The 125893-nt window shown below is 48.2% G+C and overlaps 3 protein-coding genes and 1 long non-coding RNA gene across 11 annotated transcripts; 2 read left to right on the top strand and 2 right to left on the bottom strand.

The window, feature by feature from the left end:
• Positions 1-27446: 27446 nt before the first annotated feature.
• LPAR5 (lysophosphatidic acid receptor 5) lies at positions 27447-41540 on the bottom strand. 6 transcript variants are annotated; one of them, XM_039520559.1, is made up of 3 exons: positions 41506-41540; positions 36290-36375; positions 27447-29049 (listed from the first exon to the last, which is right to left on the bottom strand). In XM_039520559.1, exon 3 carries the CDS (start codon positions 28735-28737, stop codon positions 27616-27618), a length of 1122 nt encoding a protein of 373 aa, XP_039376493.1. In that variant the 5' UTR covers positions 28738-29049; positions 36290-36375; positions 41506-41540; the 3' UTR covers positions 27447-27615. The 6 variants fall into 6 exon arrangements, with proteins under 6 accessions (XP_039376493.1, XP_039376492.1, XP_039376491.1 ...); XM_039520558.1 differs by lacking the exon at positions 41506-41540 and adding an exon at positions 38692-38748; XM_039520557.1 differs by lacking the exon at positions 41506-41540 and adding an exon at positions 37424-37459.
• LOC120395824 (protein Wnt-4-like) lies at positions 40183-44573 on the top strand. The gene is made up of 5 exons (XM_039520562.1): positions 40183-40323; positions 40637-40875; positions 42638-42769; positions 43094-43236; positions 44106-44573. The coding sequence occupies exons 1-5, from the start codon at positions 40259-40261 to the stop codon at positions 44571-44573; spliced, it is 1047 nt and encodes a 348-aa protein (XP_039376496.1). The 5' UTR covers positions 40183-40258.
• Positions 44574-45257: 684 nt separating this feature from the next.
• On the bottom strand, positions 45258-107133 carry LOC120397395 (acrosin binding protein). Of its 2 annotated transcripts, none has more exons than XM_039523159.1 (10): positions 107021-107133; positions 105973-106185; positions 89889-89983; positions 70486-70609; positions 69546-69993; positions 49359-49491; positions 48888-49067; positions 48604-48771; positions 48436-48522; positions 45258-45902 (listed from the first exon to the last, which is right to left on the bottom strand). In XM_039523159.1, the coding sequence occupies exons 1-10, from the start codon at positions 107058-107060 to the stop codon at positions 45789-45791; spliced, it is 1602 nt and encodes a 533-aa protein (XP_039379093.1). In that variant the 5' UTR covers positions 107061-107133; the 3' UTR covers positions 45258-45788. The 2 variants fall into 2 exon arrangements, with proteins under 2 accessions (XP_039379093.1, XP_039379103.1); XM_039523169.1 differs by having other exon boundaries at positions 107025-107117.
• Positions 107134-107226: 93 nt separating this feature from the next.
• On the top strand, positions 107227-110477 carry LOC120395791. Of its 2 annotated transcripts, none has more exons than XR_005592789.1 (4): positions 107227-107364; positions 108255-108352; positions 108586-108682; positions 110193-110477. It is a non-coding gene; the product is annotated as an uncharacterized LOC120395791 (long non-coding RNA). The 2 variants fall into 2 exon arrangements; XR_005592790.1 differs by lacking the exon at positions 107227-107364 and adding an exon at positions 107392-107780.
• The last annotated feature ends 15416 nt before the right edge of the window (positions 110478-125893 follow it).

A 125893-nucleotide genomic window follows, 5' to 3' on the forward strand; every position in this document is an offset into this window, starting at 1 on the left:
GTGGCAGAGATGTCATGGGAGCAGCATCTGTGAACAATTTTAAGATTGGTCCCTGTATCTTCTTTACAATATCTTCACAGTTGGAAATTAAAATAAAATTAAACAAAAGATCCCCAGGGAACTTCAAGCATACAGACAAAGCTTCTGGCTTTGGCCTTGCTGTTGGCTCCAACCCCTCCAAGCTAATTCCTTTGCACTTGTACAGCAGCGGCCCCTTGTAAAGGCAGGTAGGTTAGCTCCTCTGTGATTCCTAGCTGCTTTGATGAATGCTCCGACTCTTCTTGGCAATGAGGAGCCTGGGTGCCCATGGAAGCAGCTGGAAACGAGAAGAGGTGCCAGCTCCATCTGACCAACCAGCTGTATCACTCCTCTAGTATATCCAGGTCAGGAACTTCAGGTGTATTTGGTACTGGACTGCTGCAGAAAGTATGATATGATACGTTCCTGTAAGTATGATACGCTCCTGTCTGTCTAGCTAAGGCAGATAGTTTTCAAGTGGCCTTCAGATTTGGACAAAAGCAAATCTAATCTCAGATTCCATACACTTGAATCATTCTGACTAGATGCGTACTCATGCAGTCAGGACAAGTGCTCCTTGCATTTCTGGCCATTGGCCCTAACCAGCTGTCCCTGCCCTTCTTGCCAGGACCTGATGAAAAAAAAAGAAGCAACAAGCTACAAGCCAAAAAACTAGCCAACAAGCAACTCACAAGCAATTAAGCAAAAAACAAGCCCAGTTTCTGTGTTTTTTTCCGCAGGTTTGGCACATCTGATCCTGTCCTCTTTCAAGGGTCACAATTCCTGCTGGCTTCTCTGACTGTTCAACCCAGCTGAGCAACATCCTCTCTAGTTTGCCTAGGAGCTTGAGTCTATTTTCCTCAGGTACTAGGACAGAAGAGAACGTGGCCTGGATAAGTATGTCAACGTTCAGCCCTCGCTGAGAAGTAGATGTAGAGTAGAGCATCACCAGCACGTGGATGGCACTGTAGTCTGGCATCTCACCATCAACCTCAGCAGTCTGACACGGTAAACAGGAAAAGTAACCAGCCTAAGCCTTGCAGGACTCAGCGGACAAGGGGAATCCCTGGGTAGGAAGAGTAGTTTCCTATCAGTCTTGGTATGGCCCCATCTAGCCCTGCTCAGTCGCATAAGCAGGAGGGTAGTACATCTACACCAGAGGCTCTTAGGAGGCTGTTTATCAGCACCCCCAACACTGTCTTCTTGTCACGCCCAGTCTGGGAAGGGGACTGAAATGATATGGAGGCCACCCAACTCAGGATAATGGAACCTAGGAAGGAAGAGTAGGGACCAGTTGCTGAAATCTGTAGGCATGGTCTGCTTCCATACCATGTCTTAGGGTACTTGGGAAGTTGCTCTCCCAGGAGAAGGCTTTGCTTTGGCCATAAAAGTCCCAGGTTTTCCCTACTGGCATTCACTGCTCCCCCAGGGCCATGAGTCTTAAGCGGACAGATTTCCTCCTTGAGGCTTCCAGAATCTGTGCCTTTGTGCATGACTTGAACTAAGTGCTGATGGGGGAAGGGATCTACTTCCATGGAGCTAGATGGATTGCCCCAGAAGGCAGGTCTTCACAACAGGAGGCATTTGGGAGCAATGCATATTGTCTGCAGTGATTAGATCTCTTAGAACCTCAATTTAGAGAGGTTTAGATGAGATGCCTTGTGTTGCTGTTAAGCAGACTCATATTTGGATTTCTGACACTGTCGTTACAGTCTTCTGCCCTCCCATTCCATCTGAACCAAAGTAACTATGGGGCTAGAGGGTGCAATTTGGGGTCAGTGACTCAGAGGCTGCAGCCAGCACAGTTTTGTAAGGGTGCGCAAGTCCATTGTCCTCCAGGGAGTTCTGGATTGTGTGGTCCAAAGCCAAAAGCTTCCTTGTTGGTCAGCTCCATGTTATGTTCACAGCATACACACAGACAAGTTAGATAAAAACATAAATACTCTCGCTGGAAGGTTAGAATTCAGAACAATAACACACAAGAGCCCCAAAATAGACTGCTCCATGAGGCAGCGTGGCACAGCTCACCCCACCTTCTCTTAAATTGTCTCTTTCCAGAATAACTCTGACGTGATGGCATGCTTTGCTACAGAACCCCCTAGCCTGCAAGCAGATCTAAGCACCACGCCTGCCCTCACCAACCCACACACTCTTAAAGCAATAGTGTGCAATTCCGACACAGTCCTCAATACACCAAGGTCTGAGCTTGTACTGAAGCACGTAACTGACACTGGAGAGTCCACACCATGATCAACATACGTTAGCTCCCCAGATTTGCCCAAGGTTCACGATAGTGATGGTGCTCAAACGTCCATGGTGCCCAGCACAAAGTGTGTCAGGAGCAATGCTTCTTATAGGCAGATCCAGTAGTGCCACCTATAATTAAGATTCACTGACATTTCCAGTGATAAGAACCTGGTTTCAATTGCTTGTAACTTTACTAAACTAAAACCATTCTGGCTGAAATTTCTCATGCTAGTTATGTGCCTCAGGCTGAATTTTTGTGAAAAGGTTCAGAAAAAAAATGGTTGAGTTGCTTCTCAGAAGGTGGTTAAGGGAAATACTATTTTGTCATGTTAAATTCTTACATCTATTGTGTTGAGAAGCTCTAGCACCGAGGGATTTGAAGTTTGTCAGGGAGGTTGCCCTGGTATCAGGAATGTGTTGTTTGCTGTTCCCGTGAAAAGTCACCCAATTTTGGCCAGGTTCTAAGTACTTGGAATTGCAGTTTACACGTGTTCCATAGGGACTTCTTAGAATTTGAAAGATAAATTCTCCAAAGATTCTATCTATACTGAGCATGCTTCAGGCCAGGGATAGTGGGTTTAATGTGAAGGTGCTGGGTGATGGTGGCTTGTAATATACAGGAATTCAGACTAGAGAATCTGGTGGCCTCTTCTGGCCTTAAATTCTGTGACTTATTCTGGAGGGCTGCTGTGGTGCTGGGCAGGGAAACTGAGCTCTCAATATTCCTCCTGATAGTGTAGAGGCAGTGAGAAGTTGAAAAACCACCTGTTTGGGCTGGGGGAAGACAAGGAGCTGGAGAAACAGGAGCTGGGTGCTGAGTGGTGGACAAAGACTGGGACTGGCTGGGCATGGAGGCAAGAAGCCTGAGGAGTGGAGGCTGGGTGTGGACTAGGATGAGAAGCTGTGTGTGTAGACATAGACTGGGATGAAGAGCCTGTTCTTCATCACCAAGGGTGGTTGTGATGAAGGCTGAGGTGAGGGGAAGAGACAGGACTGAGATGGCAGACCCAGACAGCCATCCCTGCATCACTTGCACTAGTTCACAGCCATAAGAGATAGAAACTTAATTGCTTTTAATGCAAACTGAAATTATGGAGGACAAGGTGGAAGCTTATAAACAGGGCCGGCTTTAGGCACCAGCGTTCCCAGCATGTCACTCTGGCTTTTTTTTTTTTTTTGCTTGGGGTGGCAAAAAACCTGGAGCTGCCATGTCTATAAAACAAAAAGCTGGTGGCCAACCAATCGCAACATGGCTCAATTCAACACCTGGAGGAAAGGCTGTGCTGCTGTAGAATAGAATTTAACAGGTTGTGTTCATGTTTGGCCACTAGAGGTCATTTTGCTCCTGTAAAGCTCAGAAGTGATACACACAAACATGCAACAGCCAAGCAGGTGCTCTGGTTCCCCGAATCCTACTGCAGTGTGGGGTGGTAGGGTGAGGAGGAGAAGACCACTACTCACCTAGATTTGTTCTATGTAGGATATAAACAACAAAAGATTTGGCATTATGAATAAAGGCGGTGAGGGATTCTGGGCTGTATACTCAGCCTGCTGAGCTGTAAGTCACTTTTGAAGAGGGTGAGAGAAGTAGCCTTATGCTACCTTTCCACTTTCCTGATTTTGGAGACACTAGGGGCTGAAACACACCCTGATGTAACCTACAGCAGCCCTTACTGATAGCTCCTGATTGTCCAGAACACAAAAAGCTCCAATTCCAACCCCTCCTGTCCTGAGATGACCTCTCCCTCATTACACACCCCATGTGGACGTGGGAAGACAGTAATTTAGAGCTGACTGCACTTTGTTTTTCCACAACTTGAGGAGTCCCTGTAGCGGGGTGGTCACCCTGCTCAGGTCCAGAGGGGTTAAAACAAGCCCTAGGAGGGGGCTCTAGCTGGAGAAAGCAGCTTTTAGGCTGGGCTGATTGGGGGAAGTGGTTGCAGTTGGGCCCATGCCCCAAACAGACTCAGCTGGCCCTATAAAGGCAGAGAAGCCAGAGGCAGACAGGGAGTCTCTCTCTGTTTACAGAAGGAGTTGGGCCTGGCTGTAGTGAGCTAGAGACAGCGTACCTGAGTGGAGTAGGGCTGGGGAGCTCCAGCCTGGAAAGCCCCAGGCTGCAGCCAGGACAGGTACTGGGGCTACGGAGGGGTAGCCAAGGGTAGGCAAAGGTAGCAGGTCCAAACCCGCCTTTGCCAGTGATGAATGATGTGTACACTGCAGTCTGCCCCAGGGAGAGGGGGCTAGATGGTGACTGGCAGTAGCCATATTCTGAGGTGAAGTGGGGATAGTGGGTGGGGGTTCTGCTGGGAGGGGGAGACCCAGAATTGTGGGGGTACTGCTGGGGGGTGGGGGGGCAGCACACAGTTAAAGGGGCACTGGGTCCAGGAGGGATATAGGGCCAGCGGACAGGCAGATCACTGGCCTGCAGAGGGTGCTCCAGAGCTGGAATGAGCTAATTCCCAGAAGTCACCAGCAGGAGATGCTGCAGGGGTGAGTCTGCCCTGCTACAGTCCCCTACATCAGCATCTGGAACAGAGGCCAAAGATCTGCCCCTTTATGAGGGAGGTTTGTATGCAGGAAACCTCTTTCTTGCTCTGTCTGCCTTTGTATCTGTTTATAGTCCCCATCATACAGCTGCTTCAGGGAAGGACAGAAAAAGGAGTCTCATCCTCTGAAGGAAAAGCTCACCTTAACCCATTGCTCTCATTATAGTGTGAATGGTAATACCCATTGTTGCATGTTGTGTGTGTGTGTGTGTATATGTGTATACACACACAATCTTCCTACTGTATTTTCCACTACATGCATCTGATGAAGTGGGTCTGTAGCCCACAAAAGCTTATGCTCAAATAAATTTGTTGGTCTCTAAGGTGCCACAAGTACTCCCTGTTCTATTAACCTTAAAACATTTCCCCCCACCCACTTTGTTTCCTGGGATATCAATATCTGTTTTTTCTTGCAGTTGTGGGTGTTGTCTGTGTGGCTATGGAGCACATGGTCAAGGCCAGCTCCAGGCACCAGTGGAGGAAGCATGTGCCTGGGGCGGCATTCCATCCGTTCTTGGGGCTGCACAGTCCAAGTGGTTTGGTGTGTTTGTGTTGTGTGTGGGGTGTGGCTTTTTTTTTTATTTTTGCTTGGGGTGGCAAAAATGGTAGAGCTGGCCCTGGACATGGTCAAAAATGCCCATTATTTTTTCACAGGAAATTTATCTTTTTTGTTTTTCCCCCACCTTTTTCAAAGTTTCCCATGAAAATGTTTCTCCACTTCTTTTTAAAACCAAGTTTTTGGGTTCAAGATTTTCACCAAAAAAAATGGAGATTTGAGGAAAATTTTGCATTTTATTAAAAATTCATTTTGGTCAAGATTAATTTTTTCATTTAAAATAAAGTCTAAATGAGAACTTTTCAGGTAGCTCTAGGTATACTTTATTGGCATGCCAATAAAGTAGTGTTGACAAAGTGTAATAGACAGATCACTCCTTTGTCTGTCAAAGGCGGGTACTGTCGGTTAGGATATATAAAAGCGGCAAAGAGTCCTGTGGCACCTTTATAAACTAACAAACGTATTGGAGCATGAGCTTTTGTGGGTGAATACCCACTTTGTTGGATGCATGTAGTGGAAATTTCCAGAGGCAGGTATAAATATGCAAGCAAGAATCAGGCTAGAGATAATGAGGTTAGGTTAATCAGGGAGGATGAGGCCCTTTTCTAGCAGTTGAGGTATGAACACAAGGGAGGAGAAATTGCTTTTGTAGTTGGCTAGCCATTCACAGTCCTTTTTGTTTAATCCTGACCTGATGGTGTCAAATTTGCAGATGAACTAAAGCTCAGCAGTTTCTCTTTGAAGTCTGGTCCTGGAGTTTTTTGCTGCACGATGGCTACCTTTAAATCTGCTATTGTGTGTCCAGGGAGGTTGAAGTGTTCTCCTACAGGTTTTTGTATATTGCCATTCCTAATATCTGATTTGTGTCCATTTATCCTTTCACGTAGGGACTGTCCAGTTTGGCCGACATACACAGCAGAGGGGCATTGCTGGTACATGATGGCGATATGTTAGGATATAGATATTCAAGCCTGTCTGCAAAGGCCTATACTTTATGAATTTAGATGTATTCTTATCACTTAGCTAGTTACAGAGGTAGACAATGATTTTGATTCTCTCTTTTATATCTGTGTTAGGGCCCTCTCTCACTGATGGTCTGAGGCCCTGTTTAGTCATATTGAAATAAGGCAATCTGGGGGCTTGGCTACACTGGAGAGTTGCAGTGCTGGTGGTGGGTTTACAGCGCTGCAACTTACTCACCGTCCACACTTGCAAGGCACATACAGCGCTGCATCTCCCTGGCTGCAGCGCTGGCTGTACTCCTGCTCTGCCTCAGGTATAACTATTGCAGCGCTGGTAATGCAGCGCTGCTCCACAAGTGTGGCCACCAGAAGCGCTGTACTTGGCCTCCAGGGTATTCGGAGGTATCCCAGAATGCCTGTTCAGCCACTCTGCTCATCAGTTCACACTCTACTGCCCTGGCCTCAGGTGACCTGCCCTTTAAATGCCCCGGGAATTTTAAACATCCCCTTCCTGTTTGCTCAGCCAGGTGTAGAGTGCAATCAGTGAATCCTTCCAGGTGACCATGCCTCCATGCGCCAAATGAGCCCCAGCATGGAGCAATGGCGAGTTGCTGGACCTCATCAGTGTTTTGTGGGGGAGGAAGTTGTGCGGTCACAGCTGCGCCCCAGCCGTAGGAATTACGATACCTATGTGCAGATATCAAGGGCCATGCTGGAAAGGGGCCATGACCGGGACACGCTGCAGTGCAGGGTTAAAGTGAAGGAGCTGCGGAGTGCCTACTGCAAAGCCCGCGAGGGAAACTGCCGCTGCAGCGCTGCCCCCACGACCTGCCGTTTTTACAAGGAGCTGGATGCGATACTTGGGGGTGACCCCACTGCCAATCTGACAACCACGATGGACACTTCTGAGCGGGGAGGGAGGGGGAAGAGGAGGAGGAAAGCGAGAGTGAGGGTACTGGGGTGGGAGGAGACACCCCGGAGTCCCAGGAGGCATGCAGCCAGGAGCTCTTCTCAAGCCAGGAGGAAGGTAGCCAGTCGCAGCAGCCGGTACTTGGAGAAGGACAAGCAGAGGAGCGGGTTACTGGTAAGTGGCTTTTATTTTCAGGATGGAAATGTTTTGGGAGAGGAGGGGGGGTTAGGGCTGCATGCATGCATGCCTAGATGTGATAGACCACATCAATGGGCTATTCCACATTGTGGTAATCGGCCTCAGTAATCTCTTCAAAAGTTTCAGCCAGCAAGTTTATAGGGAGAGCCACTGTGGTCCTTGTCCCATTCAGGCTAATGCGTCTGTGCCGCGAGGGGTGGGGGGACCATTGCTGCACAGAGGCAAGCTGCATAGGGGCCAGGGCGGAATCCGCATCACTGTAGAAGACCCTCCCGCTCTTCCCAGGTGACCCGCAGCAGCGAGATATCTTCCAGGATTAACTCCCGTGGAAAACGTTGGGAGAGTGTTCAGTGCAGATGCCCCCTGTAGCTGTTTGCTGTCCCCAATGCACAGAAACCCCTGCACAGCCCTGAAGCAATCAGTCCCCCTTACTCACCATTTTGTGGCTCCTGTGGGTTATGTGCGCTCTTTTTGGTATGGGAAAAGTATGCTAAAGTGAAGACTGTAAACTCCTTCACTGTGTGGGAATAACTGTCTGGATGAGATTATAAACAATGCTCCCTCTGTTAACTGTTGCCATTTTTGCCTTTCGAAAAGTGTCCTTGACTACTGGACTGCCTGTATCATCGACTGCTCAGAGGCTACAAAACCTCAGGAAGAAGCTGCGAAAAAGCAAAGAAGACATGCTGAAAGCAGTTATGGATCAGTCTGCCAGAGAGTAAAAAAACTGCAGGACTGGAGGGAAAGGGAAAGCAGGATCCGCCAGAGAAACGCAGCGGCTAAGAAGAAAAGCACAAAGCAGCTGATAAGCATCCTGGCGTGCCAAGTGGACTCTATCCAGTCACTAGTAGCCATGCAGGCAGAGCACTACCGTGCCGGCCCCGCCCCATCCCAAAGCTCTTTCCCTTGTGCCCCAATATCAGCTCCAAACCCCCTTCCCCAGCATCCAGGTTCTGACCACCACCAGCTGCCCCCAACACCTGTACGTTCACCAACCAGCCCTGAGAACTACAACCCTTACCCTCTGCACTCAATCCCCATCACCATGCAGTATCTTCATCCTGAAGTGCAGCACTCCAGACAGGACATAGTCAAACCTGTGACTGTACAGTTCCCCACCCCACCCCCTGGCCCTTTTCGGTTCCCAAAATGTTGTGTGTCTGTTAAGAAAGTTTATTTTCTTTTCAATAAATGAATTCTTGGCTTTGAAAACAGTCTTTATTATTGCAGAAAGTCAAAGATACCGTAGCCCAGGAAAGAAACAGGCACTGCAAATCATTTTAGGAAAAACAAATTCCTACTAACATTGTAACCACTGCACTTCACTCCCATGCAAGGCAACAAACATTACTGTTGGCTTTCAGCCTCAAATTCTTCCCTCAAGGCATCCCTAATCCTTGTAGCCCTGTGCTGGGTCTCTCTAGTAGCCCTGCTCTCTGGCTGTGCAAATTCAGCCTCCAGACGTTGAACCTCGGCGGTCCATGCCTGACTGAATGTTTCACCCTTCCCTTCACAAATATTATGGAGGGTACAGCACGCGGATATAACTGCAGGGATGCTGCTTTCCCCCAAGTCTAGCTTCCCGTACAGAGATCGCCAGCGCCCTTTTAAACGGCCAAAAGCACACTCCACAGTCATTCAGCACCGGCTCAGCCTGTAGTTGAACCGGTCCTTGCTCCTGTCAAGCTTCCCTCTATACAGTTTCATGAGCCAAGGCATTAACAGGTAAGCAGGGTCTCCAAGGATCACCATGGGCATTTCAACATCCCCTACTGTGATCTTCCGGTCTGGGAAAAAAGTCCCGGCCTGCAGCTTCCTGAACAGGCCACTGTTCCGAAAGATGCGTGCATCATGCACCTTTCCAGGCCAGCCTGTGTTAATGTCAATGAAATGCCCACAGTGATCCACAAGCGCCTGGAGAACCATAGAGAAATACCCATTGCGATTAACGTACTCGGATGCTAGATGGGATGGTGCCAGAATAGGAATATGCGTCCCATCTATCGCCCCCTCCACAGTTAGGGAAACCCATTTGTGCAAAGCCATCCACAATGTCCTGCATGTTCCCCAGAGTCACGATTCTTCTTAGCAGGATGCGTTTAATGGCCCTGCAAACTTGCATCAACACGATTCCAACGATTGACTTTCCCACTCCAAACTGGTTCCCGACCGATCGGTAGCTGTCTGGAGTTGCCAGCTTTCAGATTGCAATAGCCACCCTCTTCTCCACCATCAGGGCAGCTCTCAATCTCGTGTCCTTGCGCCGCAGGGTGGGGGTGAGCTCAGCACACAGTCCCATGAAAGTGGCTTTTCTCATCCAAAAGTTCTGCAGCCACTGCTCGTCATCCCAGACTTCCATGATGATGTGATCCCACCACTCAGTGCTTGTTTCCCGAGCCCAAAAGCAACGTTCCACGGTGCTGAGCATTTCCGTGAATGCCACAAGCAATTTAGTGTCATATGCGTCAGGTGACTCAATATCATCATTGTCGGACTCCTCACTGTCACTTTGGATCTTAAGGAATAGCTCAACTGCCAAACGTGATGTGCTGGCAAGACTCATCAGCATATTCCTCAGCAGCTCAGGCTCCATTTCCCACAGAAATTGTGCTGCACAGAAACCGTTGGGAGAGTCACAATGGCACCAAATGTGGATGGAAAAACAGTGACTGCTGGGATGTGAAGCGATGCATCATGGGGCATTGGGACAGGAAGCGGAATGACCCGCACCCTTCCGTCCCCTTCCCACAACCCACGGTGCCAAAATGGGACGAGGTGCTCTGTGGGATAGCTGCCCATAATGCACCACTCCCAACAGCGCTGCAAATGTGGCCACACTGCAGCACTGGTAGCTGTCAGTGTGGCCACACTCCAGCACTTTCCCTACACAGCTGTACGAAGACAGCTGTAACTCCCAGCGCTGCACATCTGCAAGTGTAGCCAAGCCCTGGGGCTGTTAGGAAGGTGATCTGATCTATCACCTCCAGAGAAAGGGAAGAGCCTAGAAAATGTGAAAGAATTAGTTTAATAGTTTGCTGTCTGGTAAGAACGCACTTATCAATAGACACAGCTGGAAAACCCTTACGTCTGTATAGATGTAGTTGTGGAATCCTCATTTCTATATTGTTTTGTATGTTTATTTGCATGGTCTCTGTCTGGTTCTGTGATTTTCTGTCTGCTGTATAATTAATTTTGCTGGGTGTAAACTAAGGTGGTGGGATATAATTGGGTAGCTAATCATGTTACAATATGTTAGGATTGGTTAGGTAAATTTTAGTAGAATGATTGGTTAAGGTATAGCTGTGAATATTACTATATAAATTAGGGGCAAACAAGAAGTAAGTTGGGATTCAAAAATAAGGAAAAAGGAACTTGGCTTTAAGCTTGCTGGAAGTTCACCCCAATAAATATCAAATTGTTTGCACCTTCGAATTTTGGGTATTGTTGCTCTCTGTTCATGTGAGAAGACCAGGGAAGTGGGAGAGTGAAGGAATAAGCTCTCTACACTGTCTATTCCAGGCCTCATCCTATTCTTCAGGTTTGATCCTGTGTCCCCATTTGTTATCAGTATCCATTCCTGATACAGCGGCAGATTGTTCTATAGAGTGATGCTGTCTCTACCATTTCTCTCTGTCTCTCAGGTTCAGGGACAGTCTTTCCTCATCCCTTTGAAATTAAGAGTCTGTTTCTGAGAATCTGACTAAGTCACTTTCCACTCCAGTCTCTGAAATACGAGGGATCAAGAAAGTGTCTCTTACTCACTTCTGTCACCTGGTGGTTGCACAGTTGTTCCCTCTGGATTTGACTATGTTATTTCCCAGTTTCCACTACTAGCATATAGTCACTGATTCCGTAGTTGGTGAGAATCTTCCTTAGCTTTTCACATTGCAATGTAGTGAAGTATCTGCTATCATGATAGTTCTGTGCAGGGATCTAAGCCAGTCCACTTTGTTTTTGTTGTGGTTTTTTTTTCTTCCCAATGACTCCCAGTGGTGTTTTAGGTGCTAGTCTGCTATCCTGAGGACTTTTCAGTTTTGTGTTGTGGTGTTTGTTATAGGAGATTAGAGTTGTTGAGCCCGGGGAGAGATAATACATAGGAGTGGATCATGCTTTCAATTGAATTTAATTTTGGATCCTCTAATGTTTTGGGGTGAAGGCATGTTAGTTAGTTTGGCTGAGTTGACACCAAGCTGAGTCTTCCATATTTATTAGCAGGGGGACTCTACCCAGTTCTATTCTGTTATTGTTGAGGTTCCTGGGTACTGGAGTAATTGTTTGAAGAACTACAGGTGTAGGGTTTCTATTGGGGGTTTTGTTCCAATAAGTATAATTGGCCCCACACTCTCTCCAGTTTATCCACATCCTTTCTGTAGTGGGGGCCCAAAACTGGACACAATACTCCAGATGTGGCCTCACCAGTGCTGAATAGAGGGGAATAATCACTTCCCTTGATCTGCTGGCAATGCTCCTATTAATGCAGCCCAATATGCTGTTGGCCTTCTTGGCAACAAGGGCACACTGATGACTTGTATCCAGCTTCTCATCCACTGTATCCCCAAATCCTTTTCTGCAGAACTGCTGCTTAGCCAGTCGGTCCCCAGCCTGTAGCAGTGCATGGGATTCTTCTGTCCTAAGTGCAGGACTCAGCACTTGTCCTTGTTGAACCCAATCAGATTTCTTTTGACCCAATCCTCCAATTTGATGCCTAAGCCAAGGCAGCCCTCTCTCAAAGAGAGAGTCCCCTTTAGCATCAATAGCCCAGTAGTTAGGGCCCTCCCCCACCCAAAGGCAGGTGGTGGTTGTTGGGGACTCCCTCCTAAGGGGGACTGAGTCATCTATCTGCCATCCCAACCGGGAAAACCGAGAAGTGTGCTGCTTGCCAGGAGCTAGGATTCATGATGTGATGGAGAGACTGCCGAGACTCATCAAGCCCTTGGATCACTACCTCTTCCTGCTTCTCCACACGGGCACCAATGGTACTGCCAAGAGTGACCTTGAGCAGATCACTGAAGTCTGTATGGCTCTGGGAAGAAGGATAAAGGAGTTTGAGGTGCAAGTGGTGGTCTCGTCCATCCTCCCTGTGGATGGAAAAGGCCAGGTAGAGACTGTTGAATCGTGGAAGTCAACAAATGGCTACGCAGGTGGTGTCGGAGAGAAGGCTTTGGATTTTTTTGACCATGGGATGGTGTTCCAAGAAGAAGGAGTGCTAGGCAGAGACAGGCTTCACCTAACGAAGAGAAGGAAGAGCATCTTCGCAAGCAGGCTGGCTTACCTAGTGAGGAGGGCTTTAAACTAGGTTCATGGGGGAAGGAGACCAAAGACCTGAGATAAGTGGGATACCAGGAGGAAGCATGAGAGTGAAAGAGGGGAGGACCCTTCCTCATACTGAGAAAGCAGGATGATCAGCGAGTTATCTCAAGTGTCTATACACAAATGCAAGAAGCTGGGAAATAAGCAGGGAGAACTGGAAGTCCTGGCACAGTCAAGGAATTATGATGTGATTGGAATAACAGACTTGGTGGGATAACTCACATGAATGGAGTACTACCATGGATGGATATAAACTGTTCAGGAAGGACAGGTAGGAGAGGAAACATGGGGGAGTTGCATTGTATGTAAGAGAGCAGTATGACTGCTCAAAGCTTCAGTATGAAACTTCAGAAAAACCTGACAGTCTCTGGATTAAGTTTAGAAGTGTGAGCAACAAGGATGATGTCATGGTGGGAGTCTGCTATAGACCACCAGACCAGGGGGAATGAGGTTGATGAGGCTTTCTTCAGGCAACTAACTGAAGTTACTAGATCACAGGCCCTGGTCCTCATGGGGGACTTCAATCACTCTGATATCTGCTGGGAGAGCAATACAGTGGTGCACAGACAATCCAGGAAGTTTTTGGAAAGTGTAGGGGACAATTTCCTGGTGCAAGTGCTGGAGGAACCAACTAGGAGCAGAGCTCTTTTTGACCTGCTGCTCACAAATAGGGAAGAATTAGTAGAGGAAGCAAAAGTGGATGGGAACCTGGGAGGCAGTGACCATGAGATGGTTGAGTTCAGGATCCTGATACAAGGAAGAAAGGAGAGCAGCAGAATATGGACCCTGGACTTCAGAAAAGCAGACTTTGACTCTCTCAAGGAACTGATGGGCAGGATCCCCTGGAAGAATAACATGACAGGGAAAGGAGTCCAGGAGAGCTGGCTGTATTTTAAAGAATGCTTATTGGGGTTGCAGGAACAAACCATCCTGATGTATAGAAAGAATAGTAAATATGGCAGGCGACCAGCTTGGCTTAACAGTGAAATCCTTGCTGATCTTAAACACAAAAAAGAAGCTTACAAGAAGTGGAAGCTTGGACAAATGACCAGGGAGGAGTATAAAAATATTGCTCATGCATGCAGGAGTGAAATCAGGAAGGCCAAGTGTTATTTGGAGTTGCAGCCAGCAAGGGATGTTAAGAGTAACAAGAAGGGTTTCTACAGATATGTTAGCAACAAGAAGGAGGTCAGGGAAAGTGGGCCTCTTACTGAATGGGGGAGGCAACCTAGTCACAGAGGATGTGGAAAAAACTAATGTACTCAATGCTTTTTTTGCCTCTGTCTTCACGAACAAGGTCAGCTCCCAGACTACTGCACTGGGCAGCACAGTATGGGGAGGAGGTGACCAGCCCTCTGTGGAGAAATAAGTGGTTCAGGACTATTTAGCTTTTTTAAATAGCTAAATAGGTGAGTAACGAGGACCTTGTTGAGGAAATTGCTGTAGGGGACAACCTTGGCTCGAGTGATCATGAGCTAATTCGTTTCAAAATAAATGGGAGGATAATCAATAGTGCATCTGAGACTAGGGTTTACAATTTCAAAAGGGCTAACTTTACTAAATTAAGGCGACTAGTTAGGGAAGTGGACTGGACTAACATATTTAGGGATCTAAAGGCAGATGACGCCTGGGGTTACTTCAGGTTGAAGTTGCAGGAGTTGTCAGAGGCATGTATCCCGAGAAGGGGAAAACGGCTCGTAGGTAGCAGTTTTAGACCGAGCTGGATGAGCAAGCGTCTTAGAGGGGTCATTAAGAAAAAACAGAAAGCATACCAGGAGTGGAAAATGGGAGGGATCAGCAAAGAAACCTACCTTATTGAGGTCAGAGGGTGTAGGGAAGCAGTGAGAAAGGCAAAGCGACGGGTGGAGATGGACCTAGCGAAGGGGATTAAAACCAATAGCAAACGGTTTTTAGCCATATAAATAGGAAGAAAACCAAGAAAGAAGAAGTGGGACCGCTTAAAACTTTAAACGGAGTGGAGATTGGGGATAATCTTGGAATGGCACAATATCTGAACGAATATTTTGCCTCGGTCTTTAATGAGGCTAATGAAGGGCTAAGGAATAGTGATAGAGGGACCGATGGGAATGAAGATATGGGGGTAGACATTACGGTATCTGAGGTAGAAGCCAAACTTGAACAGCTTAACGGAAGTAAATCGGGGGGCCCGGATAATCTTCATCCTAGAATATTAAGGGAATTGGCGAGTGATATTGCTAGCCCGTTAGCGATAATTTTTAATAAATCTCTAAATTCGGGGATTGTACCGTTTGACTGGAGATTAGCTAATGTAGTTCCTATATTCAAGAAGGGGAAAAAAAGTGACCCGGGTAACTACAGGCCTGTTAGTTTAACAGCTGTAGTATGCAAAGTCATGGAAAAAATCTTAAAAGAGAGAGTGGTTCCGGAGCATGAGGCCGATGGCAACTGGGATAGATTACAGCATGGATTTACGAAAGGTAGATCGTGCCAAACCAACCTGATCTCCTTCTTTGAGAAAGTAACAGATTTTTTAGACAAGGGAAATGTGGTGGATCTAATATATCTGGATTTCAGTAAGGCATTTGATACGGTACCGCATGAAGAATTACTGGTTAAATTGGAAAAGATGGGGATCGAAATGAAAATCCAGAGGTGGATAAGGAGCTGGTTAAAGGGGAGACTGCAGAGGGTAGTATTGAAGGGGGAACTGTCAGGTTGGAGGGGGGTTACCAGTGGAGTTCCTCAAGGTTCAGTTTTGGGTCCGATTTTATTCAATTTATTTATTGCTGACCTGGGAACCAAGAGTAGGAGTGGGCTGATAAAGTTTGCGGATGACACCAAGTTGGGAGGTATTGCCAATTCGGAAAAGGATCGGGATATCCTCCAGGGAGATTTGGATGACCTTGTAAACTGGAGTATTAGTAACAGGATGAAATTCAATAGTGAGAAGTGTAAGGTTATGCATTTAGGGATGACTAACAAGAATTTTAGTTATAAGCTGGGGACGCACCAGTTGGAAGTAACGGAGGAGGAGAAGGACCTAGGAGTCCTGGTTGATCGTAGGATGACTATGAGTAGGCAATGTGATGTGGCCTTTAAAAAAGCTAATGCGGTCTAGGGATGCATTAGGCGAGGTATTTCTAGTAGGGATAAGGAGGTGCTAGTCCCGTTATATAAGGCGTTGGTGAGACCTCATTTGGAGTATTGTGTGCAGTTTTGGTCTCCCATGTTTAAGAAGGATGAATTCAAACTGGAACGGGTACAAAGAAGGGCCACTAGAATGATCCGAGGAATGGAAGGCCTGTCGTATGAAAGGAGACTTGAGGAGCTCGGTTTGTTTTCCTTAACCAAAAGAAGGATAAGAGGAGATATGACTGCACTCTTTAAATATATCAGAGGGATAAATATCAGGGAAGGAGAGGAATTATTTCAGCTCAGTGCTAATGTGGACACGAGGACAAATGGATATAAATTGTCAGTCAGGAAATTCAGGCTTGAAATTAGACGAAGGTTTCTAACCATCAGGGGAGTGCAATACTGGAACAGCCTACCGAGGGAAACAGTGGGGGCGAAGGACCTCCATGACTTTAAGATTAAGCTAGATAAGTTTATGGAGGAGATGGTATGATAGGATAACGGGCTTAGTCAATAGGTCAATTAAGTGCCACACTGGTAAATAGTACAATGGGTCAATGATATGATATAACCTTTTTCCAGAGGGTATGGCTGGAGAGTCTTGCCCGCATGCTCGGGGTTCAGCTGACCGCCATATTTGGGGTCGGGAAGGAATTTTCCTCCAGGGAAGATTGGCAGTGGCCCTGGAGGTTTTTCGCCTTCCTCCGAAGCATGGGGCAGGGGTCGCTTGCTAAAGGAGTGGGTGGATCGGCTTATGTGGCCTGCATCTTGCAGGAGGTCAGACTAGATGATCATAATGGTCCCTTCTGATCTTGAATTCTATGATTCTATGATTTAGAAAAGCTGGATGGGCACAAGTCCATGGGGCCAGATGCGCTGCATCCGAGGGTTCTAAAGGAGTTGGCGGATGTGATTGCAGAGCCATTGGCCGTTATCTTTGAAAACTAATGGCGATCGGGGGAGGTCCCGGATGACTGGAAAAAGGCTAATGTAGTGCCCATCTTTTAAAAAAAAAAAAAAAAAAAAAAAAGGAAGGAGGATCCGGGGAACCACACGCCAATCAGCCTCACCTCAGTCCCTGGAAAAATCATGGAGCAGGTCCTCAAGGAATCAATTTTGCAGCACTTAGAGGAGAGGAAAGTGATCAGGAACAGTCAGCATGGATTTACCAAGGGCAAGTCATGCCTGACTAACCTAATTACCTTCTATGGTGAGATAACTAGGCTGACCAGATAGCAAGTGTCAAAAATCAGGACAGGAGGTGGGGGGTAATAGGTGCCTATGTGAGAGAGACCCCAAAATCGGGACTGTCCCTATAAAATCGGGACATCTGGTCACCCTAGAGATAACTGGCTCTGGATGAGGGGAAAGCAGAGGACATGTTATTCCTTGACTTTAGCAAACTTTTTGATACATCTCACAGTATTCTTGCCAGCATTAAAGACATATGGGCTGGATGAATGGACTATAAGGTGGATAGAAAGCTGGCTAGATCATTGGGCTCAACGGGTGGTGATCAATGGCTCCACGTCTACTTGGCAGCTGGTATCAAGCGGAGTGCCCCAAGGGTCGGTCCTGGGGCCGATTTTGCTCAATATCTTCATTAATAATCTGGAGGATGGTGTGGACTGCACCCTCAGCAAGTTTGCAGATGACACTAAACTAGGAGGAGTGGTAGATATGCTGGAGGATAGGGATAGGATACAGAGGGACCTAGACTAATTAGAGGATTGGGCCAAAAGAAGCCTGATGAGGTTCAACAAGGACAAGTGCAGAGTCTTGCACTTAGGACGGAAGAATCCCATGCACTGCTACAGACTAGGGACCAAGTGGCTAGGCAGCAGTTCTGCAGAAAAGGACCTAGGGGTTACAGTGGACAAGCTGGATGAGAGTTAACAGTGTGCCCTTGTTGCCAAGAAGGCTAATGGCATTTTGGGCTGTATAAGTAGGAGCATTGCCAGCAGATCGAGGGACGTGATCATTCCCCTCTATTCCACATTGGTGAGGCCTCATCTGGAGTACTGTGTCCAGTTTTGGGCCCCACACTGCTAGAAGGATGTGGAGAAATTGGAAAGAGTCCAGTGGAGGGCAACAAAAATGATTAGGGGGCTGGAGCACATGATTTATGAGGAGAGGCTGAGGGAACTGGGATAATTTAGTCTGCAGAAGAGAAGAATGAGGCAGGATTTGATAGCTGCTTTCAACTACCTGAAAGGGGGTTCCAGAGAGGATGGATCTAGACTGTTCTCAGTGGTAGCAGATGACAGAACAAGGAGTAATGATCTCAAGTTGCAGTGGGGGAAGTTTAGGTTGGATATTGGGTGGGGAGGAAGGGGGATTTTCACTAGGAGGGTGGTGAAGCACTGGAATGGGTTACCTAGGGAGGTGGTGGAATCTCCTCCTTAGAGGTTTTATGGCCGGGCTTGACACAACCCTAGCTGGGATGATTTAGTTGGGGATTGATCCTGCTTTGAGCAGGGGACTGGACTAGATGACCTCCTGAGGTCCCTTCCAACCCTGATATTCTATGCAGGAGACTGAAGACCACATCTCTGGGCTGCCTGATTTGGAGTAGGAGGGACTTGAACCCACCTCGGCAGTTAATGCCCAAACCACTGGGCTATTGGGTATCCTGGGGTGGGGGTGGAGGGATTTCTCAATCTCTCCTTCTAGAGCTGTTCCCACTTTGTGTAAATAATTAATTGGACCACATTTCCAAATAGCGAGAAAAAGCAAGAAATTTACTTGATAGCCCAGGTTCAGATCCTTGAGCCAATAAATATTTAATTATTTATTTGAAATGGACCAGCTCCAGCAGGAGCGATTGAGAGAGCCATAACCAGAATACCCACTAACCTGGCAGTTGAACTCCAGTCTCCACATCCCAGGTAGAGCAAGTCCCTGCTCCATATCATGCAGAGCTATGATTTGAACTTGCATCTCCCAGATGTGTGCCCTAACCACTGGACTACTGGGGACACAGATATGGCCTGCTTGCCTCAGCCGTCCTTTGTGCTGGTTAGTGAAGAGCATGGCTACTAGCTCAGGCCCCTCTGGGGAGAGATGGGGAAAACACCTAATCTAAGAATTCTGCTGGGGCTTAAGCATGGGTAAGGGCACCAAGCAGCTGATTAGCTGGGTGGTGGCATCAGGACTTAAGCAGCTTTGCACACACACACCAATGGAAATTTAGACACCTACAGGGTTAGATGGAAGCTGAGCAGCGGTTTGGGGAGTGTTAATGGGGGCTAAATATTGGACTTCAATGCCTAAAGAAGCAGTTAGGCTCCTAAGTACATTTCTGAATCTGACCTTAAGTGATTTTGGAGCCAAAATATCATTTTCAAAAGTGACTTAAGCACCGGGAGCCTTAGAGTCAGTGAAAGTTAAGGGGACTTAGGCGCCTAATTCACTTAGCTACTTTTTAAAATTTTGCCCAGGATAGAATAAGCATCTGGGCCCTAATTCTTCATTACCATGTGCCTTGCACAGTCACTTAAACCTGTGATAGTGTTTTACATGCACTTTGCACATCAGAACAGTATCATTTTACATTCACAGAATTATCAGACATAGATGAACACAATATGTTGGGGATGAGTCAAAACAGCTTTTGTAAAGGGAAAAAAATCATGCCTCACCAATCTTCTAGAATTCTTTGTGAGGGTCAACAAACATGGACAAAGGTGATCCAGAGGATGCAGTATACTTGGATTTTCAAAAAGCCTTTGAAGAGGACCCTCACCAAAAGCTCTTATGCAAAGTAAGGAGTCATGGGATAATAAGGAATGTCCTTTCATGAATCAATAACTGGTTAATAGGAAACAAAGGATAGGAATAAACCATCAGTTTTCACAGTGGAGAGAGGATCTGTACTGGAATCACTGCTGTTCAACGTACTTATAAATGATCTGGAAAAAGGGATAAACAGTGAGGTGGCAAAGTTTGCAGACTCTACAAAATTGCTCAAGAGAGCTAAATCCAAAGCAGACCGCAAAGAGTTGCAGAGGGATCTCACAAAACTGGGTTACTGGACAAGAAAATGGCGGATAAAATTTAGTGTTGATAAATGCAAAGTAATGGTCATTGGAAAACAAACAACTATACATACAAAGTGACTAGTACTATATTAGCTGTTACCACTCAAAGATCTTAGTTAGTGTGGATAGTTCTCCGAAAACATCTGCTCAGTGTGCAGTGGCAGTCAAAAAAGCAAACAAAGTTAGGAACCATTAGGAAAGGGATACATTTAAAAAAAAGACAGAAAATGTCATAATTCCCCTATACGAATCCATGATACACTCACACCTTGAATATCGCATGCAGTTCTGATCATCACATCTTGAAATATATATAAATAATCAGAAAAAGTACAGAGAAGGGCAACATATGAGGAGAGATTGAAAAGACTGGGACTGTTCAGCCTCGAAAAGAGACAATTAGACTTTTATCATATTCCCTCCTATAAAAAATGATGAATGGTGTGAAGAAAGTGTTATTTATGCCTTCACATAACTCTCAAACCCGGGGTCACCCAATGAAATTAATAGGCAGCAGGTTTAAACCTAACATAAGGAAGTACTTCTTCACAACAATCAACCAACCTTTGGAACTCATTGCCAGTAGATGTTGTGAAGGTCAAGAATATAACTGGGTTTAAAAAAAACCTAGATAAGTTCATGGAGGATAGGTCAGTCGATGTCTATTATCCAAGATGGTCAGGGATGCAACCCCATGCTCTGAGTGTCCCTAAGCACCTGACTGCTAGAAGCTGGGCCTGGGCAAGGGGATGGATCACTCAAAATTGCCCTGTTCTGTTAACTCTCTCTGAAGCATCTGGCACCAGCCACTGTTGGAAGACAGGATACTGGGCTAGATGGACCATTGGTCTGACTCTATATGATCTGGTCTGTTCTTATGTTCACATCACACTGTTGTAGATGACAAGGTGCATGACAAAATATGTAAATAATAAAGATATACACTTTACTTCTGGGGTGGTTAGTGGGAGTTCTGGGTCAAGGATTATTACAATACAACAAGCAGGTCATGGATGCATATGTTGAAAATCTCAGGCTGAGGTTACATCCTTATTTTACTCCTCTTCATGAAGGCCTCTGTTTCAATTTGTTTGCTTTTATTCTAAATTTGATGGAGCAGTACATGGATTTAACTAGCTCCTATGCTTTTTTACCAATTCCACTTTGTAATAATTTAAGGTTCAGTTCCATATGCCAGTGTAACAGGGTGCTTGGAGGGCCAGGCAACCTAGTGGTTGGTGCACCTTACCTCCAGCACCTTGTTTCCTTGCTCAAGATGCCTCAGTCTTTTAGGTAGTAAGGCAGAGGGACCTGGGCTCTCCCTTGCTACCAGGTCCCAGCCCAGGGCCCTCTGCAAGTCAACCCCAGAATCATGGCCCTTCACAGCATGAAGTCTAAATCCATTGAGCTGGGTTACTTCCTACCACTGTCCCTTCAGTTTGGGACATGGCCCCTGTAGTCCAATTCACTGGGTGGCTTGCCTCCAATAGCACCCGCTCACAGACCTTGGGCAGCATCCTGCCACAGTTCTAAGTTCCTTCGGGTGAGGCAGCTATACATTTGGTAAGGCCAAACCCCACAATGTCTCTGGCCCTCAGTCATCCAGTTACCTCAGTTGCCTGAGGCTCCTAGGTCTCTGCCACATCACTTACTTCCTGGTGGCTGCCTTAACTGGCAGGCTAGTAACCCTTCATCTCGGGCAGGCAGCTAGCTCCTGCTTCTTCACCAGTCAGTCCCAAACTGAGCTGGGCTCTCTCCTTTTCTCCCTCCTCCAGGCCTGGCGTTGGCTGCAGGTATAATGGGTTGGGCCTAGCTAGGCACAAAGGCCTCTCTTTAACTCCTGCCATGCTGGCTGGCAGTTTCTCCATTCCATCACAGCCAGATTGTGTGAAAAAATTATTAAAAAATCCATGAAGCAGGCAATATCTTTTCCTCATTTTGTAGTATACAAGTTTGTTAATTAATCACTGTAGGGCAAGGATGTGGTCAGTGGTGTTGTGAAAATTGGGCCTACACATTTACCCTAATTGTAAGATCAACTATAAAATTGAGTGAGTTAATAAATTGTCACAATGACCACATGACGTTACACCCATATTCTTTATGGAAATATGCTTATGATATGGATATGGCATAACAGATATATTTTATACAAGATGGGTCTTGTAAGGTATCATTGGAAAGGTTACAATTTACTGAATGTGATTATCCAATTTGTATGCATGTATAATTTCTGTATCTAAAGTTAGGAACAGTGCCTATGTAACAGTTACAACTGTGTGTGTATTTGGGAGATACCTACCAGACAATAGACCATCAGCTTTGATGGGCCATTAGGAAGAAACAATAAGACTTTGAAGATACTAATCTCTCTCCTTCCTGAGAGGCGTCTTGGGATGTCGCTGTAACACTACTAGGTCAGAGGGTCCTGTCACCTGCTACTAAACACCATCTTGGACTTCTAGTAATTTTCCACTAAAAGGAGGGGGAGGTCCAGACTGGGAAACAAAAGATTCCTGCTTTGTGTAAATCTTATTTAAGGCTGGGGAATAAGGCAAACAGGACTATTCTCCATTGCCTTCCTGTCCAAGAAGAAAGACTGCTGAAAGTACCTGAAGAGACAAAGGAACTCAATGGTGGGCAAGGCAAGGGCTGAGTCCATACTGAGACAGAGGAGTCTAGTCTGTAAAGAGAAATAACTGGAACGCTAAGCTACAGAAACTCTGCCTTAGTCAACGTTCAGGGTGAGAAATTACTTCTTGAAATCAGTCTCTTTAAGATCTTCAGCTTAGTATGTGTGCTTTGTTTTATTTGTTTAGTAATCTGCTTTGTTCTGTTTGCTATCCCTTTATAATCACTTAAAATCTGCCGTCTGTAGTTAATAAACTTGTTTTATTATTAAATCCAGTTTGTGCAATTTCTAACTGGAGGTGTCGGGGGAAGAAGTTGTGCATATCTTCCTCCACATTGAGGAAGGGGGCAAATTTTATGAGCTTACGTTGTATAGATTTCTCTACAGCACAAGACAATATTATTTTGTGTGTACTTTTCAGAGGGGAGCTGCACTTGAGTGCTGGGTGATTTCCTAGCTGAGTCTTCTCACAGAAAGCTATTTGCAGACTCTGTGTGACTCTACTGTTGGTGCGTCCTTACCTGCATTTGTGTGCTGCCAGAGGCTGGAAAGCCTAATTCAGCAAAACAGGGAGAGGGAGCCCAGGCTAGTGGAGCAGGCAGGCTCAGTGAAATCTCAGTACATCTGGTGGCATCCCAGAAGGTGGGGTCTAACCCATCACAGTCTTGTTATATAAAATTGTTTAAGAAACAAGTAAGAAGGAGATAGAAAGACTGAATTAATTTAAACAAAATGGGCTTTACTGGTACCTCTGTGTTAAGATGACTGGTAAACAAGAGTAATACAGGAGTGATAATCAATGAACCAAAACTGGTTTTGGAAATTAGATCTAGTTTGTGGCAAAATGATGAGGGGATGGACTATTCCACCCATCACTCTCTTTTGAGGTCCTTAAAAGAAAAGAGATTTGGGGGGAAGAAAATCAGCAGAGGGGAAAAGTTGGCTACAGCGATGCTGGCTGACTGAAAGATGAGAGAAAAGAACTCTGAAAAATCAGGGCCTAAGTGTCTCAAATTGGGTGCTCAAAATTAGTTGATATCTTTGACAATTTTAGCCTTATATCTCTGCCTCAGTTCCATGCAACATGGGGATAATTTCTACTTTGCAAGCAGTATTATACATTTTGACAAATGTTAGTAAATTCTTCAAATCACAGCTTTTGGAATTAGCACAATTTTAAAACTTGGTCACTTTTTTATTTTTAAATTAGCAGCTGTAAGTTCATTTAAAAAAGGAGTGGGGAAACAAAAAGGAGGGGAGAAAACCTAAGTTCAAATTTCCTTATGTGGAAATGTTTCTGGAGGAATTGAGAAGACAAATACAATAGTGTTTGTGAAGCACTAAAATACTAGTGAAAGCAGCACAGAAACCCCCCTGAGAAAATGAATAAAAGTCTGCATTCAGTGCAGTTTTTGGATGGTGGGCCCTGGGCAGTACATAATACATGGGGCCACACATTTAATGATAAAAATAAAATTAAGCAGTGAATAGCTACCTGTTCAATAAGCACTCTCCACCCTGTGAATTGAATGGGGCAGAGGTTTTGGGGGACAATACTATGTGATCATGGAATTAAAGACTGTACTATAATGCATATGCAAAAGGGGGCTGAATTAAGGTTGCACAGGCAACCTTGATACTGGCATTTCCTGACTTTACATAGGGTAGGTAATATAGCACTGAACCCAACCAGGAAGCCCTTTCAAGGTTATTTAACTTAACCCTCCAAAGTAGCCACTTCTCTGAAATGGTCAGATGGGATAATTACCCCAACATACAAGGGCACAGATGCTCTCAACCCAAACTACTACAGAATTACTGGGGTTTGCAATAACATCAGCAAACTATTATACAACATCCAGAATAAAAGAGTAATGCCCTTTCTAACCCAAACCTGTGTGTGTGTGTGTGTTTTTCCCCCTGTGCCTCCAGCTGGCATATGATGAGGGTGGCTCATACACAGCAGAGGAGACCCTAATCTCCCCTTAGCCCTTTTCCCCATCAGTGTGTCTTTCAAACACTAGTAAACGTTCTCCAGATGCAGATGTTTCTTAAACCAAGATGGGTTTGTTGCCGATGTGTGTGCTGGGAGGAGAGGGATGTATGTGGCATCCTAAGGACACATGCACTCTAGAACCGCCTGTATCTTCTGGGCATGATGCACAGAGGTCTCTCTCCATGGAGAAGTTCAGCATCCACACCCCAGCAACTACAAACTTCTGTAATGAGAGCAGCAGCTCCCTGGGGGGAAGGGGGGAGGGGTCAGTGGAGAGGTGGGTTGGGATGCCTCAAGTTCTGTAACTATTCAGGACAATGCCCCTGCTTCACAACACCTTTATCCCAGAGTTCCCACAAGCACTACATGTCTGGTTTTAGGTGTAAAGAGCGGCTTTGCTCATTTAGAAGCAGCTCAAGGATTTAGGGTTTGTTCCAAGCTCCCTTTTTGGACATTTTCAATCTTTTTAATGTTCTAGATACTGTAATGACTCTGCTGAGCAGCCATAGGTCAGCAGAGAGCAGTGTCATGAATCTGCTAAGGGTGAACCTACTTCTGCTCTTCTTCTGACTTCTTCCACTGTGGAAGGGGATAGTGGTGGTAGTTCAAGAAAGGCAGCTGTTCCTAGTGACTGGCACTAGTGATTAAGCAGGAGTTTCTGGCATTGCCTGTGTGTGGCTGGGTCTATCTCAGTTTGAGATTTACAGGGGTCTTGTACATAAGAATATGATCATGGTACAAGTAAACATATTACACCATAACAGGATTCTGTGACATCACTTTCTCCCCAACACTAGAAATCTACCTGTTGCAAGGCATCAAAATCAATCATCATTTAGCTAAATGTCATGAGCACCAATACAATGTAAAACATTAAGGTCTGCACATTCTTCATAGGGTGATGTTAATATCTGATTTTCTCTGTGTTACAAGCACATCTATGACCATTATGCAGTCTGTGTTTCCACATACATCAAAAAACTATTGTACAGGGAGTATTCATCCATGACCATTACACACACTTGGGGTATATTCCAGTACCTCTTCTTCTGGTAAGTGTGTCCGATGTACACCTAGAATAAGTACACACTTTTGTATGCATTACACTCTGGGACTGATTCTGATTTACACTAAGGCCACTTTACATCACTCAGGCAGTGTAAAAGGACCTTAAAGTGGGGTGTAAATTATAGTTACACAATGTTAAGGGCCTTTTACACAGCCTGAGTACTGTATAGAGGCCTACAGGTATGTCTACACTTTGAGCTGGGGGTGTAAATTCCATCTTAAGGAGAGATATCTGGACTAGCTCTAGTTGAGCTAAAGATCAAGTGTAGACACAGTGGCACGAGTGTTGGGAGGGGCTAGCTGTCTGAGTACAAGCTCATCTGAGAAGCTAGGCACATCTTGGGGCATGTAGCCCATCATGCTGCTATGGCTACCCTCTGTTTTTAGCATACTAGCTCCATCAGAGCAAGCCTGGGTATGTCTCCTCATGCTGGCATTTACACCACCTCCTCACAGAGAAGACGTACACTTAGTCAAAATGAGAACCAGGCTCGCTATGTTCCATGTATACCTACAACCAGTACACATTCTCTCTGGCATCTGCATACATTTACAACCTCTAAATGGTTCAAGTATGTTCTGAGTAAATGTAGAACTATTGTACATATATGCACTATGTACATCTACAATGACTGCATGTTCTTTTACAAAGGGCTTCTCTGCACAATCGTTTAGTTCACAGCCAGGTGGGAGGTGAAGCTAGCCTGCTTTAGCTTGCCACAGATTAATTATCTGTGTGGACCCTGCTGACTCGCATTAAAAGTTGGTTAATGGACTTTTATTTACTCCTCTTTGAAAAAGGAGTAGATCAAAGTGCATTAATGAACTGTGATCATTTTATAGTCTATGGCCTAGTGGTTAGGGCACTCACCCAAGATACAGGGACATGAGTTCAAATTCCCACTTTGTCTGATGGGAAACCTGTGTTCAAGTCCCTGCTCCCCATCTCCCAGCTGAGTACCCTAACCACTAGGCTATAGGGTATGTCACTCAAATATTTAAATATTCACTGGAGCCAGGACTCTCAGGTGAGTGTGCTAACCACTAGGCTATAGAGAGTCAGTCTTACTGTCTCTCTGGCCTCATTATTTTAGTATTTAGTGGAACAACTTCAACAGGGTAGATTCAGAAGGACTTACTGCAGTCATGAGGGCACTTACCTGGGAGCCAGGAAACATGTTCAAGTCCCTGCTCCACATCCAGGTCTCCCACATTTTGGGTGAGCGCTCTAGCCACTAGGCTACACAGTATAAGAGGGGACACTACCACCATCACCCTCCTCCTCCCTAGCCTCTGTTTGTCAGAGGGTGGAGATGGATGGCAGGAGAGAGAGAGAGAGAGAGATCACTGGATCATTACTTATTATGTTCACTACCTGTGGGGCACCTGGCATTGGCCACTGTCGGTAGACACAATACTGGGCTAGATGGACCTTTGGTCTGACCCAGTATGGCTGTTCTTATGTTCTCCAACTGTGTTTTGTGGGGGGGGGGGGGCGCGCGGTTAGGTGGCAGCTGAGGTTGGGGGAGGATCTAAGTCCCTTTGTACATCTAGCTCCCAGTTTTGAAAATCCTACCCTCAGTACATCTTTAACCAGTATACATCCTAGGAGTACGTGTGTTTTAGGTACATCAACACTATCTACAACTTATCTGGTGTTCTAGAGACCTCTACAACAAACGTACACTCAGATACTGCAATGATGAGCATGGTATAAGAACCTATGTAAAAGAGAACAAAATAAAATTGCTCTGTGTGTGGGTGTGTTTTCTAGGTACATATTTTCCACTGTATGTTTCCCTGTAGTGGAATACAGGGTTTTAGAAACATTTCTCATTTTGTTGAAAAAGATTTTTCATTATTTATTTTTGCATCACCAAGTTTACCATCCTCACATTTCCTTACCACCCTACTAAGCTTCTCCAGTTTGATCAGGGTACACTCTAGCCAACTCCCACAATCTTCCTGGCATCTTATGGCTACCCTATAACTCATCAACCCCGTGACTTCCAGGATTATATTTCAGAGTCCTCGATCGGCCCATTCAAAAATATTTTGATGGGAGCCAGTGGCAAGTCCTTATTGGGGAGGATGAAGTTTTGGACTGGGTACCGCTTTGCTTCTAGACTGGAGCGTGCTCTATAGCATTTAGTCTCTGTGACCTGAGTCTTGGCCATCCCTGTGTCGGAGTCCCAGGCCTGGCCCCGCCGGAGCTTCTTGAAGGTGTTACGGAAACCTTCAGTGCTAAAGTAGTAAATTAGGGGGTCCAGAGAGCAGTTCATGCTGGCCAACAGCACCGTGACAATAAGCGCCTGGCGCACGGCGTCCCGAACTGGCGGCTCAGCCTGGATCACGTGGGCCTTTATCATCCCATAGGCTGCCAGAGTAGTGTTGTAGGGCACAAAGCAGATGATGAAGATTACCAAATTCACCACGAGCAGGCGGATAGTCTTCTGCTGGCGCAGGCTCTGTGTCTCGCTGGCCTGGCATAGCTTCTGGAAGATTCTAATTGAGCAGTACGTCACAGAGGTCAGTGGCAAGAGAAAGCCCAGGATTTCAGCCAGGATGACCAGTGGGAAGATGCCTTTCTGCCACAGGCCATCACTGAAGCTTTCGAAACACAGAGAGATGGTCTGGTTCCCTTTGATGCAGGAACTTGACCTGTGTACACCAGCAGCCGGAACAGAGCCCACCAGGATAAGCACCCACACCACCAGGCAGAGCAGCCGGGCCACCTTGGGCCGCCGAAGGTGGCGCCAGCGGAGTGGGTGGACAATGGCAACATAGCGATCCAGGCTGATGCACATGAGGAAGAGGCAGCTGCCATACATGTTGATCTGGAAGAGGGAGCCAGACACCTGGCAAAGGAAATTGCCAAAAGGCCAGTGCTGGCTGGAGTAGTAATAGAGCCGTAGTGGCAGCGAGAGTGTGAAGAGCAGGTCGCTTACTGCTAGGTTGAACATATAGATGCTCACCACAGACTTGAGGTGCAGGTAACGCAGGAAGACCCAGAGTGCCATAGCATTGAGCATCAAACCTGCCACAAAGATCAGGCTGTACCCAACCAGGTGCAGCCGGTGGTTGGAGCTGTAATCTTTGCATGGGTCCAGACTATATGAGATGCTGTCATTTGACATGCCCAGCAGAACCTGTAGAGAGCTCAGTGATGTAGTTCAGGCCACTGATAGGCAAATGGGGCACAACAAAGGGCATGGAGGAAGATCATTACCCGCAGGGGAGCAGGAGTCAGGTCATTTCCTGCCACCCCTCAGAAGTGGATGGGTGTCTCTCTCTCTCTGCAGATTCCGTAACCACCTCTTCAATGGGTCTCCTGGTATCGGTAGTTTGGAGGTCAATCACTGGTTACATTTCACTGATTCTTTCCAGCAGTTGTGGTGATGTGGATGCAATGCCAGGTTCTTGCCAGATGTGGAATAACAACGCAGTTCCTGATCAGAGTGAAAAATCAAGGATGAGTTTAGTTTGTAACGGAGTAAAAGCTCCAAGGTGTTGGCTTCTGCCCTTAGTACACACAGAAAAAGAAGGGAAGGAGCAGAAAGATAATAGAAGGGGATGGGGCAGAGTGGTGAGGGGAGGCAGGGTAAAGTCTAAGGTAAGGTTGAACGAAACAATTTCTTACTGAATTTCTGCACTGTTCCCCTTATTGAAAACAAGCCTGAGCTTCAGAGAAATGATAAAAGTTTGTGCTCCTGTTTTAATTTCAATCGACACAACTGTAAATGCTAATCTAGGTGCTCCATGAACATTTGTTGCAGGACACAAATTTAACAGTTTACCCTAATCTAGACAAACCCACAGGGTAAAAACTGATGTACATATCCTCCCCGCATGCAGACATGAAGAGACGCAGTAAATGAAGGTTATTTATCAGTGAGCGTGTAGGCTCATCTCAAAGAAATACACTGTTATGCAGGGGATTGGGCAGACACACCATCTCACTGGAGCTGATGGGTGCGATAGCCGCCTGCCATTCAGACTAAATGAGGGAACAATTTAATATCACCTTTGTCTGGTGATAGCTGGAACAAGGAAAGCCACTGGCTAAGGACTAGACTGCCTGCAAGCCTGTGCAGTCCAAGGGGTTTCCCAGAGGTCTAATAAAAACACAGGGGTGGGGGATTATTTTGATTGCAGGTGTGTGTGTGTGTAAGTAAAAAAAGCAGGAGAAAAATACACAAGAGAAGCACACAAAGAAGGTATCAAGGAAGCCTCAGAGACCGTCAGAGAAGTACTTGTAGCATGCACATGAGAAAAAGCTATGAGAGAGAGCTCTTGGGTAGAGCACTAGTTAAAATGAGGCTTGGAATTGTGAGCAAAGGGATTATCTCCTACAGTTTGATTCCTACTGTGGTCAGGGAAAACAGGACTTTGTATGTTCTTGGAAAATTAACAGGATTTCATCAAAGAAGTACCCAACTCTATCTTCAATTTCTCCGCCTAGCAGAAATGGCCTACACGATCCTGAACAGCTAACCACTCAGGTCAAAATGAGACAACCCAGTTGGGCATGTGCAGCAGACCAATGACACCTTCTGCAAGCAATCCCTATAGTGGCATCTGTGCCCTTTCCCCTGGGGTTCCCAACATTCAGGAGATGAGAACATAAGAGGGACAGGGGACCCCAAACATCTCAGTTCTTTCCCCCCTGAACTGCAGAGCCTGGTGGAGCAACAGGGCTCTGAGGAAGAGGGCAGCTAATGTGAATATGCAAAGGCTCCTATCAAGGAAATTCATTTATTGGTAAACGGAGGCTCTCCACCTTACAATAACGAGAGTTCTTCAGGATGTTTTGTCCATGCAGATCCCACTGAAGGGCTGCATTTTCATGAGCTCAGAATATTTTTGGCCAGCAGCATCTGCTGAGTTTGCATATGTTCCCACTCCCAAAGGTATACAGAGTGCAGCAGCCCCTATCACCACTCAGTTCCTTCATTACTACAAAACATCCCACTAAAAGACTCCATATCAGTGGGGAAGGAGGGCAGGTCATGGGATCCCTGTGAACAAAAGCATCCAGTTATTGTAAGGTAAATAGCCTCTCTTTCTTCCTCAAGATTTGTCTGCCCAGATCCCACCAGAGGTATGAGGGATCACAAGTCTCAAACATGGGTCTCCAGCCAGTCCTCAGCCTGCAGCTGCCACCCAGCAGCTCACTGGTACTGGCAGGGAGTGTGGCCTGGTGGTCTCTAGTTGACCTTAGGCACCACCCACAAAGCTCCCAATTGGAGATGTCCGGCCTCTCTGATTGGCTCAGACTCACAATTTAAGCCAGAAGGAGGCACAGAAATTTGTCTGAGCAACTACGTGCATCACTGGCTGGCTGCTACATTGGACACTGCCTTCTCGCCTGACTCCCAAGCCCTGCCTTATTCCTGCCTTTCTGTCCTGTTCCTGGTACCTGCATTCCTGCCTTGTTCCAGATCCCTGCTTCTTAGTTCTAACTGCTGTCTACTGACCACAGCTCTGACCAGTGGCTTGATTCCTGGCTCTGACTCCGGCTCCGAGCCTTGGCTCAATGCTGGCCTCTGACCACAGCTCTGACACTTGGATTGACTACCAAATTTTTCTCCATCACTGACCTCCAGTTCCTGGCTTCTGACTCCTGCTTTGGCCACTAGACATGACCACCATTGCTCAAACCATGAGGCCTGATTGTTGTAGACTGGAATATAGGCAGTTTGTTCAGCCCACCAACCCCTCTGAGTTGGGTCCAGCCTGATATGGACCCAGCAGAGTGCCTCCTTCCCCCAGGAGTGCTGGTGCTCTATGAATAGGTGCCCCACCTCCAAACAGACAACCAAGCCATGCAGGTGCAGATGGCAGAGCTGGTTGCTGAGAATCAGGAATTGCAGGGGCCAGTCCATCAACTCTGTCCAGAGAACAATGCACCCCAGGCCTGCTACTGACCACGTCCTGACCTGAGCCAGGACCTGTTGTCCCCCTCCCGGAGTGCTTCAGTGGGGATTGTTCCCAATTTCGAGGCTTCATGAACAAGTGCTGCCTATCGTTCTTGCTTTGCCCTCAAATATACTCGTCCGACCAGGCCAAGGTAGGCCTGGTAGTCAACCTGGTGATTGGAGAGGTGTTGGCCTGGGCCAATCTCCACTGCAGGCCAGTGGTCAGGTGCTGTTTAGCTGGGACGTTTTCTAGCAGGCACTACCAACCATCTTTGGTGACCCAAACTGTGCGCTCTCTCTGCAGAAACTCTGACAGGGGTTTAGGCACAGCTGCCTCCTATGCAGCACACTTCTGCCATCTCACATTGGACATGGAGTGGAATGAGGCAGGGTTGCTGTTCCAGGGGGGCCTGCTGGACAGGTTAAAGGAGGAGTTGGCTAGAGTTGGGACTCTGATGGATCTGGTGCTTTTATCAATCTTGTCATCCAGATTGACAGTTAGCTGCATGAACAGCGGGAAAAAAAGATAGGTAGTATCAGACCGATGCCCACTGCTGTTGGGCCCCACTCTGCAAGTTGAGCCCATGCCAGTCGCTCTGGCCTGCCAACTACTCGCCCACAAGCAAAGAGAGTGCTGGCAACATTTTAACCTGTGTGTGTCTACTGCGGTGAACTGGGTCATGCAGCACTGATTGCTCCTTGAGGAGCTCAGATAGGAGAGAACTAGGAAAATGAGCCAGCCCAGGCCTGGTAAAGGGCACTGGCCTGAGCACCTTGACAAAACATTCCTGGCATGCAGCATGCTGAATGCCATCGACCAACACCACGTCTGCAAGTACCGGATGAGCTATATGTGCTCCCTTCCAATCTCTCTGGTGCAATGGGTTGTCCTGTCTGATTCTCTATAGCATCCTTGGGTATTAAAGCAGAGGTTTTCAACCTTTTTTCCCCCCCATTTGAGGACCCCTAAACAGTTTCAAATGGAGGTGAGGACCTCTTTGGAAATCTTAGACCTAGTCTGTGGACAATTGGGGTCCACGGACCATAGGTTGAAATTACTGTATTAGAGAATTAGTGAAAGGCATTGAGAGGACTGTTCCACAATCCAGGAAGAAATATCTATTACTGACTGTCTGGGCTTGCTGTCCAGCAGAATCTCTTGGATTTGGCATTGTAACCTTGCCACCCAAATTTATGAAATATCCAGTCTGCTACTGACTGTTTTAGAGACAACTCACGTTTGATCATGAAGGTTTCAGCTCTGCTTTGTAAAATGCAGCCCATTCTGATCAGGAGGAGTTTTTTGGGCTGAACCCTGAGTTCTTAGAAAGGGATGGAATTGGGGGAGGAGCAGAGTACATCTCTCAGCAGGACAGCCTTTGGAACCATAGACAGGACATGGTCACTGGTTCTGAACCAACTTTTTTTTGCCTCATATCCAGGAGTTAGGGGTTGACAGGGATCCCAGACCTGGTTTCTTAGACCCTGAAAGGAACTCAGAGCAGAAGATGGTCTCTTACAGAACCCTGAAGTCCTTAGTTGTCTAAGCTTATTCTGCTGAAGTCCCCAAGACATCTAAAATTTCTGCATCTGGACCTGTACACAGCTACCCAAGTCCTGACACTACCCAGCTGGTCAGCACCTAACACATGTGTAAACCCCAGCAGGAGTCACAAACTAGGAACTGCCCTGCCTATCTGGCCTTCAGGGCCCAATCCAGTAGTCATGCTCTGATCGCATCTATCTAAACCACACAAAATGGACAGAGGCGGCCTAATGTTTAGGGCAGGGGTGGGCAAACTTTTAGGCCTGAGGGCCACGTCGGGGAATAGAAATTGTATGGTGAGCCATGAATGCTCACAAAATTGGGATTGGGGTGCTGGAGGGGGTGAGGGCTCTGGTTGGGGGTGTGGGCTCTAGGATTTTGGAGAGCAGGAGGAGGATCAGGGCTGGGGCAGGGGGTTGGGGCATGGGGAGAAGCTCAGGGTGCAGGCTCTGAGCAGAACTTCTCTCAAGTAGCTCCCGGAAGCAGTGGCATGTCCCTTCTCCAGCTCCTATGCATGGAGCAGCCCCTGACCCTGCTAGTGCCGGAGCGGGCCCGTGCAACTGCTTCGGGAGCCGCATGGTATGGCCCCTGACCCAGCACCCCGGCTAGAGCTCACGGGCTGTCTTAAAAGGGCTTGCAGGCCGGATCCGGCCCATGGGCCAGTTTGCCTGCCCCTGGCCTAGGGCATTAACCTGAGAGGTGGGACACAAATTAAAATTCCTGCGCCACTGTAGGTGTTGGAACTAGTGGTATGGGGGATGCTGCAGCACCCCCTGGCTTGAAGTATATACAGGGCTTAGTTTGGTTCAATGACTTTCAATGCCCTCACTATACACATTGTTCCAGCATCCCGGGGCTCCAGGTCAGGCAGAGGGAGGAACTTATTCTGGGTTTCCCATCTCCTGGCTGAGTGCCCTAACTACCAGCCTAAAGGTTCCCTAGTGGGTTACTATAACCTAACCTTACATACCTAATAACTGGTTGCAAAAACATTTTCAACAAAGTCAGCAGAATAATCAACAAAGTCAATGACAGAATGGGGCAGAGGCTCCAGGTCTCCAGTTGAAAGGAACAGAGGCATATGGAAAGTGGAGCCCCATTTTATACCCTTTCCTGCGTAGAGCTGTGAGGAAGTGGGTGAACAGGCTCCTCAATGGGCAATGGTTCCACTGGTCTATTGGACTCTGAGTGGATCTCCAAGTGTGAGTGTGCAGAGGCCACTTGATGAAAGATCATCATCAATAATGTAAGAGGTTGCTTTCACTTGAGGATCCCAAAGCACTTAACATTTAATTAACAGAGCCTCATGCTACCCCCACCAGTGAAAAAGACAAAGAGTAAGCCAGAATCACCTTGCCCTGACATACAGTTATCTCTGGGGTATGACAAAGTAGCTGTTTAAAACAGGGAGTGAAGGAGCATCCCATAACCAATTCAAAGCACAGGGGAAATTTAGGAAGGCAAAATGGAATCAACCTAAGTGTATATTTGACCAGGATAGCAGAGGATATTTAATGACCACAAAGGGTGAAGGTATCTGTTTTAGCTTAATAACAGATATTTCCAGCTGCCTAGTAATCTCTGGCCCCATAGGGAGGCACTGGGATCAGTACTGACCCTTCTGATTCACCCACAGCAATCACTGCAGAATGGTCTATCAAAGCTCTGATCACACCAACCCTGCTTCGCTTATGAAAATAGGGCTTACAGAGGAGTTATCTGTCTCCATACACACTGCATGCACCTTCTGACACGCTCATGTCCACCAACACACTGTGCCAAGAGCAAAACAAACTATTTTTTCTTAGAGGAAGGAAAACAAATGAAAGAAACAAAGTAAAGTCTCCTGGAGAAAATGCAGTGTCTCCCCGCTGCACAAGGTGCAGCAATCTATGCTCTGACACTCATTTTCAATAAGGTCTCTTTATACCACTCTGTCCTTGAGAATGCCCTTGTGCAGTGAGCTGTGGATATGTTTTTTCACAAAGGCTGATCTAATATTTCCAAACCCAGAAGTTAAAAAACCATGAATCAGCCTCCAAAAAAAACATGAGATAATTTTTAAAATTATCTCATTATTTTAAAGTCAAATAAATTGTGGATGCTTTTTAGAGTCATGGAATAGCAGGGTTGGAAGGGACCTCAGGAGGTCATCTAGTCCACCCCCCTGCTCAAAGCAGGGCCAATCCCCAAACAGATTTTTTTACCCCAGTTCCCTAAATGGCCCCCTCAAGGATTGGGCTGACAACTCTGGGTTTAGCAGGCCAATGCTCAAACCACTGAGCTATCCCTCCCCTGCCCAAGTCACTGAGTTTAAGTTCAGAATGGATCACCAGATCATCTTGCCTGACAGCATGTACAGTGCAAGCCACCTGGTTTCTGAGTCTTTAGGTTATACTTAGTCACATTTTCCAGCTTTTCTCTGTAACCATGGGGACTATACATATGTACACAAAAATAAAATTAAATGAAAGCTGGGTTTCTCTTAGGAGCTGGGGCTTTAAGAAAAACACCAAATATCACAATTTTGTAATAAAATTGTAAGAGTCAGTAACACCACCAGCCCTCGGCTGCTGAAGGGTGTGTGAGAATCATCCTGTGTCTAAAATGAAACTTGATTAACTTCCGCCTTGGCACCCCATTTGAGTCAATTACATTATCAATGTTTTTTTGCAACTCAAAAGGCCTAAACACCCATATTTGACATGCAAGCTAAGCTTCCCATTTTCATGTCTAGTTCTCTAACATCAGTGGCTTTCAACCTTTCCAGACTACTGTACCCTTTCAGAAGCCTGATTTGTCTTGCATACCCCCAAGTTTCACCTCACTTAAAAAAACTCCTTGCTTACAAAATCAGACATAAAAATACAAAAGTGTCAAAGCATACTCGTAATGCAAAATTGCTGACTCTCATTTTTACCATATAATTATAAAATAGATCAACTGGAATATAAATATTGTACTTACAGTTCAGTCTATAGAACAGTATAAACAAGTCATTGTATGAAAATTCAGTTTGTACTGACTTAGCTAGTGCTTTTTATGTAGCTTGTTGTAAAACTGGGCAAATATCTAGGTGAGTTGACATACCCCAGTTGAGAACCACTGCCCTAAATCACTAGAGAGAAGCATGCAATATTTATAGGCCCAAAGGGCAGGTTCTGGTCACATGATCAGAGGGTTGCTTGTGTCTGTTGCCCAAAAACTCGCTTCCTATTGCCTTACCTTTCTCCGAGCAGAGCTGGAAGCAAGTGAATGCCCTTGTCCTGATGACCTCAGCCACTGTGGAGACTTCAATCAAGCAATCAAAACTGATGGCAGAGCAGAAACAAAATGGATGTAGAAAGGCAGATAGGAAACTAGCCCCTGCACCTCCTAGCCAATGTAGGACTAGAAGGGACCTGCTAGGTCACTGAGTCCAGTCCTCTGCTGTTACAGGCAAATCTGTCATATAATCCCATTCCTAAATGTATCAAGATCCATTTTAAAACCAGTTAGGTTTCTTTCCCCCTTTCCTCCTATTGGGAGGCTTTTCCAGAACTTCACTCCTCTGGTGATTAGAAACCTTCTTCTGATTTCCAGCCTGAATGTATGCACAGCCCATTTATACCCACTTGTTCTTGTGCCAGCATTGTCTGTTTGGCTTACATAGCTCTTCTCCCTCCCTTTACACCCCAATATATATTTACAGAGAGAAATCCTATCTCCTCTAGCCTAACAAAATGAAGTCTGAAACAAGCCAAGCTCTTCCAGTCTTCTCTCATAAGATTAGGCGCTTCATTTCCCTGATCATCCTAGCTCTTTGCTGCACCTGTTCCAGAGTGAATTCGTCTTTAGTGAACACCGGTGACCAGAACTGCACACAGTATTCCATCAGAGGCACTACTTCCCCCTAACTCTGCGTGTGGCTGCTTTACACGCTCTTCTGTTTTTCTCTCCCTCTCTCCTTCATTTCCCCTTCTCATTCGATCTTCTTCCTGATGCCCTGCTGGGTTGGCCCCAACAAATGGACTTTGCTGTCTGCAGGTGTGCGTGCCGAGCCACGCTTCTATGAAAGCAGAAGTGAAAGCAGTTGTGAAATATAAGTAACTCCCTTGGTTATGATCGCAGCAGCAGATTCTCTGAAACATGGGGACTCTGGAAACATGCATCTGAAGAAATGGGTTTTTTACCCATGAAAGCTTATGCCCAAATAAATCTGTTAGGCTTTAAGGTGCCACAAGACTCCTTGTTATTTTTGTGGATACAGACTAACACGGCTACCCCCTGATACTGGAAACATATGGGCACTTTCACTTTTGACCCATTGCTTCTCCTCCCTCCCCAGTTATTCATGGTCAATGGGGGGAAAAAAGTTACCTGTCCATGGATATTCCCAGCTACTGTAGATGAAAGTGTCAAATGGGGAAGAAATGAGATGGAGGAGAAATTAATCATTAGCCAGCAATTGCTGCACATGAGCCCAGAGACTCCTATCAGTGCGCTGGGCTTCCAGTAATCATAGCGCTAAAGAATGAAACCCCTGGAGAGCAAAGCCAGCTGTGTATCCCTGGAATGGAACTGCTGCAGAGGGAGAAGGGCCAGAGGGAGCGATGTAGACAGTGCAAGGATCAGGACTGAGGAGGAGGAAAGAACAACTGGCATCTGTCCCAGCGACCCCACAGCATGGGTCTGTTTGTCACTAATTGCACACCAAACTGGCACTAGGCTGAATCAGTTGCAGGATGTGAGACTCTGTGCAATGCTTGGAGGGTGGAAATTCAGGGGTAGCAGGAAGCCTGAGAACAGGGGATGCAAGGGAGAGTAGGAGAGGTTTCTGCCCCTTTCCATAGCCTCTGTATCTCTGGTGCCTTTTAGCACTGTGGTCTCATTTTCTGTAGTATCTGTGCCCTTCACCTTGGGGACGCTGTTGGGACCAGGGAGACACTCCTCTCTGCCACACTCTGAGCCCTATGCTCTCTCCCCAACAAGTCTGTCACTGCCTCCTGCCTTAGTGAGAGCACCCCCTTCTGGGGCTGTGAAGCTATTCCCAGTCCCTGTGGGCTCATCACTGCCTGGACCCTTTCTCTGCTGCTCTCATCCAGCTCCTCTGCCTGTTGGATGTTCTTCCTTGTGTTTGTTTTTCTCATTCTGTATGGCCCTTGTTCGGCTGTCACTGCCTCCTGATTCAGTGGGTGACACTCCGGGGATATATGTCTCTGCTGCTCATAAATCCTGCAAGGATACAATGGCAGCCCGGCCACTGATCTCATCCAGCTTCATTTTAGTGCTTGCTTTTTTGAGCCAAACCCCCTTTCCTGCTTCCTTGTTGCTGGGATCTTTGTTCTTACTAGTTTTAGTGTCTTTTGAATTACCATTGAGAATCCAGCCCCCCTAAAGGCTTGGAGAGAGAGATAGATACTGGGGAGGAGTCTGCACTTCACCCCTTACAGGGCAGTGAGAGTCTTTAACCCCTATGTGGGAACAACCCCCCAACACACACACACACATACCCACACACATACAGTTGTTTCAGCTGAGCACAGCAGCCCATGCCCCACAATGTGCATTCCAGGTAGTGGGATCTTTGTGGGTCCCTAATTTTGGTCCATAGTTCTCTGCTGTCCCTGTTAGAAAGTTTTACCCACCTCTCTGATTTTCTGACACTTCAGCCCATGAGCTGCCATTCTTGTGCTGTCCCAGGCAAGGTCAGGAAGCTGTATCATGGACCCTCAGCTCACCAGGGAAAGCAGCATAACCACCTGCATTTCCTCACCTCCCCGCCCCCTGTCTGAGTTGGCAGCAGGTAAGACCAGCTTACTGGGGGCGTGCTGGAGGTTACACCCTGGAGCTGCAGATCCCAACATGTCTTTGGCCTGCGAGTTCAGTCTCAGAACAGATAAAACCAAGATTGGGAGGAGGGAAGAAGAAACAGAGAGACGGAGACATGAGAGTTGGGGGCGGGGGGGCTGCAAGCACTATCCAGCCCTGTTTGTATGGCGGGCAATTTCAGTAAAGCCTGTGACCAAAGGACTACCTCATATGTGTGATGTGAGACCTCAGCCAGAGTCAGAGGTAGAGCCAGTTGTAACTAACTACATGAGGAATTAAACCTTCCTTAGCCTACAGGAGGGTGGGTGTTTCCCAGTCCTGTTTAGGGGAAAAAAACTTTCTCTCAGGATGTTTCTGCTCCCAGCACACAAGGGTTAAATTTGCCTAATCCCTCAGTGGTTCCACAGTGCAGGGTTTTGTGGGGTTCTTTTTTTTTTGGAAGGGGGCATATTTACCAACCTAGACCATGTCAGTTTGCACAAATAGCCCACCCAGGGATAGGGAGAGGTATTACCCCCCCACCCCATTTCCAGGCTATCCCTTCACCTCAGGCTGGTGGGGGTGGGGGGGAGGAGAGAGCTGCCAGGGAAAGAGTTAAGAGAGCCAGAAAGCAGCAGCCTGAGCTGTGTCTGTTTGCTGTAGCCATGAGGGTTGCAGGACAGAAAGGAGGAATCTCTAGCCTGGAGGAGCCAGATGAGAGAAAGTCACCAAGAAAGGCAGCTGGGAGGTGAAGGAGGCCCAGATGAGCACGAGCTCTCCTTGTGCGCCACTCTTGGGAACCAGCTCTGGGACTCGCCCTCGCTTCCCAAAGTGACCGGTGGTAGAAACAGATGCCAGAGAACTGAATCACCATGTAACAGCGGATTGGTGCCACTGGGACCTCACTGCATAGAGGAGCCTATTAGTTACCAATAGGGTCTCACTCTGCTCCCCTGCTGGCTTGTGGGCAGCGTGATCTGCAGGGGAGAGAGAGCAAGAGGATAAAGCATTCATCCGAGGAGTGGACTTAAAGAATCTGCATGTGGAATTGTGGGTTCAGGGGCTGCTTGCTGTTCATGCTGAACTCCACCATGTGAGCCACCTTTTTGGGAGAGCTGTCGTGGAGCCCCTGACCTGTGCTCCTGACCCTCCAGTGATGTCTCACAATCCCTAGAGGACAGTGGCACTGTAGATGCCCCTACAGTGCTAACCTGGGGCTCCCATGCTGACAGGCACCCAGAGACAGCTCATGGTTGTTGTGGAGAGTGGGGGTACTTGCTCTTCGCAGTGCTGGACTGGGACTGCCCTGGGAGTGACTTTCTGGCACCAGGCGCTGGGGAGGAGGGAAAGGCATTTGTGCAGCTAAGGCAGAGGGACTGTGGCTAAGATTTCTCCAGCAAGAAGATGAAGATTGTCCAGCTGTATGTTGTGCTGATTTCTGTGCGGCACATCCGTGCTGTGACCTGGTTGTAAGTATGGTGTGGGCTGGAGCTTGCGTGACCTAACGGTCCCCTAGGGAGGTTGAGGGACCCTAATCCCCGCAAGAGACAATAGGCAGATCTCACAGGAAAAGGGAGGTGTAGGAGACCCCAGCACCCCAAAGAGACGCTGGGGGATCCCCTGGGGTGGGTGGAAGTCTGATCACATGGGGAGAGGGAGTCTGAGTATCCCTATGGGCTCTTCTAAGAGTGAGGCTATGAAGGGGGGTTTTTCCCTTTGAGCTATTAGCGTGTCCATAGCCCATCTCTGAGCGTGGCTAACTCCCTCTATCCCTCTGTGCAGGTACCTGGCAAAGCAGCCCTCCCTGCGAGGGACCCTGCAAGATTCCAGTGCCTGTGAGGGCTTGAAGGGCCTGGCAGAGGAGCAGGTGCGAATCTGCCAGCGGCAAGCGGAAGCCATGGACTCAGTGAAGCACGGAGCAGAGCTGGCCATAGAGGAGTGTCAGCACCAGTTTCACAACCGTCGATGGAATTGCTCCACTCTGCAGGGGCTACAGGTCTTTGGCAAGGTTGCCATACAAGGTCAGAGGTCAAGAGTTAGGCAGATCTACACAGTGCATGGAACATTTGCCATCAGTGCCCAACTTCTTGGCTCATGTCCAAACCCCAACCTAATGCTCACACTAAACCTAACTTTTAAACCTTCACCCTAGCCCTAAACCAAACCTTAACCGTACCACGCTTATCTTAATTCTAACAGTAAGTAGAACACTAAACTAACACTAGTACTCCGGCTAAACCACTCTCTAATGTTCACCCTGACTCTAATGGTCAATCAGACACTGATCCTAATGCTCACCTAGACTATTCATCCTAATGGTCAAGCATACTATTAAATCTAATGCTCACCAAACCCGAAGGGCGCGTGCTTGTGTTTGGAAAGTAGATTCAAGGCAACTGAAAGATACAGTGACTTTGTATTGATTTTGGTGAATTGTTTCAGCTGAAACAAAAAAGGAAAACAAAATGTTTCAATATTTTGGGCTAGCTTTACAAGGGGATTTAGGCACCATTCACAAAACAGGAGGAGGAGGCGTCCCCCTCCCCCGCAACCTTTTCACCCAATGGTTAGAGTAGTCACCTGGTATGTGGAAGACCCAGGTTCAAAATCCTGCTCAGGAGCAGGGACTTAACCCCAGCAGTCCTCCTTACCACAAAAGTATCCTGACCACCAGGGTATCCTGATGTGGGGCTTGCTCGATCTTTCCTGTTGAAGGTGTTATACTGTGGATAATTATAATAATTATTAAAATATAAATTATATAATTGCAAATAAAAAAATCCTTAGCACAGGGACTGGAAGCCAGGTGTCCTACTTCTCAGGTGGGGGGGCCTAACCACTGGGCTATAGAGTCATTCTCACTGTGGCCCAATGACTATTTAAGTATTTTATACACAGTGGAACAGCTTTAGTAGGAGATCTCAAGACAGCTCTACCCCAGAATAGCTTGAGCATGCACCTGGGAGCCTTCCCTTCTCCCTCCCACGGATAAGTGCCCCAGCTGCTGAGCTAAAGGTTATCATGGGGGGCACCACCTACTTCTTCAGTTTGTGAACAGAGCCCTTCATTTCCTTTGCTTTTTAAAAAACATTTACAACTTCCAAAAATGAAACAAAATGTTTCGTTTGACCCAAAATGATTTTTCCCTAATTTGATTCTTCAAAAATACGTTACTGTTTCAGTTTGAGCCAACCCCCCCCCCCCTTTTTTTTTTTGCAGAACTGCCAGCAAACCAAAAAAATAGTTATTTGCCTTGATTCAGTCCTGAGAAATGAGGCTGCAGGCCATTCACTTGGAGGGATGACTGAAGGCTTGCTGACCCCCTCAGGGCTGCAGGATGGTTCCTGTGCTCAGCCTCACTGCATGCTCTCTGGTTCTCCCCCTAAAAAAATTCCCTCTGAGACTTGCATCCGCTTCCCTCCCTGCTGGGGACATGAGACCTCTGGGACGGAGGAGCCCAGAGCTGCGTGCATGCCATGTGGGATCTCCCTGGTGCCCTAGCACGAGGGGCTATCCTCTCCCTGCTGTGGGATCCAAGACCTCTGAGGATGTAGCAAAACTCCCTTTAATGATTCACCAGTGCGATCTCTGTTTGAACATCTCCTTTCTGGGAGTGACACAGCATTATCACAGAGCCTCTGCGTGTCTCAGGCTGCCTCAATGTGTCTAATACAGATGAAACTGCAACGTTTCCTCTCTCCACAAATGAACTGAAGGAGAAATTCCTTAGACAAATTTTGAAGAAATTGTTCCTTCCAAAGGCTACTTCTGTCTCTTCTATAGGTACACGAGAATCTGCTTTCATTCATGCCATCTCATCAGCGGGAGTGGCGTTCGCTGTGACCCGGGCCTGCAGCCGTGGGGAGCTGGAGAAGTGTGGATGTGATCGCAAGATCCGTGGAGTCAGCCCAGAAGGTAACAGAAGGTGGTTGGTGCTGGAGAAAGAAGCCCCCCATTGGCATGGGAAGAACTGCAAGGATGAATGGGAGCAGACAACAAAGCTTGCTACAAATCCCTGGGAAGGGGACGGTGCAGAGAAGAGCAGAAAAATAAATGGGGATGGAGAGTGCCGCCACTGCATGCCCCTGGGATGAGAACAGTATAGGGAGGGTGGGGCCAGGGAGATATGAGCAGAGTGATCTTCTTTTCCCTGCTTGGGAAGCCTGAACACCTCTACATCTGCCCCCCACACCTGGAGCAGCCTCTCTGCCTCATGGACTCTCTCTCTCTCTTCCCCAGGATTCCAGTGGTCAGGCTGCTCTGACAACCTGTCCTATGGTATTGCCTTTTCTCAAGCCTTCGTGGATAACCCTGAGCGGAGCCGTGGTGTCTCGTCCAGCCGAGCACTCATGAACCTGCACAACAATGAGGCTGGTAGGAAGGTAAGGTTGGTACCATGTGCTGGGGAACGTACGCAGATGGCTGAGCCTCTCGTTGGGGGCCAGAGCCTGTCCCATCCCCCACTCCTTTTGTCCAGATTAGAGTGGTGGCACCCACAAACTGATTACCTCTGAGGAGATCCCTTCCCTTCTGATTGGATCCAATTCCCTGCCTTTCCTTCAGAGTCTATCATTGCTCTGCCCCAGAGCAGAGCCTGTTCTTTATATGCCTTGGAGTGGATCCCAATCCCTCAGCTCCACCTCCCTCAGAGCAGCTTTCTTTCCCTCCTACAGTCTAGATGTGGATTTCCCTTCCTCTGCCTCTTTCTTAGAGTGAATCTATTTCCCTCACTCTGCCTTCAGGCGATTCCCCATCCCTTCACCTCTTTTGAATGAATGGTTCACTTTCCCCAGCCACTGCCTCCTGAGTAGGCCCCTGACCCTCCCTCTGACTCACAGTGGATCTTGTTCCTTTCCTTTGTGGCAGAGTAGATCCCATCTTCTACTACCTCAGAGTGGATCCCTTTCTCATTTTTGAGAAGGCCTGCCCATATCCCTCTGCAAAGGGATCACTGTAGTTCTGGGCAGGTCCTTTCCCCCCATAGTGGATCCCTTCAGCTGATGAGTGGATCAGTGACTTGTATTTCATATTCCTGTGAGCAGCCTCTGTTCCCTGTCACACACCTTAGAGTGACCCCTTTTCCCCAGGCCTCCCTTTCCCTGACTCTCTGTGCCACACTCCCCACGTGCAGCACCCCCTGGGTGGTAAGAAGAAGCTCCACTGTAGGCTTAAATCCACCTCTCACTGGGACCCTCAGGTGGGCTGCATGAGGCCCTCCACCTCCTGCTGACAGACCCTTTCTACTTGCCAGGCCATCCTGTCCCACATGAAGGTAGAGTGCAAGTGTCATGGAGTGTCAGGTTCCTGCGAGGTCCGCACCTGCTGGAAGGTGATGCCCCCATTCCGCAAGGTGGGCAATGTCCTGAAAGAGAAATTTGAGGGGGCCACGGAGGTGCACCCCAAGCGGGTTGGTTCCCGCAAGCTCCTGGTGCCCAAGAGCTCCCGCTTCAAACCCTACACAGCTCACGACCTGGTCTACCTGGTGGCCAGCCCAGACTTCTGTGACCGGGACCCCCACAGTGGGGTCTTTGGCACCTCCGGACGCCAGTGCAACCGGACGTCCCATGCCATGGATGGCTGCGAGCTGCTGTGCTGCGGGCGAGGCTTCCACACGGCCCAGGCCGAGGTGGTGGAGAGATGCAGCTGCAAGTTCCACTGGTGCTGCTCAGTCAAGTGCAAGCAGTGCCGCCACCTTGTGGAGGTGCACACCTGCCGGTGAGGGGGAGCTGAACTGAGCTGGGGGGAGGGAGCAAGTGGTGGGCAAGAGTGCCAGCACCAAGAGGCGGGGGAACCTTGGGGAAGACATGGGGAGGGACTGAGAGCTCCAGAGAGGAATATACACATGGGGGGGGAGGGGAATGGAGACCCTTTACCACCCCAATGAGGAGGGAGCTGATTGCTCCAGAGGGGGCATCTCTGGGGGGGCTGCACAGAGGTTGCTCCCCACTTACAGAGGGGTTTGTCTGGGATGTGGCTATTTGGGTTTACTCGCTTGTGATGGCATTCTCTGAATTTTGGGGGGAGGGGAGGGAGGAGGGACATGGGGTTGAACACACAGAGTCAAATAAACCCTTAAAATATTAGGAATAAAATTATTGTATTAGAAAAAGATGCGAGCGTGAGCTACTGTATGTGTGAAACCCCGGGTGGGCACTTCCATGCATGCACTGGGGTGGGGGAGACTGCGCTCAGAGTCCATTCTGAAGGCTCAGGACTCCAGTGCCCTTTGTATGCAGTTAAATGCGGGGCATTGGTGAATGTGTGAATGCGCAAGGGGAACCAGTGAGAGTGCAAGAGACACTGCTGACAAAGCTAGTGTGGATGAAGGAGTACTAGGGAGAGGATCCACGTGGTTCAAAAAGAACAGTAGCCAAAAGAACAGAGAAAGTGAAGCACGTTGGCTGAACAGGCTCTTTATAAACCAAAACATAATATAGGAAACAGCCCACCGGTTGTGTCCATGGCAGGAGGCCTGAGGGTAAAAGACATTGTGGGCTTTGGGCAAGGGCCATCAGGCAGGAACCTGGAAACTGGCAGAGACTCCAAGTGAATCACCCCAGGGCTGATGCCGCTCCTGTTGCTGGAGTCCCTGTTGCTGCTGAGCCTTAGAGGCACCTGGGGGACAGCTGAAACTGTACAGTGCCCAGGTTGGTGTCAAATGAAATGCCAAGGTCAAGGATTCCCCAGTGAATTCTGGGGTGCTGTCATTCACACTGCTGTATGGAGCAGAGAGGAGGCTGTGGCATTTGGATGAAAGCAGGGGTGGGCACCAGACATTATCCCTGGGGACAGAGAGACAGACAGAGGTTGGGAAAAGTTGCTTCAGGTCCTATCAAGTTTCTCCTCATCTCTCTGCCTCCACAGGGTCCATTCAGTGCCCTATGCCCCCTCTTTCCTTCCTCCCTGGGGTCTCCCTCTGTCCTCTCTCCTCCACTCATCCCTCAGTCAAGCTGAAGAATTTCTGGCTCCAGAGCAGCACCTCCTCCTCGCCTTTCTCTTCACTCAGCACTTGGTATGTCTCGTTCCTGCGGCAACCATGACGAAGCACCTGAGCAGATAGACAGAGAGATAAATAACCTTATCCCCAGAGACTGGTGCAGACCCCTCTCTCCCCCACCCTAGAGTCAAGGGACCCAAACACCAGTCAAGGGAATCCTGGGGGTGAAAGGAGCTGTCTCCCCGTAACATGAGCCCTGCAAGTATGAGCCTGGCCAATGGAGGGCCAGGAAGAGAGGTCCTGTCCCTAGGTCACTGCAGGGTGGAGACCTTGGGTGAGGAGACCCAGTCAAAGGTAGCAGAGGGGCAATCCCTGATGGAAAATGTAGCTGGGCTGCACTAGGCTGGTGACCTGGGATTTATTTATTTTTCTCCCATTTTGTTCTCCATAATTTCAGATTTAATTAAAAATAACTTTTTGAAGGTTAAGGGCCTGAGATATACACGAGGTTAGACTAGATGGTCTAATGGTCCCTTCTGCCTTAAACTCTACAAATCTATGACCTAAGTTTCTAGCCCTGATGGTTGTGAAGAAAACCTTCAAAATATGAACTAATGACATCTGCCTGAATCTGCAGACAGCTTGAAACAAGGGCTCTGAGAGGCTTAACCTGCCACGTTTATTTCAGTGGGTGCTAACTCACATGTCCAATTATGCTGATTTAAAATGTCAGCACTGTTATCTGAGAGACAAGGTCAGTGAGGTAGTATCTGTTAGCAATGTCCGTCCCAGGATCTTAGAGCGACAAGGTATCTGTTTTACATCTAATTACAGCTGTGAATAAGAAGGAAGGAGGAAGATCAATTTATGGAATTTTGCATAATCTACTGTGAGTGACCTTTGAGTTTGTGCTCCTAGTGCATGGTGCTTGGAAGATACACAACTTTTCTGCCCCCAGTCTGTGAAGCCAAAGGTCTTCGAGAAGGAGTGGAGCCTGGGGGGAGTCTAGTCGACTCTGGTGGTGGGTATGGGGTGTGATGTGATAAAGTAGTGGGATAGCTCCCTTTGATGGACACCCAGCCAGCCAGTTAGCTGTAAAATCCCTCTTGGTAGCTGTTCTTTACTTGCTTTATCTCTAAAGGGTTAAAAAGTCCCCCAGGTAAAGAGGGGGAAAAAAAGTGGGCACCTGACCAAAAGAGCCAATGAGAAGGCTAGAACTTTTTAAAATGGGGAAGGAAACTTTCCCTTTGTCTGTTGTTCTCTTGGCTGTAGGGACAGAACAAGGAACAATGCTCTCAAGTTGAAGTGAGGGAGGTCTAGGTTGGATATTAGGAAACACTGTTTCACTAGGAGGGTGGTGAAGCACTGGAGGAGGTAGTGGAACCTCCTTCCTTAGAAGTTTTTAAGGCACGACTTGACAAGGCCCTGGCTGGGTTGATTTAGTTGGTGTTGGTCCTGCTTTGAGCAGGGGATTGGACTAGATGACCTCCTGAGGTCTCTAATATTCTATGACAGAGCAGCAGTGCTGTAACCAAGAATGCTGTGTAAGGTTTGAACGTTTAGATAAATGCGATCATGTTTATTCTTTATTTTGGCTTGTGGCTCTCCTCTGTGCTAACTCCAGATGCTTTTGTTTGCTTGTAACCTTTAAGCTGAACTCCCAATAAAGCTATGTTGGGTACTTGATTTTTGGAATTGCTCTTTTAAAATCTAGCAAAAGCCCAAGTTCCAGATGTATTTTCTTTCTTTTTGTCTTTAATAAAAATTTACCTTTTTTAAGAACAGGATTGGACCTTCTAAGAGGTTTGTGCACATGTTGTTTAATTAGCTCATAGCCACAGCTACTTTCCTTTGTTTTCTTTCTCAGCTCTTCCCTGGGGTGTGTGTGAAAGGGCTTGAGGGTACCCCACAGGGAGGAATTCCAAACTGCTCCTTCCTGGGTTCAAAGGGGTTTTTTTGCATTTGGGCGGTGGCAGCATTTACCAAGCCAAGGTTAGAGAAAAGCTGTAACCTTGGGAGTTTAATACAAGCCTGGAGTGGCAAGTATTAATTTTTAAAATCCTTGCGGGCCCCCACCTTCTGCACTCAGAGTGCCAGAGTGGGGATTCAGCCTTGACATGGGGTCAGGTGGATTTCTCGTTGACCTTAGTGGTTGGTGCACCTTCCTCTGCTGCTTTCTCCCCACTGGCACCATTGCATCGATTATACTTAGATTTTTCAAAATCATAAAGACTAGAAAAACTTTTTGATGTTCATTTAAATTTAAATTTTATCACATGAGTCCAAGGCACATGGTATGTGCCTGGTTCTAGGTATAACTAAATCCCACTGAGGAGTCAAGCCTGAAGAGTCCAGCAGAGGATCTCTGATCGTGTTTTGAACATCTGCACCATCTACTACAAGTGGCATCTCTTTTTGGAAACCCAAGTGGCTGAAGCTTGATGTTTGGGTGGAGCTTAGGAGAGTACCACCACACCCACCCCACCCCAATTCAAGTCCTGCAGGAGGGGAAAATCCTGGGGCAGGGAAGGGGCAGGACAGAGCCAAGAGATGGGGAAACTGGAGTTGGGAGGGCTGCCATTCTGGACAGTGAATGGTCAGTGTGGAGCTGGGTAGATCCCTGGGGAGTGGGGCAGCTCCTCACCTTCTGGCTGCTGAGGCTGCGCTGTAGGCACTGGTGACTCTTGAATGCACAGTAATTAGGGTGCTGAACTCTATCTGAGTCACAGATCTGGGGAGAGAGGAGTGAAATGTTAGAGAGAAAATAGAGGCGAGGAGGAGGGGTGAGGGGACAGTGGGGTTCAGCACTTACTTTGTTTGGGAAGTCTCCTCCTTGGAAGAAAGCATATTCCACTTGCAGCCAAAGGATCACGCGGGGGTCATCACAGCCGTGCGTGGCCAGGCGGCCACACCAATAATCTGCACGCAGCCCGCCGTACACCTCCATCCCATAATACCCCATTGCCTCCAGGGAACCAACCTGCAAACAGAGGGGAGGATTAGAGACAGGCAAGTGTCCCTAATGCAATGCCCCGATTGTGCCTAACCTAAGACCCTGCCTCACAGCCTTGGGTACAAGCGGAACTGGGTCTGTACCTTATTGCCCACAGCCTGATACTGGGCAGAGATGTCAGGGTTGATGTAGGTAGTGAAGGTGCCAACATCGCAGTGAACACGTCTCAGATCTGACACCCCATGGCACTGCTCCCTCTTCAGTGAGCAGAAGGCACAGTCGGGGCACAGTTCCATGTGGTGCCTTCCAAGACTATCACACACCTAGAGAGGAAGAAAACGGCAGGGTGAAGGGGCTGTGGTGGACTGAGTGGGGCAAGGAGGGAGGGCATGGGGAGACTGAGAGCTGGTCTCAAGGGCCTCCCATGCTCTTGCACCAGACTCTGTGTGTAGGTCCCATCTAATTTATAATCTAGCCACTCCAGCCCCAGCCTCTTCCAACAGAAGGGACTGTAGAGAGCAGAGCCAGAGCACTGGCTAATTGGGGAGTTCTCATACACTCCCATACCAGATGCTACAGTCAGGAAGCCACAGAGGCTAGATAGTGATTCTTACCGAATCCCCAAATCCAAGGGTTCTTGCCTCCATTTGCTTCCAAGCCTGGGTAACGGCTGATGATAGGCAGATCCCCTCCAGCATTGCATAGCAGAGAATCACCAGAGCCTCATCCCTCTCCAGAGCTAAGAGGCTAATGCAGAGTAAGAAACAGAGAAAGGAGCAGCAAGTCAATTTCTGGGATCTGTAGTTTCCTGCTGGTTCTTTAAGAGATGAGCAGAGAGTGCTGCACTGGCTCATAGTCCAGAAGTTCTGTGTGTTTGTATGAGTGGCAGGCATGTGTGCAGTGTTTGTATGTATGTATATGTGTAATATGTATGTGTATTAGTGTATATTTATCAGTATGTGAAGGGGAATTTGGACAATGACTAGCATTACTGAGTTATCAGGTGGCACTACTGCAGTTCTTGCTAGTTTTGTTTATTTGAAGATATAGGAATTAGATCTTGGAGAACTGCTTATTGTTAGCTGTGGTGATACACAACACAACAGTGCGCTGGACAAGGAAGTTTCATGCATTTTTAGTGTGCACATAATTGTGTGTGTGTATGCTTGCGAGGAACTCAATAGGCATGGGCCCAAGAGTGGGTGTGTGAGGAACTCACTGTGCACATGCATGCGGGTATTTTTGTGGGCATGAGAAGGCCTCAGCCATGCATGTACAAGAGTATAGGTGCAAGAAACTCTCCAGGCATGTGCACAAGGTTGTGGTTGTGCAGCTGTATAATGAGCTCTCCAAAGGTGTGGATGAGGCACTCACAGTATGTGTATGTGCATGAGTGTGTTACCAGACCACAATGAACTGGTCCTATATCTAAACAAATCCTACTTAATAACAGCAGACAACCACCTACTACAAACCCTCTACAGATAACGCAGGGAAAAGATCTGGAGACAAAATTAAAAAGAAAAATATGAGACCGCCCTGAAAACTTCAAAAACCTAATGAATGCTGTAGCGGGGTGAGCAGTGGTATGGGGGCCAGTGGTAAGGCGGATCACCAGCTTGCAGGGGGCGCTCCAGGACGCTGGAAGAGCTAATTTCCATGGATGACCAGCAGGAGGCACCGCAGGGGTGAGTCCACACCCTTACAAGTGGTGGAGAATGCGGGCAGGAGCGGTCCACCCCTGACACAAGGGGCTAGAGCACAGACAGTGGGATTATCACCCAGAGACTTTGGAAGAGGACAATGGAACCCTAGTATACTAGGGTGTATTTTGAAGAGGCCCCAGGGGGTAACTCTGGTTGGGGGACAGGTGTCTGCACCCTGGACGAAGGGGGCTGATGAGCCACAGAGATTATGGTGCAGTGGGCCCTCCACAAGCAGTTGGGCCAGCTGGTGGACGAGCAGCGGGCCCTGGCAAGGATCCTCTGGCAGGAGTGGCAGAGGAGAAAAACTTCTTATACCTGCAGAAGGCAGGGACATGTAAAGAGGGATTGTCCCTATTGGGATGGGGGCAGGGCACCTCACCCCAAAGAGAGACAGGGACAAGTCCCACAGCTAATCCGCTTGGTGAGGGGACCCAGGTGGCTGAGGACATGTTGGGCCTGTAGGCGACAAGGGCACCTGCAGTGGGCATGCCCAGGCCTGAGGCAGTGGGTCCAGATCAGCCCCGGTAAGGGGGCAGGACCTGGAAGGACCCCGAAAGGTCCAAGGCAGCCAAGAGGCAGGGAGCCTGCTGGGGCTGCCGTGAACTGAGCCACATAAGGAGGCACTGCCCCCTCAGGGGAGCTGAGGCGTGGCCGGTGGAAGTGCCTGGAGACCCGGAAGGGTTGAAGCATGAAGAGCTGGTGAAGGCGGCACCCGGGACAGAGGGGACCCCGTGGGAGGTTGGGACCTAGACCATCGCTGGGCATGCCTTCAGCTGGGGAATAGGGACAGAGGGGGCCCAGCAAGAGGCCAGAACCCAGGTGGTAGTGGAAAGGGTTGCGGTAGGCACCCAGACCCTGAAGGAAGAGGGTCCGGGGGAGTCTGGCCTGCGCGCGCAGCTGGAGGCCCGCCGTGATGCCAAAGCGAGAGCCCTGGACCTCACGCAAGAGTATGTGGCCGTTGTCGAGGAGGAGACCCGTTTGCGTAAGCGACTGGAGGAGTCAGAAAAGAAGCGGGTGGCGCTGGAGGCACATGGGCGACTGGTCCAGGCCAGCAGACATCCCTACCCCCAGGGGTGGTGATCTTGGGGGGGGGTGCAGCAGGGTGAGCGGGTGTAGCGGGGTTGGAAAAGCCCTGCAGAGGGCTGGGGCTGGGAAAGGGAGCAAAACCCTGGCTGATTGGGAGAAGTGGCTGCAGCTGGGGCCACACCCCAAACAGACCAACTGGGCCTTACAAGGTGGCCAGGGAAGCCAGAAGCTCTGGACTCTCTCTCTCTCTGCGGACGCGGCAGGTAAACAAACCGGCCCTTCCCACCAGGGTGCTTACCCTGGCGAGCCGGGTGCCAAAGGTTGCCGATCCCTGCTCTAGAACAATCTCCAAACCAGGGTTTTCCAGTAAGTACTTCTTAGTAGAATTCACAATGCTGAGTTATGCAGTGTTGTTGTAGCCATGTTGATGTAACCCTGACTTAGGCACCTAGCAGCTCTATATAACACATTTGAAGAATTAGGCACCTGTGAATGGCATTCACAGAAGCCAGCATATGGAGAAGGGAGCTGCCTAAGCTAGCTAGGAGGAAATCTCAAGGAGAGGGGCACCTAACTCTAGGCCAGAGGGAAGCTTCTATCTCCTCTCAGAATTCACAGCTGTGAGCCCTCCCCTGGAATTAAGCACCTAAGTTAGGTCAGATCAACCCCTTCTCTGGAAAAATGCAAGAGAGGGACCACTCTACCCTATTATAGTCAATAGTCCAGTGGTCAGGGCTCTCACCTGGGCTGTGGAAGACCTGTTTTCAAGTCCTGCTCTTCTGAATTTGGGCCTCCCATATCCTAGATGAGTACCCTAGCCAGTAGGCTAAGGAATATCTGGGGGTGGCCTCTCTCAATCTCTCCTATTGAAGCTGCTCCACTTTGTATAACTGAATAAATAATCAGAGAAGCAGAGACTCTTTCACAGCACAGGTGAGTGCCTGAACCACCAGGCTATAGGGTCAATCTCTTCTGCTCTTTGGCCAAATAAAGATTTGTTTGCAGTGCATAACAACAATAACCTTTTTTGGTCCTATAAAACCCCTAAACAATAATACAGATTTTTAAGCATCATCTACTGGCACATTTTTATTAACTGTTTCCAGATATACAGACATACAGCACACTTGTAACATCTCTCTTGCCATAAAAGAAACAATCATTTAAATTAGTTTTTAAATTTATTAGGCAACTTTATTGCTCTTCCATTCTAACTGATGATATTTTGAGTCTCTTTCCCGCTCTTTCTGTTTGCCTGCAGGAAAATTCTGTGCTGCTAGATTTTCTGTCATCACCATAATGACAAGTCATGAGGGTTGCTAGTAGCTGCATCCATGTGGACTCACTTAAGTCATTCCGAGAGATCAGCTGCTCCTTGGCTGATCTCAGGAAACAATAGCTGCATTGGGAGAATTGGTGTTATACTATCATCATGTATGATGTTTGCTTCTTTTTGCATACATGTTCCAGCCCTCCATCTCTTGTCTCTCTCATTAGGAACTACTTATACTCTGACTAGCTGTCGTATCTGGAGCTCAGAAAGCTCTTTGTCTTTTAGCTATAGTAGTATTTGGCTTCTTGTCACTGCTCTGTAACTCGGTCTGTCACCTTTTCCATCGCTACTGGTTTCAAAAGCTTATTTGCTGTGAGTAGTGGAGTCCAGGGTCTGCACGATATGAGATGCTTTAATGGGCTGCAGCCCATGCACCCATGCTTTCTGTTACTGTATTTCTCCAGCCCAGCAGAGCTGTCCATGGATCTTCACTATCCCAGTTTGTCTTTTCTAGTAGTTTCTTGGCAATCTTGACAGATGCTTCTGCTTTGCTATTAGACTGGCTGTGATAGGGAGAGGATGGGAAATGTTCAAATTCCCAACATGCAAACTGAGGTCTATTATCTATGACAAGAGTCCTGAAATTCCATGCCAGGCAAACTGAGCTTTTCAGCATTCAGTGACAGAGGCTGCTGCTGTTGTATATAAGGGAATTTATTTCCCAGTAATCCAAATACTCATCAACCATCAAAAGGTAGGCTTGATTTCCCACTATACAAATGCTCCAGGCTGATCATCTTGTAATAAACTGCTCCCAATGCTCACTTGCTAGCATCAGATAGAATAGTTACAAGTTCCTTCGCAATTTTACATAATATTTTAGGTAAACTGGGTGCCCTTTCAAACAAAACGGTGTGTTCAGACATGTAGGAACATTGAGTGCAGGCCATACCTACGGAATGAGGGACTGTAGCCTGGACAGCAGCAACAAAGAACTCAGACAAGCTCCCATTGTGATGCTGTGGTAGAAAGGGCTAATGCAATCCTTGGATGTATAAACAGAGAAGTAGTGAGTAGTAGGAAGGTGATTTTGCCTCCATATACAGCATTGGTGAGATGGATTCTGGAACAGTGTGTCCAGTTCTGGTGCCAAAATTATAAAAAGGTTGTTGAAAAATTGGAGGGTGTGCAGAGAAGAGCCACAAAACTGACTCAAGGACTTAAGAAAATGCCTTAGAGTGAGAAATTTAAAGAGCTTAATCTGTTTAGTTGATCCAAATGAAGATTAAGAGATGACTTGATTACAGTGTATAAATCCAGTACCTTCATGGGAAGAAAATACCAGGTACTGAAGAGCTCTTAAATCTAGCAGAGAAAAGCAGAACAAGAACCAATGGCTGGAAATTGAAGCGAGACAATTTCAAATCAGAAATAAGGCACCGTTTTTTAACAGTAAGATTGATTAACCATTAGAACAAACTATCAAGAGCTGTGGTGGATTCTCCATCTCTTACTGTCTTCAGATCAGGGCTGGATGCTTTTCTTGAAGATAGACTTTAATCGAATACTTTAATCAAAAAAGTTATAGGGCTCAATAAAGGAGTAACTGGGTGAAATTTGCTGACCTGTGACACATTAACACCTCTCAGGAATGATCTAGGTGTACTTAGTCCTGCCTCCGTGTGTGTGTGTGTGTGTGTGTGTGTGTGTGTGTGTGTGCGCGGGGGGGGGGGTACTAGATGGTCTCTTTTGGGCCCTTCCAGTCCAGCATTTCTATACTTTTGCAACAAAATGACTGGATGAACTAATGGTCCCTTCTGACCTTAAACTCTGTGTGTTTATGAATTAACAAATCCCACAAATTACTGTATATCTTGCACATTTGTGCAGAAGGAATGCCCCACATGGCTTGGACCGTCTCAGGGCTTGGGTTTAAGCCCTGTGCTGTTCGAAGGTGTCTGATATACGACATAGCTGACAGGCAGGATCTATTTTTTTTCCCCACTCAGTTTGAGATTCACTGACATGTACTATAAAGCAGTACATGATCATGATCAGCATTAATCTCTTTGAGGGAGTCTCCACAAGCAAACACTAAGGTGTCATCTGCAATTACATCAGCCCCCTTGGGTCTCTCTAGCACATATCTCTGGTATGCTTCTAGCACTAGAGGAAAGGCACATGGCATTCACAGCCATCTAGATCTGACCAGAAGGGTCCAGAAAGACATCAGATGAGGGCTTTCTTCACCAGGTGTTAGTACCAGAAACCATCTTTGGACAAGAAAAGACCTTTGCCTTTGGCAGGATCCCTTCAATTGTTGATAAATGAGAACAGGAACATTGTCGAGTTTTCTTGAGGAGTAAAAGGTCAGTGCATAGGCAGAGTTTGCTTGGTTTTCATACAGATACCATATTTATTAGACACAACTCTCTTTCAGACTCCATCTCCATGAGATTGTCAGTCTGTTTTTTAAAGTATCTTCTTCAATGGAACGTCTTTTCTGTGTCATGCTCATTGTTGCAGTTTCACCCCGGGTTGATTTCCAAGGGCCATTCTCCAGGAAGGCGTCCAAGGCCTGTAAAAGCATCCCAATGATAGGGACTCTTTAATGCAATGCTTCATCTGTCATTGGCAAAAGCCCACTGGTTCTGCTGAGGCACCTGTGGCATTTCAATTACAGCAGAACCCTGTTTATCGGACCTATTTGGGACCGGAGCCAGATCGGATAATCAAAAATTGGAATAATCTGAAGAATGGGAAAGTGAGAGTCTGCAGCGCCATCTAGTGGCTACATGAGAGATCACCTGCTCTGGACCAGTGTGAGCTGGTCGTTTGGTTAATACGAAGAGCCAGAAAATGGAGAGTCAGATAACGGGGTTCTACTGTATTTCAAATATGAATCATCCCAGGGGTTAAATTAATGTGCCATTGGAGAGATTTAGCCTGGAGTTGTTTGTTTTCCAGTAATGTGAGTGATTTATCTTGTGCAATTTTACAGTAATCTTTGCCTTGCAAGTAGAGCAACTGCCAGTTTGACATGGGAATGTCAGAGCTGGGTCATGTCTGAAGTTTTAGTTTTGCAAACCATAATTTTCCTTCATAGTTCATGGCCTCAGTGCAGTGGGTGTTGGCGAAGACAGAGCTGGGCTTTAGACTCCTTTTAGTTGCTCTTGAATTCAACCTTCAGATAGCGAGCCTGGCTTCCCTCACCTCTCTCCGTGGAAACCGGCGGTCCAACCACTCTGGGGCTGGATCTCTGGGGTGCAGCCCGTTTACTACTTGTGTTAATACAACAGGCCGAGCTGGGTTTGGCACCCCTCAGTCCTCTTTCTCCAGGCACCTGTGAGAACCGGTGATTTAGCTGCCAAAGGGAATACAGCATTTAGGAGAATGGGCTAACAGCAAAGACTCCTATGCACGTATTTCCTTACCTAGGCATAACCATTGCTCAGATTGGTCCAGCTTATTCCCCAGTCTGGGCAGGGAGAGTCAGGTCATGGCTACACTTGCAGATGTAGAGCGCTGGGAGTTAAACCAGCCTTCGGAGAGCGCAGTAGGGAAAGCACTCCAGTCTGTCCACACTGACAGCAGCAAGCGCACTCACGTGGCCACATTTGCGGCACTTGCCTCGGCTTTGGGAGTGGTGCATTATGGGCAGGTATCCCACAGAGCACCTCTTCCCATTCTGGCGCTGTGGCTTGTGGGAAGAAGCCAGGGGGTGCAGAGCATTCTGGGTCCTGTCCCAACGTCCCGTGATGCATCACTTCGCATCCCAGCAATCCCTCTGCTTCAGTCCACATTTGGCGCTATCTTTCAATGTTTTTTGTGCTGCGCGCTCTGTCTTCCCTTTCGATTTGCAGGAATGGAGCCCGAACTGCTGAGGAATATGCTGACGAGTCTCACCAGCACGTAACGTTTGGCAGTCGAGTTACTCCTAAACATCCAAACTGACAGTGGGGACTCCGACGATATCGACTCAAGTAATGCATACAACACGAGATTGCTTGTGTCATTCATGGACATGCTCACCACTGTGGAATACCACTTTTGGGCTCGAGAAACAAGCTCTGAGTGGTGGGATGACATCGTCATGCATGTCTGGGATGATGAGCAGTAGCTGCAGAACTTTCGGATGAGAAAAGCCACTTTCATGGGACTGTGGATGAGCTCACCCCCACCTTGCAGCACAAGGACATGAGATTGAGAGCTGCCCTGCTGGTGGAGAAGCGGGTGGCTATTGCAATCTGAAAGCTGGCAACTCCAGACAGCTACCGATCGGTCGCTAACCAGTTTGGAGTGGGAAAGTCGACTGTTGGAATCGTGTTGATGCAAGTTTGCCGGGCCATTAATTGCATCCTGCTCAGAAGAACAGTGACTCTGGATGCATGACATTGTGGCTGGCTTTGCACAAATGGGTTTCTCTAACTGCAGAGGGGTGATCGATGGGACGCATATTCCAATACTGGCACCAAGCCACCTAGCCTCTGAGTACGATAATCGGAAGGGGTATTTCTCTATGGTTCTCCAGGCGCTTGTGGAGCACCATGGGCGCTTCATTGACATTAATGCAGGCTGGCCTGAAAAGGTGCATGACACATGCATCTTTTGGAACACTGGCCTATTCAGGAAGCTGCAAGCTGAGACTTTTTTCCCAGACCAGAAGATCACCGTAGGGGAAGTCAAAATGCCCATTGTGATCCTTGGAGACCCCATTTACCCTTTAATGCCGTGGCTCATGAAACCCTACGCAGGGAGTCTTGACAGCAGCAAGGAGCGGTTCAACAACAGGCTGAGCCGGTGCAGAATGGCTGTGGGGTGTGCTTTTGGCTGTTTCAATGGCTGCTGGTGCTCTCTGTATGGGAAGCTGGACTTGGCTGATGACACCATCACCGCGGTTATATCCGTGTGCTGTATCCTCCATAATGTTTGTGAAGGGAAGGGTGAACGATTCACTTAGGCATGGAACTCAGAGGTTCAACACTTGGAGGCTGAATTTGAATAGCCAGAGAGCAGGGCTATTAGAGGGGCCCAGCACAAGGCTGCAAGGATTAGGGATGCCTTGAGGGAGCAATTTGAGGCTGAAAGCCAACAGTAATGTCTGGTGCCCTGCACGGGAGTGAAGTGCAGGGGTTCCAATGTTAGTAGGAATCTGTGTTTGCTATGCTGACTTGCAGTGACTGTTGCTTTCCTGGGCTAAGGTATCTTTTACGTTATGCAATAATAAATAATGTTTTCAAAGCCAAAAAATCCATTTATTGAAAAGAAACACAACTGCTTGGGAAACAGAAAGGGCAAGGGGGGTGGTGGTGAATGGTACAATCACAGGTTTGCATCTGTCCTGTTATCATACTCAGCCTTCTTGTCTGGAGTGCTGTGCAATGAGTGCTGCACTTCTGGATGGCTGTGCTGCATGGTGATGGGGGTTGAGTGCAGTGAGTAAGGGTCGTAGTTTGCAGGGCTGGGTGGTGAAGCTACTGGTGTTGGAGGCAGCTGGTTGTGGTAAGAACCTGGATGTTGGGGAAAGTGGATTGGAGGTGACATGGCGGCACAAGGGAAAGAGTTTTGGGACAAGAGCTGCGGGGGGGCGGGTGCAGTAGTGCTCCACCTGCATGGCTACCAGCGCCTGGATAGAGTCCGCTTGGTGCTCCACTATGCTTATCAGCCAATCCATGCTTTGCTGCTGGAGCACCGCGCTTTTGTGCCGGCGCTCCTCATTCTGCTGGCAGATCCTCCTTTCACTCTCCCTCCACTCCTGCGCTTTTAGATTCTCGTCAAGTGACTGCTGCATTACTTCATGCAGCATGTCCTCTTTGCTTCTACGTGGCCTCTTCCTAATTCTTTGCAGTCTTTCGGCCGGTGATAAGACAGATGGCTGAGATCTCAAGGTTGCATCTGTAAAGACAAAATGCAACACTTAACAGAGGCAGCATTGTTCACACCAAATTTGCCCATCCGAAAGCAAGCGCACATAACCCCCGGGAGCCCCCAAATGGTGAGTAAGCACAGGGTCAAGGGGGACTGATTGTTTCATGGCTGTACTGTCCTCTGGGTTTCTGTGCCTTGAGGAGAGCTAACAGCTGCAGAAGGCCCCTATACTGAACCTGTCCCCACATTTTCCACAGGAGTTTGTCCTGGAAGATATCTCACTGCTGAGGGAGACCTGGGAAGCAAGGGAGGGTCTTCTACTATAATGCGGCTTCCACCCTGGCCCATATGCAGCTTGTCTGTGCGCAGCAATGGTCCCCTCGCCCCTCATGGCACAGTGGAATGGACATGTTAGCCTGACTGTGACAAGGACCACAGTGCTCTCCCAAGAAACCTGAGCAAGCGCATTACCCAAGTTCTGGATGAGACCTTTGAAGAGATCACTGAGGCCGATTACCGTGATGTAAGAGAGCACATCAATGCCCTATTCCGCATCTAGGCATGCATGCAGCCCTAACCCTCCTCGCCCCAAGAGCCCGCATCGAATAACTTCCTTCCCAAAATAAAAGCCACTTACCGGGCACCTCCTCTGGTGTTTGTCCTTCCCCAAGCACCGGCCACCGCGACTGGCTACCTTCCTCCTGGCTTGAAAACAGCTCCTGGCTGCCTGCATCTAGGGATTCTGGGGTGTCTTCCTCCTCCTCAGCACCCTCACTCCCGCTTTCCTCCTCCTCCTCCTCCTGCCTTGTTGAACTGGGCTCTGAAGTGTCCACGGTGGTACTTGGAGTGGAGGGGGGTGGCCCCAAGTATCGTGTCCGGCTCTTTGTAGAAACGGCAGGTCACGGGGGTAGCACTGGAGTAGCTGTTTGTCTCACAGGCTTTGTGGTAGGTACTCCTCAGCTCCTTCACTTTAACCCTGCACTGCAGTGTGTCCCGGTCATGGCCCCTTTCCATCATGTCCATTGATACCTGACCAAAGGTATCGTAATTCCTACAGCTGGAGCACAGCTCGGACTGGACAGCTTCCTCCCCACAAACACTGATGAGGTCCAGCACCTCGCCATTGCTCCATACTGGGGATCACCTGGCATGTGGAGGCATGGTTACCTGGAAAGATTTGCTGAGAGCACTCCACGCCTGGCTGAGCAAACAGGAAGGGGATTTTCAAAATTCCCAGAGAATTTAAACGGTTCATCACCTGAGGGCAGGGCAGTAGAGTTCAAAGTGATGACCAGATTTGGCTAGAACAGGTACTGTGGGACACTTCTGAAGGCCAATCAGAGCGCATTAACAGACCAGGGTGTCCACACTGGTGCTGCAGCGCTCCACTTGCTGAGGTGGAGTACCAGTCAGAGCACTCTATGTGCCTTGCCAGTGTGGATGTGTCATGAGTTACAGCGCACTGGTAACTCTCAAATGTAGCCATGCCCTCAGCCTGCTTGCTGCAGTGCCTGTATCTCTGTTAGTCTGGGTGCCAGCCTCAGTCTGCTGACAACTCACTCAGTCCCCTTCTTCCCAAAGCCAGCAGGTTTAAGGTTTAGACTCCTTTCTGATCCTAGACTGTTTGCCTTGGGAAGAATAAACCATGCCAGCCTAAATGGTGTCAGGTAGGTACTTACTTCCCAATCCACGGACCAGCCATTGAACTCCTCTGAAGTTGTTTCCTCTAGGTGTCTTATCTTTGCCATTGTTTCATTTCCTGTTGGTTTCTCCCTTAACAGCCTGTTTTGCTTTAACTCTGTGCAGTCAGGCAGGATAATAATGCAGACAAGGCAGATGTGTTCAATAATGATTTCTGTTCTGCATTTGGGAAAAAGACCGATGGTTTCCATTCCACTAGTATCTCCTGAGAATGTTAAATAGCAGGCAATAAAGTTTAGACATTTTTAAATCAGCAATTCTGGATAACTTACATCCAAGAATTTTAAAAGAGCTGGCTGCAGAGGCTTGCTGGACTACTAATGTCGATTTTCAGTAAGTCTTGAAACTTGTGGAAATACCCGAAGACTGGAAGAAAGCTAATGGGGGCGCAGGAACAAACCATCCGGAAGTGCAGAAAGAATAGCATATATGGCAGGCGACCAGCTTGGCTTAACAGTGAAATCTTTGGTGAGCTTAAACTCAAAAAAGAAACTTACAAGAAGTGGAAATTTGGACAGATGACTAGGGAGGAGTATAAAAATATTGCTCGAGCATGCAGGGATGTAATCAGGAAGACCAAGGCACAATTGGAGTTGCAGCTAGCAAGGAATGTGAAGGGTAACAAGTAGGGTTTCTACAGGTATGTTAGCAACAAGAAGGTGGTCAGGGAAAGTGTGGGACCCTTACTGAATGAGGGAGGCAACCTAGTGACAGATGATGTGGAAAAAGCTGAAGCACTCAATGCTTCTTTTGCCTCGGTCTACACAGACAAGGTCAGCTCCCAGACTGCTGCACTGGGCAGCACAGTATGGGGTGGGGGAGATAAGCGGCCTTCAGTATGAAAGAACAGGTTAAGGACTATTTAGAAAAGCTGGACATGCACAAGTCCATGGGTCCAGATCTAATGCATCCAAGGGTGCTGAGGGAGTTGGCTGATGTGATTGCAGAGCCATTATCTTTGAAAACTCATGGCGATTAGGGGAGATCACGGACGATTGGAAAAGGCAAATATAGTGCCCATATTTTGAAAAGGGAAGAAAGAGAACCCAGGGAACTACAGAAAGGTCAGCCTCACTTCAGTGCCCGGCAAAATCACAGAGCAGGTCCTCAAGTAATCCATTCTGAAGCACTTGGAGGAGAGGAAGGTGATCAGGAACAGTCAACATGGATTCACCAAGGGCAAGTCATGCCTGACCAATCTGATTGCCTTCTATGATGAGATAATTGGCTCTGTGGATATGGGGAAAGTAGTGGATGTGACATATCTTGACTTTAGCAAAGCTTTTGATTGGATGAACGGACTATAAGGTGGACAGAAAGCTGGCTAGATTGTGGGCTCAACAGGTAGTGATCAACGGCTTGATGGCTAGTTGGCAGCCGGTATCAAGCAGAGTGCCACAGGGGTCAGTCCTGAGGCCGGTTTTGTTCAGCATCTTTATTAATGATCTGGATGATGGGATTAATTGCACCCTCAGCAAGTTTGCAGATGACACTAAGATGTGGGGAGAGGTAGATAAACTGGAGAGCAGGGATAGGGTTCAGAGTGACCTAGACAAATTGCAGATTTTAAGGTGGCCATCCTACAGCAAAAAAACTTTAGGACCAGACTTCAAAGAGAAACTGCTGAGCTCCAGTTCATCTGCAAATTTAACACCATCAGCTCAGGACTAAACAAAGACTGTGAATGGCTTGCCAATTACAGAACCAGTTTCTCCTCCCTTGGTTTTCACACCTCAGCTGCTGGAACAGGGCCTCATCCTCCCTGATTGATCTAACCTCGTTATCTCTAGCTTGCTTTTTGCTTGCTTATATATACACCTGCCCCTGGAAATTTCCACTGCTTGCATCCGAAGAAGTGGTTATTCACCCACGAAAGCTCATGCTGCAAAACGTCTGTTAGTCTATAAGGTGCCACAGGATTCTTTGCTGCTTCTACAGAACCAGACTAACACGGCTACCCCTCTGATACTAGACAAATTGGAGGATAGGACCAAAAGAAATCTGATGAGGTTCAACAAGGACAAGTGAACAGACCTACACTTAAGAAGGAAGAATCCCATGCACAGCTACAGGCTGGGGACCGATTGGCTAAGCAGCTGTTCTGCAGAAAAGAACCTGGGGATTACAGTGGACGAGAAGCTGGATTTGAGTCAACAATGTGCCCTTGTTGCCAAGAAGGCCAACAGCATATTGGGCTATATTAATAGGAGCATTGCCAGCCGATCGAGGGAAGATTATTATTCCCCTCTATTCGACACTGGTGAGGCCATACCTGGAGTATTGCATTCAGTTTTGGTCCCCCCACTACAGAAGGGATGTGGACAAATTGGAGAGAGTCCAGCGGAGGGCAATGAAAATGATTAGGGGGCTGGGACATATGACTTATGAGGAGAGGCTGAGAGAACTGGGGTTATTTAGTCTGAAGAGAAGAGTGAGGGGGGATTTGATAGCTGCTTTCGACTACCTGAAGGATAGTTCCAAAGAGGTAGCAGTGGTAGCAGATGACAGAACAAGGAGTAATGGTCTCAAGTTGCAGTGCGGGAGGTCTAGGTTGGATATTAGGAAACGCTATTTCACTAGGAGGGTGGTGAAGCACTGGAATAGGTTACCTAAGGAGGGGGTGGAATCTCCGTCCTTAGAGGTTTTTAAGGCCCAGCTTGACAAAGCCCTGGTTGGGATGATTTAGTTGGTATTGGTCCTGCTTTGAGCAGGGGATTGGACTAGATCGAAAATCTAGAAAGAAGCTATTTTAATTTCAGCATACATGTAAGTTTTGTGTCATTTCGAAAAATAAAAAATTTAAAGTATAGTATTGTTTTTATTTTGAATTACATATGGGGGGGCACCATAATCTTTTCAGTGCTTAGGGCCTCTGAAGGTCTTAATCTGGCCCTGGCTGGAAGAAAACAAAATTATTACTGACAAAGTTTGCAGATGACAAAAATTCAAGGAGTGGTAAATACTGAAGAGAACAGGTCACTGATACAGGGTGATCTGGATCACTTGGTAAGCTGAGTGCAAGCAAACAATACATGTTTTAATATAGCTAAATGTAAATGCATCTGTGGTAATGGCTAGAAAGGGTTAAACATCCTACAAAATAAAGAACCCTGTAGTGTGAATGGTGGAGGAACAAGCAAATGGCCTTGTGTTAATTCGTATAGCTAAGTACTGTGGCAAAGTTCCTCCTTTCCTCTAGTAGGTCCTGCGCTTATTGGCGGATTTCTTCCCCTCAGTGGTTTTCCCCTTGGATGAAACCCATAGTCTGGATCAACTACTCCTATGTCTGATTAGTAGTAGCGGGGCTAGGGGGGAACCCAGGCCCGCCCTCTACTCCGGGTTCCAGCCCAGGGCCCTGTGAATTGCAGCAGTCTCTATAGTGCTACTTGTAACTGCTGCTTGACCGCTACAGCTCCCTGGGCTACTTCCCCATAGCCTCCTTCAAACACCTTCTTTATCCTCACCACAGGATCCTCCTGGTGTCTGATGCTGCTTGATTGTATGGTGTTTTCCTCAATCCTCCAGTAGTACCCCCTCTCAGTTCTTAGTTCCTTGTGTCTCTTGCTCCCAGCTCCTCATGCACACTTCTTTCCTCTGGCTCCTCCTCCCTAGACTAGAGTGAGCTCCCCTTTTTATACCAGGTGCCTTGATTAGCCTGTCCTGATTGGCTGCAGGTGCTCCAATCAATGTAGCTCTCTCCGGTGCCTTCTAGAAAGTTCTTAATTGGCTCCAGGTGCCTGGATTAGCCTGGAGCAACTGCCATTTTGGTTCCCATGGTAGTAGGGATTTGCTTAGCCTGGAGCTAACATACCTGCTCCTCAGTACTTTCCTGTAGCCATCCGGCCTTGCTTCATCACAGTACCAATGATGGACCTCCTTCAAAGTCATCCTAATTACCTTTTGTTCCCTGAGCAACTCCAACTTGTCAAAAAACATGAAACTGTATAAAAGATCCTTGGATCCTGATTCTGTCATCTCAGATCTGCTCAGGCTACATCAGGGGAAGTTTGAGTTGCAAGACTGAGGTCCCAGTTATGCTGGTACGCCCTGAATACGAGATTTGGACATTGGACTATAACCTATGAACTATTTCTGAAAGAACTCTTTGCAACTACAAAGCTCACTATCTCTGCTGTGAATCTGAACCTCAATGAATTGAAGTCATGTCTGTATGTATATTGATCTTTTAATCATATTCTCTTGTTTTTTTTAATAAAGTTTAGTTTAGTTAATAAGAATTGGCTGTGGTGTGTAGTTGGGTAAGATCTGAAACATTCATTAACCTGGGAGGTAATGTGTCCGATCCTTTGGGATTGGTAGAACCTTTTCTTTTATATGATGAAATAAGATTTTCAGAAATCATCATATTTGACATGAGTACCTGGCTGGAGTCCTAAGGCTCGATCACTGTGTTGTTTGGGCGGTTGAGTAACCAGTGAGGTAATAAAGAAGCTGTTTTCTGCTGGCTTGGTAAATCTAAGCATTGGAATATCCACCAGCTTTTTGGGGGTGGGGATAGCTCAGTGGTTTGAGCATTGGCCTGCTTAACCCAGGGTTATGAGCTCAATCCTTGAGGGGGCCATTTAGGGATCTGGGGCAAAAATCTGTCTGGAGATTGGTCCTGCTTTGAGCAGGGGGTTGGACTAGATGACCTCCTGAGGTCCCTTCCAAACCTGATATTCTATGATTCTTTGCAGTCCACCCTAATTGAGTGACCACAGCTAGGACCCCAGTCACAGTATCCATCTAGGAACAAAGAACGTAGGCCATACTTATGGGAAGCAGTGATTCTGAACAAGATTTGGAGGTTGTGGTAGAAAATCAGATAAACATGAGCTCCCAGTGTGACACTGTGGCCAAAAGGGTTATTGCAATCCTGAGATGCATAAACAGGTGAATCTTGAGTAGGAGTATTAGAGGCTATTTTACCTCTGTTTTTGGCACTGGTGCAACTGATGCTGGAATGCTGTGTCCAGTTCTGGTGTTCATAGTTCAAGAAGAATGTTGATAAATTGGAGAGGGTTCAGAGAAGAGCCACAAGGATAATTAAAGGATTAAAAAATATGTTTTATGCACTGAAAGAGCTCAATGTATTTATATTAACAAAGAGAAGAATAAGGGGCTACTTGATCATAGTCTATAAGTACATACATGGGGGAAGAAATATTTAATAATGGGCTCTTCATATGCTCCATACTTAGCAAAGAAAAGTAACTTGATCCAACAGTTAAAGGAAGGTAATAAGTTGAAGCTTAACAAATTCAGACTGGAAATAAGGCATATATTTTTAATAGTGAGAATAACCAATCACTGGAACAATTTACCAAGGCTCCTGGTGGATTCTCCATCACAGATAAAACTAAGAGCTTTGGGTATTTTTAGTAAAAGTCACAAACGGATCACGGGCAATAAAGAAAAATTAATGGAAGTCCTGACTTTTACTAAAAATATGAATGACCAAATGGGCAATTGTGGGGTCCCCACACTGCCCCCAGGAGACCCCAGCTCAGGTCCCCCCACTCCTGTTGGCTGGTGGATTTTGGGGTCCCCTGCCGCCCACAGCTCAGAGCAGCCAGGAAGTGCAGCTACCTGCAGCAGCCAGGAACTGCAGGCGGCCCTCGCCGCCCACAGCAGCTGGGAGCTCCTGGGCACCCCCACCACCTGCAGTGGCCAGGAACCTCATGGCACCCCCATTGCCCGCAGCAGCTCAGAGCTCCAGGACACCCCCGCCACCCGCAGCAGCCAGGAGCTCCAGGGTACCACCACTGCCCACGGTGGCTTGGAGCTCAGGGACAGCAGGGGTACCCCGCAGTTCCCAGCTGCCATAGGCAGCGGGGGAATCCTGCAGCTCCTGGCCATCACAGCCTGAAGTCACAGAGGTCTCTGGAAGTCACGTGGATTCCGTGACTTCCGTGCCCTCCTTGAGAAAATCGTAGCCTGAATCACAGACAATTTTTAAATCCAGATTGGATAATTTTCTAAAATGTGTGTTCTAGCAATTATTTAGGGGCAGTTCTCTGGCCTGTGTTATACAGGAGGCCAGACTAGATGATCACAATGGTCCCTTCTGGCCTTGGAATCCATAAAATATACCTCTCATATATAATATTGCCAACCTCAAACATTTAAAAGTAATGAGTATTTAAGGCTTTTAATTTAGAAGCTTAAATACCATTGAGGATCTGGACCTCATTGCCTCAGATCAGTCCCCAACAAAGAATTGAAGTAGTGAAAATATTTTACTTCTGACACCATGTGAAAAGCTGCTGTAAGGAGCTGCACACAAGAAGCCATTTGCAATGCATAGCAAGAAGTCTTATTGGTCCTACAAGCCCCAGGAACAAATGCTGCATATTCTTGAGCACCTTAACAATTTACATACATACATACATACATACATGGAGCACTCTTGTAATCCTGGTCATATAAGATGATCTCTTAAGAAACTTATACCTCCCATAAACCTACTGTAATACATGGGCCCCACAGGTCAAATTGGAAAAAAAAACCAGTTCATCGTATTTCAGATACAGTCCCAAAACATCTAAAACAAAGTAATATTTTATTACAGAAACATGATCATTGGACACACCCTAAGTCACACATATCTTAGTCTTGTAATAAATGCATGAGGGAGCTTCTAATTGGCTAGAAAGGCTTTCTATGACATGAAGAAACTGCTAAGTAGATATAACACACCAATAAAATCACTGTAACATTTGATGGTATAATCCAACCCATTCTGCTATTTGGGAATGAAATCTGGGGCCCAACTTTAATAGCTGACTACAGTGACTGAAATAAAACTGCAGTAGAAACCTTTCATGTGCAGCTCAGCAAACAAATCCTCCTGTGCATGGGAACTCCATGCAGCAACAGCAGAGCAGGTAGAACTGATCTGACCTCCCTACTAACCAACATACAGAGATGGTTAGTGACCTCCTGCTACCACCTCAGCCAAAGCAGCAAATCCCTCAGCCACAAAATACTAGAGGATCCAAAATTAAATCCAAATGAAAACACGATCCACTTCTGTGTCTCATCACCCACCCTGCTCAGCAACCCCAGCTTCCTGAGCAGTGGGGCAAACAGGTCTAGTCAAAACTGAAAAGGACTCAAGATATAATGTAGGCCAAAAGATATTGTCTCAAGTAAATTGTACTCCGTTCTGCTTATTTTGCTTTATACTCCATTTTGCTAGCTTTGAATTGGTGAGAAGAAATTATTCTGAGTTTATTCTTTGCTGATTGTATTCATGATTGTTCTTAGAAGGACAGAAATTTTATGCCTGTAATTACTGCCTTATTTACTGTTTGGTGTGTGAGTGAAGAATGTGTGTTATACTAATTAACTGAGACGAGACAGCTGGGCCGGATGGTCAAGAGTGGAGTGGAGGAGTCGCGAGGCACCAACATTATTATCAGAATCACCCAGATGGCAGATTGACAACCCTGAAGCAAAGGCATACACAGCAGGAGTTGAGCCTGAGGAATGAGATACAAAATAGCTGTGGATCCTCCCAGTAACAACTCCAAATAATGCTAATTAAGAGCAACCTTGAATACCTCATGACTGACAGCTCCGGTCTGATAGAGCAAGGTCCATAGACTTGTATGGGAACTTATTACTATAAAAGAAGGGTGTATTGCCATGGGACTTTGGGTTTGTTCTCCATCATCATTGGAGCTTTGAATGCCTTCGACAGAGACCCAGCTCCCACTCCCTCGTGTGCAGTTTCAGCTGGCCACTGGAACTGACCGAGCAACACTAAGGATTGGTAACTATAAGATCCAGCTGCAGAACCTTTTGGGGTGTATGTGTGTGTGTGAGAGAGAGAATGGAAGCATATGCTGATTTTAATGCTTACATTGTACTCTCAATAAATGCGGTGTATTGCCTTATCCCCTTTTAAGAGATTCCATGTGCTTCTTATAAGCGTAACAACTAGACCAGCACGTAAAATACCGACATATGAGTCACTAGGAAAAACAAATAGGAACAAGCTAGACTGCGACAGGTCCCTCTAGAGAATATCATATGAGCTGACTACCTCACCCCTGTGAAATGCGGCAAACTAATACAGAATCTCACCAAATACAGAATAAGTGACCGTACGACAGCTATGGAAATGGGGAGGTGCAAAGCAGGGTCTAAACCCAGAAAGGAAGTGACTGAGCACCTAATGGGAGAGGAGCCATTGAGACAGAGAGGCTCCTGCCACTCCAATGCCCCAAACAAGAGGAAATGCAAGAAAGATATTTCCACAAATTGTCAAGAATCAGAACAGACTTTTTGTCAAAAAGTGATAAGGAAAAACTGGGCCTGACCCAGGGAGAAAAGGAGAGAAATGGCAAAGATAGCAGCACACAATGTAGCAATCTGCCACTAGATCAGGAATGAACAGGAATAACAAACACACACAGAAGCAAGCCTCAAACACAGCATGTAGCCCCATCCTGAGTGCATCTTACCTGCCTCAGGCAGATATCTGGGGAGACTGTCTTTTCTTTATACTTTGACCACACTTGTATAGCTTGTTCTGCCAACCAAATCTCACTGAATTGAACTGAATAACTGATCTGCGTGTGTGAGGAAGCTCACCGTACACATGCATGACAGTGTGGGTGGAGGTATAGGGAGCTCACCGTGCACCTGCATGATGGAGAGGGTGTTGCACAGGAGGGGGTTGTGGGGAGCTCACTGTGGGTGTAGGAGGGTGTTTGTGGGGCCCCACCATGCATGTATATGACTGGGGGGGCCATGTTTGTGGGGAGCTCACTGTGCACATACATGACTGTGGGGGACGGGGGGGCTCTTTGTGCATGTGTCTGTGAGGCGCTCACTGGGTGTGTCTACTATGGAACTGGAAAGAGTAATTCCTAGTTCGAGGGACATACCCATGTTAGCTCTGATCGAGCCAGCATGCTAACAATAGGGTGAAGCCACGGCAGTGCAAGTGTACCTGTCTGTGATGCTAGGCACCTACTTAGGTAGCGAGCCCCTGCCACCACTCATGACATCTACATTGCTTCTGTCGGCATGAACTCAATCCAAGCTAATGTGAATCTGTCTACCTGTGCTGGGAATTACACCTACTAGCTCCAGCGTAGAAATGCCCACTGTGGGTGTGTGTGCAGGGTGTGCATGTTTGGGGTCAGCTGAGCTGCCGTACCTGCCCTGACCCACTTGTGAGCTGTTTTTTTTGTTTGTTTGTTTTTTAACCTTACCTGCCACTGCTGCTTGCATCTGGGATCCCTTCCTGGGCACTGCTGAATGAGCCCTTCCAATCTGGTGCAGTGCTTAGGGGCACCTGTGTGGTCTCGATCTCCGGAGAGCCCTCCAAGGAGAGAGCTGAGTTGATCAGCTGCTGGATGCTCTTCTGCATGTGCTGCTCTGTGGCCCTTCCAGTCTTGATACTGGGTTTCATGGCTGACGGGGAAGTTTCAGGGGTGGCTGTGACTGGCTCGACTTGCAGGGGGCCTGCCAGCTCTGTGTCCCCTCCAGGCTTGAGACTTCTCTGGGTCGGCACATCTGGGGTGTGCCTCCTGATCACTGGTTCCTGGCCCGAGACAGCATAGGCATATTTCAGAATAGTGTTGACATTGGAGTGGAGGCGGATGTCAGGATGCAGCAGGGCAGTCTGACTCATGGGTCTGGGGTCTGCCTGACCCAGCGCTGGGGGAAGAGCAGACAGAGAGCAAGTGAAGAAGGGACTGATTCTCACCCTCACTTCTTGGGAGTGTAACACACACACACACACACACACACACACACACACACACCCTGTCCAGCTAGGCCTCTTTCAGATTCATGTTCCCTTAGCTTTGCACAGACTCTCACACCCCCACTGGCTGCTGAGCTGCACACACTTCCTTGTGATGCGTGCATGCCCACCCACGTGTCCATACACTGTGCACACACACAACCCTTGTCCCACACTGCCACTCCTACAGCCACCTTGTAACACATTGGCCTGCTCCACCATCCACACCTGCATGTCCCACTGCATTCACACGTGTTCCCTGCCCGCCCATTGGGCCCAAACCCTGCAGAGAGCTTCTCAAAGAGTCAGGACGCAGGGGAGGGCCACGGGGAACAGAGGGGATGAGAAGGGCACGCGGAGAAAGAACCAGAGGTGGATATGGAATTCACCCAGCACCATGGTACCTGCTTCGCTAGTGGACCCAGCACGGGAAGACCAGTTGCTTTTCGCCCAGGAGCCCATGGTATCAGACACCTCTCCTTGGGCACGAGGTTCTTTGGGGGGAGCCATATCAGGACACGGGATTCGCTGAACAGGGGGCAAGGAAGGTGAATCTAGAGACCCCATTGTAACCATCCCCCCTGAAGCCCACACCTCCATTGCATTATACCCAAATGAGACCCCTCCCCCTACTGCAGTAATCCTTGTTTGAGATAATCCCAACAAACACTGTCACCTCTGCTGCAATAATCCCTCAACACGCCTCCTCTCCACTGTGATAATCCTCTCAGCACAACCACCCCTGGAAACTCCTCCCCTCAACTGTGATATCCCTCTCTGAAACCCCTCCCCTCTAGTGCAACCATGCCCCCCAAAGCCCTCCCTTCCATGGCATTAATCACCACCACACCCCGGCCACTCCACTGCAATTATCCCCCCAAACTCCACCCCCTTCACTTTTATAATCTGCCCAAACCACTCCATACATTGCAATAACCCCCCAACCCCTCCCCTCCACTGTTATAATCCCCTGAAAAACCCTCCCCTGCAGTGTGGTTCTCTCAGTAAAATTCCGCTCTGGCAATAATCTCTCCCCTAAGAAAATCCCCCCAAACACCCTCCTCTCCACTATGATAATCTCCCCCAAAATGTCAACCCCTCCGCTTTATAATCCACCCAAACCCCTACCATCCACTATGAAAAATCTCCCCAGAAACCCTTCCCCTACATCACAATAATTCCCGTGAAACCCCTCCTTTCCAATTCAATAATCCTTCCCAAACCCTTTCCTGCCATAACCTCTCAACCCCCTTCCCTCCACTGAAATAATCCCCCAAGAAATACCTCCCCTCCACTGTGACAATCCCCCTGACGAGCCCCAACCCTTGACTATTCACATCCTACACACTATAGTAATAACCTTTGTACAAACTATGCCTTCTAAGGTAGCATTTGAAAAAAACTCATTACTTGCTGGTCAGTATTGTCCTGGTAACATATGTGTGGCCATACTTTGTGTGAAGTCATAAGATTTCTCTGTATGCTATTATTAACCCTCGTTCCAAACCTCACAGCCCTGCCCAGGCAGAAGTCAGGTCTGCCCAAAGCAAAAGAAGGAACGTGTGCCTGCCTTAATGTACATTTAAGCAGTAAACAGAGTCATCATGCAGAGAGGGGAAACAAATGAACTTCAAACGGGTGGATGAGGGGGGGAGACAGCAGGAAATATCCTTCCACACAGACTTTTTGGCTCCTGGATCTCTGCTGGAAATGTTTTTCAAGAGGGAGACCGAAACGATAAAAAAGAAGGAGAAACACCCCAAAGCACCCCCACTCTCTCCCTGCCTATTGCATTCACTGCACCTGAAGAGACAAGGGAAGCAGCGATTGGATTCAGGGGTGGGGTCCTGACCTAAAGAGATGTCAGTCAGACTGCTGAAAGCAAGTTGTGAGAAAACTTTGCTTTGAATCTAATATAGTTTGTTAAGCTCGACACTAGAAAGTGTTTTATCTTCACTTTTCTTGTAACCATTTCTGACTTTTATACCTCATTCCTTGTACTCACTTAAAATCTCTCTTTGTAGTTAATAAACTTGTTTTAGCGTTTTATCTAATCCAGTGTGTTCAAGATGAAGTATCTGGGTAACTCCATTTGGGGGTAACAAGTTATGTACATATTATTCCCTTAAAGAAATAGCGGACTTAATATATTTGTACTGTCCAGGAGAGGACTGGGCAGTACAGGACATGTGTCTCTGGGGGAGAAATCTAATACTGGTGCTGTGTTGGGATCACCCTGCAGTATAACCAAGGCTGGTAAAAGCCAAGGTGTGGCAGGCTGGCTGCAGCACACACACAGACATGGCTGGGAGCGACTTACATGCTGGAGACTGTTTGTGAGCAGTCCAGGTTGGAGGCTGCAGCAGCAAGGCATTGTAAAGGGCACCCCAGGTTATGGGACAGGGGTGACAAAGGCGCCCAGCAGTGTGAATTGTACTCCTGGTATGTCACACCTTGCCTTCTGATGCAATCACCACCACCAAACCATCTCTTCTCCATTGTGATAATCCCTTTGAAACCCCATCCCTCCACTGAGATAATCCATCCCTGAACCATTGTAATACCCCCAGCCCCCCTCCACTGCAACAATCCTCCTGAAACCCCACACTGTGATAATCCCCTTGAAACCCATTCCCTCCAGTGCAATAATCACCTTTAAGACCCTCTTGTGACACTCTGTGCCTCAAAGCAACACCCTGGCACCCACATAGTTACCATGATGACATGATTAGGATATGTTTTGTACAAAGTGTGCCTTGTGAAGTATCATTTTGAAAGTCTTGATCTGTTGCACATTAATATCCTGTTGGATTGTATATGTGATCATTGTATGTGGAGTTACGAAGTTTTGCTATGTGTGTGTTACTGAAATGTGTTATGACGTTGGAAACACCCACAACCAGCCTTTCAGGTACAACAATAGGGCAGCCAGAAACGGATGATGGCCCATTAAGGGGAACACACACTCACAAGGACTGTCCCAGGTACCATATACAATGGAGACTTCTCACAGATAGCATGTAGGCAATGGAGACCCTTTGATTCACATCATAGCAACGGATCTTTCCAGCAGGCTGGAAGAAGCTATAAAAGGGGAAGTGACATCGTCGCTTGGCCTCTTTCCCCCCACAACTCAACAATTGGAAATAGGTCTGTAGAACAAAGACTGAACTTGGGAGGTGGTCCCAGGTTGGAAAGGAGAATCCCAACCTGTGCCTTAAAGAACAATACCATTAGGGTGAGACATTGCTTGATTCAACTCCTGTCCAGATTACAGAACTCAGATTGTGGTTTTACTTTTATGTCTTAGCTTTGATCTCTATGCATGCCACTTATAATCACTTAAAATCTATCTTGCTGTAGTTAATAAATCTGTTTTTATATTGTACCTAAAACAGTGTGTTGTTTGAAGTGGTTGGGGAATCTGCTCAGGAACAGGAGCTGGTGCACATCCACTTTCCTTTGCAGAAGGAGTGGACTGGTTCATCAGTTTATACTGGTCAGGCTTTTGACCAGGGCAAGAGGGTACAGCTCTGGGATCCTTGGCTGGCTGGCTGGGGGCTGGCTGGAGCCTCTCTATTGTTAGTTCGTAAGTGGGGCTAGGAGAAATATTCATGTAACTCAGCAGGGGGTGTCCCTGCCTGTAGATGGCTGTGTACCTGAAGTGCAGTACCTGGAGAGAATTGCAGCTAGTCACAGCATCACAATGTCAGAGGGAGCCCAGGTTGGTGAGACAGAGGGCTCAGCGGTACCCCTGCTTCAGATTGCACACCAGGGAACCCATCACACCTCCCTTCCACTATGACAATATCCCATTGAAACCCCTGCCCTCTATTAAAATAATTCCGCTGAAGCCCCTCCCTTCCATTGCGATAATCTCCCCTGAAACCACAACCTTCCCCTCTTCTACAATAATCTGTTCCCAAACCCTCCCCACATTGCAATAATCCCCTTGAAAACCCTTCTTTCCAATGAGATAATTCTTCCAAAACCCATTCACTGTCATAATCCCTGGAGTCCTATCCCCTCCACTGAATTAATCCTCCTCTAAACCCCTCCCCTCCTCTGTAATAATCCTCTTCAAACCCCAAATCTTCACTTCAATAATCCGCACGTCTACCCCTCCACAATGAAAATCCCCCCCAAACCCCTCACCTCCACTGTGATAATCACCTTGAAAACCCTCCTTTCCAAGGCAATAATAATGCCCTTGAAATGCCTCCCCTCAAGTGCACTATTCCCCTTTGAACACCCTCCCCTCCACTGCAATAATCCCTCTGAAACCCCCTCCCCTCTTGCCAGAATCCCATCCCCGCCACTGCAGTAATGTCCTGAAACACTTTCCCTCCTCTGTGATAATCCCCGCCAAGGCCCTCCACTGCATTCATCATCCCCATACTCTCTCCCCTCCACTAGGATAAACCCCACAACCCTCCCCTCTCCACTGTGATTATCCCCTTTAAGACCCTCCTCTCCAAACCCTTCCATTCCACTGCAATAATCCCCCTGCAAACACCCTCCCCTCTGTTGTGATAATGCCCTTGAAATCCCTCCCCTCCAATAATTTGCCCCCGAATCCTGCCCCTCCAATAACCCTCCCAGAAGCCCCTCTCTTCCAGTGATGATGTTCACAGAAGCCATCACTTTTCATTGTGATAATCCCCTTGAAATCCCCCTCCACTACAAAGTCCTCTCAAGCCCCTCCCCTACACAGCAATAATCCTTCAAACTCCTCCCCTTCACTGCAATAATCTCTCCCTCTCCCCCCTCCTCCACAGTGATAATCCCCTCCAAATGTCTCCACTACACTGCAACAATCCCCCCATAACCCCTCCCCTTTACTGCAATAATTCCATGGAATCCTCTCCCCGCCATTGCGATAATCCCCTCAAAACCCCTCCCCCTTCCCATGTGATAATCCCCTCAAAGATCCTCACCTCCTCTCCAATAATCCCACTGATACTTCTCCTCCACTGAGATGATCCCCCCCAACACTCTTCCCCTCATTGCCTTAATTCCCCACAAAGCACTCCCCTCCTTGCTATAATCGTTCCCAAACACCTCCCCTCCACTGCAATAATCCCTTGAAACTCCTTCCCTTCACTGAGATAATCCCCCTGAATCCACTCCCTCCCACTGCAATAGCTCCCTAAAACCCTCCGCTCCACTGTGATACTCCCTCAAATCCCCTTCCCTCCGCAGCAATAATCCCCCCAAGACCCCATATTCTCCTGTGATAAATGAAGGGGGGTAGCTCCCTTTTATGGACACCCAGCCAGCCAGTAGCTATAAAATCCCTCTTAATGGCTATTCTCTAATTGCTCTACCCGTAAAGGGTTAAAAAGTCTCACTGCTATGCATAGGTAAAAGGAAGTGAGTAGGCACCCGGCCAAAAGAGCCAATGGGAAGGCTGGAACTTTTTAAAATTGAAACAAGACTCCCCTTTTGTCTGTCTGTCTGTTGTTCTGGGGGAGAGGCAGACAGGGAGCAGTTATGCTGTGAGACGCTTGGGCTGGGTATGAAAAATTATCACTATCATACCTAGACACTACTCATCTAAAACTCCAGTGTAGCGGGATGGTCACCCGCTCCTGCCCTTTGAGGCTTAAAACAGTCCTTGGTGAGGGCTAGGGTAGGGGAAACCTGGGCTGATTGGGGAAGGAGCCACAGCTGAGGCCATGCCCCAATCAGGCCACAGCTGGCCCTATAAAGGGGCTGCTAGGCTGGCGCTCAGGCAGAGTCTCTCTCTGCTTCAGAGACAGAGGGGCCTGCCTGCTGGGAAGTTCATGGTGCCCAGAGTGAGGCAGGGTTGGGGAGCTCCAGGTTGGCAACTCCCTAGGCTGCAGGGCCTTGTCCAAGGCCCCATAGAGGCACTGGGTTGCAGAGAGAGGCAGCAGGTCCAGACCCAACCTTGCCTAGGATGAGTGGCTGACACTGCAGTCTGCCCCAGGGCGTGGGGCGAGTTGGTGACTGGCAGTAGCCTACGACAGGTGAGGCAGGGAGAGTGGGTGGGGGCTCCATGGGGAGGGGAGACCCTGAGACTGAGGGGTGTACAGCCAGGAGGCAGCACCCCAGATAACGGGGCACTGAAGTCCAGGGAGGGATGTGGGCGCCCAGCGGCAGCGGGACACAGGCGCCCAGTGGCAGCGGGACACAGGCCGGCAGAGGGCGCTCCGGAGGCTGGAGAGCTAATTCCCTGAGACAACCGGCAGGAGGTGCTGCAGGGATGAGTCCCACACACTTACATCCAGAGAGCTAAGTAGATCAGGAAATGTCTAGGAAGACACAATTAGGTTTATCCCTTTTATTTCTTTATGGCTTGTGGATTCCTCTGTACTAACCCCAGGTGCTTTTGTTTTGCTTCTAACTTTAAACTGGACCTCAGGAGGGCTACTCTTGATGCTTAATCCTTGTAATTGTGTGGGGTTTTTTGTTTGGTTTTTTAATCTAGCAAAAACCTAAATCCCAGATGTATTTTTTTTATTTTTTTATATAAAATTTACCTTTTTTAAGAACAGAATTGCATTTGTGTGTCCTAAGAGGTTTGTGCACATTTGTTTAATTAGCTGGTGGCAACAGCTGATGTCCTTTGTTTTTCTTCTGAGCTCTTCCGGGGGGGGGGGGCAGGGGGGCGCTTGAGGATACCCCACAGGAAGGAATTCCCAAGTACACCTTCCTGGGTTCTCAAAGGGGTTTTGCACTTGGGTGGTGGCAGCATCTACCAATCCAAGGTCAGAGAAAAGCTGTAACCTTGGGAGTTTAATCCAAGCTTGGAGTGGCCATTATTAATTTTTAGAGACCTTGTGGGCCCCCACTTTCTGCACTCAAAGTGCCAGGGTGGGGAATCAGCCTTAACACCTCCACTGCAATAATCCCCCCAAATCCCCACTTCTCCATTCCAATAATCCCCGCAAACAGTGGAGGCTAACAGAGGGAGTTTGACTGGGATCTGTCCGAGAGGAACTACGCTAAGTGCTGCATTAGGGGGGCTGAGTATCGGTTGCGGGGACAGTTTGTCAGTTTGACCGTGTGCTTCATTGTTTGAAAACTGTGAAATAGGAGTGTTTTGTTCCAGGTGGGCCTTGAGTGGGCCTGATTGACTGAGTGAAGGGTAAGACTTTGAGCAGGGACAACTGCTTCGAGCCAGCAGTGAATCAGCTGAGCGGCAAACGGCGGAGAGGCTAACAGCAGGAGTTCGCCTGCGGAGAGCCCACTGAAGCTTTCATTTTACAGGCTTCTCTGAGAAGTAACTGCAACAGCTGAGGAAGTTCTGAGAAGGAAGGTGATATGGATGGGGAGTGATCAGCTGTTGTGACCTGCACATGATGTGACATGTTTGTCTTTCTTCCACAGGACAGAAGCGACTTTGTCTGTACAAAGTGCAAGCTGGTCTCCATATTGGAAGAGACAGTTCAAGGACTGGAGAAACAAGTATCAACCCTGTGTTGCAGAAGAGAAAATGAAGATTTCCTGGACAGACATCAGGATATGCTTCTGTGGACATTCTGAAGATTCAGAGCAGGCTGTGCAGCGGGGACAAAAGGACGGTGAATAAAATTGGCAGCATGTGACCTCCAGAAGAAGAAAGAGGAGCATCCATGTACCAGCAATGCAGATACAGGCGAGCAACCGTTTTCATGTTCTCTCCACAGGTACTAATGCGGAGAGCAGACTAGATGATACAGCTGAGGGAAGGGAGCAGGAGGAGATTCCACTGATTGGAAGGCATGAGATGCACTGTCCTAGGGATGGGGGTTCCACAACCACCACTCCCAAGAGAAGGAGGTGGGTGGCAGTGGTCGGTAACTCCCTCCTAAGGGGGAACTGAGTCATCTATCTGCCATCCTGACTGGGAAAACCGAGAAGTGTGTTGCTTGCCAGGAGCTAGGATTCACACTCATAGAAGATTAGGGTTGGAAGGAACCTCAGAAGGTCATCTAGTCCAACCCTCTGCTCAAAGCAGGACCAATTCCCAGACAGATTTTTACCCCAGTTCCCTAAATGGCCCCCTCAAGGATTGAACTCACAACCCTGGGTTTAGCAGGCCAATGCTCAAACCACTGAGCTATCCCCCGTAATGGAGAGATTGACGAGACTCATCAAGCCCTCGGATGGCTATCCCTTCCTGCTTCTCCACGTGCACACCAATGATACTGCCAAGAATGACCTTGAGCAGATCACTGCAGACTACATGGCTCTGGGAAGAAGGATACAGGAGTTTGAGGTGCAAGTGGAGGTCTTGTCCATCCTCCCTGTGGAAGGAAAAGGCCCAGGTAGAGACCATCGAATTGTTGAAGTCAACCAACGGCCTCTGTCTTCACAAAGAAGGTCGGCTCCCAGACTGCTGCACTGGGCAGCACAGTATGGGGAGGAGGTGACCAGCCCTCTGTGGAGAAATAAGTGGTTCAGGACTATTTAGAAAAGCTGGACGAGCATAAGTCCATGGGGCCGGATGCGCTGCATCCGAGGGTTCTAAAGGAGTTAGCGGATGTTATTGCAGAGCCATTAGCCATTATTTTTTAAAACTCATGGTGATCGGGGGAGGTCCCAGATGACTGGAAAAAGGCTAGTGTAGTGCCCATCTTTAAAAAAGGGAAGAAGGAGGATCCGGGGAACCACAGGCCAGTCAGCCTCACCTCAGTCCCTGGAAAAATCATGGAGCAGATCCTCAAGGAATCAGTTCTGAAGCACTTCAAGTAGAGGAAAGTGATCAGGAAGAGTCAGCATGGATTCACCAAGGGCAAGTCATGCCTGACTAACCTAATTACTTTCTATGATGAGATAACTAGGCTGACCAGATAGCAAGTGTCAAAAATCAGGACAGGAGGTGGGGGGTAATAGGTGCCTATGTGAGAGAGACCCCAAAATCGGGACTGTCCCTATAAAATCGGGACATCTGGTCACCCTAGAGATAACTGGCTCTGTGGATGAGGGGAAAGCAGTGGACATGTTATTCCTTGACTTTAGCAAAGCTTTTGATATGGTCTCCCACAGTATTCTTGCCAGCAAGTTAAAGTAGTGTATAGGTTGGATGAATGGACTATAAGGTGGATAAAAAGCTGGCTAGATTGTCGGGTTCAAAGGGTAGTGATCAATGGCTCAATGTATAGTTGGCAGTTGGTATCAAGAGGAGCACCCCAAGGGTCGGTCCTAGGGTCGGTTTTGCTCAATATCTTCATTAATGATCTGGAGGATGGCATGGACTGCACCTCAGCAAGTTTTCAGATGACACTAAACTGGGAGGAGTGATAGATATGCTGGAGGGTAGGGATAGGATACAGAGGGACCTAGACAAATTAGAGATGTAAGCAGAGTCAGGATGAGCTCTACCCTGACATCTGGTGGTAGATTATGGGGAGTGCAGGAAGAAGTTTCAAGTATTCGCATTAGCATTTCAGTTATTTGCATTGGCACTCCCACCCCACTTAGCATACCACACAGCAGCCTGGGATGGTTATTTTCACAGCTATGGGAGCCCCAATGTCGTTGTTATTGGGGCAGGAGCAATAAAATGTTGTCACCCCAATTAAGTAAATGAGGAACTACTAAACCGTCTTATGATAGAGGGTTTCATTATCAACTAAATAGCACTTACTAGACAAGGGACATGGGTTCCAAAACCCAGTCAAGAGAGAGAGGCTGGGGACAGATATCTGTACTTGGTGGTGTCGGAGAAAAACTCAGTTCTTGCTTAGCTTTGGGTGCAGCAAAATCAAATACTTTATTCTTTCTCTAGTAATTACAATAGAGGGAGGGAGTGCCCTAGGACACAGGGTCGTCCCAGTCCCGGACAGGTCTCTCAACTGGTAAACAATTACAGCAAGCATTTATACCTTTGTTACAGACAATAACTAGCAATAATACAGACAATAATGAGCAACAACTGCATTTTGTTTATACATAAGCCATTCTATTATCTTATTTGTCTCACTCCTAGAAGACACAAGCCTGCATATTTGGTTATCAGTACAAGGTCGTAATAACTTTTTACACAGTTCTTTTCCTCTCGCCTCACACTATCCTTGCTTCTACAAGGCCTGGTCTACACTAGGACTTTAAATCGAATTTAGCAGCGTTAATTCGAACTAACCGCTCAACCGTCCACACCAGGAAGCCATTTAATTCGAACTAGAGGGCTCTTTAGTTCGAATTTGGTACTCCACCCCGACAGGTGGAGTAACGCTAAATTCGACATGGCTAGCTCGAATTAGGCTAGGTGTGGATGGAAATCGAACTTAGTAGCTCCGGGAGCTATCCCACAGTGCACCACTCTGTTGACGCTCTGGACAGCAGTCCGAGCTTCGATGCTCTGACCAGCCACAGAGGAAACGACCCGGGAAAATTTGAATTCCTTTTCCTTTCTGGACAGTTAGAATCTCATTTTGTGGTTGCATTTGACCACATGCATCTGAAGAAGTGGGTATTCACCCACGAAAGCTCATGCTGCAGAACGTCTGTTAGTCTATAAGGTGCCACAGGATTCTTTGTTGCTTTTACAGATCCAGACTAACACGGCTACCCCTCTGATATTTTGTGGTTGGACATCGGGGCGAGCTCAGCAGCACCGGCAGCAATGCAGAGCTCTCCAGCAGAGGAGTTCATGTAATCTCTGAATAGAAAGAGGGACCCGGCATAGACTGACCGGGAACTCTTCGATCTGATCAGTGTGGGGGGCGAGGAGTCTGTGCTTTCGGAGCTGCGCTCCAACAAACGGAATGCAAAGACCTACGAGACATCGGGGCGAGCTCAGCAGCACCGGCAGCAATGCAGAGCTCTCCAGCAGAGGAGTTCATGTAATCTCTGAATAGAAAGAGGGACCTTGCATAGACTGACCGGGAACTCTTCGATCTGATCGGTGTGGGGGGCGAGGAGTCTGTGCTTTTGGAGCTGCGCTCCAACAAACGGAATGCAAAGACCTACGAGAAGGTCTCCAAAGCCATGATCCAGACAGAGGATACAGCCGTCATGCAACGCATCGCCGCGTGAAAATCAAGGACCCCAGACAAGCCTACCAAAAAATCAAAGCGGCCAACGGATGCTACGGAGCCTGCCACCACTGCCCCACCAGTGACCATGGACTCTGATGATGGGACAGTGTCGATGGACAGTTCCTCGATGATGTTCACGGACGGGGAAGATGAGGAAGGGTTTGTGGAGGATGAGGCAGGCGACAGCGCTTACAACGCTGGTGTCCCCGACAGCCAGGATCTCTTCATCACCGTCACGGAGATCCCCTACCAACCCTCCCCAGCCATGAACCCGGATCCTGAATCAGGGGTAGGAGCAGTCGGTAAGTGCTTTAACCATGTTAACTTTTATTCTTAATATAACAGGAATCTGAAGTGTGTGAAAAGGAGGTCTCTGTATATATGGTGATAGAACAGAAATCCTCCTGGGAGATCTCCACGAAGCTCTCCTGCCGTTAATCGATAAGCATCAGCAGGAGGTTCCTGGGGAGAGCTGCCTTATTGGGTGCTCCGTGATAGCACACTTTTCCGCGCGAGGCTTTCATGCGGTATTCAGGGAGCACTGCCTCCCAGAGCACGGCTGCATAGGTCCGTGGTTCGTGCTAGATTTCACGCAGCATGCGCTCTCTATCTCCTTCAGTGCCCGTCCTCACGGTTATCTCGCTCGGAGACTCCTGCATCTAAGTAGGGGAAGAACTGTTACGTTACGCCTGGTCCAAAGTATTTTTAGTAAATAAACTGACAGACGGCATAGCACAGACTCAGCACGCAGCTGCGTGACGAGCGTAACGGAAAGCCAAAGAATCAAATGGACACTCATGGAGGGAGGGGGGAACGAGGATGCAAGGTATCCCACAGTTCCTGCTGTCTCCGAAAAGCATTTGCATTCTTGGCTGATCTCCAAATGCTTCTAGGGTCAAACACAGTGTCCGCGGTGGGTCGGGGCATAGCTCGGCAATTTACGCACCCCCCCCCCCGACCCCCAGAAGTTAAAGGGAAAACAATCCTCTGTTGACTCTTTTACATGTCACCGTATCTGTACTGAATGCTGCAGACAGACGCGCTGCTGCAGCACTCAACAACAACATCCTTCCTCCCACCCCGCCATGGGTGGCTGATGGTACAATAGGACTGCTACCCATCCTCATCATCAGCCTATTGGCACATGGGGCAGTGCAAAAGGACTGGTAACCATACCAACTTGCTTGGGACAGGTCGATCAAGGTCGCCTGGTCCTAATTTTTCATGGTAGATGGTACAGTATGGCTGGTAACCGTCCTCATCATTGCAACAGGGGGCTGAGCTCCATCAGCCCCCACCCTTCATTGTAAAGAAAAGATTCAATTACCCCTGGACTAGCAGAGGGATGATTGGCTCCCTCCTCCACACCCCTTAATGTCATCTCTGGACTATCATTGCAGCTGGAGGCTTCCTTCCACTCATTTCTCACAAACGACTACCTGTGTCTTATTCATGCATTCTATATTACTTCATCACACAAGTGGGGGGACAATGGTATTGGAACCCAGGAAGGCTGGGGGAAGAACGGAATGAACAGCTGGGGTTGTTTCAGGAGCACACCCTGTGAATAGCATTCAGCTCAAAATTTATGCATGATTGGACAGAGAGCAGCTGTGCTCTCTGGTTCTATGATACAGTGGTTCTCTAGTACAGTTGCCCATATTCTAGGCAGGACTGATTCTATTTTTAGATACCCAAAAAGGAGGGATTGACTCGGGGAGTCATTCCCAATTTTTGCTTTTGCGCCCCTGGCTGATCGGCCAGGGGCACTTATGACAGCACCAAATGGCGCAGTGCAAAAGGACAGGTAACCATGACCATCTTATTACCGTCTTCTTACCAGTTCATGGTATGGTAGACGGTACAGTATGCCTGGTAACCATCACTGCTGTCATGCAAAAGCAAAAGCATGCTGCTGTGTAGCGCTGCTGGTCCGCCTCTGTCAGCGGCATCTAGTACACATACGGTGACATACACAAAAGGCAAAATAGGGTCCATTGTTGCCACGCTATGGCATGTGCCAGGGCATTTCATGGAAAACGTGCTCGAAATGATTGTCTGCCGTTGCTTTCCCGGAGGAAGGAATGACTGGCGACATTTACCCAGAATGCACCGCGCAAACGATTTGTGCAACAGCAGGCACAGGGGTCTCAACAAAAAATTCACAGAGACAGCCTAGACTCAGTTAATTGTTCGCAAAAAAGTATCTTTGCAAGGAATTCACTAACTGTTTCCCATCTCACAGCTTCCACTGTCTCCAGACCTTCCACAGCATCCCCCTCGCAGAGGCTGGCGAAGATTAGGCGGCGAAAGAAAAAGACAAGGGACACGATTTTCGATGAATGTGTGGGCTGCTACCTAGCCGAGGCGGACCAGCAGAGGCAGTGGAGGGAGAAAGTCTCTCTGTACCAGCGCTCACACAGCGAATGGGAGGAGAGATGGCGTGAGGAACACAAGCAGGCGACTCAAGCAATGCTTGTACTACTGAGGGAGCAAACGGACACGCTCCGGTGACTTGTGTATGTTCTGCAGGACCGCTGCAGGACAGAGCCCCCGGCAGTATCTCTGCAACCGCCCTCCCCCGCCACAAAGTCACATACCCCCCTCACCCTAAATAACCAGGAGGATGCCCGCCCTGGGCCGTGAATACTGTCACTGCACCCCAGCAGAGTGCTCAAGTAACCAAAAGCTCTCATACCCTACGTTTGCATAAGTCCTTCCCTTCCAGACTCAAACAAGTCCCAATCCCAGTCCCATCCCCTAACTGTCTACTTAATTAATAAAAATGCTTTGCTGTTAATTACTGTTTCCGTTACGTTTTTTCAAAGAAGACTGTGTTCGAATGGGGGGCATGGGGAAGGGTGTGGTTAATTGCATAGGACAGTCACCTTTCCCAGGGTACAGAGACGGGGGCAGGATCAGCAGCGGGTCACACACACGGTGCAGTCAGTAGGCAATCTGGTCGGTTTTTGGAGGTGGTTTCCAGGATCTGTGTGGGCGGGGGAGATGTGACTTTGCAGCGGGGGAGGGCGGTTACAGATCTTATACAGCGGTCCTTGTCCTGGACCGCTGAGTCACACAGCTGAGGAATCTGTATCCGTCCTCCTCCGCCACAAGGTCACATATCCGCCCGCACACAGAATTCCATAAAGAGGGATGGCAGGATCCGTTGAAACAAGCAGTCCGGCAATGCGGACCGCTGTAGGAGCAGGAGCCTGTCATTCCTTGAGTTTAGAGGCGGTCTTTACATCAGCGCACACCCTACCCACCACAGTCTGCGTTCCAGTTTCAACCCTTTAACAAAAAGTCATGAATAAAGAAACCTCTCCTCAGTAACCGTGTGACATGTATTTTATTTTTACACGTGTCTTGGAAGTGAGGGAAACGGGGAGAACGGGGTATTTAACCGAAGAGGAGAGTCAACAGTAACTGGGTAAAGAAACAGGGGCAGGTTCAGCTTCTCTGTAAAGAAACTGAACAGTCACAGGTCACGCTGCTCGCTGCTCGCTGGTATGTAAAGAGTTCCTTGTCGCTGTCCCAGGCGCCTGTATAGGGCTTCATGAGCAAGTGCATTAGCGGGCAGGCTGGGTCACCGAGGATCACTATAGGCAAATGCACATCCACAACAGTTATTTCGTGGTACGGGAAGAAACTACCTTCCAGCAGGCGTCTGAGCAGCCCACAGTTCCTGAGAACACACGCATCAGGAACCTTGCCCGGCCATCCGACGTTCATGTTGGTAAAACGTCCCCTATGGTCCCCCAGTGCTTGCAGAACCATTGAAAAGTAGCCCAATTTCTCAGCAGCTGAATGTGGAAGAGGTGGACGATAAAGTGCGAGGAGGAGAAAACGGCGATGATCGCAGCGGGCTCCATGCTTGCAGTGCTGTGGCGTCCACGCTGTCACTGACCAGAAAAGTGCACGAACAGATTGCCCGCAGGCGCTTTCAGGGAGGGAGGGAGTGAGGGCGTGATTGACGGTTCAATGACGACAGTTACCCAAAACCACCCTCGACACACTTTTCCCCCAGCAGGCATTGGGGGCTCTACCCAGCATTCCAATGGGCAGCGGGGACTGCGGGAACTGTGGGATAGCTTCCCACAGTGCACCGCTTCCAAAGTCGATGCTGGCCCCGTTAATGTGGACTCAGAAATTCGAATTAGTGTATTTAGTATGGATACACAAATTCGACTTCATAAGGTCGAATCCACAAATTCGAACTAAGTTGATTCGAAATAGTCTTGTAGTGTAGACAAGGCCCAAGTCTCACGTCATTAGGGTTACAGCTGGCCTAACTCTTGCTAACTGACTGACATGCATTAAAATCCCCTTCAAATCCTTGTTAATTCTTTCCCTGCTTCCACAGTGGTGCAGGCTCCTTGTGTGAGTCAGAAGCACCAGTTCCACCTATGCCTCTCCCCACTGTGGAATGTCAGAGTTAATTTTTGATTCCCTTAAGAATCTAGATACAGGTTACTGAGCTGAACTCACTGGCACTGGGGCTCCCCTACTATGAGCTGGAATCACTAAGAGCTGAAATCACTGAAGAGCTGGACTTGCTGAGCTGAGAGCACTGAGTACTGTGCTAATGAGTGGGGGAGCCTGAAGCAATACCGCGGAGCAGAGCAGCTGGCAGAGCGGAATGGAGCAGTTGGTGCAGCCACTGGGTGAGTGGAGCCAAGCAGCTCGTGAGGACAGCTGGAGTGGATCACAGGACAGCTGGTGGACCAGAGCAGCTGGCAGAGTGGAGCAGCCCACAGAGCAAGCAGAGCTGAGCTGTTTGTGGGGATGACTAGTGGAAGCAGAATCCCACGAAGAGGCAGGGCAGTTGGCTCCAAAACCACGTAAGGTGCCCCTTTCTACCCAGGCTGGGGAGGGGGACCTCTGCAGAGAGACTCTTGAACTCTGGGGTTGCACTGACCTGGGACAGAGACTTGGAATTGTGGGACTTTTGGCACTGTGGGTGATTTGGGGGTTGCTGGACTCAAGGGCCCAGAGAGAAGGACATGGCCCAATTTGCTGGGGTGGGTCTTTGCTCACGGTTTGACCTATGAACTCTAGCTGAGGTATTTTCCCAATTTAATGCTTGTTGTTTATCATGTAATTAAACCTTTTCTGCTACACCAAGACTCTGTGCTTGCGAGAGGGGAAGTATTGCCTCCTCGAGGCACCCAGCGGTGTGTGTAAGATTTTCCAGGTCACTGGGTGGGGGCTCGAGCTGGTTTTGCATTATGTTGAGGGGAAGGGACCCCTATGTATTGAACCCGGCCCTTGCTGCTATTGTTTCGGCCTGGCAGAAGGGTTACAGAGGATTGGGCCAAAAGAAATCTGAGGTTCAACAAGGACAAGTGCAGAGTCCTGCACTTAGGACGGAAGACTCCCATGCACTGCTACAGACTAGGGACCAAGTGGCTAGGCAGCAGTTCTGCAGAAAAGGACCTAGAGGTTACAGTGGACGAGAAGCTGGATATGAGTCAACAGTGTGCCTTTGTTGCCAAGAAGGCTAACGGCATTTTGGATTGTATAAGTAGGGGCATTGCCAGCAGATCGAGGGATGTGATCATTCCCCTCTATTTGGCATTGCTGAGGCCTCATCTGGAGTACTGTGTCCAGTTTTGGCTCCACACTACAAGAAGGATGTGGGAAAAATTGGAAAGAGTCCAGTGGAGGGCAACAAAATGTTAAGGGGGCTGGAACACATGACTTATGAGGAGAGGCCGAGGGAACTGGGATTATTTAGTCTGCAGAAGAGAAGAAGGGGGGGGGGGGATTTGATAGCTGCTTTCAACTATCTGAAAGGGGGGTTCCAAAGAGGATGGATCCAGGGGTGAGCTGCAGACGGTTCGCAACGGTTCACGCGAACCGTTTGCTAAAATTAGACGCTGGACAGAGAACCGGATGCTAAAGTTCTCTGCCCGCCGTCTCATTGTAGCAAACGGTTCGCGCGAACCGTTGCGAATTCTGCCTCCACCTCCTGCCATGAAGCTCCTCCTTGCTTCTCCTCCCCCACGGCTTCCCGCGAATCAGCTGTTCGCGTGGGAAGCCTGGGAGGGCTGAGAAGCAAGCAGGCTTCCCCGGCCCAGGAAGAGGACGCTGAGGTAGGAAACTAGGGGAGGGGGCGTGTGCCCCGGCCGGTCCCTGGCCGCGGCCCGTCTCCGCCTCCCCGGCCGCGACCCTGCCCGGCCACCCAGCCCCCGTCCCGGGTCCCCGCCCGACCCTCCTGGCCGCGTCCACACACCCCGCGTTCGGCCCGTGTTCCCGGCGCGACCCTGCCCGGCCCCGCCCGACCCTCCCTGGCCGCGTCCCGCGTTCCTGGCCCGCGTTCCCGGCCGCGACCCTGCCCGGCCCCGTCCCGGGTCCCCGCCCGACCCTCACCGGCTGCGGCACGGCCCGTGTTCCCCGGCCCGGCCGCGACCCTCCCGGCCCGCGTCCCGGCTCCCCCGAACCCCTCCCGGCCGTCCGGCTCGGCCGCACCCTCCCGGGTCCCCGCCCGACCCTCCTGGCGCGCCCCGCGTTCGGCCCCACGTTCCCGGCCGCGACCCTACCCGCCCCGTCCCGGGTCCCGCCCCGGGTCCCGCCCGACCCTCACCGGCTGCGGCACGGCCGCGTCCCGACCCCCGAACCCCTCCCGGCCTCCCGGCTCCGGCCGCAACCCCCCCCGGCCCTGCCGTGCCCCCACCTACCGGGATGCTCGGCTCTGGACACGGCCCCCCACCTCCAGCCCGGCCTGGCCCCGTGGCTCCAGCCACCCCTGCTGTTTTGCCAGGGGGCCGGGCTCCGGCAGTGCAGGTCTGGGCGTGGTGGCGGCCCCGGCTGCCCGGCTCCAGCTCTGGCCGCAGCCCTCCCTGGCTCCACCCGGCCAGCCACCTGGCTCTGGCCGCTGGGCTCCCGCCGCATCCTCCGACTCCGGCCGCGCGACTCCTGTCCCGGCCCCAGCCACGTCCAGGCAGCGCGGTAAGGGGGCAGTGAGGGGGTGTTGGAGAGAGGGTAGGGGAGTTTGGGGGGGGGGGGGTCAGAGGACAGGGAACAGGGGGATTGAACGGGGGCCAGGGTCCCGGGGAGCAGTCAGGAAAGAGCAGGGTTGGATGAGGTGGTGGGGGCACTCAGGGACAGAGAGAAGGGGTAGTTGTATGGGGTAGGGGTTCTGGGGGGCCATTGAGAATGAGAGGAGGGGTTGGGTGGGGCGGCAAGGGGCAGTCAGGGGACAGGGAAGGGGGGGATGGGTCAGGGGTCTCGGAGTGTGTGTGTCAAGGAACATGAGGGGTTGGATGGGGCACGAACCCCCCCCCCCCGGAGGGGGGGGGAAAGGAGGGAACCCGTTGTTAAAATTTTGGAGGGAGGAGGGAACCCGTTGTTAAAAATTTGGCAGCTCATCACTGGATGGATCTAGACTGTTCAGTGGTAGAAGATGACAGAACAAGGAGTTAATGGTCTCAAGTTGCAGCGGGGGAGGTTTAGGTTGGATATTAGGAAAAACTTTTTCACTAGGAGAGTGGTGAAGCACTGGAATGGGTTACCTAGGGAGGTGATGGTAGAGGTTTTAAGGTCAGGCTTGACAAAGCCCTGGCTGGGATGATTTAGTTGGGGTTTGGTCCTGCTTTGAGCAGGGGGTTGGACGAGATCACCTCCTGAGGTCCCTTCCACCCTGATATTCTGTGATATTCTCTACTGCAATAATCTCCCTGTGACACATGGCTAAAAAAGGGTTAAACATCCTGCAAAATAAATAACCCATCGAGGACATGTGGGAGATCAAGTTTGTGTTTTTGTGTACTTACATATGTATGACTAGGGTCCACAATGTAGTCAACAGTCCCTGTCTATGCTGTATTCTGATAATTCAGAGGTCAAAAGAACATCCTATCATCTAAATGAATTGTAAACACGGGATCTCTCCATATTCATCTCTTTGAAATGTACTGTGAATGGTGGAGGAACAAGCAAATGGCCTTATGTTAATTCATATAGCTAAGGACCTCCTTCAAAGTCATCCTAATTATCTTTTGTTCCCCTAGCAAATCCCAACTTGTCAAAGAGGATGTGAAATTGTATAAAAGATCCTTGGGTCATGATTCTGTCATCTCAGATCTGCTTAGACTTCATCGGGGGAAGTCTGAGTCGCAAGACTGAGGTCCCAGTTATGCTGGTATGCCCTGAATATGAGATTTGGACATTGGACTATGACCTATTCTAAAGGAACTCTTTGGAACTACAAAGCTTGCCATCTCTGCTATGAATCTAAACCTCAATTAATTGAACTCATGTCTGTATGTATATTGATCTTTTTAACCATACTTATTTTTTTTTATTTTTTTTAAATAAATTTTAGGTTAGTTAATAAGAATTGACTGTAGTGTGTATTTGGGTAAGATCTGAAACCTTCATTAACCTGGGAGGTAATGTGGGTTTCCTTTGGGATTGGTAGAACCTTTTCTTTTCTATGATGAAATAAGATTTTTCAGAAATCATCATATTTGACGTGGGTACCTGGATGGAGGCCTGAGGCTGGATCACTTTAAGAGAACTGTGTTTGGACTTCTGAGTAACCAGTAAGGTAATAAAGAAGCTGTTTTATGCTGGCTTGGTACATCTAAGTATTGGAATATCCACCAGCTTTTTGGGTTTGGCTGCCCCACTTTTTGCAGTTTGCCCTAATTTAGTAACCATAGCTGACCCCCACTAGGACCCCAGTCACACCCTCAAATCCCCACCCCTCCATGGAAATAATCCCCCCCCAAAAAACCCTCTGCTCCACTGTGATAATCCCGCCCACCCCCCCAAAAGCCATCACCCCCACTGTTCTAATCCCCCCTTCTCACCTTGGTGTAGTACTTGCGGTTGGAGCAGCGATAATGTGCAAACTGGCAGAAGGTTTGAAACCACAAGGCATCTGGGAGGTCAGAACAGATAGGGCCTAGAAACAGGGTGAGAAGTGGTGTCAATATTAACAGGGAACTCACTCCCCTGCCCACAGGTGTATGAATCACAGAATCTCAGGGTTGGAAGGGACCTCAGGAGGTCATCTAGTCCAACCCCCTGCTCAAAGAAAGACCAATACCCAATTAAAGCATCCCAGCCAGGGCTTTGTCAAGCCTGACCTTAAAAACCTCTAAGGAAGGAGATTCCACCACCACCCTAGGTAACCCATTCCAGTGCTTCACCACCCTCCTAGTGAAAAAGTTTTTCCTAATATCCAACCTAAACCTCCCCTACTGCAACTTGAGACCATTACTCCTTGTTCTGTCATCTACCACTGAACAGTCTAGATCCATCCTCTTTGGAACCCCCTTTCAGGTAGTTGAATGATGGGGGGATTTGATAGCTGCTTTCTTCTCTTCTGCAGACTAAACAATCCCAGTTCCCTCAGTCTCTCCTCATAAGTCATGTGCTCCAGTCCCCTTAACATTTTTGTTGCCCTCCACTGGACTCTTTCCAATTTTTCCACATCCTGCTTGTAGTGTGGGGCTCAAAACTGGACACAGTACTCCAGATGAGTCCTCACCAATGTCGAATAGAGGGGAATGATCACGTCCCTTGATCTGCTGGCAATGCCTCTACTTATACAGATTAAGGCAAGGGCACCTGTTTGTTGGATGTGGAAGAAAATGCTGAATGTGTGCATGGGGACCCAAAGCACCCCTTAGAGCTAAGCTACAGAGCTCTGTGCAGTTAATGCTCAGGCAGTCTCCTGGCTGCTATATACTCTCCCTATGTCAATCTGTAGGAGTGCCTCATTTTATGGCCTGCTTTGGACCTCTGTGACAGAGTGGGAATTGTTTACTTTCCTCATGGATTGTATTTTCTAAATGGACAACCAACCTAATTCTCAATTACTGAGGGACAATCTCCACTCATTGATATATTTTGCTTTCCACAATCAAATCTCTGTACAACTTTTAATGAGTGATGTACCCAAGTATTCAGATTCTAATATCTAAACTGTATTGTTAAATCTATTCACCTAAACTTCGGTTATTGCTGATTAAAAGTCATATTATACAAAGTTTGCTTTTATGTACTCTATGTATTTGTGCATAATCTATGAACTATACCTAGATGTACAGACATAGAATGAGAAAAGTAAGTATTATATAATTTTTTTAACATTAGCTTTAATACAAATTTCAAAATTTTATGCAGCCTATGTGTGACTCAATTTCCCTTATGTGCTGCATTGTTACCTAGAGGCGGGGAAAGGACTGCTTGCTCATTTGAAGAGACAGATATGGGTAAAAACAATGAGGAGTCCTTGTGGCACCTGAGAGACTAACTAATTTATTGGGCATAATAAACTCTCAGGGGCTAAAACCCACTTCATCAGATGCATGGAGTGAAAAACACAGTAAGCAGTATAAATATTACAGCACATGAAAAGATGAGCGTTGCCTTACCAAGTGGAGGGTCAGTGCTAACAAGGCCAATGCAATCAAGGTGGACCTCACCCATTTCCAACAGTTGACAAGAAGGTGTGAGCATCAGCAGAGGGCAAAATTACTTTTTGTAGTGACCCATCCACTAGATGTGATATAGATAGATATAGGTGTCGCCTAATTTCTTGGGCCTTGATACCCATATCTGTGGGGCATCTGAGAAGACAATGGTAAATCCATTCACTAAAATGTTCACACCTAGCAACCAGTGACCCAAAGAGATACAGACTTCCCTGCCTCTCAGCAGTGGGGCTGAGCTACGTTTTCCCTGGGCTGGGGAGGAGGTGGAAATTAAGTGTGAGCTGTGGGAAGCAGTAGGGACACACACCTAAGGGTCTGATGGAGGGACAAAGCGAGCTTGAACACTGGGGTTCACTACAGCTTGGCTGGACTCTGGCTATCCTCTCCATCTGGCTCCCATCCACAGGAGCAAAGGATAGGCTGGGTCTCACAGGATCACTTTGGGCATTTCCACATCCCCCACTGGAATCTTCTGGTCTGGAAAGAAAGTCCCAGCATGCAGCTTTCTGTACAGGCCAGTGTTCTGAAAGGGTGTGTGAATCAAGCACCTTCCTTGACCATCCCACAGTGATGTTAATGAAATGGCCTCGGTGATCCACTAGCGTGCACAAGACAATGGAGAAGTAGCCCTTTCTATTGATGTACTCCATCGTAAGATGGCCTGGCGCCAAAATGGGGATGTGTGTGTCATCTATCACCCTGCTGCAGTTAGAGAATCCCATTGTGGCAAAGCCATCCACTATTTCCTGCACATTACCAAGAGTAGTCTTTTGTAGCAGGAGGGATTAATAGCCCTGCACACTTGCATCACCGCAACCCCCCATGGTGGACTTTCCAACTCCACACTGATTCGCAACTGACTGGTAGCAGTTTGGAATCACCACGTTCCACACAGCGATCACCACTCACTTTCCAGCAGTGAGGGTAGCTCTCATTCTGGTGTCCTTGTGCCACAGGGTGGGGCGAGCTCCGCACACAGTTCCTGGAAGGTGGCTTTGCACATCTGAAAGTTCTGCAGCCACTGCTTGTCATCCCACACCTGCATCATGAGGCAATCCCACCACTCAGTGCTTGTTTCCCAAGCCCAGTACTGATGGTCCATTATGTGCAGCTGCTCCATGAATGACAGCAGTGATCTTGAATTATTTGTTTCCATGGCAGACAGCAGGGCAGGCACCACCGATTCATCCTCTGTTTTGCAGCTCATTAAATATTGCAGACCAGCCGTGTTGTTTTCATAATGCACATCACCAGACGGGTCAGCAGTTCAGGATCCATGCTTCTCAGGCAGAGATGGCAGGTGCACAGTTTACAAGGACTGTTGAAAATGGCACAAAATGCTATCGGCTCCCAGAGCTCTGAGTGGCAGAGGGTGATGGAGGGTGGCGAGTTGCACAGTGGGATAGCTACTCACGATGCAACACTCTCTGTTGATGCAAGAGCAACAACTGTAGACACACTCTACCGCCACAAGGAGCGTTGTGTGGAGATGCAAAACTGATGTAATTAAAGCAGCTTATTATCACTGACCTAACTTAAGTCAGTTTAACTCTGTAGAGTAGATAAGGCTTTAACAGAGCAATGGCTAAGGGCTGCTTTTTAGGGCTTCTGACACAGGGAAATTGACTGGTATCATTACACAGCTATAATTATACTAGTGTAACTTAGGGTGACCAGATATCCCACTTTTATAAGGACAGTCCCAATATTTGGGACTTTTTCTTATATACGTGCCTATTACCCCCAACCCCCTGTTGCAATTTTTCACACTTGCAGTCTGGTCACCCTAGTGTCACTCCTCACATGGATACTCATTAGTGCAGAAAAAGAGCTACTTTTTTCCAATTTCTCTTGTGGGGCTGGCAAGAGTGCACCTTCCCCTTCCCCCTCCTTTCTCTCCCCTCCCAGTCCCTGCTGCTCTGCACAAATCAGGTGGACTGGCACTTCCCTCTCTCCAACCAAACATACAGCATTAATTCTGACCTCTGGAAGAGCTAAGTGAATGGGGGATGGGGATGGGCTGGGAGTCCAGCCTGGGAAACTCAGAAAGAAAACAAAGAAGGAAGAGCCCTGAGTGAGGGGAGGAAGCTGCTTGGAGAACAGCCAGCTGCTTGTAAACTCTCAGCCTGGAGCTGCCAGGACAGCTGAGGGACACATGAGCAGCATACCACCCTGAGCTCACCCTGCACACCAGCACCTTGCCAGAGAGCATGGAGAGTATGGACTGACCTAAAGGGGCAAGGGGATTGCACTGGCACAGAGCAGAGAGTCTCTGTATCTAGCCAGGTGTGGGAGTGGGAAGAGCTTTTTTGCTATATGCTATGCCCAACTCTGTGTAACGCCTGCTAGAGAGCTTGACTTGGGGCTGCTCCTGGTTTTGCCCGCATTAGATAAAAGTGTTGTTTTATTCTTAAGTGTGGTGCTTGTTAGGGGTTAAATCTAACACACACACAAACACTCACTCCCTGCAGGGCGAGTCAAGAGCTTGTGCCCAGGCGTATGGCTGGGACCTGGGACCCCTTCCCCGATCATGGTAGCCCACCTAATACTCCTGTCACTTTTTTTGGGATAACAATAAGCACACTGTGAGTTATACCAATATAACTATCGCTATATTATTATACTGGTAAAATTTCCCATGCAGACAGGCTCTTCGTTTGTCAACATTTACAACTAGCAGTTGCAGGAAGAGAATATATAACTAGGTGCTTTGTCAAAATCCTCCCATATGCTTTGGAAAAATACCGTGTGCCTAGAAGAAATATAAAATCTGAGAGGTATGTTTTTAGTAACTGTGATCAAAATAAAACTGAAACTAGACCAGTATGCAGCCAGGCTGTCCCACTTAGTGTCATCATGCACATTTGGCTCACTTGCAGGTGAACTTGTTAGAAATCATATAGTTTTCAACAGCCAAGAAAAGAAGGTCAGAACACATATGCCTCCACGGTCCAGAGTTGGAATTTAATCAAGCTGTTGACATCTGCTATAGCAGTGAAGAAGTAAAGAGACAGATCCATTATTTTTAATGCTTTAAATTTTTGTAAGACATACACCACATGCAAAACAAAGGCAAACAGTCTAAAACAAGAAATAAGACTACAGTCTGCAAAGGAAGACAAGTACAAACAATGCATGAATTGTGGAAGAAGAAATCTTCAAAAAAGCAAATGTCTGGGATATGCTGCTACATGTGCTTATTGCACAGAAATAAATTATTTTGTAAAAGAATGCAAACAGCGCCATATAATGAATGACGGTGTTGCCGGCACAGAGGCCCGAGGACAGCAACAGGGGTTCGTTGCCCGGTGTGCGCCGCACTAATTAACACACCAGGGTGGAGAAGCAAATCAAGTTTATTTGAGCCCAAAAAAAGGGTGCAAGGGAGACATAGCAATCTCAAATCCTGCACACAGATACAAGCGGTTTTTCTCTCTTTATACATAACTTCAGCTAAGCATTCCCATTACCCCCACACTCCTCATCCCCCTCTACCCCTCCCGTCTATCCCCATGTAGCAAATACATTATAAAGTAGCAATTACACTAAGCAGGTTAAATCATTCTTGGCAGCAAACAATTTCTCTCGTTAGTGACTTTTTCTTCAACTGTTATCTTGTTTTACTTTCCTGGATTCGTTATTCTGCCCCCCTCCCCCCCGCACCTTAGCCAGGTGTAAGCAGGCCTCATCATTATCTCCTGGCAGTACCACGGCTGAGCTAGCTGTTGTACATTCCATTCTCGGTTACTGGCCTGCTAGGTTAATTAAAGTTCAAACATAAACATGGAAGCGCTTTGGTCAGACATGGAGTGACTTTAGTTCATTCAGGCCTACTACAGAAGGCTTTATTGACACTTATGGTTTTCCACCCTCCTGAGTCACCTAGAGTCATGCCTAGTGACACCAACAACGGTCCTATAATGTACAGCAAGTGGGAAGTGACAATGACATGTGTCCTCAGATGAGTTTGTCTTCACCATCCACTGCTTTAGGGCTGTGAAATGCAAACAAAAAAAGGTGTTTGCAGAACTAAACTGTCAGACATCACCCCAGGCACCCAGTTCAGACAAATGTCACTTTGATAGAAACTTAAAAGACAGACTGACAAATTGGTAGAGCTGGGAGGCTGAAAGAAAGTAACATGACCAGCAGACTGGATAAGTGTAAGTGGGGGAATGGTCCCGCTATTGTGGGGAACTTTCCTGGCTTCTGCACTACCCTGGTGAAATGGGCTAGCGGAAGGATCTGAGTCCTCGCTCCTACTTACTTTACCCAGAGGCCTTCCTGCCTTTGAGGCCTCCCCTTTCACTCCCCTGTCTGGCAGAGTCCTTGTAACCCCAACAAGGCTGGGCCCAGGATTCCTGGGGGGCTCAACCCCCAACCTTGCTGTGGTCACCTAGGTCAGGGGCTGGGGTGTCCCCACTCCAGGGAGCTCTCTCTGCACTGGATGCTTTCCTTACCCACTGATCATTAGAAATGATTTAAAGCAATACAGTTTATTTAATTAACAGTTAGTTTAAAAAGGAATAAGGAAAAATGGGAAAGGTTGAAGGAAACACATCACTCTGCTCTGTGACAGGGAACGTCACAAACAGCGTCTCTGGAATGTCAGGGCAGTTCACAGTCTGCTCCTTGTAGGTCCCAGGCCTCCTTCTCAGGCCCTGGCTGTACTGCAGGGACGCTGCGGGTCGGACACTTGCTCTGGCTATGGTCAAATGCTCTCAGGCTCTAGGTGGCAGGACCCTTCTTCCCAGCCTCACCCCCGCCCTGTCAGGGTTACAATCCCCCTCCAAGTCTGGCCTGCAGAGCCTCTTAGCTGAGGCATCTCCCTGTGCTGGGCCCGCTGCCCAGGGTCCCCCTCGCTCTCCCCAGATGCTCACTGCACCCAGCTCCGGACTGCTCCAGCTCCAGCTCCAGCACTCTGTCTCAGCACGGCTGCTGCTGCTCTGCCTCCAGCTCCCTGGGCTGCTTCTCTGGCCCTGGTTGCTACAGCTCTGCTCCCAGAACAGGTCTGCTCTGTGGGCTGCTTCTGTGACTCTGCTCCCAGCTCTGACCTGCTTCCTGGGCTGCTTTTCTGGCCCCTCTGGCTCTGGTTGCTGTAGCTCTGCTCCCAGGGCAGGTCTGCTCTCTTTGGTCTGTGCTCTGGCTTTGGGGCAGCAGCTCTGCTCCCAGCAGCTTAGCTTGGGCCCCTGCTCTCTCCTTAGCTCAGCCCCACTCTGTCTGACCCAGACAATTCCAGCTCACACAGAGGACGGGACCCCCCGGTCTCCTGACTCCTTGATTAGCCTGCCCGCCCTGTCAATCAGGCTGACCTGGAGCACTGGCCTCTCCCCATTGCCCCGGGTGCTGTCAGTCTCAGGGTCCTGATTTCCCATCGACCCTTCCCCTTTTGGTACTGGGAGCTAGCCAACCAAAACATGCCCACTGAATGTTAGTAAGGGGGTAACAGTCCCCTTACATAAGCAACATGGTACTTATATAAAAAACAGGCAAACTGCCTGCATACTGACCCCCTACGCCTCCATAAACTGCTACAACACTCCCATGATTTTTTTTTTTTTTTTTTACCAACAACAGAAGGGATCCTGCCAAAAGCAATGTTTGTTTCTGTTTAGATGTTAAAGATGGTTTCTGCCTGGTAACACTTGCTGAAGAAAGCACCTTTCTTCATTCAACATCTTTCTGGACTCTTTGGGCAGATCTAGATGGCTATGAATGACATTTGGCTTTAATCGCTGGTGCCAGAATCATGAAGTGCTAGAGGAACTCGAGGTGGTTAATAGTATCAGAAGGGTAGCCGTGTTAGTCTGGATCTGTAAAAGTGGCAAAGTTCTGTGGCACTGTAGCAGGGTGGTTACCCGCTCCTGCACTTCGGGGTGGAAAACAGCCCAGGAGAGGGCTGTGGCTGGGGCAAGAAGCCTGGGCTGATTAGGGAAAGTAGGCTCAGCTGGGGCCAACCCCCCAATCTGGCCCAGCTGGCCCCCCACTCAGTCTCCTTCTGTCTGTAGAGGGAGAAAGGCCTGGCTGCAGGGATCCAGAGACAGGGTACCTGAGTGGAGCAGGGCTTGGGAAAGGCAGAGGAGCTGGGGAGCTCCAGGCTGTGGCCTAGCATAAGGCTAACAGGTACTGGGGGTTGCGGAGGGCAGCCCAGGGGTAGGCCAAGGCAGCAGGTCCAAATCCAACCTTGCCAGTGATGAGTAGGCTGATGCTGCAGTCTGCCCTAGGGTGTGGGACTAGATGATGACTGGCAGTAGCCTTATGCTGTAGGAATAGTGGGTGGGGGTTCCCTGGGAAGGGAAGACCCTAAGACTGAGAGAGAAGGGGGTCGCTTCCAGGTGGCAGCACCCCAGCTATCAGGGCACTGGAACCCAGAGAGGGATACGGTGGCCAAGCAGTAGAGGATCACCAGCCTGCAGAGGGCACTCCGGGCTGGAAATCAAGCTAATTCCATGAGAGACCAGCAGGAGGTGCCGCAGGGGTGAGTCTGCACCCTTACAGGCACCTTATAGACTAACAAATGTATTGAAGCATGAGCTTTTGTGGGTGAATACCCGCTTTGTCGGATGCATGGTGGTTAATGTAATTGCAGATGACAATTTGATTGTGGAGACTCCCTTGAAGAAGCTAATGCTGATCATGGTCGTACCCTGATAGCACTGCTTTATAGTACGTCAGTGAATCTCAAACTGAACAATCAAAAAATTAGACCAGGCTTGTCAACTGAGCTGTATATCAGACACCTTCTAACAGAGGGCTTAAAACCAGGGCCTGAGATGGTCCAAATCATTTTGGAGTAATTCCCTCTCCCCAAAATGTGCAAGACATATGGCAGCTTTGTGGGATCTGTTAACTATCCACCCAAATTCCTGCTACACCTGTCACGGAATCACTGGGGCGATGCTCTGGAACTACGCTGTACGAAGCCAGCCAGGATTCTGGGGGAGCCTCCTCTCTCTGAGCAGACTGTCTCCAGGGCAAGAAGCTTACACAGCTTCAACCTTCCTGGGTCTGACCTTGGAGCATTCAGCATCCCCTTCCACACTGTGCGCTTCCTGCAGCGAGTCCGTCTGGGCGGGGCTCCTGGGGAAGCCAGAGGGCCCTGCACCCCAACGCTGCAGTCAGATGTGACTCTCAGCCAGTGTAAAACGGAAGGTTTATTAGTCAACAGGAACACAGCATAGAACAGAACTTGTTAGCACAGAACTCAGTGACTTTCAGCCGAGTCCATCTTGGAGAGTTCTGGGTCAGGTAGCCTGGATTCCCCCTTTTCCAATCCCCCCAAGCAGACTGCCAGCTTTCAGCAACTTGACCTCAGACACCCCTGTTGCTCATTCTCCTTCTCTTTGTCTTGCTTCTGGGGCAAAGAGTCACCTGGTCGCATCCCCCTCCTGGGTCTCACGTTATGAAGGGCACTGGTCATAGCAGATGTGCAAGCAGCTGGAGCAGCTTCACCTGCCCCACAGGTCTCAGCCCAAAGTCACATACTCCTATTTCCACCACTGAGGTATTGGTGCAACACAAAGGGAAACTGAGGCACACACAGTATTCATGAAAAATAGTAAAACTCACATAGGCTCAACAGTAAGACTCATACAACATAAGAAGGGAAAATCCCCACTTTGTCACAACACCTCTCCCAGGTCCTAACATACTATGATGCAAAGGAACCTGTAAATATGTGATTCCAGTGAATGTGGATTGGAATAATCATTATTGCATGATTAGCCTGTAGCATGTTGCCACTGGGACACTCTGCAACAAAGTGTAATTATACTTAGTCAAAGAAGGAATACTTAGGCATTGTTTCTGCATGCACCAGGTTTGCACAGCATCTCCTGGGATATGATCATATCCATGCAGACACAGACCTGGGGGAATACTCCTTCTCAACCTCACATATGATGATCATTGAGCAAGAACCAGCCTGCCAAGCACCCGAGAGAGAATGCTCGATGCCACCTCAGATCCCTGGCCCACCATGCCCAGTGTCCCATCTCCAGATGTGGCCATCCCTGATGCTTCAGTTCAGAGGAAGGAGATAAAACAAAAAAACCCAGCATACATTGTGGGAGGATGGGAACCAATCGCTTCCTGACCTCTGTTGTGACTAATTGAAACCCTGAGGTGTGAGCTTTAGGAAGATAAGACATAAACCAGAAGTGAACCTTAGGATTGTCAAACCCTACCCCATCACTAGCAACCCCATCATATAATCACATTCATAAATTTGTTCAACTCTCTCTTAAAACTAATTAAGTTGTTTGTTTCCACAACTCTTATTGGGAGGCTGTTCCAAACACACACACACACACACACACACCCCGCCCCGATGGTTAGAAACTTCTTCTAATTTCCAGCCTGAATTTGTTCACAGCCAGTTTATACCCAATGTTTTTATTCCAACATTGTCCTTTAGCTTAAGTAGCTCTTCACCCTCCCTGGTGTTTACCCCCTAATGTATTTATAGAGCGCAATCATATCCCCTCTCAGCCTTCTTTTGCTAGGCTAAACAAAAAGTGTCTTCTCATAAGACTGGCCCTCCATTCCCCTGATCATCACAGTAGCTCCTCTCTGCTCCTGTTCAAGTTTAATTTAATCTTTCCTGAATATGAGTGACCAGAACTGCACATAGTATTCCAGGATGAGGTCTGACTAGCGCCTTGTACAATGGCATTAATCAGGGCTGGCCTCAGTGAAATGGTGTCCTGGGTGAACTTATATTTTGGTGTCCCCATGGGCACCCCATCCCATCACACCTGACCTCCATGGCTCCCCACATCACCCCTGATCCCCACAACTTGCTCCCATCACCTCCAGGCCTCACTGCCTCCCCCCCAGCTCTGAGGGGTTTTTTTGGGGGGTGGGGGGTGGCAGTGGGTTTGTTGGGAGGAATGTGAGTGAGTGTGTGTGTGCGCCTGAGTAACTCTTTAAGAAGAGCATTCAGGAGCCTGAACAGCAGCACTGGCAGCTCCCACTCTGGACTCAGAGGCACCAGCACAGACTTGCTCCCCCTGACCCCCACCCCAGCTCAGCAGAGCCTGGGTACACAGGTGAGGGGAGGGGGATACGCCATCACACCCCCCCCCCACCCCACCCCCCGCACAGTCTGCACAGCAGACAGGAGGAAGGCTCCAGGTCTGAGCTTGGCCAGGGGCAGCTCCATGGAGGGGATGGGGGGGAGGAGCAGCAATGACTGCAGATGGCAGTGGAGCAGGGCAGCAGGGGCATCTCTGCTTCAGAGGAGTTACCTGGCTGGTCCATCTGCCCCTGGTCTGTCCCTCTTCTCCAAACACTGCTGTGCCTGCCTGGCTGCCTCTAAGCCTTGCTGGCTGTCAGCAGGTCAGGTGGGTGGGAGTACCAGCAGCATGGTGCCTTCTTGAATACCTCGGGTGGCCCAGCTTGCCCATCACTGAAGAGGGACCTGAATAAGTCCCTATGTCTACTGGAAACGTCTCACCTAATACACCCTAGGATCACATTTGCCTTTTTCACAGCCACATCACATTGGTGGCTCATAGTCATTTTGTGATCAACCCACACAACCAAGTCTCTCTCCTCCTCTGTGGCTTCCAATTGATGAGTCCTCATGGACTTGTGCACATCCAGCTTTTCTAAATAGTCCTTAACCTGTTCTTTCACCTCCCTGGTGCTCACCTCACACTGTGCTGCGTGCAGCAGTCTGGGAGCTGACCTTGTCTGTGAAGACTGAGGCAAAAAAGCTTTGAGTACTTCAGCTTTTTCCACATCATCTGTCACTAGGTTGCCTCCTAAGTTCCCTGTAAGCTGTGCAGCAGCCTATTTAGTGCTGTGCATGTGCTCAGGGACCTGCTGCATACAGTGCCCTTCCAGGATGAGGTCTGACTAGCTGGCCTTGTACAAACCTGCACATTAATCAGGGCTGGCCTCAGGCATGGCCGGGGCACTAAGATCTCCTCGGGTGGCCAGGAGAGCAGCCCGGCCCCAGCTGTGACCCAGGCATGGGTGGAGCGGCCCTCCCCTGGCCTGGCCCTGCTGGGGCCAGGGCGGATGGTATGCCTATCCTGCAGCCCCAGCCCAAAAGCTGCTGCAGGAGGAAGAGGCACCTCTCCCCCCAGTCCAGGTACTGTTGCTGCGGGGAGAGAGAGCTGCAGGGAGTCCTCTCCCCCTGCTGTAGCTCCTGAGCACCCTCCTGCACCCCAAATCCTGCACCCCCACCCCCTGCACCCAACTCTCTGCCCCAGCCCTGAGCTCCTCATCACTGGCCCCACTCCAGAGCCCACACCCCCCAGCCACAGCCCTCAAACCTTTGCACCCCAATCCTCTGCCCTAGCCCTGAGCCCCCTCCCACACTCCGAATCCCTCAGCCCCACCACATGCATTTTGTTATGTACACCAATATGAAGGTGATGTGTGACACATCATCTCCATATTGGTGCACATGGGTGGGAAAAATTAGAGAGAAAAATGGTTGCCTCCCCCATTCAATAAGGGTCCCACACTTTCCCTGACCACCTTGTTGCTAAGATAGTTGTCATTCTAGGACGGGCCTTCAGGTTTAAAGCAATGGCCAGCATCATCTGCAATCATAACTGGGGAAGGAAGGTCTTGGCTTTTGTAGAGTCCAAGGCTGCTTCTATAAACTCTGTCTCTTGTAAAAGAGACAGGATTGACTTCACTGTGTTGATGAACAACCATAATGCATTAAAAGTGGATTGGACAACAGTCATGTTGGACATCAGCTAAGCCTTGGACCATCCAAGAGGGAAATACCTGAATTCCCAATTTTCTGAGGAACACTGGCACCACTGTCCTCTACTTTGTGAACAAAAGTGGAGCTGCAGACAAGCTAAATGGTAAGACTGCAAATTGATAGTGGCACTGGTTGACCAAAAACCTGAGAAATTTCCTGTGGCTTTGATGTTTTGTCACATGCAAAGTCAAGGGTGGCATACCAGTCTTCAGGATCCAGGGAGGGAATAACAGAAGCCAGAGGGACCATATAAAACTTTATTTTCTTTAGCTATCTGTCACAATCTTGCAGGCCTAGAATGAGTCTGAGACCCTCTTTTGCTTTTAGAATTAGGAAGTACTGAAAATAAAATTCCTTTCCTCTGTGAAATGGAGGACCTTCCGCTATGACTCTCAACCGGAGGAGAGATTGCACCTCCTGAAGGAGAACTACCTCTTGACCGTGGCCCCTGAAAAGGGGTGAGGAAAGGAAGTGAAAAAGGAGGATAGAAATAAACTGAAGCATGTATCCCAGTTCCACTATACTTAAGACCCACCAGTCTTCAGGGATGCAGGACCAAGCATTTAAGTAGTGGGATAACCAGTTGGCAAAAAAGGGGTAGAAGAGGCTTGCACTCTGGAAGGCGGTAGGCTGTCTTTGAAAAAACACATCAAAATGTTTGCTTAGAACTGTCATTCTGTCTGTCTGAACTAGGAGCTGCTGGAGAAAGCAAAAGGGTTGGTCTATTACCTCCAATCTTTTTTCTCACTAGGTCCTGGTTGTGAGGCATGAAAGAAGGATAAATATGGCTGTGGAGGAGAGATCTGCTTTTTCTTTGGGGAAGGTGTATTAATGCCCAAAGATTTGAATATCGCCCTGGAGTCCTTGAGTCTATGCAGCTTATCATCAGTCTGCTTAGAGACAAGCAATGACCCGTCAAAGGGCTGTAATACTTTGGTCTCATTTTGGTTGTTGGGTTTAGTGAGCAGATGCTGGGTGGTGCTGGTGGCCTGTGATATACAGGAGCTCAGACTAGATGATCTGGTGGGCCCTTTTGGCCTTAAACTCTATGTATCTAAAAGGTCACAGGACCAGTGGGTGCTGGAGGAGCCTGTTCCAACTCTGTTTGGATGTGTGAATTGACAAAGGCATGGAAATGGTCCCACAGTCAGAGAGAGCCTTCCTGTTAAGCTTCCTGTTCCTGGACTGATCCACAGCCATCTTAGCCAGTGCCAGGGGGAGGTCCCAGGACTATGTGAGACCTTAGATCAAGTGGGCAAAAATAAACAGGTGAAAGGAAAATTGCAGCCCCAGCCTCTCACTACAAAGGGTTGGATGTTGGAGGAATCCATGAAATACAGCAGCAATGTGCCTATGCTCACAACTCCATGGAGGATCTGCCAGCTTATATCACTGGTGGATGGTGGATCCAGGATGGAATATATGGTCTCCTACCAGGGGCCTTCCATCCACTTGGGTCCCTGAGAGAGGGAGTGCAAAAGAGCAAGGAAATGGATGATATGGAGCATTCAGTGTATGAAGATGTCCCCTGGGTGTGGCTGTGAGGCCTGCTCAGGTGATGTGTGGAGAGCAGCTGTGGGGAGTTGTCATGGGGCCAAGGCCTGACTGACTCCAGCAGCTAGGAGAGAAGAGTGGGTTGGATAAGTCTTCTCAGGTGACCCATTTGAGGAATGTGAAAGAGCTAGGGGACAGGGCAGCTTTCACTGCCTAGAGCATACAATAGGAAATTTGAGAGAGGTGGGCAGCCCCATGCACTGTGCAAGCATGGTGGGGACCATCCAGTCTTGCCAGCTGTAACTTATGAAAGGGAATATGACAGGGCTGCCTGCAAAAGCAGAGGATTGGATTCAGTGATCCAAGAAATCCCTTCTAGTCCTGTGTCCCTCTATTGTCCAGGAGCTTTTGATTCTGAGGACCAACTTCTGGTCAACTGAAGAGACCACCACCAGAATATGAAGCTGGAGATTGGGCAGGAGGAGCTCTAGGAGAAAATCCTCAACTCTCAGTGGCTACAGAGGACCTGGTTGTGGAGACCAGCTTTCAGGTCCTGGTAGAAGGCTGGCAACTGTGAGAGGTCTAATGGGAGACCTCTTGAAGTCAAAGAATAGCTGGTCATATCAGGGCTCTCAGAAGCAGTGGAGAAAAGGATGCGCCATACGGGACTGGAAGCATCCTGCAGGAGCTCTGCAGGACCTGTGTAAAGTACAGTCTGGCCTGTCACAGCTGGACTGAGGTCTGCCCACTTGGGACAGTAGTCACAAAGCAGGAGTTGGAGGAATCGCAAGTGCCAGGTCCTGTAAGGAAGAGTCTGGGTCAGAGTCAGAGACTGGAGATCAGAGGTAGTTACCAGGCTGGAATCAGGAGGCATGCATCAGGATCAGAGTCAAGCTAGAGTAGGAGACAGGCATTCAAGCAAAGTCTAGCATTACAGCAGGCCAAAGTCTGTACAGCTGGCCAGGCAACTTGCTGGGGTGACCTCTGGGGTTAAATAGGGTGCTTGGCCAATCAGAGGGCTGCAGGGTACCATCACTCTGGGTCTCTTGGGAGAGATCGTGCAGTGCCTACTCTCCACAGTGCTCCCTGGCTCTCTCTTTCTGCACGGCCTCCTGGTGGCACTGTGGGAACATCAACGGTTCTAGGCTCTGCAGACCTGAGTTCTAGTCCCTGGTTCTTTATGGCCCAAAAGCCCTACTCCCTCAGAGCAGGCCTGGCTTTGAACAAAGACCACACCCTGTTCACCCTCTCCCTGAGGGAGGATTAAAGGCACCATGGTCAGAAGAAATCCAGGACCTATCTGTTGAGACTAGCTAAGGTGTTTGGCACCCTCCCTTGCTGGAGAAGTCCTTCCATGCCTGTAGTCAGCTGAAAGGTGAATAGCAAATACTTTAATGGGCTTGTTATCTAGCATACAAAAACTACAAGTTGTTACATTTATGTATTTTAAGGGTGTGGAAAATTATTAAGGGTGTGGTATTATATCAAAACTGATATAGACTTTAATTACATAATCTCATAATAATATCATGATGCAGCATATAGACAAGGAAACAGAATTAAGGTTGCTTATTCAAACTTTTCTTTAGCATTTTCTGACTTTTCAGTGTTTATATTCATAACTTAAATATATTAACATATTTTTTATTTTAATTGTCTAGGGTATTTTTCCTCAAGAAAAAATGAACAAAGAAATTATCCCAAGTGTTTCAGCTGCATAGATAGAATCCAATTTGAATCCTTCCATACACTGTTGTAAGGTAAAGTTATTACTGTTATTTACCGGGTGCTTAGGCTAGGATACATACAGACTGATTTATACATTTTTTATGCGATGGGATCTGAGCCACTGAAATGCAATATCATTAGAGCAAGAGACAAGCAACATCAAAATCTAGGTTTGTCAAAGGCCTCTGAAAGCAATTGTAACAACATCCTATCCTAAACCCAGCCTCTAGGGGAAAGTATCAGGTTCTGTAGGCTGGGAATATCAGGCCAGGTCAACAACTGAATCATCAGTAAGAGCAGCCTAAAAAGCTGCGCTAGAACAGGATAGATTACATGTTGACTCAAACTGGGCAGGAGTTGTCTCTCTTTCTGGGCCACAAAGGTAGGAACCATACTGCCCAGACTCCAGGTTGAGTCAGTAGAGGTAATGCTGAGCTTGTTTCTGCATGGCACTGACAACACACAATTGTTACAACCCTAATATGCCCACACCCTCTGTACCCTCTGGGATCCAGCCGTGGTTCTCAAACTGGTCCAGCCGGATGACTTTAGGGTCATGGCACCCTTGAGTACGTCGGATCTGGCAGGCCACACCTGCCTTCCAGGAGGGCATCAGGGCAGAAAAGAAGACCTGGTACTCGCTGTCAGACAGTGGGCTGCCTGGAGCCAGGGATGACATGCTCCAGACAGGCTGCACCATGGGGAGCAGAAGTCCTGTGGAGAAAGCAGAACAGGGATGGGTACAGCCATCAGTGACTCAAGAACATAGAGAAGCACTTCATAGACCTGTCAGTCCCCATGTCCCCACTAGCTTCCCCAACTTCTAGATCAGCCCAACAAGCCCATCCAGACTGAGGTTCCCACCTGTTCCCCATGTTGACTGGGCCACAATGGTGCTTTAGATATGAAACTCAAAACACCTCAAGCCAGACAGTTTCCCCCAGATCTGGGTGAGTCTGGTCTAGAGCTAGTCCCTTTGAGGTAAAAGGCTTCATATCCCATTCCATAACCACCTAGTCCTCCAGACCTGGAGCTGCACTGAAACCAGTGCCCTACAGGTGAAAGGCTTTTTTATCCCATTCCTTAATCTCTCTGAGTCAGCCAGTTCTTTTAACCCATGTTTCACCAGCTGTGCCCCTGTGCCCTACCCCACTGCAAACTGCTTAGCAATACAGGCTCTGATCCTGTAGAATTTGTGCCCCATTCCCTAACCCTGTGTCTCATCCTAGGAGTTTTGAGACTTCATAACAGTAAGAAAACAGAGGGCAAAGTACATGTGCAACAATGGGGCCATCTTGTTCCCTGTGCTGGGTAGTGCCATTCAAGAGCAAAGATCTTGAAGATCCATTCCCATGAGGATGGAAGGAGGGATACCAGGAGTATATTCCCTGTGGGGAGAGATGGCAGAGGTACATTCTCTTCAGGGATACTCAGGGACAACAACAGAATTTCCTGGGTTCAGGGATTTGATGTGACACCTTATAGGGAAGAGACAACCAAGACATAAGAGGTGAGGGGTTCTTGTGAGGTGCAGACACAGGTCACTTACCCACCAGGAGGGCCCAAGGCAGAGACTGGAACCTCAGCATTTTCTTCTCTTTAACTCCAGTGCCTGCAACTCCCAACCAACTCCTCCCATTTCAAAGGCCAACATGGAGGCTGTCGGAATGAGAATATGGTGACCTCATAGTCAGAATCCTAGAGGAGCCACAGTGAGGGTGGAAGTCAAAGGGATCAAGAGCAATGTAGAAATGATCAGAAAAAGGAGTCAAGGGGGTCAAAGTGGCAGGCAGAGAGGGGCTCAGATGAAAAAAAGAAATCCAGGAGGGGAAAGGGTTTGGGGAACATGGAAGATGAGAGGAAAAAGGGAGAGGATTTGTGATGGGCAGCAAGGTTGGAGGCACTATGGGGGATGAGAGGCTTGGGGAAGTCATGGGAAGACTGGGAACTGGAAGGGAAACAAACTAGGGATATGGGGGAAGAGAGAGATACAGGCAGATGAGATGGGGAATCCAGGATGGGATGAATGCATCTGGGATGAGAAGGATGGAGACAGGGAGTAGGGAGAGCTGGGGAGAACAGTGAGGAAAGGGCATGTGAACAGAGGTGGTAGGCTAGAAAGTAAACCAGGAGGCAGCAGAGGCAGACACACTCTAGAGCTACCCCTTCCTCCCACCCACATACTCTAGTGATTAGCCTAGGATAAACTACAAATGTTTGTAGCCAGGAACATTTGGGGAGTGTCCTGACTAGCAGCCCACACAAAAGTGTTAACTACCCCCCGTTAACTGAGAATCAATTAACTCCAGGTAAAAAACCCTAGAAAAAACAAGCCCTTATTAGGTACCTAATTTTCCACAACGTTCCCTAGATGCCTAAATGTCTCCTGGTGGGCATATATGATCCCACCTAAGTCCTCACACCACTGAACAGAGTCGGTACCTAACTCGCACCTAAGCCCCAGTGAGATCCTTGAACTGGGTTATCTCCGGCCTAGCTCACCTGTGGGGGCCCAATCCAGTAAGCATGCTCAGAGGCCACCTAGTGCATCAGGCCCATACAACACAGAGAGAAGGTGGTGTTGCCTTTTCCCCACTCCCTTTTATACCCAACAGTCCAGTGTTTAGAACACTCAAGAGGAGGGGTTAGAGGAGGCGAGAAAGAGAAACTTCTGCATCTGTGATGGGGAGAAGGAGACAGTTGTAAGAGAGGAAGGGGGAAAGGAAGGTGAGCCAAGGGGAGAGGGAAGGTCACCAAGTATTTTGTCAATTTTCTCTTGAAAGAAACCAGCACGGTCCTGTGCAAAGAGACAAGTGAAAGCAGGAAGAGGGGAGGTTCTGGGGATAGAGTCAAAGGTGGTGAAAAGGCGGCTGGATTGCAGGTATGAGATTCAATTAAACTGGAGAAGTAGAGATGCTTAGAGGTAGCAGAACTGAAGAAGAGGATGATTTGTATTGGAGGAAACCAGCCTGGCTGGTATTATGCACCAATTCCATAATTTTATTGTTTCTGTATGTAGGGATAGTGATCTCACCCTGCCCCTTATTGGGTTATGTAAAACATATAAGCTATGTCATCTCTCATTATCTTTGTATGTGTATCTTTGATTAAAAGTGCTCAAGCATTTCTGACTGACTCCTAAATTCCAGGAGGTTGATATGGAGAGTTGATTCTGTGGGGACCATTTGCCCTGAACCTTGTGATTACTCAGGTGAGCTCCCCGGCCCACTAAAGACATGTCTGTTGTGAGAATCAATGCTGGGAGAGGCTGTGTAAATGGAATCCCTGCACAGGAATTCTTTGGGTCTTTCCACCATTCAAGGGAGTCTTTAACCATGGAGGGCATTGAGAGTGACTTGTTTAATCTGTGCCTGTTTGGCATGTATACCAATCTGAGCCATGCTTGGAGACAGCGCACGTGTAGTCTCGCATGCGATACCATGCACGTGCATGCTCTACCATGTGTCCGAGAAGCTGAAGGCAATTTCTGTCTGACATTTGGGGGCTGGCATGAACTGTGTCTATTAAGGTGGTCAGGGTGTGGAATCTGTGTAGCAGGAGGAAGGCTCTGGCCTTCACCGCATTGAGATAAGCCTCTATAAACTCAAGTGTGCACTGGAGTCAAGGTCAATTTCTGAGTATTCAGTTGTAATCCCAGCTGTGAGAATACCTCCATAGTCTTTTGAGTGGCCCTTAGGGCATCTTCGACAGAACAAGCCTTGTGAAGGCAATCATCCAAATATGAGTAAATCATGATTCACAATGTGCGTAGATTAGCTGTTACCACAGATAGAACTTTGGCGAATACTCTGGGTGCAGATAAAAGGTCAAATGAAAGCACTCTGTACTGGTAATGGTCCTGACCAAAGATGAACATGAACCATCTCCTGTGGGATGGAATCAATATGCGGATATAGGTATCTTGTAGTTCCCGTGCTGAGAACCAATCTCTGTGGTCTAGTGATGAAATAATTGCTGCTAGTGTGACCATCTTGAATTTCTGTGCCTTTATGTATTTGTTTAGTGCTCTTAGATCTAGAATGGGTCTCCACCCTCCTTTTTTTTTCTTGAGAATCAGGAAATATTTGGGGTAGAAACTTTTTCCTTTGAATTGATCACAAATTGGCTCTATAGCCCCCCAGGCTTAGTAGGTGATCTATTTCCTGACATAATAGTCTCTTATGAGAAAGGTCCCTGAAGAGGGACAGCGAGGGAGGGAGGTGAAGTGGACAGAGCAGTGGTTCTCAACCTATCTACTATTGTGCAGCTCTGTGTGTGTTATATGGGCCATATCCACATGATATATATACTATCTATATGGCCCTGAGGATGTCACATGAGCCACAGCTGCAGGCTGATTGAACCATAAGTGACCCACTGGGATAGAGTAACTCTTGGAAATGATCTCCAAGACTCATTTGTCTGAAGTTATGTTTTCCCAGCTTTGTCAGAAAAAAGCAAGGCAGCATCCAAAGGGATGTAGGTCTGTAGGCTGCAGCAATTGTTGGTGGAAATGGTCACTCGGGGCCACGATCAAGATATCAAAACAGATGTTTTGAGGTGGAGGGCTGTGATGTGGGGGGCTGGGGCCAGTTTGTTTTTTTTTTTTCCTCTCTCTCTTTCACTTGGGCTCATAGTACCATTGGGGAGGAAGGAACTGGGCCAGTTGGAGTCTACATGACGACTATGTACTGAATTTTCTTTTTTGTGCTGACGTGTAGATTCCCAATGAGCGCAGTGTGGCCCTCAAGTTCTTCAGTGTGTGAAGGGAGGCATCCGTCTTGTCGGTGAAGAGCTTGGAATCCTTGAATGGGAGGTCCTCAACAGTTGTCTGTACTTCCTTCGGTAGTCCCCGAAAGGTGTAACCATGAAGCCCATCTCATCACCACTGCTATCGACACTGAGTGGGCTGCTCTATCTGTGGCATCTAGTACTGTCTGTAGCACTGTCCTCGCTATCAGCTGGGCTTGAAATTGTTCTTTTTGTTCATCTGGCAGGTATCAATAAAGGCACTAAGTTTACCATAATTGGTATGGTCATATTTTGCCATTCAGGCCTGGTAGTTTGCAATCCTAAACTGCAGGGTTTCAGAGGAGCATGCCTTTCTGTCAAACAGACCAAACCCTTCTAATCCTGGTCATAAAGGGTAGATTTAGCATGGTGCTGTCTTCCATGTGAATTTACAGCGTCTACGACTATGGAGTTCTGCGTGGGGTGTGAAAAAAGAAAGTCCATGTTGTTGGAGGGCACATAGTATTTTTTAATCAGTCATTTTACATGTTGATGCCATAGAGGCCAGTGTTTGCCAAATAGCCTTGGCAGGATCTAAGAGCACCTTATTGACTAGGAGGGCAATCCTTGAAGAGGAGGTTGTATGGAGTATGTCTAATAATTTGTGATGTGCTTCTTTTACCTCTTCAAGGGGAATTTGTAGTGCATCAGCAATCTTCTTAGTTAGGTCCTGAAAGAGTTTAAAGTCATCCACTGTTAATGATGGAGGGAGCATCAAAGCTTCATTTGGCTAAGATGAGGAGATATTCACTGGCGGGGTAACATCCTTCTTTAGTCTGGCTTCCTGCTCCTCAAAAGTTTCTTCCTGAGATTCTGGGACTTGGAAATAGAGGCTGAAGCTGATTGCCTTGCTGTCTTTCTATAGGAGACAATAGAGAACCTAGAACAGTGGTCTCCAACCTTTTTATGCCCAAGATCACTTTTTGAATCTAAGGGCAACCCAGGATCGACCCTCTGCCCCTTCCCCAAAGCCCCACCCCGCTCACTCCATCCTGCCCCTGTTGCTCGCTCTCCCCTACCTTTCACCAGGCTGGGGTAGAGGGTTGGCATTCGGGGGAGCGGGGGGGGAGCTCTAGGCTGGGGCCAAGGGGTTCTCAGTGTGGGAGGGGGCTCTGGGCTGAGCCTGGGGCAGGAGGGTGGGGTACAGGAGGGGGCAATGGGTGCAAGCTCTAGCAAGGATTTTGGGTGCAGAAGGGGGCTCTAGGCTTTGGCAGAGTGTTGGGGTGCAGGAGGGGGTACAGGGTGCTGGCTCTGGGAGGGGAGTCAGGGCTGGGGCGCGGAGGGGGTTCAGGGTGCAGAAGTGGGTATGGAGTGCTGGCTGCAGGAGGGGGTTGGGGTGCTGGATCTGAAAGGGGGCTCAGGGATAAGGGTTGGGGTGTGGCCGCCCACTGGGCAGCACTTATCTCTGGCGGCTCCTGGTTGGCAGCATAGTGTGGCTGCAGCTAAGGCAGACTCCCTGTCTACTCCAGCCCCACACCACTCCCAGAAAGGGCCAATGCACCCCTGCGGCCCCTGGGGTCACATGGCTCCGCGCACTGCCCCTCTCTGCAAGCACCGCCCCCACAGCTCTCCCGGCCAATGGGAACTGCAGGGGTGGTGCTTGCAGGCAGGAGCAGCACGCAGAGGGAGACACATGCTCCCCTCTCTCCCCGCTCCTGGGGCTGTGCTGGCTGCTTCCGGGAATGGCGTGAGCCTGGGCAGGCAGGGAGTCTGCCTTAGCTGCTGCCACAATATGCCGCCGGAGATCGCAATCAACTGGGAGATCCTCTAGGATCAACAAGTCAATCATGATTGACAGGTTGGTCACCACTGACATAGAAGGGTAAGTTCTGTAGGCTGCCCATGGGCCCAAGTATAGCCACTGGGGTGGAGGAAAGGGCATGGGTGGTGGCACCCATGGGTGCCCATATCAGGTAGGTTAAAGCTCCATACGTGGCTGCAGTTGAGAAGCCCCTGATTGTTGTACAGGTGAGCTGTGGTGCAAGGCTAGAGAGAGGTGGTCATCCTCCTCACTGTCTTCACTGGAGAAAGGTGGAGCTGACAGGGAAGCTGATGCTGAGTGTCCTGGCGCCGATGGTGATCCTGGAGACCAAGATGCAGTCAGTACCAGAGCACTGGTACCGAGCAGTGGAGACTCTGGTGTATCAGTAACTAGAAGGTCTCTGGAGAAACAAAACTGCGGTACCGTGATGGTGGTTGGCACTGCTAGGGATGGTCAGTGCTGGCCCATCAGTACCAAGGGAGTCAGTGGGGCTAAGGCCTCTTGTGTGATGAGGGGTCAGAAGAGGGCTCCTTCCTTGATACCGTAGTCTTATGCATCAGTGCCAATTCTGCAGAGGTGGTATGATCTTTGCTTTTAGCTCTGACAGACGGTGCCGATGCTTTTGAGCCTGTGCCCCTCGGGTCTTTAGGCTTGATGGCGGTACTTGTACCCGAGGAACTGTGAGCCTCATGGGTACCATGGTGCAGTGGTGCCTGTGCCAAAATGACTGATTGTGCCGGAGATCTCCTTTGACCAATCAAGAGTTCAGTCAGAAGATTTTCTTAGGCACTCCTTCCATGGAAGTTGATGGTCTCAGTACTGACCAGATCTCCCAATTTTATAGGGACAGTCCTGACTTTTGGGGCTTTTTCTTATATAGGCACCTATTACCCCCACCCCGTCCTGATTTTTCACACTTGCTATCTGGTCACCCTAAGTAGTGACCATTGCTCTGGGGGAGTCTCAGGATCAGAGGCCGGTCTTAGGGAACGCTCCATCACGGGTAGCTTAAGTTTTAACTCATGCATTCTGGCCTTCAATTTTTGGCAGAAGGTGCACTACTGAGAAACATGCATCTCTCCGAGGCACCAGATACAGCATGAGCGACCATCACTGATTGTTATTGCCTCCCAACAGGAGACGCAATGTTTGAACCTGGAGGAGCCAGGCATAGCCCCTGATGGGGAGTTGGTCCCCCCTCAAAAAATGGGGGGAGGGGACATGTCAACAAGACCAGGGAGAAAAAATGAAAGCATATACCGGTACTTTTAAAACAGAAACTCTACTAGATGCTATGAAAAATGGAAACTCTACCGGCTATTATAAATTCAAGGCAAACTGCAAACTAAATCAGACTGCTAATCAGGCAGTCTCAGGCCAAAGGTGGCTGAGAAGGAGCTGGGGTCAGTTTGCCCAAGCAGCACTAGATAGCCTCGAGGCAAGGCATGAGACAGGGAGAGTGCATGTGTGAGCCGAACTGACACTGCTATCTAAAATCTCTGATCAGAGGCACAGAGACGCAGACACACCTACAGTGGAGCACCCATAGGGATACTACTCAAAGAATAGTATGTGATAGTCTTTAATTACATGATCACAATGCATACACATAAGGGGGCTGAATTAAGGTTGCCCCGGCAACTGTACATATGGTATTTTCTAATATTGGAGTGCTTGAGTTTGTAACCTAAAAACATTTTTTAACAATGGGAGGAAGAGTGTTGTGTGTACAAACACACACACACCTGCAATGATTTATATTATACACACATATAGATAGATGTTAAGGTTGAGAATACATATAATTAGTGTAAAAAACAGATGTAATTATTCCCAAAACATTATAAAGCCAAGAAATTCGAGAGTTAGTTACATTAAAAAAAAATCCAAACATGTTGAAGTATGGAAATGCATAGGTTAATCATCCAAATGACCTTCATTCTGCTCCACAGCAACACTAATGCAATAACCATATGTTTACGGCATGTTAATGTTTGTGATACAAATCTGAATAAAACTAAATTTAAATACACAGTCACCATAGTTGAAGTATCAACCTTTCATTATTTATTTTAACTTCTATGGCCAGATCCCCTGAAATGCTATGGCTGCATTATGTCACCTTGCAGCAGTGCAAAGCACCCATAACATACTGGATAATTAGACTGATGATACTACACAGACACACACACTCTCCTCCTCCGTCCACCATCTCCTGCATGCATGCACACAACATACAATTTTCTTCTGAGTAGATCTCATGTAACAGTTAGCTTAAAAAAAAAACAAGTACTAAAAATTAAGGGTCATTTTTGTCATTCTTCATAGCTCAAAGTTTCTCCTTCAGCAGAAAAATAACTCCTGTTTTGATGAAATGTGAGGATGTGACTCTCTGCTTCTTAGTTCGTGGCCATTTTGAAAGATCAGTTCTTAGTAGAATTGGTTGAAATAGAGTTAAAACAATCTGCCCTGACCAAAGATGGTGGCTCACTATACTTTCAGGAGATAGACAGGAAAACTGTGAAGTGCAGGTGAATGGAGGCAGTGGGCATATTTGCTAAGGGCAGCCTTTGGTCTCAGTTCCACTGGGAACAATAGGACATGGCAGTCATTTTGATAGAGGGCAATTTTTTGGTAGAATTTTCTGTAATACAATATTATCTGTAAGCTACTGCTGAAGGAGCAACTTTCACTTTTGAAGAATGGCAAAAAATGACCATTAATTCTAAAATGTCTACAAATGTAGCCAACACACAAGATTGTAGTGATTTTAGCTACATAGGGAAATTGAAAAGTCTGCATTACTAGATTACTCTCATCATCTGGGACTCAAGATCACATACAGTGTTAAATTTCAAGGACTCACTTTAAAATTAATAATTTACAATTAAATACATTAGGTTGAGCTCTCAGAAAATACATCCTATAAAAAGTATAGGAAGTAATTTTAATAAAATGTGTTAATGACTTTACAGATTCACAGAATTTAAGTCCACAAGGGACCATTCGATCATCTAGTCTGCCATCCTGTACAGCACAGGCCACAGTTACATTCACTTACCCCTGTATTGAACCCAATAACCTGTGTTGAATTAAACCTCATCTTTCTGAAAGTCATTCAGGCTTAATTTGAAGTATTCAAAAGATAGAGAATCCATCACTTCTCTTGTTAGTTTGTTGCAATGGTTAATCACTCTCACTGTTAAAAATGTATGACTTACCTATAGTTTGAATTTGGCTTCACCTTCCAGTCACTGGTTCTTGATATGTGTTTCTCTGTTAGATTAAAGAGCCCTTTGGTACCATATTTTCTCCCCATGAAGGTTCTGATAAAACTATAATCAAGGTCCTCTTGATTTCTTTTTGATAAATGAAATCTCTTTCCCTCTCTCACTGTATTTTCTCAAGTCCTCAAATAATTCGGTGGCTCTTCTCTACACCCTCTCCAATTTTCAACATATTATACAGTGATCAAATCACCCCCCTAGTCCTACTCACTTGTTTATATATCTAAGAATCACACAGTCCTTTTTACTACATCACCACACTGGGTGTTCACGCTGAGCTGCTTGTCCACTACAATCTTTAAATGCTTTTTGGTCACTACTGTCCAGAATACAGTCCCCTATTTTGTAAGTATGGCCAATACGCCTTGTTTCTTGATGTTTGACATTTCATTTGGCTATATTAAAATCAATTGTTTGAATGAATTACCCACTCATCCAGATCAATCTGTATGACTGCCCTCCATTATCATTAGGTATTTACCACTCCATTAGTCTTCATGGGATTTGCAAATTTTACCAGCTATGATTTTGTATTTACCTCCAGATCACTGATTAAAAGGTTGAATAGGATTGGAGCTAGAACCTGTTCCCTGAGGAACCCCACTAAAAACACCCCTGTATAATGATCCCCCACTGACTGCTACTTTTTGAGATTTTTCAGTTAGCCAGTTCTTAATCCATTTAACACGTGCTTTATTGATACTATATTGTGCATTTTTAATCAGAATGTCAAAAGTCTATTAACACATATGTAGTTACCTGAGTTACTTTTATCACACAAACTTGTAGTCTCATCAAACAATGAAATCAGGCTTTGTTTGAGAAGACCTATTTTCCATAAAACCAGGTTGACTGGTTTTATTTCCATCCTGTTAAGTTTTTTAAAATTGCAACCCGTAACAGCTTTTCCATAATTATGCCCAAGACTCATGTCAGGCTTGTGACGGTTCAGCCACAGAGACCCCCTTGAGACTGTCACCTGACATGCTGGAATTACCTCTGAGCCCGTTTTCCCTGCCAGCTTGGGACTCCAGAACCCTGCCTTGTTGAGCCAGACACACTAGCCTGCTGCAACATAGACCAGGTCTGGTCCTCGCCCCCAAAGCTGCAGACTTTAACTAAAAAATGCTCAGCAGGCTATTTGCCTCCAGCACCCAGACACCCAGCTCCCAATGGGATCCAAACCCCAAATAAATCTGTTTTACTCTGTATAAAGCTTATATAGGGTAACCTCATAAACTGTCCACCCTCTATAACACTGATAGAGAGAGATGCACAGCTGTTTGCTCTCCCAGGTATTAATCACTTACTCTGGGTTCATTAATAAATGAAAGTGATTTTATTAAGTATACAAAGTAGGATTTAAGTGGTTTCAAGTAAAAACAGACAGAACAAAGTCAGTCACCAACCAAAATAAAGCAAAAACACACCAGTCTAAACCTAATACATTAAGAAACCGATTACAGGTAAATCTCACCCTCAGAGATGTTTCAATAAGCTTCTTTCACAGACTAGACTCCTTCCCAGTCTGGGCCCAATCCTTTCCCCTGGTACAGACCTTGTTAGTTCCAGCAGGCATCTTAGGTGTAAAACATGGGCTCGCTCGTGACTAGTAGCCCCCTTTGTTTTGCTCCACCCCCTTGTATAGCTTTGGCACACAACCGGGAATCTTTTGTCTCTCTGGGTCCCCACCCCTCCTTCTAACTGGAAAAGTACCATATTTAAGATGGATTTCATTATCAGGTGACATGGTCACGTTACTGTAAAACCTCATTCTTCATTACCCATGGGCTGGCCCACATGTACACAGGAAGGCTTGCAGGTTAATAAACCATCCACAGCCAATTGTTCTAGTCAATGGGAGCCATCAAGATTCTAAAGCACCATTAATGGCCCACACTTTGCATAATTACAATAGGACCTCAGAGTTATACTTCATATTTCTAGCTTCAGATACAAGAATGATACATGCATACAAATAGGATTAACGCACTCTTTAGATTATAAGCTTTTTAATGATACCTTACAAGAGACCTTTTTCATAAAGCTTATTTCAGTTACATCATATTCACATTCATAAGCATATTTTCATAAAGCATATGGAGTGCAACATCACAAGGCTAACCAGCCTATAATTACCCAGGTAATCCTGCTCACCCTTTCCGAGTATTTGCACAAATTAGCACTCTTCCAGTCTTCGGGAATTTACCCAGTATTGCAAGTTTTATTAAAAGTTAACATCAGTGTGTCAGAGATCTCCTCACAACTGTTTTAGAACTTTGGGGTACAAGTTATCCAGGCCTGCTGGTTTAAATACGTTTATCCTTAGTAGATACTGTTACACATTCTCCTTATTCATTAATGGACTGGAAAGTAATTAATTATCCTCATGTGCTACAAGCATATCATCCTACTTCTTTCCAAACAGAGAAAGAAAATATTTATTAAACACTTGTCCTTTTCTGCATTATTTACAGTGTTACCATATCTAGCTAGTAAAAGGCCTATCCTGCTAATACAAGGCCACTACTAGGATTTCATTTGTTCCTGATATACTTAAACTTTTTCTGATTGTCCTTAGCCCTGCCAGCCATGGATTTTTCCCTAGTCTTTAGCTCCCCTTATCAATTTTCTAAACTTCATATCTTCTAAGATGAATTGATCACTGGACAAACTGGGAATGTCCACTGTTTGCCCATACTGAATGTTATCAGATCATAATCACTGGATCCTAGCCAACCACCAACTTCCAGTCCAGTGATCAATTCATCTTTATCCCTTATACTGAAATACAAAATGTTGGGTACAATATCTTTTGTGTTAGATAAGGTATCATTATCATTCTTATTTGTATTGCCATAGTGCCTAGGAACCCTTGTCACAGACTAGGGCCCCATTTTGCTACGTCCTGTATAAACATAGAACAAAAAGATGCTCCCTGCCCCAAGATGTTACATTCTAAGTATTGCACCCAGTATCTAATTTGTAACCCAAAACTTTTTGGTTTGCAAAAGGTATAAATTTTTAGAAACTCTAATGATGTTGTGCTGCTGGCTGCATGAGACTGACAGCATAAGTCTCCCAAACTGAGGTCTCTCATAATAATATTTTTACCTACACATTACATACAAGTGTTTAAGGAGTAACTCATCCTGTTCTTTGGTTCAAATTGGTGGTCTGTAATAAACCCCCACTGTAAGTTCTGAGGACTTTTTCTACAGTAAGCAGCAGCAGCCACAAACTAAGAAGCAGAGAGTCACATCCTCACATTTCATCTAAATTTAATCAAAACAATGTAATATCAGGCTATTAAGAAGGCATTCCTGTCCTAATAGTACCCACCATCACCAGATAAAGAAAAAAAATGGTTACCTACCTTTCATAACTGTTGTTCTTCGAGATGTGTTGCTCATGTCCATTCCATGCTAGGTGTGCACACGCCCATGTGCACGGCTGCCAGAGACTTTATGCCTTAGTATCCATAGGGCTGGCTCTGGCGCCCTCTGGAGTGCCATGCTCATGTGCTAGTATATTAGGCGCCACCGGCCCTGCGCCCTCTCAGTTCCTTCTTGCCATCAGCAGGGACGGAGGGCAGGTCATGGAATGGACATGAGCAACAAATCTTGAAGAACAACAGTTACGAAAGGTAGGTAACAGTTTTTTCTTGAGTGTTTGCTCATGTCAATTCCATGTTAGGTGACTCACAAACAGTATCCCTGGAGGTGGGCTTGGAATTCACGGTCTTGCAGCTTGCAACAATGCTCTACTAAAACTTGCATCATCCCATGCCTGCTGGGTAATGACATAATGGGATGCAAAGCTGTAGACCGAGGACGAGATCGTGTCTCGGGGGGAGGGATAGCTCAGTGGTTTGAGCATTGGCCTGTTAAACCCAGGGTTGTGAGTTCAATCCTTGAGGGGGCCATTTGGGAACTGGGGGTAAAAATCTGTCTCGGGATTGGTCCTGCTTTGAGCAGGGGGTTGGACTAGATGACCTCCTGAGGTCCCTTCCAACCCTGATATTCTATGTCCTATATCAGAACTTGTGCAAGGAAAGCTGCTGATGAAGCCTGAGCTCTGGTAGAATGGGTGGTCATGATAGCTGGTGGTGACACCCCTGCTTGCTTATAGCAGAACTCAATGCATGTGGCTATCCTCGAGTAGATCCCCTGGGCAGAAACTGGCAGGCCTTTCATCCTTTCTGCCACTGCAACAAAGAGCTGTGTCAACTTAGCCATCACCCTTCTAACATCCAGGATATGTAGCCTGAGTTTCTTGCTGGACTTATGAGGCTTGGGATAAAACACCAGCAGGAATATATCCTGATTATTGTGGAACTGTGACACCACCTTCAGCAAGAAGGCTGGGTGGGGCCACAGCTGGACCATATCCTTGCAGATCATCATATAGGGTGGTTCTGATGTGAGCACTCTAACTTGGAAACTCTGCAGGCTGAAGTGATTGCAATCAGGAAGGACACCTTCCACAAGAGGAATAGCAAGGAACACGAAGCTAATGGCTCGAAGGGTGGCCCTGTGAGCCTAGACAGCACCAGGTGTAGATCCCAAAGCAGGATAGGCTCATGAACTTCAGCATAAAGTCATGCCAGACCTTTCAGAAATCTGACCGTCATATCATGGGGAAAAAAGCAGATCTGCCCTGAACCAGCAGATGGAAGGCCGAGATGGCCGCCAAGTGGACCCTGATTGATGAAAGAGTCAGACCTTGGTGCTTTAGATGAAACAGGTAGTCTAGGATGTGAGGTCTGGAGTGGAGATAGGTTCTAGCCCGAGACCCAACATGAAAAACGCTTCCATTTGGCCAGGTAGGTAGCCCTGGTGGAGGGCTTTCTACTGCTTATCAAGATCTGCTGAACTTCAGCCAAGCAAGCCTGCTTCTCCACATTCTGCCATGCAGCAACCATGCCGTCAAGTGGAGTGGTGCTGGATTCAGGTGTAGCAAGTGGCTGTGGTTCTGTGAAGGCAGATCTGGCTGGAGCGGGAGCTCCAATGGCGCTGCTACCAAAAGCTCTAACAGCATGCTGAACCAGCGTTGATGCGGCCACACCGGAGCTATCAGGATAACCTTTGTTCCGACCAAGGGAACAGGAAGGCTTCGAACAGGGAACCTCTGTCGAGCCTGCGGATCAAGCAGAACCGGTGACACTTCCTGTTCTGGTCCACCTGGGGAGTTCCCCATCTTTGGAAAATGCAGCTGACCACCTCAGGTGGCGAGACCACTCGTGGCGAGGCAAGAAAGACCGGCTGAGAAGATCTGCTAACTCATTCTTGTTGCCCATTAGGTGCAACTCCATGAGATGAATGGAGCACTGGATGCAGAAGTCCCATAGCTGGAGAGCCTCTTGGCATAGGCCTGACAAGCGGGCTCCACCCTGCTTGTCGATGTGAAACATCACCATGGTATTGCCCTCCAGAAAGGGAAGGAAAGCTTGGCAGGCCAGCCAAACCGCCTTCAGCTCCCTGATGTTTATATGCAAGGAATGATCTTCCTACAACCAAAAGAACTTGCATGCTGATGTCGCTGAGGTGGGCTCCCCATCCCAGGTATTACACATTGGAGACAAAGGTTATTGCAGGACACAGGTCTATGAAGGGAATGCCCTCCAGTACTGAATGCCCTCCTGTCACACCTTAGGGAAGCCAGGACATGTGACAGGAATGTGATCATCTGGTTCAAATAGTGTCTGCCTGGCATGTAGATCGAAACCAGCCATGCTTGCAGGGGTCTGAAATGCAGATGTGCATGCTGAACCACGTAAGTACATGCTGCCATGTGGCCCAGTAGCTTGAGGCATACACGGGCAGTTGTGAGCAAGTGGGCTCTCATGTGGGTGATGAGGTCTGACATGGTTCAGAACCTGGACTCTAGAAGGAAGGCCTTGGCTTGGGTAGAACTGAGTACTGCTCCTATAAACTCTATCCATTGCACTGGTGACAGAGTTGATTTCTGTTCGTTTATAAGCAGGCCCAGATCCTGAAAAGTGAACCTCACCAAGTCGAGGCTCCCTTGCACCTGAGCTCGTGACCTGCCTCTGATCAGTCAGTCGTCAAGGTAAGGACACCCCTTGACGCCTCAGGTAAGTGGCCACTATGGCCATATGTTTTGTGAACACCCTTGGGGTGATTCAGTGGTCAAAGGGCAGGGCCATGAACTAGTAGTGGCATTGACCCACTACAAAGCGCAGAAACCTTCTGTATCCTTGGAAAATGGTGACATGGAAATAAGCATCCTTCAAATTGAGGGCGGCAAAGCAGTCTCCTGGATCCAGAGAGGGAATGATGGAGGCCAAGGAGACCAAGGAGACCATGTGGAACTTCAATTTCTTGAGATATTTGTTGAGGCGACGCACGTCTAGGATGGGTCTGAGGCCCCTTTTGGCCTTTGGGATTAGGAAATACTGGGAGTAAAACCCTTTCCCTTCATGTCTTGAGGGACTTCCTCTACGACCCCCATCCTTAGGAGGGTTTCTACCTCCTGGACGAGGAGTTGCTCCAGAGAAGGGTCCCTGGAGAAGGACACAGAGGTGGGGTGGGGTGGGAGGGAGGGATGGAGGAAAACTGCAGGGTGTATCCAGAGGTTACAGTGCTGAGCACCCAGCGGTCTGAAGTAATTCGGAACCAAGCAGTATGGAAAGGGAATAAAGCTGGGGCTGGAGCCGATAAATCTGGTACTCCGTCTTTGGGCACACCCTCAAAATGCCTGTCTTGGGCCACCTGACTGACATGCAGAGACTGAGAGCCTGAAGAGGATGGGGTGGGACAATGGCATATGAAGCCTTTGTCTCTGTCCCTTCTCCTGTAGAAGCCTTGTCTCAAGGAGCCTGAGACCCTCACCAGTGGGGGAGAAGGCCGGAATGACTTCCTGGAGGTCTGTGGTGTGGAAAGCCCCACGGAGCGGAACATGGCATGCGAGTCTTTCAGGCCATGCAGCCTGGCATCCGTTTGTTCTGAGAACAGAGCATTGCCCTCAAATGGGAGGTCCTGGATGGATTGTTAGACCTCCAGGGAGAGGCCAGAGGACTGCAACCAAGAACTCTGCCTCATCGACACAGCCATAGCCATAGACCTGGCTGCCTAGTCCGCCGCGTCCAAAGCCATATGGAGTGAGGCCCTGGCTACTGACCTGCCTTCCTCCAGAACAGATCCAAACTCTTGGCCCAGGTCTTGCAGCAGGGAATGTTTAAATTTTGCCAGCGAGTCCCGCAAGTTGTAATTATATCTACCCAGCAGCACCTACTGGTTAGATATCCTCAGGCGCGCAATCGAATAAATTTTCCTTCTAAAGGTCCAACATTTTTGCATCCTTATTTTTAGGCATGGCTCTTGCCTGTCCCTTCCTGTCCTTTTGTTCGCCACTGATACTATGAATGAACCCAGGGGTGGGTGGGAGTATAGGTATTCAGATCCTTTGGTGAGCATATAATACTTCTTTAAAGCCCTCTTTGATATGGGCAGCAAAGAGGACAGGGTTTGCCACAGGGCCTTTACTACCTTAAGCACCCCTTTGTGCACAGGTAGTGCCACCTTGGCAGGTGCTGCAGTGCCAAGATGTCAAAAAGGCTGTCTGCTTGTTCTGCAAGATCCTCAGCCTGTAGGCCCAGATTTGAGGCCACCCCTAAAGTCATCGGGAGGTAGAGGGTGAGATGGGCCCATGACCACCTCATCAGGGGAAGGGGAAGAGGAAGGTAAACTGGGGAGGGGCTGGGCCACACGCTACCCAAGAAGAATCTTCCCCCGCAACCATCGTCTCTTGTCCAGTGCCGGAGTCAGAATCTGATTCCAGGTCCCGTCCTGGGGCCAATGGTACCACAGACTGCTTCTTGGAGGGCCCCACTGAGGAACATTTTGAGTATGGCCCTGGCATTATGGGGAGGCCTCAGGGATTCCACTAAGGCCACCGGATCGGCCACTGGCCCTGCGGCCAGGCACCCATCGCAGGCCCTGCCACGTCTAGTGCCCCCAGTGAACAGTGCCCCCTTTGAATTCTGGGGAAGACTCCTCCCTAGCTTACCATGGAGGTGCTGTCAGAGCCTCCCTCTGCCATCAAGGCTGGAGAATGGTGCCAGGATGATGGTGATGTAGGCGGAGACCAATAGCAGGACGGTGGTGAGAGCCGACGGGCTGGAGACTGGGGTGCAGGTGACCTTTGCACTGATGACCTGTGCAGAGGCTATAGTGACCGCTGTCTATAAGATGCAGGTCGGTGCCAAGGAGACTGAAGCCTCGCCAGTGATGAATCACGTCTTGTCTAAGAACCAGCTCCATTAATAGTGCCTTTAAGCGGATGTCTCTGTCCTTTTGGGTCTTTGGCTTAAGGTTTTTACAAATTTGTCCTTTATATGTGCTTCCCCCAAACACTTCAAGCAGCTTGTGTGGGGGTCGCTAACCCGCATCGGCTTATTACAAGTGGAGCATGGCTTGAAACCTGGTGATCGGGGCATGCCTTGTTCCTGTAGCAACGTCCCAACAGGGACTCTGACTGTAACTAACTCTACCTTAACTGCTAACAATACTAACTATCTGAAAACTATAATATACACAAACAGTTCGAAGAGACCACTATCACACTAGCTGAACAAGAGTGAAAGAGGCATTCCAGCATCTGTCACGGGTGATATGAAGGAACTGAAAGGGCACAGGGCTGGTGGAGACTAATATACTGGCACATGAGCATGGCACTCCAGAGGCCACCAGAGGCAGCCCTATGGATACCATTAAGTGTCTGGGAGCTGTGCACGTGGGCGCACACAGGCCTAGCATCGAATCAACATGAGCAAGCACTCGAAGAACAAATCTTAAGATGTTTAAAGAAAACGTTGATAGCATTCTGTCCGCTCAGGAATCACTGAACAGCTGTGATTGTGAAATCTATACTTTATTGTTTTGCCTTTATGGTCCCTACTTCTCTGTTGTTTATCTGTAGGGGCTCTGTCTGATTCTTTAATTGTTTCTATCTGTTGCATAATTAATTTTGCAAGATTTAAATCAACTAAGGTGGTGGAGTGTGACTGATTAAAGCAAGGGCAGGCAAACTTTTTGGTCTGAGGGCCGCATCCAGTTTCCGAAATTGTATGGAGGGCCGGTTGGGGGAGGCTGTGCCTCCCAAAACAGCCAGGTGTGACCCAGCCCAGCCCCCTATCCGATCCCCCCCCGCTTCTCGCCCCCTGTCGGCCTTCCCCGGGACTCCTGTGCCATCCACCTCCCCCGGTCCCAGTTCCCTTAGGCCCCCCGGGATTCCTGCCCCATCCAACCCCTCCTGTTCCCTAACAGCACCCAGATCCGCCGCTGCCCCATCCACCCCGCCCCCAGGACCCCTGCCCCATCCAACCACCCCTTCTTTGTCCCCTGATGACTCCTGGAACCCCTGCCCCTGACTGCCCCCCGCCACCCCATCCAACTTCCCCTTCCTTCCTGACTGCCCCCCAGGAACCCCTGCACCCATTCAACTTCCCTGTTCCCCATCCTCTGACTGCCCCAACCCCTATCCACATCCCCACCACCAACCCAAACTTCTCTGCCCTCTATCCAACCCCCCCTGCTCCCTGCCCCCTTACTGTGCTGCCTGGAGCACCGGTGGCTGGTGGCACTACAGTTGCACCCACCCAGAGCAGCAGGACAGGCAGCCGCACCGCAGGAGCCAGCCACGCCACCGCACAGCACAGAGCATGGAGTCAGGCTGTGGCTGAGAGCACCCAGAGCATTGCACCAGTGGGGCAGGGCGAGCTGAGGCTGCGGGGGAGGGGAAACAGCAGGGGAGGGGCTGGGGGTGAGCCTCCCGGGGCAGGAGCCAGGCAGAAGGGTTTGCCCACCTTTGGGTTAAAGAATTGTTTCATAAGGGGCTAGAATTGGTGAAATATACTGTTTCATAGTACTTTACTTTAAAATGATTGGTTAAGGTACAGCTAAGCAGGACTTAGTTTAATTATGTAACTGGGGGTCCAAAAGGAAATTCTTTGGAACCTAACTCCAGAACACAACCCAAGATCAGAGCTGCCAGACCTCAAAACCCTGGAGAGCATATCATGCAGAAGCTGGACCCCCGGATGACTTGATCCTGACTGGTCACCAGGAAAAGTTTGTCTGACTTATTGGGAGTGGTGAGTATTGCATGCTTAGTGTGTGTGTGTTTTTGGTAACTGTTAATAAACAAACAGAGGTTAAAGATATTACTGTTTAAGGCTCTTTCACTGGTAAAGCCTTTACAAACCTGCAGAACATTATGCCCTGATCCCTGGGAACTGGGTCAGGGTGGGTGCCTTTCACCGGAGCCCTATAACTGGGAAAGGGTGGGGGTGCCTAAATTAACCGAGTTATGCCTTGAGTGCACAGAAGGATAAAGATGGGGTGCCCTAGAGTATGTGGGAAACACCCACCATTCATCAGTATCCCTCCTGGGCTTTGTTAATATGCGTGTTAATCCATATGATCAGTACAGCTGAGAAAAAATAATGGCAAATATTTTACTCACCAAAAAGAACAATTTTGTTTGACCCAAAATGATTTGCATTGAGTTTGCTCAGTTGTTATGACCGAACCAAAAAAAAAAATCTTTTGGAGATGTT

The sequence above is a fragment of the Mauremys reevesii genome, linkage group 1 (assembly GCF_016161935.1).
Source record: "Mauremys reevesii isolate NIE-2019 linkage group 1, ASM1616193v1, whole genome shotgun sequence".
In the NCBI taxonomy this organism is placed as follows: Eukaryota; Metazoa; Chordata; order Testudines; family Geoemydidae; genus Mauremys; species Mauremys reevesii.

What these genes read in the sequence shown, in the direction of transcription:
- LPAR5 (XM_039520559.1), bottom strand. Translation starts at nt 28,737, where the DNA reads ATGTCAAATGACAGCATCTCATATAGTCTGGACCCATGCAAAGATTAC.
- LOC120397395 (XM_039523159.1), bottom strand. Translation starts at nt 107,060, where the DNA reads ATGCTGAGGTTCCAGTCTCTGCCTTGGGCCCTCCTGGTGG. An exon ending in GAGGAGACTTCCCAAACAAA is followed by an intron (nt 48,523 to 48,603) that starts GTAAGTGCTGAA and finishes CTCTCTCCCCAG; the next exon opens with ATCTGTGACTCAGATAGAGT. An exon ending in GCAGCCTCAGCAGCCAGAAG is followed by an intron (nt 45,903 to 48,435) that starts GTGAGGAGCTGC and finishes CTATCTGCTCAG; the next exon opens with GTGCTTCGTCATGGTTGCCG.
- LOC120395824 (XM_039520562.1), top strand. Translation starts at nt 40,259, where the DNA reads ATGAAGATTGTCCAGCTGTATGTTGTGCTGATTTCTGTGCGGCACATC. An exon ending in ATCCGTGCTGTGACCTGGTT is followed by an intron (nt 40,324 to 40,636) that starts GTAAGTATGGTG and finishes CCCTCTGTGCAG; the next exon opens with GTACCTGGCAAAGCAGCCCT. An exon ending in ACAATGAGGCTGGTAGGAAG is followed by an intron (nt 43,237 to 44,105) that starts GTAAGGTTGGTA and finishes TCTACTTGCCAG; the next exon opens with GCCATCCTGTCCCACATGAA.